Source organism: Nomascus leucogenys, chromosome 16, assembly GCF_006542625.1.
Source record: "Nomascus leucogenys isolate Asia chromosome 16, Asia_NLE_v1, whole genome shotgun sequence".
Classification (NCBI taxonomy): domain Eukaryota; kingdom Metazoa; phylum Chordata; class Mammalia; order Primates; family Hylobatidae; genus Nomascus; species Nomascus leucogenys.
In genome coordinates this window covers 61,367,952-61,489,847 of record NC_044396.1, presented here as the reverse complement: position 1 = coordinate 61,489,847, position 121,896 = coordinate 61,367,952, and the positions used below count along the sequence as shown (strand labels likewise).

General features: G+C 37.2%; 2 protein-coding genes across 3 annotated transcripts; one reads left to right on the top strand and one right to left on the bottom strand.

Moving 5' to 3' along the window:
- Nucleotides 1-8,068: 8,068 nt before the first annotated feature.
- ENY2 (ENY2 transcription and export complex 2 subunit) lies at nucleotides 8,069-19,707 on the bottom strand. 2 transcript variants are annotated; one of them, XM_003256112.4, is made up of 5 exons: nucleotides 19,556-19,707; nucleotides 17,827-17,903; nucleotides 14,675-14,745; nucleotides 13,485-13,559; nucleotides 8,069-10,627 (listed from the first exon to the last, which is right to left on the bottom strand). In XM_003256112.4, the coding sequence occupies exons 1-5, from the start codon at nucleotides 19,559-19,561 to the stop codon at nucleotides 10,551-10,553; spliced, it is 306 nt and encodes a 101-aa protein (XP_003256160.1). In that variant the 5' UTR covers nucleotides 19,562-19,707; the 3' UTR covers nucleotides 8,069-10,550. The 2 variants fall into 2 exon arrangements, with proteins under 2 accessions (XP_003256160.1, XP_003256162.1); XM_003256114.4 differs by having other exon boundaries at nucleotides 19,628-19,705.
- An 80-nt stretch (nucleotides 19,708-19,787) lies between these two features.
- Nucleotides 19,788-109,452, top strand: NUDCD1 (NudC domain containing 1). Its single transcript, XM_003256110.2, has 10 exons — nucleotides 19,788-20,137; nucleotides 31,828-31,982; nucleotides 51,754-51,939; nucleotides 54,799-54,979; nucleotides 58,381-58,563; nucleotides 68,676-68,880; nucleotides 74,627-74,771; nucleotides 78,942-79,067; nucleotides 104,899-105,058; nucleotides 107,056-109,452. Exons 1-10 carry the CDS (start codon nucleotides 20,020-20,022, stop codon nucleotides 107,346-107,348), a joined length of 1,752 nt encoding a protein of 583 aa, XP_003256158.1. The 5' UTR covers nucleotides 19,788-20,019; the 3' UTR covers nucleotides 107,349-109,452.
- The last annotated feature ends 12,444 nt before the right edge of the window (nucleotides 109,453-121,896 follow it).

Here is a 121,896-nt window from a genome sequence, read left to right as displayed (position 1 = left end):
ATGTTAAGGGCAACTACTTAATGTTTCTTAAAGAAAAGAAATTCTGCATTCAGAATATTTTGAAAAAAACTATTGATGCATGGGTTGGCTTACCTGGTAATTATTTTTAGCCACATGGATGGGCTAAAATTTTCAAGTTCATTAGGCTTTCTACTTTAAATAATATTATAATCTTTACAGAATATGTAGCTGAGTTGGAAGATCAAAATAGAAACTGACATCCTTGCCAAACTTTGAAATGTTTTACCCTTAGCTAACTATCAATTTCTTTGAAAAGAGACATCTATAAATATCTGGAAACTGTTTAGTACCCTTTTGGAAGTTACTTCTATCTTAATTGTATTAAAGTTGAACCATGTGTCCAGAATCCTTTCCTTTCTGATATAAACTGTATTGAAAGCATTGTCCTAGTCTATAATCTTTGATCTTAGGCTCAAAAACATTATAGGTAGGATTTAACTCAAAAAACCTTTGAGGATTCTGACATCTTTTGAGGCAAGCTTATCTTGGAAAACTTAAATTTAATGCTATGATCTAAATGTTTGTATCCTCCCAAAATTTGTATGTTGAAAGTGATGGTATACCAAAGTTATGCTGTTAGGAGGTGGGGGTTCTTGAAAGGTGATTGGGTCACGGAAAACCCTCATGAATGGGATTAGTGTCCTTATGAAATAGGCCCAAAGGAATTCATTCACGCCTTCCACCATGTGAGGATGCAGTGAAAAGACTCTTTCTATGAACCAGAAGATGGCATTCATCAGACACTAAATCGCTGGCACATTGATCACCAACTTCCCAGCCTTTAGAACTATAAGAAACAACTTCCTGTTTGTAAGTAATAAATTTCTGTTGTTTATAAAGCAACCAGTCTATGCTATTTTGTTATAGCACCCAAATGAACTAAGATATCCTTTTTGTTACAAACATACACACACACACACACACAATCTTAACTAATCAAGAGTTTCAATACTTATAAACATTAAAACAAAAATTTGAAATTGACAACATATCCTGCATAACAATAACAAGCATGTTGTCCTGTCAATCACAACCCCACAGTGTAATGTTCTTACCCAAGTTAAGAAACAACTTTACCCTGATGTTTTTAAAATAAGGTACAATTTTAAAGTTACTTGTATTTAAAATATATTGTCTTATTTTTGTGTTAATAAAGATGAATATCATGCATTTATTTTGAAATATTTGATAACTATAATTTTAATATAATTTGTTTCCTGTATAATTCTACAAATTTTATTGTGTGTATTTAAACATAATATTCTGAGAAAGAGTTCATAGCCTTCACTTCACTTCCAGAGGGACTCAGAAAAGGTTAGGAACAACTGATTTAGGCAGAGGGTAAAGATACAAAAGATAGTGGGTCATAAGATTAGGATTTGGAAAACTCCAACAGTTAGAGGTCTAGCAGAAGACAGGTTAGCAAATAAGACTGACAGACAGCAGCCATGGGTGAGAGGGGAAGTAGAACACTATTGCAGTACAGAAATTAAGAAAAGAATGCATCTGAGGATGTAGAATCATCACTTGTTATCAATGCTTTTGGGAGGTTGAAGAGGGTGATAATCTCTCTTGACCTGGACATAGATTCAGTGAAATGGTGATTTCCATAAGGCCAAATTGAGTGAGTTGAGTGGGAGGGGAAGAAGTAGAGATAATCCAATTAAAAAGTTTTGCTTATAATGGGAGCAGAGGAATGAGGCTGTTCCTAGAGGGAGATATGTGATCAAGACATGGTTTTTATAAAAGATTGTAGTTACCAGGCCAAGTGACTATGCTGCTATGGCTGATGTAGCAGAGGGGTAAAATTCCAATGGAGGAGAGGGAGGGACAACTGTAAGAGAGAGATCATTGAGAAGAAGAGAGGCGCTGGAATCCAGGGGACAAGTGGAGGCAAGGTTAAATGTATGGGTCCAGATTCAGGAAGACTGGTAAATTTGGTGATGGGATAATGCCAGGTTCTTGTCTGATTGCTGCTGTTGCCTTGATAAGCATGAGGCAGTGTTATTAGTGCTGGAGAGAAGTGGGAAACAGGATTTTGGTAAGTAGGAAAGTGTATACCCCAGGAAAATGTACTGGAGTTCTTGAGCAGGAAAAAAGTGTTCATTTGAGGTTGTGACCATTATTTCTTTTCAAACCATGTTCATGGCTTAGACTACCTAATTCTGTTAAACTGTCCATACTACTCAAAGGAATATACATATTCCATGCAATCCCATTAAAATTTCAGTAATATTTTTCACAGAAACAGTAAAAGCAATCCTTAAATTCAAAAGATACCACAGAAGACCTGAAAAGCCAAAGCAATCCTGAACAAAAAGAACAAAGCTGAAGTCATCACATTTCCTGGTTTCAAATAATTTTATAAAGCTATAACAAATAGAGTAATCAAAAAAGCATCATACTTTGGGAAGCTGAGGTAGAAGGATCACTTGAGCCCAGGAGTTTGAGATCAGCCTGAGCAACATATGGAGACCTGAGACTCCAACTCCACAAAAAAAGTTTTTTTGTAAATTAGCCAGGTGTAGTGCCACATGCCTGTAGTCCCAGCTACTTGTGAGGCTGAGGTGGGAGGATCGCTTGAGCCTGAGACGTTGAGGCTGCAGTAAACCATGATCATGTCACTGCACTCCAGCCTGGGTGGCAGAGGGAGATCCTGTCTCAAAAAACAAAAAAAAAAAAAGAAAAAAGTGTCATGCTGGCATAAAAAGACGTGAGCCAATGGAACAGAATAGAGAGCCCAAAATAAACCCATGCATGTACAGTCAACTAATTTTTGAAAAAAATGCCAAGAATATAAAGTGGGAAATAACAGTCTTTTCAATAAATTATGCTAGGCAAACTAGATGTGCACATGAAAAAAGAAAAAATTGTTTAATCCGTGTATCATAAGTACCAGGAAATCAATTCAAAAGTTGATTAAATACTCAAAGACATGAAACAGTAAAACTAGAAGAAAACAGGGAAAAGGCTCCTTGACACTGGTCTTGGCAATGATGTTTTGGATATGATGCCAAAATACAGGCAAAAATAAACAAGCGAGATTACATCAAATTAAAAAGCTTTCTTGCAGCAAAGAAAGCAATCCTGAGTGAAATGGCAATCTATAGAATGAAATAATATGTTTTCAAGCCATATATTTGATAAGGGGTTAATATCCACAATATTAGGAACTCCGACAACTCAATAGCAAAAAACAAACAACAATAAACCAACCCAATTAAAAAAATAGACAAAAGACTCAATAAATATTTCTCTAAAGAAGACATATGAGTGGCTAAAAGCTATATGACGAGGTGCTCAACATCACCAATCATGGATCTGCAAATCAAAATCACCATTTCACCCCACAACTTTTAGAATGACTATTATGAAACAGTCAAAAGGTAAGTGTTGGCAAGAATGTGGAGAAAAGGGAACCCTGATACATTGTTGGTTTGTATGTAAATTAGTACAGCCATGATGAAAAGCTGTATAAAGATTTTTCAAAATGTTAAAAAATAGAACTATCATATAATCCAGCAATTCCACTTCTGGGTATATATCCAAAGGAATTGAAATCAGAATTTTTTTTTTGAGACAAGGTCTCATCTGTCACACATGCTTGAGTGTAGTGGTGCAGTCGCGGCTCACTGCAGCCTTGACCTCATGAGCTCAAGCAATCCTCCCACTCAGCCTCCCAAGTACTTGGGACTACAGGCGTGTGCCACCATGCCCAGCTAGTTTTTGAATTTCTTGTAGAGATGGGATTTTGTCATGTTGCCTAGGCTGGTCTGGAACCCCTGGGCTCAAGAGTTCTGCCCACGTTGGCCTCCCAAAGTGCTAGGATTACAGGCATGAGCCACTGCACCCGACCAGGATCTTCACTATGTGTCTGCACCTCCTGCCCATTAAAGCATCATTCACTGTAACCAAGATATGGAATTACCCTAAGTGTCCATCGATGGATAAATGAATAAAGAAAATTTAATACACACCTCCACATTCATCTACCCACTCTCCTCCACACTAGAATCATTCAGCCTGAGAAACGAGGGAAATCATGCCATTTGTGAAAACATGAATGGACCTAGAGGATATAATGTTTAAGTGAAAAAAGCCAAACACAGAAAGACAAATACTGTATGATCTCACCTATATGTGAAATCTAAAATAGTCCAACTGATAGAAGCAGAGAGTAGAATGATTGTCAGGGGCTAGGGTGATGGGGAAATGAGAATATGATGGTTAAAGTGTACAAAGTTTCAGTTATGTAAATTCTAGTGACCTATTATGCAGCACAGTTCCTATAGCTAACAATACTGCATTGTATACTTAAAATTTTCTAAGAGGATAGATCTTAAGTATTCTTACTACATACATGCACGCACACACATACACACACACAAACAATAACGAAGGGTGGGGGAGGAAAGTCTGGGAGGTGCTGAATATGTCTATGACCTTGATGGTAGTGACGGTTTCACAGGTATACACTTAGCCCCAAACTCACTGAGACGTATGCATTAAATAAATATAGCTTTTTACATGTCAATCATACCTCAATAAAGTGGTTTTTGAAAACATAGAAAATAAAGGCAAGTTATATATATATATATATATATATATATATATATATATAACATGTATCCAAAGATATAAAAGGAATGCTGACATATTATACGTATTATTGTTCCATACATATTAAATGTACCCAAACCAGGAAATATTTTTATGCTATCTGTAATATTTTATTCGTTTTAAAAATGAAGCAAAAAAATCACACTTGTATTTTGAAAAATTTTAAACTTATTTACAGTAAGTAGGTATATACACTTCTATTAGATTCACATTTTAAATATTTCTCTATCTCCATATATAGTATCATTTTTTCTATTCATTTTTCTATTCATATAGTACCAGTTTTTGCTATTAAAACATTTGAGAGTTAGTTACAATGTGGCACTTCATCCTTAAATACTTCAAGATGGAACAGGATCATTCTTCCCAAATATAAGTGTAAGACTCAAGAAATTTAACACTGAAACTACAATCTATGCTTAAATTTTTCCAAATGTCCAAATAATGTTTTGGATAGTTATGTTTTGTTTATTTATCAAGGATGACACATTGTTTTAAATTTTAATATATCTTTCTTTTAATCTAGCACAGGCCCTGTCTTTGCTTTTGCTTTTCTTTCTCTTTTTTAAAGTGTTTCATTCCTTCAAGACATTGACTTCTTTTTGAGAAATCCATGCCAATTGTTTTTCACAATGTAGTGGTTTTTATTTTTAAATGAGCCTTATCAGAAGTGTTGTGTAATTTTCTTCAACAAAGTTCAGATAAACACATGCATGCATGGACTAAGCTTTCAGAGTAGCCAGGTTTAGACAGGACTGTGTGTGGTCAGAAAAAAAAAGAGAGAGAAGTTAAGGTTAATAGTAAGGAGGTTCTAATGATAAACCAACCAATTTTAAGCTTAATAATGACTAAATTTAGGCTGGTAAGGAGGGAAGTGAGAGCATGTGGGGAGCAATGATAATGATAAAGGGGGAGTTCACTGGAAGTCTCTAAAAAGTCTTTATAACATGAAATAATTAGATCAGAAACACAGGAAATGCAACTAATCAGTGAATATGTCTGCTCTATTTTACTAAATTCGTCTACCTGAAAGCCCAATTTTTTTTGTAGGAGGTGAAATATGGGTGATAGACCCCACACACAAAATTATTTTATGAGTACCATTGCTAGAAGAATAGTACAGCATATACACAAATCCATGTGTGTGCATATGTGTGTATTTACACATGGATTTGTAAAGTTCTTTACTATAACTGACTTTGGGTCACACCTTCGAAAGAAGCACCCATAATTCTTTTACTTGATTATATTGCCAGTATCCCTAGCAAATCTGAGATATATTGTTGAAAGGCAATTGTCACATGAACCCCCAAATAAGTAATGAGATTAATGGTAGAACTGAGAAGAGAACCAGAGCACTCACTCACAAACTGTCAGTATCTCAGCCCAACTGAATGCTCCTCAGATCAGACAATATATATCATTACTTAAATCACCTGCATATCAGACAGGCTATGGTTTAATAAACATTTCTATTTCCATTATTCTACTCTGTGGCTGTTAGCCCAGCAAAAGCCCAACTTTGATATACGTAGCTGTCTAGGAGGGATACATTATCAAGGGTGTGCTCTCAACAAAATATTTTAAGCTAAAAAGTTATATGGCAACTGAAAGCCATTTTTTATCATTTAATTCTAGTGATCCCAGGCACAAAGTCGAGGCATTAATGGATGTGATAAGCACTGGCACCAACTCCTGTACCCAAAATTACTTTATGAACAACGTACCACCAGGACTGCAGGTTCTACATGCCTTTGTTTATTGACGTGTTTTACCATTGTAATCAAAAGCCAACATTCATTCAGTGGCCACAGGGTTTTGGCATAATATAAGGCTCTATTCATAGTGTGTGTGTGTGTGTTTTGATAAAGTGATACAGATTAAAAAAGGAAAATATGAATATTATTACCTTTTAAAAAGGCTATGAGAAAGGTACAGCAAGGAAAATAAACACTGAAAATTATTTTTCATTCATTTTTATTAAGAATTTACTGTGCTTCTTCTTATTATTATTGTTGATAAAGTAAGTGAAATAGACTATTTCAGTAGTAGTGTATGCTATTTAAATCATCTTCTTGCTTGAATTGCTGAATTGACTTCAGAAAAGGATCCCAGCTAAACAACATCTACATCTCACAGTAGCTTCATCTTAATTTATACAATAAGCACTTTCTGAAGTCCTCACATTAAGTTTTAATTCAGTAACACTTTCATCTTGAAAAAGTTACTGGCTGGGTGGCCTGAATCAGAAGCGGACCTGTTTGAAAGAATACACAATTCAGTTAGAGCCCCAAGGAGGACCAAAATACTGGCTTCAAGTGCCCTCTTGTGGCTGATAACAGAATAATCAAATATAATTTGAAGCCTGGAATAAACTGGCACAAGCCAAATTTTTCTCTTTTGCCACTTACTTATCAATAATTTATTAGGCACTGAAAATTCGAAGATAAATAAGATACAGTCCATGTCATAGAGTTCATAGCAGAACAAAGGCGAAGATGACTACAGATAATTTCAACCCTCCCTGCTAAGTGCTACTATAGTAATATTTATTCTATTTCAATCAAGTTACATTGGTCATCTTCATTTTTGTAGATATTCTTATGGTAATCAATATTAGAAATTCCTAAAAAATAAAAGCAGCTATTTTCCACACAAGTGTAATTCATGTACTATATCTCTGTACAACTAGAAAACACATTGTAAATAATTTTATATTTTTAAATTACTTCTAATATAACACGAATCCATATTTTTTGTTTATTCTATTAATAATATTTGTTTTATTATTTGCATTCCTTCCAGGTCAGCATTATCAGACCTATTATGCAGATAAGGAAACTGAGGTAGAAGGGTCAGTCTTACCTGGTAATTCAGATAAGACCGGAACCTGCATTAATTGCACCCGTTAGCTTTCTTGGCAGATTCACCCAATGACTTTCGTGTGGTTTCTAATGGTAAATTTGAGGGGGTTTATGAAGTCATTGAGTAACATGAGTCATTTACAAGACGGGTTTTACACACACACACACACACACACACATACACACACACACACTGGATCATTTCCAGTATCAGCTACTGAACAGCTGTCACAGCTCTCTTCAGTTGGATGGAGCTTTTGATCAAGTTATGAAAAGTCCCATATCCAATTACCAATCCCCAGCATCACCCATTTCTTGGCTTAGCACTGCTCAACCAAATGATACACTTACAATGCCAAAGCAAAGTGATTACATAAATAATTTAGTTGGGTCTTCTTTAATCCTATACGAGCAGCTTACAGTAATCCTAATTAGTATTTTACTCACCTGGTGCAGTCATGTAACAGTAATCCTATTGAATTTCCAACATTGAGCATGAAAGGGTGCAAGAATTTAAAGAATATATTCCTAGCTTACAGAAATCAATCATGTGAGTCAAGATGTTCACAAAGTTGGTTTATTTGAAAGATATAAGTGATTCTAGATACAAACTAGAGAACATTTGTAAGATGTCAAAGAACCCTATAGGTGGTGGGGTAGAGGTGGGGAGTTCTCAGCACTATCATTTTAAAGCTATGCTCTTTAGTATTCTAAATTGCTGTGATGTTCTCAATTTAGTTATTTTTAAATCCCATTTTAAAATATTTTCATAACGTTTTCATTTTTATATATTTTTGAGGTAATAAAATAGTATCTCTACGAGCAAATTTGGTTTATTTCCATATACAGTACTATGAAATAAGAACTATCCGCTATTTCTCACCTTTCCTGTGTACTATTTATGATTGTTTTCATTGTGATAATAGGCAGCAGAATGATGAGCATCCCTATCACTTACTTTAGAACATGGTTTTATAAGAGATGAAGTGAAACAAAAAACTCGTTTGGGTAGGTTTTGTGATTGTGTGCTTACCTCAGGCTCAAAACTTTACACAATTAAGCCCAGCTGGTTCAAACACTACACTTTAAATTCATCAGAAAGATGAAATTGTCTCTGGAAGTGAACCAAAGATCAATTTGAATCCTTTTCTCAACTATACCCAACTTGTACCTTTTCTCATACTCCCATACTGTTCATTCACTTGTTTGTTCCTTCATTTGTTCCCTTGCCCATTCATCCACAAATAAGCATCATACAGAGTCAGAGAAGTCATTTCCTCCTCTCCAGGGGAGGCCTGCAAAAGTTCAAGAACTACTGTGTTGAAGAGGACTTACGCATAGCTGCTTCTTATAGAAAAACAGTACTGGGGGATCTAAGTCAGAAGGATGTCTGAATGTTTTAGCAACTAAAGCTGAACTTTGAAGGGCAAACAGGAATGAGAAACATATGAGAAAGGGGGCTTCTGTGTTAACAGATTTTCAAAGGTACTTAGGGATGAAACTTTATAGTGGGGATTCTTTAGAGAAACAGGATGTCAGATCAAGAAGTGCCTAGGTGTTAATGCTGAATGAGTTTCATTCTACATTGAGAAATTCCAAGCAGGGGAATAAAATAACGACTTGAATTATTGCTAAGGCCACTTAAGCAACAGTGTGGAATAGATATTGGAGGGGGTACAGATCAACTAAGGCAAAGAAATACTAAGTCTACTACAATAATCTGGGCTTGAACTAAGACAATTATGAGGGCACGTAGTGGATAATTTACAGCCTTGCTATACTCAGAAGTGGTTCTCTATCAGCAGCGTGAGCACCAGGTGGGTACTCGCCAGAAATACAGAATCTTAAAGCCATGCCCCTTATCTTCAGAATCAGCATTTCAGTAAGCTCCTCAGATAATCTATATAGCTAGGAAGTACCATTCAGAAATAAGGAATATAGCAGGGGCAATTATTGGGGGGAAAAGTCATTATTTTACATAAGGTCAGTTTGAAGTGAGGATATTCTAAAAAGTTGATCCATAGCAGTTGGGTGTCTGGGTGTGGAGGCTAGGATGAAGTCTGGTTTGGAGACAGTTTAGCATTTATCAACCTGTATTTGAAGTCACGGTCTGACGCAAGTTTCCTGGGATTTGCTCAGGAAAAGTATATCCAGTTAGTGAGGCAGAGGGCCCTGGAGGGAGCCCTAGGAAACACCATTATTTACAAGTCCCAGACAGCAAAAGGTACTCCACAAGAAACAGAAGGAACTTCCAGTGGTAGGAAAAGCAATGTGAGGAGTGGGAAGAGAGTTCCAAGTGGCAGGATGGTCAACATTCGCATTTTCCAGCAGAAGTCACGTAAGAATAGACAAGAGTCCATTGGATTTGGCAATCCTGATGTCAGGGTAAAGCTAATGTGTGGAGATTACTTCCCATTAAGTTCTTTCTTGACCTTAGTATGTGGGGATGCAATTTAAAGATTCTGCATTCAAAGTTCAGATGAGTAGAGTATGTGGAAGGAACTTGGTATGGAGCCAACTTGCAAATGTTCTCTCTTCCATTAGATGGTAAATTCTTTGAAGCATAAGGAAGGCACATAAAGATGAGTAAGACCCAGTCCTAACCCTCAGAGTTTATAAACAATACGAATAAGACAACTGTAGTACAAGATGGGGCATTACAATTTATAAAATATTATGGGGACTCAAAAGAGGAATACACCATATGCAGTCAGAAAAGGTTGCTTACTTCTCAGCTGTTAACAGAGAACTGTACATACTAAATACTTAAACTACATTAATTGCTTTTGCACTCAACAAATTTGATGAATTAGTAATAAAGACAAAGTCCCATTCATTTCAAAATCCAAGCAAACTTCAAACTCATTCATGAGATATTTATTAAAATAACACATTTAGGGAAAAAAATCAATACAATGTATACATCATTACTGAAAACTGTATACCATCATACAAAAAAGGATTTTATTTTGGGAAACTGTTTTCTAATTTATGGCAAGTTTTACTTTCAGAAATAAAACCACAACAACACAATCTAATTCAATCTTAAAGGCTGGCATGCTGAGCAAGGAATGTTCTTATTCTTTGTAGGAGCTCCTTCTTTACACTGTCAGGTACCAGGGCTGAAAAACAAAAATAAAAAAATAAGAGTAAGAAGGTACCAATTAATACATGACAATTTAAGATCTGACATTTTGCTCAGGGTAAACAACATAAGCATTTCACAAATAACCCTCATGTTCAATTAAAAAAATAGGTAAAGTTATCTGACAAAGAAGTGTCTTCTTGCAACTCATCATTTTAAATGAACTATCCAATGCCTAAATGCACTGCATGTTGATGAGAAGAAAACATGAGAAAATTTTTTAGGAGTAAAGAAGACCATTTTTAAATACAGAGGCTATAACAGATGGATAAATTTGATTAAAACACAATAACAATTTATGCTGAATGAAAAATCACCATAAGCAAGGCCAAAAGATAAAAACTGAAGAAATGTTCTTACAGCAAAGGGCTGATCTTTCTACTATACAGTTGTTTCACACTGATAAGGAAAAGATCAAAAGACTAATAGAAACATGAGCAAAAGAGATGAAGAAACGGAGAGTTCTTGAACATAAAAGGGTCCCAATCTCAGAAGAGAAATGAAATTAAAACCACATTTACATAGCATATTTTACCAATCATAGGCAAAAATACAAAGGTCAATAATATACTGTGTTGGCTGGGTACGATGGCTCATGCCTGTCATCCCAGCAGTCTGGAAGGCTGAGGCAGGAGGATTGCCTGAGTCCGGGAGTTCAAGACCAGCCCGGGCAACATGGCGAAACCTGTCTCTACAAAAAGTAAAATTAGTGGAGCATGGTGGTGTGTGTCTGTGGTCTCAGCTACTCAGGAAGCTAAGGCAGAAGGATCACTTAAGCCTGGGAGATCGGGGCTAGTGAGCCATGATCATGCCACTGCACTCCATCCTGGGTGACAGAGCAAGATCCTATCTCAAAAAAAAAAAAAAAAGTACCTATATTTATACATATATAAAAATATACATATATTTATAAACATACATAAAATACATAAACATACATAATATATATTTTAAGTATACACATATGTAAAAATATATATGTATACATACACACTGTTGGCAACACTGTGTTGGCAAGACTAAGGGAGCACTTTCATATTAGGTGGAGTATAAACTGGTATATGTTTTAGAAGGTAATCTGTATTTTACTGAAATAATTCACGTATATACACTCCGAGCTAGTAAAAATCCAAAAAATTACAACTGTTATATGTTATACTTTTGACCCATTTGACTATTATCTATTCGGAATATTAAACCATAAATGCAAAAAAAAAAGGGGGGGGCTTAACTAAAACTTCTAATGTATTTACTTGTGTTCTGGGGAAATGGAAAACTTCAGATACACAGTTCAGTATTTCCATAAAAAAATTATACAAATCAAATAAGCCAGATATTCTTCTTTATAAACTGTTTAGTTTAAGCCAACCTACGAATCAAGACTATATAATTAATTCAAGTCCACTGGAAATGTAATCAATATGTATACTAAAAATAATTTTAATCAAAATTACGGTGATTGAGAACAGGATCAGTTAGTTGCATTGAAATAAGATGGGACTATAAAAGAATACCATGAGGGAGGTTTTGGTGGTGAGGGAACTGTTTGTTCTGTATCCTGACGGTGGTAGCTACATGAACCTATACATACATATAAAGTTCACAGAACTGCACACTAAAAAAACAACAATTTTACTGTGTTAAAAAATATGTCTACTCTTAACAACAGTAAGAAGACTAAGAACATAAATTAAAACATCTATTTTTACTTCTCTTTTCTTTATTTGCTCATTCTCTAGCAGGGGAGCTACAAGACATTGAAATGTCCAAGGTTTAAGTATTGAAGGAGAAGCAAAGGATAGTTTCTAACTTGTATAGCTGGTTCCTAAATAATGTTAACAGACTAAGTGTAAGTCACAGAAGAAAACAAAAACAAAATGAATATAGAGAAATTTAAAAATATAAATTCGTAAGCGGAATAATAATTTTTTTTCCTTTCCCCGAGACATACTTGAAGAAAAAGTCATGTGTTTCAGTTGTAAACAGGCCTAAAGAGATGGCTGGCAAGGACCATGGGATTCTATAGCTTATTCCCAGCAGGGAGGAGTTCAAAAATTCATGTTCTGTAGTAATAATTTTCAAACTTATTTACTTTTTACACTTAAATTCTTTTCACAATTTCTGTGTGAGAAAACAACTTGGGCCATCTAATTTACCTTTCAGTTACAACCCCAACTTTACCAAAGTAAATGAAAATAATGTAGTTATATCTAAGATAACAATGATGTAGCTCCTGACAACATTTACTACACATCATCAGTTTTAATATAATTATTTCCTATCTTAACTTTGCCTTCTGTAAACAAGGCATTAAAGGTTGAAATTAAGAAGATGGTTGCATTGTGAGTCTTAAATATGAATTACTCTGAACATGAAGTCATGGAGCTACCAAATTCTTAAGTAGACATTTAAGAAGACAGACCTTCATTAATTTTTAATAAGGAGATAAAGGGGCAATGACTCAGGGGTTGGAATAAGACTTTGAATTATTAAATATTTAAGTGGAGTCATGCCATATCTGATAAAGTTTATAAATTCTAGCTTCATGTAGTATTTGACACTGCAGAATCCCATATTTTAAAAATTATTAGCTTGAATAACTGTATCAACTTGCATTGGTGCACTGTTCTAGAGTACAAGAACACTGAAACCTAGTATCTCATTTGTTACTCCCAGACTATGCTAGGAGGCAGGTAGGCAATTTTAACTCTTTACAAGAGGCAACACAGGTAGTGCTTTTCCTTAAAAACCGACAGAAAATCTGAATTAGCAAGAGATTTTTTAAAAAATCATGTCTGCAGCATGTTTCCTTTAACACACTCTGTATTCCTTACCTCTGCCTTTTGGAGTGATTTCAGCCACCAAGTCATCAACAGTAACGTGTTCTAGTCCTTTTTCTTTAATTACCTCTTATGCAAAAGCAAAAAACAAATCATATCATTTAAAATCATTATCTGTAAGAAAGATTTTCATAGAGGAAGGGTTAAGATCATGTTTTTAGAGTGTAGACTGGTTTTTTTAAAAAAAGGACACTGAAAATTTAGTTCAACCTTACAAACACATCAAGTATTCTTTAGATCTAAAAGATAAAAGTCTGTTCGTAAGTCTCAGCTAAATAACCAGCAACTTAATAAATAATTGTGACACTTACAATAAATTTAGACTGTAATATTCAAATCTAACATCTGTAAAATGCCAAAAACTTTAACTGTTATAATTAACATTTACTAGATCTCTATTAGGTGCTTTACAACATTTAATATTCACGATGATCTAGTGGGCTAGGCATTTTCCCACATCACAGGTGAGGCAACTGAGGCTTAAAGATTAAATAAGTCATCCAGCCCTGAGTTGAAATCCAGCTCTTTCAGTGATGAAAATCTATATGACCTTAAAGTCTATGCTTTTACTAATTTGTCACATTGCCTTCTTACAGTTAATATATAAAAAGTTTATTATTTTTATTTGTAGAAACCATTACAATGGGGATTCATTAAAAATATCCAGAGTTCCATTATATCAAAAGCTGACACAGAAAGGAGGCTCCCCTTAGTGACATGTATAATCCATCAAATGGTATCATCAACAATACCCAGCAATTTAATAAGCTTCCCTTCTACTTTTTTTTTAAGTGCACTCTAAGAGCTTTCATAGATGAATTTTTCAAATTTTCACTGTTAAAGACAGGAAAGAGATAATTTCTATAAGTCTGCCAACCCTAAAGTGTTCCATTTAAGTTAAAACATAAGAAACAATAAAGTTGTTGAAAGACATGAGATTCCATATTCTGATGTCAGAGAAAATCTTAAGTGCTCATGTTTCACTTAACAGAAACAGAGAAAATTTCTTAAAAATTTGGGAACTAGGTCTACGTATGTCACCAAGAGGAAACCATTACAAGATTAAATTCCGTATTTGTTTAAAATCATGCTTGAATACTTAATATACCTTAAAATAAGCAACCCCCAAACCAATCCTGATCAGAAAAATGGGATTAGTTTATCTTCCAAATGAAACTGATTACCTTTACAGTGTGCCTTCAACTGATCTTTCCAGCCACATTCAATTAATTTAGCTCTCAGCAACTCTTTGAGGCTGTTGAAACAGAAGTATTTTCAAATTGAACAATGTATAACTATCTTAGACAGGAATGTATGAAGCAAAGGGTCAGTGTTCAACTAAAAATTCCCTGCCTTCCAGTCACAATACTTTAACTGTGGCCTAATCTTGGTTCGATTGCTAAATAGTTCTTTGATCTTATGCAAGTACGTAAATTCTGGGCCTTTCATTTCATCTGGGTCTCATTTAATGAGTAAAATTAAATGAAGTGGAGGGGCTAAAATACTTTTCAAGAGGCTCTATTCTTTGGCCACGTTACATACTTTCTACTGTCCTCTACCAACAGGAATATCGTGGGTCTTGTACAACATCTAGAGAGTATTAACTGAACCTGGAGCAGCTGCACCTCTGAAATCTTCAAATTCCAAAATCCATTCTTTAACCTCAACTTCTTATCCTTTAGCTCTACTACTTCCCCCATTACCTCTAACTTCACAGGCTACCCACTTCTTTGATCCCAGCCTATCAGGCCCTTCTAAACTACAAAATGACAATGGTATTTCATTGACTTAAGATTGTTGTTCTCCCCACATTTTAACGATTCAGTAATTGGCATGCCCCCAGTGTTTTCTTTTTCTCAATGGCAAAAAAGTGGCAGTGTATATGCAACTAATGGCATCACAGGTGCAATAAAATATTTTCTTATCCTTTTGCTATATCCACTTTTACAAATCTTCAATCCTCAACCTAAATCATTTAACTTCTCAGGTTAAAAATGTCACATCCCAAACAAATTCTCTTTCCCTACAAACCACTTTCACTATCCCTAGACATCCACTATGTGACATTCTCATCTTAATATTTAATTAGGTCTTTCAATCTTAATAGGGCCAAAATCCAACTTTTGATTTTCTACCACTTCATCCTGTTTGTTCTTCTTCTGAGAATGGCAATTCCATTCTTCTGGTTCTTCAGACTAGGAATCTCTGTAGTATCCTTCCGCTCAGCTGCCTTGTTAACACTACACATCCAATCTATGAGCAAATCCTATTGGGTTCAATTTAAAACATATACCTAGAATTCACCTTTCTCACTATCTCCACCATTACTACCCTAGTTCAAGCCATCATCTCTTCTCTAGAATATTACCATAGCATTCTAGGTTGTCTCCCTGCTTCTTCCCTTGTACATTTAGTTCTTCTCCTGCTGCTCAAAAACCTCCAGTGCCTTTCCAATTTACTCAGAATAAAACTCCAAGACTTTATTACAGCCTACATGATCCTTCGTGATCTGCCTTCTCCCCAGCTATGCCACTGACTTGATCTCCACTTTCCCTCACCCAATTTACTAAGTCTCCCTAGCATCCCTGTGCTCCTCAAAAACGAAAGGCAAGCTCCTATCTCAGGAACTTAGAGTCCCTGCTCACCATCACATCCTTCTGATTTTTTTTTTTTTTTTTTTGAGAAGGAGTTTCACTCGTCACCCAGGCTGGAGTGAAGTGGCACGATCTCAGCTCACCGCAACCTCCGCCTCCCGAGTTCAAGCGATTCGCCTGCCTCAGCCTCCCGAGTAGCTGGGACTACAGCCCATCACCATGCATGGCTAAGTTTTGTATTTTTAGTAGAGATGGGGTTTCACCAGTTTAGCCAGGATAGTCTCAATCTCCTGACCTTGTGATCCGTCAGCCTCGGCCTCCCAAAGTGCTGGGATTACAGGCATGAGCCACCGCGCACAGCCTCCTTCTGATTTCTTGTTTTTTCTATCTAAAATACTACACCTCTTTATTTTCTGCTTTATTGTTCCTCTAGTGCTCATCACCATCTGACATTATTACACAGTTTTATCTGTCTCCTCCCATTAGAATGCAAGCTCCATGAAAACACAGACTCCATTTTTGTCTACTACTGTTACCTCCAACACCTTAACAGGGCATGGCATATGATAGAAAATCAGTAACTTGAAGCTGCACGAATCAAAAACAAAAAAAAAACAACACACAATCCGTACTCCTTACCAGCAGTACTATCTTCTAACGCTACCCAAGGCAGTTATAGATGCCTCCTTCCTCATTTTGAGGGTTGCTGTCTCTACATTTTATTAAAATTCTAAGATCTCCTTCCAATTTTTGGAGTTTTCCATTTTCAACCCTATATAGTCTTCTACCTCATTTTTCTGCCATCTATCTTGTCCCCTTCAAGTCCAAGCTCCACACCAACAGAGTAAGCTTCCTAAAGTGTAAACGTGATCTAGTCATTCCCTTTCTTAAAACTTTAAATGACTCCCATCATCCAAAAATAAAGTCAGCAACAGATGTACCTCTTTTTCTTATTGTGTGAGATCTTATGTGATCACCTTAATGCCCAGGTTGAGTTGAAAGATTCCCCCTTCCTTATACATATTTGTCTTATTCACTTTATAACCCTGCCTCTGGGAGCCTTTCTTGATTCCTCGGCCCCTTCTTTGTACTTCTAAACCTGTTGATTCTGCAAATATTTACTTGGCCAATTATGAACCAAACAAAGCATTAGATGCTGGGTATAAAATGTTGTTTTTGGTGTTAAAGAACTTATACTGGAGGATACAAACTAGCCAAGTAGATTGTTAGAATACAATGTTGATTAAATGCTATGATGGAACAAGATATTTGGGACTTAAAAATATTCCTTGAAAAGACAATATATAAATTAGACCTGATAGTTGAGCTAGAATTAGCTAAAAAGTAAGAGAAGGAAGAATGTTTTAGAGAGTGGAAACAGCACTTGCTGCTCCAAGGTTGAGAGCTTGGTAAATGCAGCTGGTTCCACAACATTGTCTCCCTGTTAAAACCCAGGTAACATTATGTCTCCAGTTGTAACTCAGGTATGTACTTTTTCTTCTCCATCAAATTATCTTTAAGAGCCATATCTTGCTCATCTTTCTACATCACCACTTCCCTCCAAGTCCTGCAATACTTAACACACCTAAATTATTTTTTCCAGATGTTTGGAATAGAAACTTTTATAATCTCAATTGTCTGTTAATTCTTTCCAGTGACATGTTTCATTTCTTGTTTAGATTCTTACAAGCTAACTATTAAAGACGGCGAAATGTAATTTATTAACACAATCTATTACTTACCGTTCTCTTTCTCCAGTTTCTATCAACTTTTGGTTAATCGCTGCTCTCATCTGCGCATCTTTGTTCATCTTGCTAACCTGGGCATCAACATGTATTTTCAGATATAGAACATTTACAAAGCATTTTCTTCTAAATCCTCTAGGCAGGCATCCTAACATGTTTACCATTCTATTAACTGAAGGGGTGATACATTTCAAGTGTGTTAACAATGCCATTACTCTTTATTAAACACTTCTGTGCTTGGCACTGGGCTAATGCAGTGTGCATTTGCCTTTTTTAAACATCACATTTAATTCCCAGAACGTATTGTTACATATTCATATTAATAAAATAATCTGTATTTTACTGATGAGGAAACTGAGGCACAGAGATAGAAACTGGAAAGGCAGAATTTGAACTCAAGTACTTTGACCCTAGGAGCTCCCAAACTGAACATAACTGCCGATCACTTCTGCACAGACTGCATCCAAAAATTCGGATAAGTCATATATACTAAACATCAAAAAAAGATTAAACACTATTAGTAAAAAAATAAAATTACCAGGCCGGGTGCAGTGGGTCACACCTGTAATCCCAGCACTTTGGGAGGCCCAGGCGGGTGGATCACGAGGTCAGTTCAAGACCAGCCTGACCAAGATGGTGAAACCCCGTCTCTACTAAAAATAGAAAAATAAGCCGGACTTGGTGGCAGGTGTCTGTAATCCCAGCTACTCAGGAGGCTGAGGCAGAAGAATCGCTTGAACCCGGGAGACAGAGGTTGCAGTGAGCCGACATTGCGCCGCTGCACTCCAGCCTGGGTGTCAGGGCAAGACTCCGTCTCAAAAAAATAATAATAATAATAATAATTAATCAAAAAAATAAAATTACTAGATAAGGCTCTAAGTGTTTTGCCTTACTCATCACTAGAATGAACCCACAATTACAACTGCTAAACCTAAGTGTGTGGATGTGTGTGTTTACACACACATTGCTGGTGGGATAAGGAGAAAACAAATCTCAAACAAATTCCTAACTTACAAAGTCCACAATTTTCAGTAAAAACAGACAACCCAAACCAAAATGATGTTGAAAGGAGAGGAAAGTTAGGTTTTGAAAGAGTTCAAGCCACTTAAAAGTTTAAATTAAATAAAACTTGGCGTAAACTAACGTTTTCCCATCTAATCTGTCACTAACTTGAGATTACTTTTGTTGTCTTCCATCTGGCCTATTGAAAATTCAGACTGGCAATGAGTTTCCAGAGTTGATTTTTTTTTTCTTTTTTGAGAGGAACAGGGAAAAGGAGAAGTTGAGTGAGAACTAGGAAATGCTTACTTTTGTAATTGGAGGCTAACATTTTCAAAATAACTACAAGGTCTAGTCAGTACCATTCCTGGAATATTGAACTTGATCTCGTCTTGGCTCCTAAAATACGGATAGTGACCTTGGACAAGTCACTTAATTCTTAAAGGCCTCAGTTTTCTCACTGGTAAAACAAGGGCGCTAGGGTATCCCTCCCAGTTCAGACATTCTTAGGGAAAATAGAACAGGGCGGAGACAGCGGGAGAGGCGGGAGGGGAGGAGCCAGAAAACAAAGCGAGGACTGGCTTCAGGCCAACTCCGGTAGCACGCCCTGTCGGAGAGCCCTACAGGCCCGCGAGCGCGGGTCGGGGACGCTAACGAAAGACAGTACATCGAAAGGAGCCTGGGCTGGGCCCGGGTCCCGGCCCTGAGGACCACGGGCATAGCTCACCACCATCACCGCGGGCGAGGGCCGTCCCTTCCCAGCGACGAAATGACCCTTGCGCTGACGACCGTTACCTACCACACTCTTCGGCTGCCCGGACTTAGACCCTCAGTAGCTCGGGCACCTAAGCACACAGAAAGCTAGAACACGCATTTCCGGGGCGGGGTCTCGCCACCCTGCCTATAATGTGAGAATTTAACCAGCGCGGGCCGCCTCCTGGTTGCTAGGGCCTCTGGGTAAGAGAGTTCAGACCTTGCCGTCGCTCGGGCGCTAAGTACTAGGAGAACTACATAGCCCAGCATGCAACAGTCTCAACTTTTTCACGGACACTACATTTCCCAGAAGGCAGTTCGCACCGCAGTGTTTTCTGGGACGGGAACCACGCCGCTTCCCAGTCTCCGTGCGAGGCGTGAAGCGCGGACCTTTCAACAAGGGCTTTACTAATTCTCACGCTGCGACCCTGGAAAGCGATGGAGGTGGCGGCTAATTGCTCCCTACAGGTGAAGAGACCTCTGTTGGATCCCCGCTTCGAGGGTTACAAGCTCTCTCTTGAGCCGCTGCCTTGTTACCAGCTGGAGCTTGACGCAGGTGGGAAGCGGCGGCGCCCTTCGTACTCCGTTCCTTTCCCTTTTCGGCTGCCTCCGGCCTGACCCTTCCCGCAATTTCTTTCTTTCTGACTGGCAAGCGAAGCCACCGTGGCGGCTTGGGTGGACTCACGGAGGCCGCTGCTTCTGGGGAATGATGTCCATCCCAGAACCCGGTGGGAGCCGCCTTCGCACGCTCTTCGGTAACGGGACCCTGGGTCCCCTCCGTCAGCAGCCCAGCCTCTGAGGTCTGAGGTCTGAGGGCTGGCGTGCGGGTGCTGCCTGGGGCCCTGGCTGCTGTGTGTCCACAGCCTGGCTCCTGTTTCGGGGGACGCTGAGAACATTCCTTCCTCCTGGAGCATCGCTTGTGAACGTGTGCGTTGAGAAACCACACCTCCTTGGAGGACCCCTAGTTCCTGTTTCCTCTGACCGAGAGCCGTTTCTTAGAAGAGAAACTACATTCCAGTCGTAGCATTTTTAATTACTCAGTTCCTGGCACATTAAGAACTCTGTGGTAGAGAACATCTCTAGAAGATAGTGAGGAAAGTGGATTTACTCCCACACTGCTACTCCTTGCTTTATCTGTAGCTGGTAGAATATCCTTACTCTTGTTTTTACAACTTAACGGCATTTTCGTTTTGAGAGAGCCCAGAGATCTGCATTTTAAAATACACACCCCTGCTGATTCTGATGCATGTTTTCAGAGATCACACTTTGAGAAATAATGATCTAGAGTTAATTATAATAACAGACATTAAAGTATAAAACAAGTTTTTGCTAATTGATTTATTAAATTCAGAAGTATTTACGGAGTGCCTGTTTTGTGTTACGTCCTGATGATATCAAAATGAACAAGACACCTTCCATAACAGAAGAGGACTATTAACTAGTTAGGAAGAAAATTGTAAACAGAAAATTGTAAAACAATATGGGAAGGCAGTGATAGGGATATGTCCAAAATATAATGGTGGTACTTGAATATCTTTCCTAAACTTGTCTGGGGATCTGGGAAGGCTTCTTGGAGGAGTTAATATCTAAGTTGAGCTTTGAAGGGCAGGTAAGAGTTGACTAGGATGAGAGAGGATAAGCTTGATTTTTCTTTTTATTTGCTTCCTTTTCCTCTTTGCCACCGTGTTTCTTCCAGTTACCCCATGTCAGTAGATGGTATCACCATGTTTAGTTAGTGCATTTGAAAGTGAAGCCAAAATTCAGTGTCTCAAAACAAGAAGCAGTTATTATTGCTCACAAGTCTACGGGTCAGCTGAGTGGTTCTTCTAGTTGGGCTCATTGATGCATCCTTGTTCAGTAATGGATCTACTAGGAAGCTCTGCTCATGTGGCTGGACTTCCTCATATGTTTGGAGGGTGGGGGTAGGGTCTCAGACTATAGGCTGGTTTAAGATTCTTTCACATGGTCTCCTCTTGACTTTTCTCCGTGTGATCTCTTATCCTTTAGCCGACTAGACTAGCCCAGGTTGGTTCCAAGAGACACTTGTGCTGGAGTCGTTTGGGGTTTATTTCTTTTAGCCACTGTCTGCTTGGTAGCAAGTCCGGTCAACTCCACATTTTGATACCTCTAGGTCTCCCCCCTAATCCAAATCAGAGTTATCTCTTACCGGATCTCTAGTAGCCTCCTGACTAGCCTTCCTGCCTTCACTTTTGGACTTCGTCATTGCATTCTCCATAAGACGTACTTATCGGCCTTTTAAATTCTATCTTGATTTGTTGTCTGTTTCCTCCACTAGACTGAGTTCCTTGAAAACAGTGATGTTTTTCTTTTGCTCACTACCCTATATCTAGTGCTTGGCTTATAGTATGTATTCAATAAAATGAGTATATGAAGAAGAGAAGAAATTGTTGCGGTCATTCCATTCATGGGAAAGCATGAGGAAAGGGAAATAATTAGTAGGTTGTATGCTGGACATCCTTGCACTCGTATATTGCCGTAGCAAAACGTCTGGGAAAGTGAGAGGAAATAGATCAGTGAGGGCCTTGGTTGCCTTTTGGATTTCCGGTCATTCAGTGTTTCCCTGACATTTTTGTATTGAGCCAATACAATATAAAATAAAACTCAGCTGCTGTAGTTCTGTCAAGTTTTCTGTTTACTAGGTGGAGATGTTTCTTAAAAACTATCATTTACTCATCCATCTTTTCATAAACAAAAGGATATTTTAACACCAAAAAAGCAGGAAGCAAAATCTCACAATAAACAATCCATTGAATACTTTAACTTTAGAAAAAATTCACAAAGTTGTCCTTGTTCCGTACTCATTTCATCAGCGTTAATCTTAGATTCTGTGTTTGGGATGTACAACTGCAGGATATCAGATGCCATTTGAAGATTTTTTTTTTTTTTTTTTTTTGAGCCTGAGTCTTGCTCTATTGCCCAGGCTGGACTGTAGTGGTGTGATCTCGTGATCTCGTCTCACTGCAACCTCTGCCTTCGGGTTCAGGCGATTCTCCTGCCTCAGCCTCCCGAGTAGTTGGGATTACAGGCGCCCGCCACCATGCCCAGCTAATTTTTGTTTGTTTGTTTTTGTTTTTGTTTTGTTTTTTGAGACGGAGTCTCTGTCGTCGAGGCTGGAGTGCAGTGGTGTGATAGCTCACCGCAACTTCCGCCTCCCGGGTTCAAGCAGTTCTCTGCCTCAGCCTCTGGAGTAGCTGGGATTACAAGTGCCTGCCACCAAGCCCAGCTAATTTTTGTATTTTTAGTAGAGACGGAATTTTACCATCTTGGCCAAGCTGGTCTTGCACTCCTGACCTCGCGATCCACCTGCCTCAGCCTCCCAAAGTGCTGGGATTACAGGCCTGAGCCTCTGCTCTGCCGATTTTTTTTTTCTTTGAAGTTCCAGGGTACATGTGCAGGATGTGCAGGTTTGGTGCATAGGTAAACGTGTGCCGTGGTGGTTTGCTGCACCTATTAACCCATCACCTAGGTATTAAGCCCAGCGTGCATTAGCTATTTTTCCTAATGCTCTCCCTCCCCCTACGCCATCCTCTGACAGACAACAGTGTGTGTCGTTCCCCTCCCTGTGTCCATGTGATCTCATTGTTCAGCTCCCACTTACAAGTGAGAACATGTGGTGTTTTGTGTTCTGTTCCTTCATTAGTTTGTTGAGGACAGTGGCTTCCAGCTCCTTCCATGTCCTCTTTGAAGGATATGATTGTGTTCCTTTTTGTGGCTGCATAGTATTCCATGGTGTATGTGTACCACATTTTAAGTACAAGGGACGTGAACAGATACGGGAGTTGAAAAGCTTACCTCAGGCTCTGTGGAGGTTGAGTTTGGAAGATCAGATGACTGCACACAGCAAACAGGAGGCTTTTGCAATAGTTCACATGATGAGTTTTTCATTAGGAATTACTTGAGGATGACGAAAAAGATTATTTTGTTTAAAAACTATCATTTCTAGAGATAGTGAAGCATAATTGAGGCGCTCCTGGTAATTAATATTCTAATGGAAGGAGTTCACTTTAGTTCCACAAACCTTTGATGGGCACCTTGGCTACCTGAAACACTGCATTTAAGATGTAAAGATGACGTGGTCTATGGTGTCAAGAACTTGATGCAATGAGGCTTGTTCTCTTGTCTTAAATAATGTTATTAAGTTGTACCAAAATTTCCTTTGCTGCATAAGCAGTAAATGTCACTTTGTCTTTTTCTATTCCAAAGAACTAAATGAAAAACTTATTTTTAATCAAATTGTAATTGCCTTTTGATCCGACAGTTCCCTTCCTAGGCATTTATAAATATCCTTTTCCTAGAATCTTCATTTAATTTGTCTTTTTATATGTTTTTATATGTTTCCCACCTATATTTCACTTAGCTAATTCATACTTCATTCTTTCATGTTGGCTTACATGTTACTTCCTCAGGGATTCCTTTCTTAACTAGTCAGAATCTACGCTATAGAATCTGTATTATACATTGCCATAGTAACCGGTACTTCATAGACTTTATCATACTTCGTAGCATCCAGTATGTTTTCTTTGCTAAGATTATTGATTTTGTATTGAAGAGTCCCGTGTCCATCATTTTCAATGCTTTATCTCCAGGGTTGGAGCATGCCTGGTAAGTAGGACATAAATTTGTCTCACAGATTACACAGCTTTATGAAGACATAATTGACAATAAACTACAAATTTAAAATGTGCAACAACTTAACAAGTTGTGATATATGTATACACCTGTGAAATCATCACCACAATCAAGATACTAAACTTAGCTATCATTCCCAAAGTTTCCTTGTACCCTTCTGTAACCATCTCTCTGCTCTTTCTGCATTCTAGGTTGACAGTTTTTTCTTTCAGTGCTTTAAAGTTATAGCCTCAGTCTTCTTGCTTATTTTGTTTCTGATGAGAAATCTCACATTATCCTATCTTTGTTGCTCTTTACATAACATGCCTTTTTTCTTCTGTTTTAAGATTTTTCTCTTTTACATTGGTTTTGAGCAGTTTGATAATATTGTGCCCAGCTGTGGTTTTCTTTATGATTCTTAAGTTTTGGGTTTGTTGGGCTATAAACTGTGGACATATAGTTTTTATCAAGATCATATTTGGGCTATTATTTCTTCCAATTTTCCCCCCTTCTCTCCTTTGAAGACTCCAGTTACACATTTTTAGATCACAGAAGTTGGCCTCAGCTCATGAATGCCTGTTTCATTTTTTCTTTATACTTTTTTCTGTTTTATTGCCGGTAGTTTACATTTGCATGCCTTCAGTTTCGTTTACTTTTTTTTTTTGTAATATTAATCTGTTGTTAATCCCATCTGGTGTGTTTTTCATTTGGGGCATTGTAATATTCACATCTAGAAGTTTGACTTAAATCTTGCATCTTTCATGCTTCTACTTACTTATATTGAACATACATGGAGTACACGTGGCAATAATTGTTTTTACATCTTGTTCTGTGAATTGTAGCTTCCATGTCAGTTTTATATTGGCTTCTATTGATTGGTAATTTTCTTCATTATGGATTTTGTTTTCTTTCCTCTTTGCATATCTGGTAATCTTTGATTGGACGCCAGACATTGTGAATTTTACCTTATTAGGTGCAGGTTATTTTTGTATTTTTCTAATGTTCTTGAGATTTTTTTCTGGGATGTAGTTGAGTTACTTGGAAACAGATTAATTCCATTGGTTCTTGCTTTTATGATTTGTTAGTCCGATCAGGAGCTGTGCTCAGTCTAGGGTTATTTCCCACTACCCAGGCAAGACTTTCCTGTGTTCACTACCCAGTATCCCACAAATTAAGGGTTTTCTCCATTCTGCTTATTGGGAGCAGTTATGGTTCCTAGCCTTGTGTGAGTGCCCAGCATTTCTCTTCAACCCTTTCAGATGGTTCTTTCTGTAGCCTGGGGTAATCACCTCAAACACATGCCATTAGTACTCTTGAGTACTTGAGGCAGACTCTCAGATCTCTGGGCTTCTCTCTGCATCTCTCTTTTCTCTGTTAACTCTGTCTAATGAAGTATAGCTGCCTTATCTCCCCAGGCAGCCTAGTTTCTTCAACTCAAGGAGGTTGAAGTCAACTCTACATACAAGTACTCTGGCCTTTTTCTTTCTTCAGAGAAGGGGGAAGAAAAGCTGGTGAAGATTTACACTACAGTTAAAGGGAGGGAAAAGCCATGTAACCGTTGTATTTATGTAGAGTTGACTATACCTCACTTTCCCTTCTTTGTGCTGTGGTCTGGAAACTCCTGAAGGCAGTAAACTAGATTGGTGGTAGGGCTAATCTCCTAAGTCTCCTTTGTTGCTTTATGTCTGCTGTCTTGAAAACTGTTGTTTCATTTAACTTTCTCTGGTTTATTTCATCTTATTGGATGTTTCTGGTGGAAAGATAAATCTGGTTCCTATTCTTCCATCTTGGCTGCAAACAAAAGTTGTTCAATATGTATTTTTAAGTGAAAAAATATTTTCTGTAGAATAATAGAGCTAGAAACAATTGAAAAGGGCTAATGAGGATAGTGAGAAAATGGATGTATAAACGGCTTTTTAAAGAAGTTTGAGAAGAACAAGGTAGGGGAGAGCTCTGCTTTAGCGGTCAGGCAGAGAAAAGGAAGCCTTTTTTATTTGTTTATTTTGCGAGTGGGGAAGTTTCAGCATATGTAAGTGGAGGGGAAACACCAGTGGAGAGGAGATAACTTCTGGCAGGAGAAAACTGAATCATAAACACCTGTGTGGGAATTAGCCTTGGATGGGAGAAAAGGAACAGGGAAATCAATGCTTAATCTTATGTGCCATGCATTGATAGTAAATACATTGCATATTTCAATTGAAGCTTGTCAATGCTTTTGTACAATTAGTATTACTAACCTTTATTATAGATGAGGAAATGGGCAATAAGATGAGCTAACTTAACTAAGCTATTCAGCAAAGCTGACCCTAAAGCCCATACTTTTTCTAGTGATCTTTGTGGTCACTCTGGCCTTTTTCTTCAGAGCAGGGGGAAGAAAAGCTGGTGAAGATTTACACTACAGTTAGAGTAAAGGGAGGGAAAGCCACGTAACCATTGTATTTATGTAGAGTTGACCATAAAACTCATCTCTACCCTTATGGAGGAAAAGATGGGGAAAATATCCACATAAATGTGTTATGGTCAGAGAAGTATTGCATAAAATAATTTTATGGGAGCAGTGCTGTTAACTCTGGTCCTCCTGTGTTCTTTAAGTCTTGCTTTAGAATTTGTGGACTTTTACTTTTTTACACCTTCATAGATAAATAGCAAGCTCAGTAACTAGGTGAAAAGAAGACTTATTGGATTGATTCTAGAAGATAAGTGGTCCACGAAGTGACCTTTGTAAGTTAATGTTCTTTGCCTCTCTCTTCTCTGTTTTTAAAGATTATTATACTTTGCTTATGTAAATATTAGACTGCATCATATTTAATTGATGTCAAAGAGTTAAATATCGGCAATATCATGTGGTTCAAGTAATAGTGTATTTTGAGAAGTCAAGAAACAGTAATGAATATAATTGTTAGCACCATTAGTGCAGGAGACAGGTCTGTTTTATTCACTGTTTGTGCCCAATGCCAACCACAATGTCTGGTACATATAGTAGATACTCAATAAATAATTTATGAATGAAAAACTATAGGCCTTTGAGGTCCCATGAGGCTTTTGTGGTTTTCATGTGAAAAACTAGGTTTTGAGGTTCGGCAAGTATTTGGGCAAATGTTAAGGGAGACTCTTCTTGTGAGGCCCTAAGTTCTTTTTATAAGACTAATCCTTACCAGATTTTTCAGCAAAGCTCTTTTATTTTCAATGCAAGATATCATTAAATAATAAAATATTTACTACACTGGCTTCTCTGTAAAAAGTTTCTCTCCTTCAACCCTTACAAAGATCTATGCAGAGATTGAAGCCTCACTGCCCCCTACTTCTTTTTTTGGGAGAACTCTGCGACAGAGCTCTGCCAGTAGCTAAGAACTGTCACATTCTGGACACTGCTTTTCTACTTTCAATTGCTCTGCCTCCCACTTTTATAATCAAGATAATTGACATGGTCATCATCATGTGATAACTTTTCCTTTCTCATTTGGGGCCAGAGAGGTGTCCTTTTTCTATGCATTAATAGGGCTTTTACAAAATAGCCTGTAATGTAGCCTAGACTCACATCTGTGTCTTAATAACTTATATAAATTATCTTGTTGGAATGAAACAGTCATGAAGTGTTGTAATAAGGCAGATGTCTAAGAAGCCTCCAGTTTGTTCAGGATTGCCCAGAAGTCTTTGCACAGATACGAAGAAAATGTATTTGTTATAGTGTTGTCTAATATTACTGCTTCAGGCCCTTATGTTACCATGCACTTTTCCTGCAGTATCGAGTTTCATCCACACAGTGGTGCTAGAAAACCAAGAAATGATCATTGTTTTCCTCCTAATCAGTAGAATACATATTTCTAACTGCTGCTTATAAAATAAGTGGTGTTATGTTTCCTCAACCTCTATCAAATCTATCATAATTAGGATTTTTACCTGTGAAATGTTTCCATGATCTCTCAACCAGATGATTGCAATAGCTTTCTAGTGGATCTTCCTGGATTTACCCTGCTTTATTCCAATTTGTTTTCCATATTGTAGTTATAAGTACTGTTTTATAAACTCAAATCTGAACTTTACTCTCCTGCTTAAAAACTGTTAATGAATTCTTTTAAATTGAATTTGTCAACAAAAATAAATACAGTCCATTCATAATCCAGTCCTTGCTGAGTTTTCATTTATTGCAACTTTTCCTGTACAAGTCCCCTTGTTGCTCTGCATTTCGGCCAGTGTGGCCTTCTTTGAACAGTGTGGTCTTCTTTGTGTTCTTTGAACACAAGTTGTTCTTCCTACATTTCACAGATTTTCCTTCTGTCTGGAAAAGTAGAGGAGTGGGTATGCATGTATATAGGTATACTTTTTATTTTAAAAATATGTTAAATTGATAAACTGGGATTTTATGTTATATTTTGATGCATGCATACAGTATGTAATGATCAAATCAGTATTTAGGGTGTTCATCAACTTCAGTATTTACCATTTCTTTGTGTTGGGAACATTTTTAATCTTCTAGCTATTTTGGTACTCGCTGTTTTGAAGTATACAATATATTGTTGTTAACTGTAGTCACCCAACTGTGCTATCAAACATGAGAACTTAATCCTTTTAATTGTATGTTGGTACCCATTAAGCAACCTCCCTTCATCTTCCACCCCCATCTTTCCCAGCCTCTGATAACTATCTTTCTACTCTCTCCCTCCATGAAATCCACTTTTTTAGCTGTGTATATGATGTCTTTCTGTACCTGGTTTATTTTATTTATTTATTTTTGAGATGAAGTCTCACTCTGTCCCAGGCTGGAGTGCAGTGGAGCAATCTCGGCTCACTGCAACCTCCGCCTCCTGGGTTCAAGCGATTCTCGTGCTTCAGCCTCCCCAGTAGTTGGAATAACAGGCACGCACTGTCACACCCAGCTGATTTGTGTTTTGTATTTTTAGTAGAGACGGGGTTTCACCATGTTGGCCAGGATGGTCTCAATCTCCTGACCTCATGATCCGCCCGCCTTGGCCTCCCAAAGTGCTGGGATTACAGGCCTGAGCCACGGTGCCCAGCCCTGTGCCTGGTTTATTTCACTTAATAACCTCCAGTTCCATCTATGTTGCTTCAAATGATAGAATTTCGTTCTTTTTTATGGCTGAATAGTATTTCAGTGTGTGTATATACTACATTTTCTTTATCTGTTCATCCTTTGATGGCCATTTAGGTTTCCCCCATGTCTTGGCTTTTGTAAATAGTGCCGAAATAATCATGGAAGTGATGGTATTCCTTTTGATATACTGACTTTCTTTTGTTTTGATAAATACTCATTTGTGGGAGTGACTATTGTGGTATAGTAGTTATAGTTTTAGTTTTTTGAGAAACCTCTTTACTATTTTCCATAATGGCTGTACTAATTTACATTCCCACTGACAGATTATGCATTCCCTTTTCTCCACATCCTTGCTAGCATTTGTTATTTTTTTTTTGTATTTTTTTGAAAATAGCCATTCTGACTAGAGGAAGATGATATCTCATTGTGATTTCGATTTGCATTTCCTCAATAATTAGTGACATTGGGCATTTTTTCATGTCCCTGTTGGCTATTTATTTATATATTCTTTAGAGAAATGTCTGTTAAGATCTTTGCCCTCTTTATAATGAGACTTTTTTTTTTTTGCTTCAACAGCAAAAAAAATTTTCATTCCTTATGATTGAATAGTTTGCAAATATTTTCTCCCATTCTATAGATTGTCTCTTCACTAGGTTGGTTGTTTCTTTTGCTCTGCAGAAGGTTTTTGTTGTTGTTGTTATTGTTTAGTTAAATATAATCCCATTTGTCTTTTTGTTTTTCTTGCCTATGCTTTTGAGGTCTTAACCATAAAATATTTGCATAGACCTATATCCTAAAGCATTTCTTCTCTGTTTCCTTTTGGTATTTTTATAGTTTTTGAGTTGACTTTTGCATATGATGAGAGATAGGAGTCTAATTTTATTTTTCTGCTGTGGATATCCAATTTTCACACCATTTATTGAAGAAGGTATCCTTTTCCCAGTGCATGTTCTTTGCACCTTTGTCAAAAATCAGTTGGCTATAAGTACATGGATTTGTTTCTGAATTCTGTTTCTGTTCCAGTGGCCTGTATGTTTGTTTTTATATCAGCACTATGCTGTTTTGGTTATTATTGCTTTGTAGTATATTTTGAAGTCAGGTAGTATGATGCCTCCAGATTTGTTCTTTTTGTTCAGTATTACCTTGGCTATTCAGGGTCTTTTGTGGTTCCATACAAATTTTAGGATTGCTTTTTTCCTTCCTGTGAAGAATGTTATTGGTATTTTGATAGGGATTGCATTCAATGTATAGATTGCTTCAAGTAGTATGGTCATTTTAACAATACTAATTTTTCTGATCCATGAGCATGAGATGTCTATTTGTGTCCTCTTCAATTTCTTTCATTAATGTTTTGTAGTTTTCTTGTAGAAGTCTTTCACTTTGTTAAAATACTTTCTTAAGTTAATTCTTTCTTACCTTTTATATCTTGGCTCAAACCTTGGAAAGCTTTTGTTAATCTCCCCAAGTAGAACTCTTACATTATGTGTTCTCATGGTACCCAGTGATTATTCTTTATCACAATTTAATTATATAAAATTTATATGATTATTTGACTAGTGCCCATTTCCTCACTGTATCATAAGTGCTAATTGGCAAGATTCCATTCTTGGCTCATCACCGTGTCATCAATGCCTATTGAAATTTTATTTATTTATTTTTAAATTTTTATTAGTTGCGGTATAAATGAATATAAGTCAGACAGGACTCAAAACAGGTATTGGAAGTGGGAACAGGTGAGCATTTGGGGGAGGAAGAAAACAGCTCCCATCAGAATACAGTAAAGTGAGTTTTATATTAGGGTAGGATATTGGCCCAGCATAATCCATTTATATGTTTCCTGCTGGGGCAGAAATTAATTCCAGATCATGAGCAGTTCTGAGCCATAAAAGTTTCCATCTTCATGAAGGGGCAGGAGGAGTGGGAGGAAGAGATCACATTTGCTAGATTTAAACCTAGGGAAGCAGCTAATGCTTAAGTGAAGAAATTTCTGTTCTGTAAGTAGGAGATCTTGTTTCTAGTCCAGCTGTGATACTGTTTTGCTCTGTACCCTTGGAAAAGATGTAGTATAACATTGGAGAAGTCATTATTTGTGTTTACATTTATTTTTATAACTGTATAGTGAGATTTTAAAAGTTAATTTCTTAATGTGTATTAAAATGAATGAGATAATAGTATATAAAAACATTTTTAAAGTATATAAACATTTCATAAATTGGGCTTCACATTTTCCTGGAAATGGGAGATTCGTCAATTTTAGAATTTCTGTTATTTTTATTCATAATTATTAGAGGTGCCTAAAAGAGGGTCATGACATAAAAAGCCCTATCTCCTGTGGCCACTGTATTTTAAGTCTTGTAAGGAGGTGGTACCGTATCAGTTTTACTTACTGTTTATCCTCTGTACACAGTTCTCAGAAATTATCTTTGAAAGAATGATATACTGAATTGTCCTGAAGGCCTTTGTGATTGGCATTCTGTGATTTTTTTGCCTCGTAGGCATTCTACAGATAGAAACTATCTGAGGCAAAACTCTTGATATTTATGTTTGCTTTTCTTGTATTTCAGCTGTGGCAGAGGTAAAACTTCGAGATGATCAATATACACTGGAACACATGCATGCTTTTGGAATGTATAATTACCTGCACTGTGATTCATGGTATCAAGACAGTGTCTACTATATTGATACGCTTGGAAGAATTATGAATTTAACAGTAATGCTGGTAAGAGAAACGTATGTAATAATATACGTATGTAATATCAAGCAAATTTGATAATTAAGTTTCCCTTTTGAATCTAATATCCAGAGAAGTGAGGTGCACATACCTGTAGTATATGGAATCCTATCTACGTAATACTCCATTTCTTATTTCAATTTTAATTTTCCTCTTTCATCCTGTTATTTACACTTACTCACCTCCACTCTCACCATTGGGCAGCGACTCTCATGGATTTTATATATTATTAATACTGATGTAACTGTTCAGGTCTGCTTTTCCTATGTGAGGTATTGTCCCCAACTATAATGGTGAATTTGCTTTTGTTTTAGTTTTTACTTTATGTATTTTTAACTATGTTAATTGGTACAAACATTTAGGATTGTTTTGTTTAACCTGAATTGATTCTTTTAGCATTATAAAATGTCTCTGTTCATCTCTAGGTTCTGTGAATATTTTTTGTCTTGAAATTTTCTTTGATATTAATACAGTTATTTCTGGATATTTGTAAATTAATATTTTTCTTCTTATATCCTTTTTCTGTTTATCAGTGTTCTTGTTTTTAAAGTATGTGTCATAAAGAGCATATAGTTGGCTCTTGTTTTTTCCATATGACAGTCTTTCTCTTAATTGGAGGGCTTACATTTATACTTAATTTAATCTAGTTCCTGATATTCTTGGGTTAATATTACCATCTTGCTCTTCTCATTATGCCCTGTTTGTTCTTTGTTCCTTGGTGTCTCTGTTCCTACTTTTTTGCGGGAGGAATTAATCACAGTTTTTCTTTTTAAAAAAAATGTCCTTAGAACTCGATTTAATTTCCTCTTTTGGCTTTTTATTTAAACCTGTTTGTATTATTTTTAAATGGTTGATACAGAGATTATAGTGTTTTCGTTGACTTACCACAGTCTGCCTCTAATATTATTTTACTTTAAAAACAATGTGAAAACCTTACAACAATATAATTCCTTTCACTTACCCTCTCGTTGTTTGAGCTAATTTTATCATATGTTTTTCACCTTCATATGTTGGAAACTCCGCTATACATTGTTAATACATTTGCTTCAAACAGCCAATAATCTGTTAATAGCTTCCTAAGTACTCTGTTCCTTCTAGCCCTCCTGTGCATTGCATCTACAGAGTAGTCTGTCTAATTTGCGTGTTTAATATTATCACTTGCTGAAATTCTTTTAATATTTCCTTCATGGCAAAATCCGTGTTTTTAATATATAATTTTTAAATAGGCAATGTGTTCATGTAATTTAAAAAACAAAAAAGTTATAAAAGTTATTTAGTGAATCCTCCTTGATCCCATCTTTTATCTGTCCTGTCTCCAGTATCCATTATTTCCCCTGCAATGTCTTTATTGGTTTTGTGTGTCTTTCCAGAGGTGGTAGGTTATCTGTTGTTGTTTTTTGCAAGTATAAACACAAAATGATGTTGCGGGAAGTCAGGGACCCCAAATGGAGGGACTGGCTGAAGTCATGGCAGAAGAACGTAGATTGTGAAGATTTCATGGACATTTATTAGTTCCCCAAATTAATGCTTTTGTAATTTCTTATGCTTGTCTTTACTGCAGTCTCTTAAACATAAATGGTAAAGATTTCATGGACACTGATCACTTTCCCAATCAATACCCTTGTGATTTCTTATGCCTGTCTTACTTTAATCTCTTAATCCTGTCAGCTGAGGAGAATGTATATCGCCTCAGGACCCTGTAATAATTGCATTAATTGCACAAATTGTACAGCATGTGTGTTTGAGCAATATGAAATGTGGGCACCTTGAAAAAAGAACAGGATAACAGCAATTGTTCAGGGAATAAGAGAGATAACCTTAAACTCTGACTGCTGGTGAGCCAGGTGGAACAGAGCCATTATTTCTCTGCTTTCAAAAGCAAATGGGAGAAATATCGCTGAATTCTTTTTCTCAGCATGGAGCATCCCTGAGAAAGAGAATGCACACCTGGGGGTGGGTCTCTGGACTGGCCCCTGCTGGGCGTGGTCGTCTCTTATGGTCCAGCCTGCAGAGGTGAAATAGACTCCAGTCTCCCCATAGTGCTCCCAGGCTTATTAGAAGGAAGAGGAAATTCCTGCCTAATAAATTTTGGTCAGACCGGCTGATCTCAAAACCCTGTCTCCTGATAAGATGTTATCAATGACAATGGTGCCAGAAACTTCATTAGCAATTTTAATTTCGCCCCAGTCCTGTGGTCCTGTGATCTCACCCTGCCTCCACTTGCCTTGTGATATTCTATTACCTTGTAAAGTACTTGATGTCTGTGACCCACACCTATTCACACACTCCCTCCCCTTTTGAAACTCCCTAATAAAAACTTGCTGGTTTTTGCGGCTTGTGGGGGCATCACGGAACCTACCGACATGTGATGTCTCCCCTGGACGCCCGGCTTTAAAATTTCTCACTTTTGTCCTCTGTCCCTTTATTTCTCAAGCTGGCCGATGCTTAGGGAAAATAGAAAAGAACCTACGTGAATATCGGGGCAGGCTCCCCAATAAAATAATATATATGCTTAAAATAAACTTCATCTTTGCATATAGGTTTATATGCTGAGTTTTCTCCAACCTTGCTTTATAGCACTTTGTATACTACATTCTAGCCATACTAAACTCTTGCAGTTCCTGAGACATGTGCTGTATCCTATTTCTTCTGGTCCTTTTCTCATTGATTAACTGCCTGGAGCATACTTTTAATTCAGTGTCAGTCTGCTTTGCAATCTTTACTTAAGTCCCGGGTAACCATTTTGTCATCTAGCAAGCTTGCCTTGACATCTTACCTCTGTTCCCCTAGGAATATTCACACCATTGGCTCTCAAATCTACATGTGCTATGAATTTCCTCTAGTCTAGAGGTTGATATGCTTTTCTGCACAAGGCCAGCTAATTTAGGCTTTGTGGGCCAGATAGTCTCTTGTTGCTCACTTTTGCTGTTGTAGTGTGAAATCAGCCATAGACAGTTTATAAGCAAATGAGTGTGGCCGTGTTCCAATTAACCTTTATTTACAAAAACATAAAATGGGCCTAGCGCGGTGGCTCACGCCTGTAATCCCAGCACTTTGGGAGGCAAAGGCGGGTGGATCATGAGGTTAGGAGATCGAGACCATCCTGCCTGACACGATGAAACCCCGTGTCTACTAAAAATACAAAAAATTAGCCGGGCGTGTTGGCAGGTTCCTGTAGTCACAGCTACTCGGGAGGCTGAGGCAGGAGAATGGCATGAACCCGGGAGGCGGAGCTTGCAGTGAGGGGAGCTTGCAGTGAGCCGAGATCGCGCCACTGCACTCCAGCCTGGGCGACAGAGCAAGAGTCCGTCTCAAAAACAAACAAAAAAACATAAAATGGGCAGGAATTGGCTTGTGGACCGTAGTTTGCCACCCCCTGGACGAGGCCATGGGTTCTAGCACCCAGCAGAAGGCTTGATCAATATATTTGTTGAATGGATAATAGCTGTGTAAAGTTCACTATTACTGTTGGGAGTTGGCTTTGCATTCTGAATAGGATCTTCCTCCTGTTATTTCTAATCAAAGTATAGGTATGAGTTCTGTATTGGCAATGTAGTGTTTATCTCAAAATGTTTGGAAAGGAGTTAGACATTTCCTGGTAATAAATATTTTCCTCCAGGTGACTCCTAAAACAGATAGTATAAAATTCTGATTGTTTCTTGTTGGATCAGAGGAGATGCAATCTGGCCTCTTACTCTCTTAGGTATTAGTTGCTTCTTCTTGCTAGCCCTATGTTCTACTAAGAATTACTATCTAGGCCCAATGTGTATAAGCCAACTAAAGTGATAGGACATGAAAGAGGCTGGGCAAGGATCAGACTACACTGGTTGTGGTCAAGAGATCTTTATTGGAGGTATCAAGCAGAGAAGGAAGAGAAGAGAGGAGAAGAGAAGGAAGACAAGAGAGGAGAAGAGAAGGAAGAGAAGAGAGAGAAGAGAAGAGAAGAGAGAGAGAGAGCTGCTGGTGTGCTGGGTTTTATATCCCTTGGGCCTACGTGGGGTGGGCCCAAGGGAAGGCAGGAGATGCTTCTTTCTGATTGGCCCTACTTTGGCGGGTTCAGACAGTGCCTGGTCAAGGAGGGGAGAAGAACCTGGAACCGACGCCATTAAGGTAACCCTGTTACCTAACATTCCTCCCTTTTTTGTTTTTTAAGAAGTGGGGAAATGGGCGTTGTAGTTCGTTTGGCTACTTCCTGCTGAACAGGGGCGTTGTGGGGGAGGGGTATGGGAGGACTGTGAGGATTGTGGACAGGGCACAGTAGGAGTATACGGTGAGCCAGTGAGAGGGTGGCAGTGTCCCAGACTGTGGGGTTGACAGATAGGGACAAGGAAGATGGAGTGTGGGGTTGGTCAGTTGAGTTGGCAACTAGGGCGAGGAGGGAGGTGGAGTCTGGGAGAGCTATGGGATTAAAAGTGATGGCTGCTCTAAACTTGGAAAGGATATCTCTTCGTAATAGGGGAAGGGGGCACTGGGGCATAACTAAAAACCTATGAGAGAAGAGGTGACCTGAGAAGGAGCAGGATAAAAGTGGGGTAGTTCTTGGGCGCATGGTTTGGCCTCCTACCCCGACTATAGGAGGGCCGGAAGTGGAAGTGACACCCCAAAATTCCCGCAGAACCAAGAAAGTGGCTCCTGTATCGAGGAGGAAGGTGACGAGGCGCCCATCTACTGTGAGAGGCACCCTGGGCTCCTGTGCAGTGATAGTGTGCGTCGGGCGGGGGGAGTCCCAGGGCTCTGTCAATGGCCAGTCCTAAGAGGTCGGGGGCGGGGCCGGGGTCTGGCCCAACCCCCCCTCCGGGAGTTGGGGCAGTCAACGGCCCAGTGACCGGGCTGGTGGCATTTTGGACATGGCTTGTGTGGAGGCCTGTGATTGGGACAGTCACGGACCCAATGCCCTTCTTTGCCGCACTTGAAGCAGGGCCCAGGGGGCTGACGGTGGGCAAATGGTGGCTTACAGTCACCAGTGTTTATAGCTGGCCGAGGAGGGGCTCAGAGAGCTTGAGCCAGCATTTGACACTTTTGCCTTCTTGCCTGCTCGTCACGGTTATGGTATACCTTGAACGCGGTGGCCAGACTCTCGGTCTGCGGGGTGAAGGGACCTCTGTCTAGCTTCTTTAATTTGGCTCTAATGTCTGGGAAGCTTTACGTGAAAAAATGGGACATGAGAAGCTGCCTGCCATCAGGGGCTTCTGGGTCTATGTTGGTATATTGCTGGAGTGCCTGTGTAAGGCGGTCAATAAAGGCGGATGGGTTTTCATGTTTCTCTTGTACGATTTCGTGAAGTTTTTCAAAGTTGACTGCCTTTTGGGCTGCTTTATGCAGCCCGGTTATTAAACAGGTGGCAAAGTGGTCCCGGGCAGCGACGCCAATTTGGGTGTTGTAATCCCAGTTAGGCTCTTGCTCAGGGACTGCTTGAGCCCCTATGGGCAGGGCTGGGGTTGTTTGGTGGACCTGGTCTGCATAAGTGCAGGCTTGCTCCCAGACTCGCCGGCACTCCTCAGGGAGAAGGGTGTTAGAGAGGATCATGTAAATATTGTGAAAGGTGAGGCTGTCAGCTTGGAGAAGATACTGGAATTCTTTGATATATGAAGCGGGGTTGGAGGTATAGGAGCCTAAGCGTTTTTAGATTTGTGAAAGATCAGCTGTAGAAAAGGGGACATGGACGCGAACGATGCCTTCTGCCCCTGCTACTTCTTGCAGAGGAGCGAGGACAGGGAGGTGAGATCTGGAGCGAGTAGTAGGAGGTCTGAAAGGTGGAGGAAAGGAAGTAGGAGAGGTTGGAGAGGATGGGGAAGGAAGGCCGGGGTTGGCGGAAGGAGGTGAGGCTGCCGCCGGGGGCGGGGCCCTTGCGGGCTGGGCAGCAGCCGGGGGGAAGGGCTGTGGGTGGTGATATGGCAGGGGCTCATCGGCAGGATCAAAGTCAGGAGCGGAAGGAATGAGGGGGGTCGGGGAGGGTGACAGTTTGAGGGTCTTTAGGAGGAAAAACCCGTGGAGGTGCGGGATCTCTGCCCATTTTCCTGTTCGTTCACAATAGTTATAGAGATCCTGGAGGATACCAGGATCGAGGGACCCATAAGGGGGCCACTTGTTTTGGTTATCTAAGGGGTAAGTGGGCCAGTCTTGTGTGCAGTATTTAATTAGACATTTTGGTTTGAGGTCGGCCGCTAAGCCTAGGGCTGACAAATTGTTTAGGAGGCATCGTAGGGGAGAGTCGGCCGGCAGGGATGTGGAGCCTCCCATTGCGGGGCTATGAGAGGATATGCAATGAGGGCTAAGTAGGGCGTCCCCTAATAGCCGAACACTGCGACGTGACTCAGAGCTTCCGGTTCGGTCGTCACCAAAGCGAAAGGACTGAGGGGCCGACTATGGCCGAGGACCATGGGCCACCTGGTACCAGGATTTTTGAGACGAGAAAGGGAAGGGGGGCCCAGGCCGGAGACGCAAGGAGGAGAGGGAGAAAACTCCATTCCCTGCAGGCTGAGTCTAGAGTAAGATTTATGGCGGCCGAGAGCGGGCGGCTGAGATGGGAGTTGGTCGGCTGGTGTTGGACACCAGGAGGGGAGACTTACCGAGATGAGGCCGGTGTTGGGTGGAGAGGTCGGCGAACAGGAAAATGGGCCAAGACTGGCCGGGGTCTGGACCGAGCCCAAAGAGGATCGGGGTCCCACTGAGAGGAAGTGGGGAGTCCTGATCCGAGTCACGGCACCAATGAAAGAGGCCGGGCAAGGATCAGACTACACCGGTTGTGGTCAAGAGATCTTTATTGGAGGTATCGAGCAGAGAAGGAAGAGAAGAGAGGAGAAGAGAAGGAAGAGAGAGAGAAGAGAAGAGAGAGAGAGAGAGCTGCTGGTGTGCTGGGTTTTATATCCCTTGGGCCTACGTGGGGCGGGCCCAAGGGAAGGCGGGAGATGCTTCTTTCTGATTGGCCCTCCTTTGGCGGGTTCAGACCGTGCCCGGTCCAGGAGGGGAGAAGAACCCGGAACCGGCGCCATTAAGGCACCCCTGTTACCTAACAAGACATGCGTTTTTATGAGTGGCTATGCTCTGATCTCTCTGATCAAATAAATTTTAATGATCAAATAGATTTTGATGTAGAGTTCTGTGTGTATGTGCGTGAAAGTTTTTCCTTAATCCTTTTTGTGTTAATGAATAGGGCATTTGTTGATAGCATTTGCTGTACCATAAAGTTTGCCAATAACATTTATTCTACCAATTTTCTGACTCAAGAAGTCAGATGACATTATGGTAGATCTGAAAGTGTTAATTTTTGTAGTACCATCCATATTCATAATTTGTTTTACTTTTCCATAGGTATCATGTGGCACATGTGATGTAGCTCTAATACTTGTTAGGGAGGTAGGGTAGTTAGTCGAAAGGGAACTAGACATTTAAGACAGACTTACCAAATGAGTTCATTTTAACGTGTTTATTGAAAACCTACTCCGTGTAGGACACTAATGTATAGGTTGGTGCAAAAATAATAATGGTTTTACCATTACTCTTAACATGTTCAAGTACTTATATGTATACTTACACATATAAGTTCAGGTAACTTATATGTTATACTTTTTAGGTGCTAATATGAGTGTACAGGTAACTATTACATGGTAATATGTAGCTGACAAAAAGGGTACAGCAGTCTGCATATATCCTTGGCTTCAGTTTCATAGAAAATAAGAATAATGATAAGGTTTTTTAGACGTTAAAGCAAGGTGTGTGAAAATGCTTTGAAAAGTGGAAGGCGTTATGCAAATATAAAGAGATATTACTGGCATATGCGTTGGGGTATCACTTTATGGGAGACAAACACTGGCTAGGTTTTTTGCACATATTCCTTCTTTGAGAGCAGTAGAACTGTATGATAAGAATAAATCATAATGTCAGGTAACTTTTATTGCATAGAGATTATTACATATCAGGAACAATTCTAAACACTTTGCACATACTGTTTAATCCACAGAACAATGGATCCTGTGGATCCTTTCTCATAGGATAATATCCTGATATTATCCTGATATACGAGATACTATTATTATCTACATCTTACAGTTGAGGAAACTGAGGCGTAGGGATGTTTGTAAGAGTCTGGATTTGAACTCATTTATTCCAGAATGCCACAGTGCTCTACCAGTTCTCCTTTTTTCTTGTTAATAGAGACGGATATTATGTGTTAGTAGAGACAGAGTTTCACCATGTTGCCCAGGCTGGTTTTGAACCCCTAGGCTCTAGAGATCCGCCTGCCTCAGTCTCCCAAAGTGCTGGAGGATTACAGGCATGAGCAACTGCTTCTCTAATCACCTGTTCAGTTTTTTGTGCCGTAATGGGTTTATTCAAAGTGTGTTTCTAGGGTAATTTTGTAATATGTATTTTTATTAGAGGAAACCATCAGTTTCCTCTTAGGTTTCCAAATATGCTGCTATAAAGTTGCATGCGTTATGCTCTTAAGATTATTGTTGTCTTTTCTCTCTTTTCTCTTTCCTTTCTATATTTTTCCTCTTTTTACCTAATCAAGCTTTAGAAAGGGTGTTAGTTTATTTTTACAGAACCATGTTTTAGGTTCTTACAGCTTGTTTTCTGCTTAATTTTCTTTGGTTCTCAGACCATATTGTACCTCGGAATAATTGTGGAGTAATTGATCAAAACAAAAACTAATGTCAAGGTACCATTTCCCAAAATTCTGATTCATTATTGTCAGGGTTGGTCATGGACTGGGAACCTGCATTTTATCAAGCACCTCAGGTAGTTTTGCTTGTGGTCCAGGGATGACCAGGTATTAAGAAATTTTGTACCTGGGATACAGAAGAAAACTACACTTATTTCTTATTTTTTTTCTCATCAGCAACAAATGAAATCAACCTACTCTGAGTTTCTGTTAGGTGCGGGCAGGTAGAGAATGTTGACCACTAACTAGACTATTGGCTTATAGCAGAAAACAGCTCTTCCAATATCCATTTTATTGTTTAATAATTTTTTTTGTTTTCTTTTGTTTTCATCAAAGGCACACGTGCACAAATCCTAGACAGGCTCCTTTTCTGTGACTGATGTACAAATGACCACCTTTGTTAAATCTGAACTGTTGTAGTAAAAGTGAATGCTATGGGACCCAACACTTGAAAGCCATAGGTTGCTAGGTCTTCAGACTGTCTGGAGCCAGCAGGTGGCAGCAGGTCTACATACTGGTTTATAAAGACAGAATACACTACTTACAAGAAAGTTTAACTTGTAGGTTTACAGTCCTTCATTTTAGAGAAATGTGCCTTGGGAAAGCAAAAAAGTGTTTAAAATTTGGTTTTTTAATGTATCATTATTTTATATGATATTATGGCTCATTTTAAAGTAATGTGTTCCGTTTCTTAGTATTTAGGAAATTATTTCTGTAATAATTTGTTTTGTATTTACCTGAAAAGCTAATTTGTTTCTGTTACTAAAAGAGTGTCATTTTATAGTGCCTCTTTAATCTGTACTTAAAGGTCTAAGGGGCAGTTACTGGATTTCATTGGTAAGAATATATGTGTGAGGCTGCATCTTGGAATGACAGGTTACAACTATTTGTTAGAGGAGCTCAGTTTTATGTCAGTATGTTCATCTCTAGGCCTGAATGTCAGCTTGTTTTCACAGTTGAGTTAATTATTAGGGGACCACTTACTTACCTGTGTAGAGACAAAGGCAAAGTGTCCCCTTTATTCTTAGAAAGTTTGCTGAAAATCTGTTGACAAACGGCAGATTAATATGAGAAAAAGGCATATAAATATATTTTAACATGTGTACATGACAGAATCCAGGAAAATGACTACCCAGTAACCCAGTGGGGTACAGATGCTTATATACCCTTATTCATACCCTTCTTGTATTTGATCAGTAGGGTACATGGGGGAAATGCGGGATAGCAAATGATCTTTAGGGGGAAATGAATGAATGGGTCTAATGCTCAGACAATGATTAGTTAATACTTTTCTTTGGAAATTGAATGGGATGGAGGGCAGACAATGGTTTGTGACTAAGTTCATCTAGGCTGTAGGTGGGGTGTTTGATTTTCAGCCTCTTCCTCTGTGATAGAAGTTTTAATCTTCTCTGGTGAATGAAATTTCAGGGAAAGCAATTGTGTTTCTCTTTGGCAGGTCCAGTTTATAGGTAAATGAAGGAACTTCAGAGAATAGCTTCATCCTGTGCTTGGCAGACACAGGAAGGGAGGGGAGGCCAGAAAGACCTTGAGGCTGCTTCATGTTGAAGTGCCTTTATTTCAGAGTAACATTTTTTGAGCTGCAATGCCTGATGAAAGAAAAGAAAAAATAAAGAGGGGGGTAAATTCTTAGAACTGTGCGTTTAATACAAAAAAAAAAAGGAAAAAGGAACTTTTTATATTCTTTCTTCCAAATAAAGTTAATGGTTATTAATGATGAAAAGAGTTTGTCCAGAAAAAGATCACTTCCTTTAGGCAAAGTTTTAAATATCATTGTCTTTAAATACTAGTAAATAGTATCTAATAATACTAGTAAATGGTATCCCCACTTGCTTATTTTTTTTAAACTTGAGTAGCCCTTTCTATAGATCTATATTTTTTAGAAAACTACTTTGTTAGTTCAAAGATTCTCTACCTATAGCTGCAACTAAGAGGGCCCCAAAATATGTTTAAAGACGTTTATTATAAATATATATAGTTTATGTATTACTTGTTTACTATTTATTTACAGTGTCATTTATATATATGGCCATTATAATTTTTATATTACATCTATATTGACCCAGGCATCTGCATTAAAAATACTGTTTAGAGGCCTGAAGAAAAACTGAATATAGTAGTTATATTCAAGGTTGGTTTGGGGGGTTGGGGATGAGTATACTAGAAATTGTATTGAGATCTGAAGTATTAATTTATTTAGAAAATCTTGAGAAGTGGTTTCTTCTCAAGCAAATGTGGAGTAGGGGAAAGAAAACCAACTTTTGGAGTAGGGTTTATCAGGATTTGAATCTTGCCCCTGTCATTTTCTAGCAGTGGAGCTCCAGGCAAATTATTTAATTTTTTTGAACCTCTCTTCTAAGTGTGGTTAATAATTTTAACTTCATAGAGTTTGGTGATAAATACATGACATGGCAAAAAGTCAAAGCACTTATTTAATACAATTCTTATACATTATACTGATTCAGTAAGTATTCCGTTCATCAGTGAAATTTTAATCCATATGAGTAAAGTCAATTGCCAGTCCTGGGCAGGGACAAATCCCCAAGCTTGATGTGGAGGGAAGGGAGGGGGCCTGAACAATCCCTGAGGAGTAGTAGAATAGCAGATGGAACACTGAGAAGGGATTTCCTTGAGGATAGATTTCCACAATGGAAAGGAAATGAGAGATTCTAAGAGATGGGCTAGCGGCTTGTAACCTACATGGAAGAGGTTATGAAATGACGACAGAATAGAATGGGCCTGTGAGGCTGGAAGGAGATATTTTCCTTGGTCCAAGAACCATTTGCCTTGTGTGGGAAGAGTTTGATAAGATGGAAGTTTCAGTGGGGGAGTAGGTGGGAGTGACCGATGAGGAGGAGAAAAACTGGCCCTGAGAGACGGAAGTTGGAAGCTGGCTGCTTCTTTAGCTACATTATCAGCATAAGCATTGCCCTGAGCGATGGGATCTGATGCCTTTTGATGGCCCTTGCAGTGAATGACTCCAGCTTCCTTTGGAAGTAAAGCAGCCTTGAGAAGAGTTTTTATTAAAGAGGAATTAATGATGGAGGACCCTTGTGTAGAGAGGAAACCTCTTTCAGCCCATATAACAGCATGGTGGTGCAGGATATGGAAGGCATATTTAGAGTCAGTATAAATATTGACGCTTAGTACCTTTGCAAGAGTGAGGGCCCGAGTTAAGGCAATGAGTTCGGCTTGCTGAGAGGTAGTGGAGGGGGGCAGAGCAGTAGCCTCAAGGATAGATGTGGAAGATACTACAGCATAGCCTGCCTTTGCTGGTGAGTGGCAATTAGGCCTGGTGGAACTGCCATCAATAAACCAAGTGTGATCAGAGTGAGGGACAGGAAAGAAGGAAATATGGGGAAATAGAGTGAATGCCAGGTGGCTCAGAGAGATATAGTCATGGAGGTCAGGTGTGGTATCAGGAATAATGTGGGGGCTAGCCTAAAACAGTAAGGTCAAGTTGTTTGGACAGAAAGGCTACACAGCACAGTCCTGGCTCTTGTGTAAGAATTCCAACCACACAGCCCTGCACTTCAGCTGTGTGTAATGAAAAAGGTTGGGATGAGTTAGGGAGAGCTAGTGTGGGAGCAGCTTTTAGGGCTGTTTTTTAAGGATTGGAAAGGGAAGTGGGGAAAGGATTTAGGATTTATGGGGTCAGCTAGGTTTATCTAGAACAGAATAATGGGTTGTGGAGGGGAGGTATTGAGGATAGGAGAGTATATGGGTTTGGCACCATGGGGTGGTTGATAAGGCGCAGATCCTGAACTAACCTGTAAGACTTGTCCAGTTTTTGGACAAGTGAAATGGGGGAATTGTAAGGAGAGTTTATAGGCTTTAAAAGGCCATGCTATAGCAGGCGAGTGATAACAAGCTTTAATCCTTTTAAAGCGTGCTGTAGGATGGGATATTGGCATTGAGTGAGGTAAGGGTGATTAGGTTTTAATGGGATAGTAAGGGTTGCATGATCGGTTGCCAAGGAGGGAGTAGAGGTGTCCTATACTTGTGGATTAAGGTGGGGAGATACAAGGGGAGGATGTGAAGGAGGCTTTGAACTGGGGAAAAAGGTGGCAATGAGATGTGGCTGTAGCCTAGGAATAGTCAGGGAAGCAGATAATTTAGTTAAAATGTCTCGACCTGATAAGGGAGCTGGGCAGGTGAGGATAACTAAAAAGGAGTGCATAAAATAATGTTGTCCAAGTTGGCATGAGAGTTGGGGAGTTTTAAGAGGTTTAGAAGCCTGGCCATCAATACCCACAACAGTTATGGGGGCAAGGGAAACAGGCCCTTGAAAAGAAGGTAATGTGGAGTGGGTAGCCTCTGTATTGATTAAGAAGGGGACAGACTTACCCTGCAGTGTAAGAGTTACCCAAAGTGTCTGTGATGGTCCTGTAGACTTCCAAGGCAATCGGGCAGAGTCAGTCTTCAGCCACTGAGCTGAGAAGATCTGGGAAGGAGTCAGTCAGAGAGCCATGGGCCAGAGTTCCAGGGGCTCTGGGAGTGGTTGCCGGGCGAGTTGGACAGTCTGATTTCCAGTGGGGTCCCACACAGATGGAAGACGGCTTAGGAGGAATCCCAGGCTATGGGCATTCCTTGGCCCAGTGGCTAGATTTCCGGCACTTGAAGCAAGATCCTTGGGGAGGCGGTCCTGGAGGAATGCCTGGCCCCTGCAGTTTAGGCTTTTTGAAGTTTTTGTGTGCTGGAGATGTGGCTGGGGTTTCTCTCACAGTGGAGGCAAGTAATTGCAACTCTTCTCTATTATTGTACATCTTGAAGGCGAGGTCAATTAAGTCCTGTTGTGGGGTTGAGGGCCAGAGTCTAATTTTTGGAACTCTTTTTAATGTAGGGAGTGGGTTGGGTAATAAAATGCATATTGAGAATAAGACAGCTTTCTGGCCCCTGTGGGTCTAAGGTGGTAAAGCGTCTAAGGGTTGTTGCCACACGGGCCACGGACTGGGCTGGGTTTTCATATTTGATGAAAAAGAGCCTAAACGCTAACTGATTGGGAGAAGTCTGATAAAGAAAGAGGAGCATTAACCTTGGCTATGCCTTCATCTCCAGCCACCTCTCTAAGAGGAAATTGTTGGGCAGGTGGGGGAGGGCTAGTCACAGAACGAAACTAAGCCAGACCTGGTGTGAGGAGGGGAGGTAACAGGAGGGTTATAGGGTGGGGGAGTGGAGGCTGAAGAAGAGTTGAGACCTGGCTTGGCCTGGCGAGGAGCAGCCCAGGGAGGAGGGGAGAGGTCAGATGGGTCTGTGGAAAAGGAGGATTCACAGGACTCAGAGCTTGGGGTGGAGACTGAAGGAACAGACAGGAGAGAAAGAAGAAAGATTTGGGATGAGTCTCATTGGGAGCAGAGATTAGGAAGGGACCAATATGTAAAAGGATGCCTGGACATCAGGCACCACAGACCATTTGCCCATTTTATGAGAATTATCTAGATCTTGTATGATGGAGGAATCAAAAGTGCCATTTTCTGGCTATTTAGAATCATTGTCAAGTTTGTATTGGGGCCAGGCGGTGTTGCAGAAGAAAATAAGATGCTTAGGTTTTAGGTCAGGCGTGAGTTGAAGAGGTTTTAAGTTTTTAAGAACACTGGCTAAGGGAGAAAAAGGAGGAATGGAGGGTGGAAGGTTGCCCATAGTGAAGGAGGCAAGCCCAGAGAAAAGAGAGGGTAGAAACAGGGAGAAGGGAGGTAGTGAGCAGCCCTGGGCTGCAATGTGGGTGAGCAGCCAAAGCAGGCATCCGCACACTTGACTTGCCACCAAGGGAATGTTGGTGAATGACCAAGGCAGGCATCCCCACAGTGATCAGACACCAATGGAGTGTGGGTGAATAATCAGGCAGGTGTCCCTGCAGTAATTAAACACCAAGGGAAGACTGTCTTCCCGAGTCCATGACTCGTGCCGGAGTTTTGGGTCCACAGATAAAATGTGTCTCTTTTGTCTCTACTAGAGAGGAAAAAGAGCTGGAATTGGAAGGACAGGGAGATTGAAGGGTAGCGAGAGAGGGAGATTGAAGGGTAGCAAGAGAGGCTGGAGAAGAGAGTGAAAAGGCCGCTTACCCCATTTGAAATTGGTGAGATGTTCCTTGGGCTGGTTGGTCTGAGGACCCGAGGTCATTGGTGGATCTCCTCACGGAGTGAGGAAGAGGACAGGGGACTGGTCTCCCAAAGGAGTCCTCCTGTCCTGGGTCTTCGGCACCAAATGTCTGGCGCATCTGTGTAAAGAGACCACCAAACAGGCTTTGTGTGAGCAACAAGGCTGTTTATTTCATCTGGGTGCAGGTGAGCTGAGTCTGAAAAAGGAGTCACCAAAGGGTGGTGGGATTATCATTAGTTCTTATAGGTTTGGGATAGGCATACAAAGTACATTCTTAAGGGCGGAGAGAATATTACAAAGTACTTTCTTAAGGGTGGGGGAGAATATATCCTGTCAATAGGGTGGGGCAGGAACAAATCACAATGGTGGAATGTCATCAGTTAAGACTATTCTCACTTCTTTTGTGGATCCTCAGTTGTTTCAGGCCATCTGGATGTATACGTGCAGGTCACAGGGGATATGATGGCTTAGCTTGGATTCAGAGAACTGATAGTGGCTTGGTAGTGGTGAATTCTCTCAGCATTTGTTTGTCTGAAAAAGACTGTGTCTTTCCTTCATGTGTGAAGCTTTGTTTCGCTGGATACAAAATTCTTGCTTGATAATTGTTTTGAGAAGACTGAGGATAGGGCCCCAATCCCTTCTAGCTTGTAGGGCTTCTGCTGACAAATCTGCTGTTAATCTGACAGGTTTTTCTTTATAGGTTACTTGGTTCTTTTGTCTCACAGCTCTTAAGATTCTTTCCTTCACCTTAACTTTAGATAGCTTGATGACAATGTGCCTAGGCGACGATTTTTTTGCAGTGAATTTCCCAGGTGTTCTTTGTGCTTCTTGAATTTGGATGTCTAGGTATCTAGCAAGGCTGGGGAAGTTTTCCTCAATTATTCCCCCAAATATGTTTTCCAAACTTTCAGATTTCTCTTCTTCCACAGGAATGCCGATTATTCTTAGGTTTGGTCATGTAACATAATCCCAGACTTCTTGGAGGCGTGTTCATATTTTCTTATTATTTTTCCTTTGTCTTTGTTGGATGGGGTTAATTCAAAGACCTTGTCTTCGAGCTCTGAATTTCTTTCTTCTACTTGTTTGATTCTATTGCAGAGACTTTCCAGAGCATTTTGGATTTCTATAAGTATGTCCCTTGTTTCCTAAAGTTTTGATTGTTTTTTATTTATGCTATTTCATCGAATATTTCCCCTTTCACTTCTTGTATCATTTTTTTTGTTTCCTTACGTTAGGCTTTGCCTTTCTCTGATGCCTCCCTGATTAGCTTAATAACTGACCTCCTGAATTCTTTTTCAGGTAAATCAGGAGTTTCTTCTGGGTTTGGATTCATTGCTGGTGAGCTATTGTGATTTTCTGGGGTTGTTAAAGAACCTTGTTTTGTCATATTACCAGACTTGATTTTCTGGTTCCTTCTCATTTGGGTAGGCTGTGTCAGAGGGAAAGTCTAGGTCTCAAGGCTGTTGTTCAGATTCTTTTGTCCCATGGGTGTTCCTTTGACGTAGTAGTCTCCCCCTTTTCCTATGGATGTGTCCTCCTGAGAGCCGAGCTGTGGTGGTTGTTATCTCTCTTCTGGATCTAGCCACCCAGCAAGTCTACCAGGCTCCAGGCTGGTACTGGGGTTGTCTGTACGGAGTCCTGTGTTGTGTACGATTTGGGGGTCTCTCAGCCATGGATACCAGCACCTGTCCCTGTGGAGGTGTCAGCGGGGTGAAATGGACTCTGTGAGGGTTCTTAGCTTTGGTGATTTAATGCACTATTTTTGTGCTGGTTGGCTCTCTATTAGGAGGTGGTGCTTTCCAGAGAGCATCAGCTGTGGTAGTATGGGGAGAAACAGACAGTGGATGGGGCTGTAGAACTCCCAAGAGTATATGCCTTTTGTCTAGAGTTCCCAAGGTGGGTAGGGAAGGACCATTGGGTGGGGGCAGGGCTAGGTGTGTCTGAGCTCAGGCTCTCCTTGGGCATTTCTTGCCACAGCTGCTGTGGGGGATGGGGGTGAGGTTTCCAGGTCAATGGAGTTATATTCCTAGGAGGATTATGGCTGCCTCTGCTGAGGCATGCAGATTGGTCAGGGAAGTGGGGGAAAACCAGCAGTTACAGGCCTTACCCAATTCCCATGCAATCCGAGGGGCCTGTCTCACTCCCACCATGCCTCCACCAACAGCACCAAGTCTGTTTCCAGGTAGTGGACATGCAGGGCTGAGAACTTGCCCCAGGCTACCCGTTTCTCAGCTGCAAAAGCAAATATGGCTTTCCTTCTTCACCTGCCTGTAGAGTCTGCCCACCAGATTCACGCCCTTCCCTGAGTTCTGGGTAGGAGACTTCTCCATCAGTTCAAAATGTTACAAAGTTCAGCTGGCGATTTCCTTTTCCCTGTGGCCTTTCCCCGGTGCTTCTGGCTGCCCTCCCGAAGGACCCCTGTGAGGACAGGCAGAAATGGTTTGTCAGGGAACTCAGCGAGCTGACAGGGCTTTCCCTGCTGCTTCCTCTACCCCTGTATTTTGCTCAGCTCTCTCAGTTGACTCAGTTCCAGGTAAGGTCAGAGTCTTCTCCCATAACCTAGACCTTCAGGTTCCATAGTGGGGGTGTGTGTTTGAGGGATGGATCTCTCTTCCCCACTTCCACAGTTCGGGTACTCACAGTATTTGGGGTGTCTCCCGGGTCCTGTAGGAGCAATCCACTTCCTTCAGAGGGTCAGTGGGTTCTCTTGGCTTTCCTGATTTATTCCTGCAGTCATTCTGGAGCAAAAAATCATGATGCGAGGCTCCATAGGCCGCTCTGTCCATCAGAATTGGAGCTACAATCTAGTCCTGCCTCCCGTCTGCCATGATCTGCCCATCCCCCTAAACATTTTAAATAATCATATGTTTCTTGTTAAGTTTTAAGGGCTCTTTTTATGTTATACATATTAGCCCTGAGTTATATTTATGACAAATACTTATCTCCCTTTCTCTTACATGCCTTTTATTTACATGTGGAAAGACTTTTTCTATCCTGAGATTATAAGAACAGTATTATTTTCCTTTTCCTTTAACACACTTAGACACTTGATCTTCTGGAATATGGAATATTTTTGTTTATGGTATGAGGGAGAGAATAAGTTTAATTTTTCCCAGAAGTTCTCTGGTGTCCCAGTAGCATTTGTGGGCTAGTCTGTTTTCTTTTTATTTCACTAACTGGAAATACCACATCATGCACTAAATGATGTGACCTACAGTAAAATTTATCTTAATTGACCTCCACTTAACAGACGGAATGGGTTAATTGATAGTCTCTGTTCTCTCTAAAATATACTGATGGAAGACTACAGTAAGCTTAATGTTTACTACTAATAGGCTACTTAATACTATGCTGGTATGATTCTGTTTCTTGCTTGTGGTTTTAGATCACTGATACTCAGATTTGATCATTCTACAAACTTAATGTGAGTTCTGCTTGCCATTGTGTATTTATTATTTAATTTAATATTATATAAAGCAGTAAAATATGAAAGGAAGGAAAGGTGCTGTTTCGGAGAAAGCTAAATTAGGTGCTTTAGAAAGAAAAAATGGGTCACCAAAAATTTTGTGGCCAGTAAGGACATTGTATGCAGTTTACTTAAATATTATAGCATATATAGATCTAAGTTCTAGGAGCAGGTAATGAAATATGGATATAAAGGGTTACTTTTCTCCTATAGAAAAACTTGTAAAGTTTAGCAACAAAAACAAATGGTTGAATTTGAGTGCAGTTTGGTATATTAGAGGAAGTTTATCTTCTGAATTATAGACCTTTAAAAATATATTCTTTTGTAGAACATTTTAATGATGTAACTGTTGTAGTCCATTTGTGCTGCTGTAACAAAATACTTGAGAATTGGTAATTTATAAAGAACAGAAATTTATTTCTCTGACTTCTGGAAGCTGAGAATTCCAAGATCCAGGTACTGGCAGGTTTGGTGTCTGGTAAGCTTCCAAGATGATGCCGTGAACATTGCATCCTCCAGAAAGGAGGCATAATATGTCCTCACATGACAGAAGGCAGAGGGGGAAAAAGAGACAAACTCTCTCTTTCAGTCCCTTCTCTAAGGTTACTTAGTCCCAATCACCAGTGTGGAGCCCTAATGATCAGAGGCCCTAACTTCTAGTAACATCACTTTGGTGATTAGGTTTTAACTCAGCTTTTGGGGAGGATACCACATTCAAACTAACCGTAGCAGCAACTCATAACTTTACATTATAAGTACATAGTCCAATTAAAATGTGTTAACAAAACCCTAGATTCGTAGCAGGCTAAATACAGTGTTTTCATACCGCAGATTGGTGTCTCTGTAGGCATTTTGAACATGATGTGGTATTTTTAACTAGTGAGTTAAAAATACTGATCTTTAAGAGAATGAAAACTAGATTACTGCATTGTATTAGTTTTCTGTCATACGACAACTTCAAAACTTAGTGACTTGAAACAATAACCACTTATCATATCACACAGTTTCTATGGTCAGAAATCAGGGAGTAGTTCAGGTGGGTGGTCTGGCTCATGATTTTTTCATGAGTTTATAGCCAAAACGATAGCCAGGGCTGCAGTCATCTGAAGCCTTGACTAGGGCTAAAGGATACATTTTCGAAATGATTAACTCATGGAATGCTGATTGTTGGCAAGAGCCGTCATTTCCTCCCCATGTGGGTCTGTCCATGGGGCTACCTTAAGCGTATTCATAGCATAGTAGCTAGCCTCAGAATGTGTGATCCAAGAGAGAGAGTGAGGTAGAAAATGTAAAGTCTTTTATGACCTAGTTCTAGAAGTCACATACCATCTGTCATATCTACTATATATTTTTGTTAAAACTGAATCAGTAGGACAGCTCACATCAAAGGAAGAGGAATTAGACTCCAACTCTTAAAAAAAGGAGAGAAACCACCACACTGCAGATATTTATTTTGTATGTGTGGATCAGTGAAGAGGAAGAGATTAATGTGTAATATTTGGTCTTCTTTTTAGGACACTGCCTTAGGAAAACCACGAGAGGTGTTTCGACTTCCTACAGATTTGACAGCATGTGACAACCGTCTTTGTGCATCTATCCATTTCTCATCTTCTACCTGGGTTACCTTGTCAGATGGAACTGGAAGATTGTATGTCATTGGAACAGGTGAACGTGGAAATAGCGCTTCTGAAAAATGGGAGGTGAGGGTTTGTTTAAGACTTATGCAAAGTCTAGAAAATATATGTAAATTGCACCCTACTTATTTTAAAATGACACTTTTCAAGGATGGTTTACATGTGATCTGTTGTTTGTTTGATATATATGTTTTGGATCTCTTTTTAACTAAATTATAAAATGTATATTTTTTACAAACTGTTACATTAACCACTCCTGTTTTGATCTGGAGTCAGTGCAGTTGTCAAGAATTGCATTCATTTTTCAGCAGACATCTTATATGCGTAGAGTACTTCATTAAGCATTGACATTGCCTCCTCCTTCTTGAAGAAGAGTTGACCAAAAGCTTATGTTAGGATGTTTTTCTCCTCTGCCGTTATGTTAGATTTGCTGGGATGTTTACATTGGTCAAATAGTGGTCAAATTACCAGAATATTCTCTACTTAGAAAAATACATGATATAAATATATAGTTATATGCCAATTTCCAAGACAACATTTTTACTCTAATTTAAAAAATTAGATATAAATCTAAAGGGTAGGTTAGGGTTTTAATATAATAAATAAGGAATTAATTTATCTAGAACTACAGTTTTTGAAAGTAGAAGAAAATGATGCCAAGTAGATAATCAAAAGATTTAGTTTACTGCTTCAGCTCCTTTGAGTTATGCTAATAAGTGTATTGTAATATTGCTACTGTCTGAATCTCAGCAGGTAGCCTTTAGTTCTGGGTAAATAAAGAGATGCGAGCTTAATATATTTATGTCTTACAAAATAATTTCATCTGACCAACAGATGCCTACAAAGACCAGGCTTTAATTACTTGAGAAAAACCAGTGAGGTCTTAGAACCAACTGGTTTACCTACTTTACTAAGTTATACTAAATGTTATACTACCAAATTATAGTATGTTCAATATACATAGTAAATAACCAGAACAGCAGTAGCCTATTTACAAGAGCCTGTTGCATTCACAGTTTCAAATATTCATTGGATACTGTGACAATTTCTGTTTTGGCCTTTAGTAACAACTTTTATTTTTCTGAAAAACAGAAGTAATGTGGTATGTAGCACAGCTACCTGAAACAGTTGGAAGGTATTTTGAGAATAATGGGCAGGAGAGATAGGAGTGGGAATTTATCTGGTATTGAGCTGTATAGATTCTATAGATTTTGAACAGGACAAACCTACTTGGCTCACTTTCATCTTAAAAATAATACCACACATTATTTCATATGGGCTTATACTTCTTTTGGTTTTGTTTTGTGTATCCCCTTGGTGTGTATTAAGCCTTCAATAATATCTTTTAAATAAATTTAAAAATTTAAATCTACCTTGTGCCTTCTTTAGCGTATACTGCCCTAATGAAATAAGCTCCCTTCAGAGATGTTTTCAGCTAATAATAGTTTTGACTAGGTACTGGTGGGAGAGGGAGGAGATTTGGGCATTAATTGAGGTGGGAGGGATACTGTGGAATATTGGTCACTTTAAGAAACAATTCAGGAGGGTTTTAGGACTTTAGGGTAATTAATATAACAGAGAAGCTAAAAGTAGAAGTGATTACGGAGCATGGTGGGGGGTAAGGGAGCCAAGGGTGGTGGTGGTGATTACTGAAGTTTAAAAAGAGAAATTAAAGGAGACAGCTTGCTTTCCAAATGTGTTGCCTCTAATACCATGGAAGTGCTGTGTATCAACGGTATCACAGTTTAGATGCTGGGCTTGTTCAGAAAACCAGAAACTTCAGCCTAATAATTTTTAAAGGTACGCCATCTACTCTTTTGCTTTCATTCCAGTTCCTTTCACTCATACTAGAAAGAAAAAAGAGACAATAAACTAGCTACTTGTTCCTGCTGAAACTTGTCATTTTCTGTTCTTCCCTTTTGTTTCCACTGTTCCCCAAACAAAAGCAAAACCCAATCAACCAATAAAAACCTGCCTTCATCTGTCATCTCTGTTTTGAATATTTAAGGATTTTTTTTTTAAGCTTTTGCTTTTTGTGTTTATGGAAATCTTAAGAATGGATTCTGAAGGCCCACTACTTGAATGATTTTGGCAGATGTTCAAGTATGTAGGGAAGTTGATGACATTAAAGCACATTTTTCTTCGTAAGGTTTTCAAGTAGGAGTAGATATGTGGGGATTCCAGGTACAGGTTTTGTTTTTTGTTTTTTGTTTTTGTTTTTTAAAGCTACCTTTTTTTCAGTTAGGCTTTTTCTCAACTGTCCATATCTTATCTGGAAATCTTGTTTAGGAAGCAGCCTTAAAACCTTCTCTATTTTGTATTTACTCTTAAAAATGTAGTAGTTGTTGAGATCTTGTGTTTGTGGTATAAGAAAGAATTTGGTAAGATTTTGTGTGTTTCTGTATGATGCTTAGATAAGATTTTGTGTGTTTTTACATGATGCTTTTTTGCTTTTCAAAAAACACTTTAGGATTATATTTTAAATAGAGTTTGTTAGCTTATTCTTAAATGCTAATAGGCTCTTTTGTTTTTGAGAAAAAACATGTTTTGGTGATTTATTCTTCAATGTTTTTGACTCTTGCCTTTGTAAACTTCCAGAGAATAAACAAACAAACAAAAAACAGGAAAAAGGCATACACACATGCACACTCATATACAATATCTAGAAACAGAAGAAGCAAGGTAGCCAAGACTAATGATCAGTTTTTTTTTTATACAAATAAATATTTTCTTAAAAGTTCTGTCCTCAGGGAACATTATCTAAACTTGCAGTCTTTATGTAAAGGCCTTTTTATTTTTAAATTTCTTGTAATAAATAGTATCCAAAATAACTGTTGAATCATCAGAATACTATGTATTCCCTCTGTGCTATCTGTGTTCATGTAATTATGTACACTTTTTTGTGTGTGTAATTTTGTTTTGTAGATTATGTTTAATGAAGAACTTGGGGACCCCTTTATTATAATTCACAGTATCTCATTGCTAAATGCTGAAGAACATTCTATAGCTACCCTCCTTCTTCGAATAGAGAAAGAGGAATTGGATATGAAAGGAAGTGGTTTCTATGTTTCTCTGGAGTGGGTCACTATCAGTAAGAAAAATAAAGGTAAAACAAAAGTCTGAATCTCTCTCTACTGGTTGGCATTATTTAGTAGATTTTGAAACGCAAAGCTCTCCCTGTATGTACTGTTTGCTCTTTCTTGGGCATTGTGTTACAATTCTGGCACCTGCCACTACTGGTGGAATGCATATGTATAGATAGTTTTTCCTCAGATGTATTTTATAGAAAAAAAATTGCAGTGTGCATCCACAGCCAATTATGCCTTTTATATAAAAGAAGATATTGTTATATGTTTTGAATAATTTAACAGGTATATTTTTAATATATACAAAAATATGTGCATATATATGTGTGATACACCAAAATTTATACCTAAAACTAAATGTAAATTAATAAATTATAGTATAATTTAAGTGTAAATAAATATACTTACTTGGAAATGAATGTCTTTATTTCATTAAATTACAGGTATGATTTCTTTTAAATCTAATTGAACTTCATTATTTGTTTCTACATTTAGGAAAACTGTTACTTTTTCTCACCAAATGTGCTCCCATGTTTAGAATAGTCCTGAGCTTTGGTGTGTTTGAAGCTGTCTGTCAAGCTTCTAACTTGACATTAAAAATTACAATCTCATGTATTAATTAGGATTTCTTTAAGGTATTAAGAAATCTCTTTGCCTTTGCTTAGTTCCTGGTAACTCACTGAGTGTTTTCTTTTTAACTGTAGTTGAGTACTGAGAGTGCTTGTTTCCATAATGACTCTATGCTCTTTTTCTCAGTAGTTTTTATTAGCTGACTCATTTATGAGTAAGTTAATATAAATTAAATTATCATTCATCTCTGTAGAAAAATATTTCTTTACCATAGCTGCTAGCTTTCAATTCAATAAAGACTATTAGTATTTGTTTCCTAAGAGGGTTTTGCCTTTTATTCTAAAACAGCTATCTGTCTTATCTATCTATCTAATAGATATCTCAAAATAGTTTATAAATAAACTGAATAAGTCTCCTAGATTTGTTCTTTGAAGTATTCAATATAATTTATTAGTTCTTTTTGGTGTTGTAGCTTTATCTCTGGAGGAACACAGTAATTTTAAACTTTAAATTAGATATTAGAAAACTTTTTTGAAATTCCAGTTGGTAACCATAAGATCTATGTCACAGCTATCCGAGTATGCCGATACAGTGCAAAAGCAGCCATAGGCAATATATAAATGAATGAGTATAGTTGTGTTCCAGTCATGCTTTATGGACATTGAAATTTGAATTTTATGTTTTTTTGACATATATTTAAATATTATTCTTTAAATATTACTATTTTAACAATTTAAAAATATAAAATTCATGCTTCGCTCACAGGCCATACAAAAATAGGCCTAGATTCAGCTTTGGCTCAAGGGTCCTAGTTTGCAGAACTCCTGCTTCAGATAATGGAAGCCTTAATTTTTTTAAGGTACATAATTCAAAATCTTACAGGAGACATTGTCATGCATATTCCTCCTCCTTTCTCCAAGACACTTGGTTCTGTAACATCTTTTTCTCAATCTGTGGTAACTCATCAAATTGCCTCAGAACATAGCAGTGCTCTGCTCCAGCTCTATCTTCTCCATCACCTTTGTCTTCATTTCTTTGCCTCAACTGGACAGATACATTGAGACTAACCTTTTTTCTCCCAAGATTGTAGTTATCATTAATTCTCTTTATTGTTCCCTTTATCTTTCTTTTGTATCTTGTTCCTTCTCTCCCAGACTATTACTAATATGATTGGTTTTTTTTTCTTTTTCTTTTTAGTTAACAGAACAGTATTTTTTGTAAACTATTTTGAATGAAACATTTCATAAATTATATTTATGGTCAGATAAGTTTGAAAATGTGGACATAAAATAGCTCCATTACACATTAAGCATATTAAAGTTTCTAAAAATTGTGAGTAAAAAAAATTTAGGTTAGATGCAAAGGCTCTAATCTCAGCACTTTGGGAGGTCAAAGCAGGAGGATCACTTGAGCCCAGGAGTTTGAGACCAGTCTGGGCAACATAGTGAGCCACTGTCTCTACAAAAATTACAAAAACATTAGCTCAGCATGGTGGTGTGCACCTAGAGTTCCAGCTACTCAGGAGGATTTCTTGAGCCTGGGAGTTTGAGGCTACAGTGAGATGTGATCGTGCCACTGCATTTTAGCTTGGGCAACAAGGCAAAATCCTGTCTCAAACAAACAAAAAACAATTTACATTTAATTTTAACCTAGCATTTCTCCACATATTTAACCATGAAATCCAGTTTTTGAGACTTCCTATTCTTTCTGTCCCATGCATGTTGGGAAAAGCCACCCTATAAATATGTAATGTCTGTGTTTGGATCTTTAAAGTCAAGTAGGACTTTTGGCCCTGCATGTATCTATAGGGGAAGTGTAGGAGTTTTGTTCATTCATTAAATTACAAGCCTGTTCTTAAATATGTGTGAATTTAATGTGTGAATGTAGGTGAGGATTTTGAGTAAAAACAATGAGATATTTTAGAACAGATGGTATTATTATGTTAAAACTCAAAATAATATAACATTGAGTTGTGATTTTTGACTACTCAGTATGAAGCCTACAAGTATAACCCACTTTGAAGAGTAACAGTATAGGTAAAAGTATGGAGTCAGCTAAAATGTTTGAGTACTTTTTAAAGCAAAAAATTACTGTCTTTATAGGAAAATAAGTTTAATTTGTCAGAAACTTTTGGAATACAGTTGTTTATATCTTAAAAGTAGCACTAATTTATGTTTAATTATAAGCATATAGATAAATGTCTTGAGTGTATAAAAAAAATCATTTCTGCTATAAATTTATTTCATTGTTAAAATGCCCCTTATCAGGAGTTAGAACAGGCAGAAAAATAGTCCACACTGCATGTTTCCCCTTCTCCTTAATTTGTCACTTTTCAGAAGAAACTTATCACATACCTGCTGAGAAGGCAGACAGGCTTTAGTCAAGGAGAGGTAGGTCATACAGAGGCTGTTATTCCAAGTAAGCCAGTCATGTTGGAGTTCTGGGGCACTGCTGTCTAATAAGAGATTTCTCCAAGATGGACATGTTTTATATGTGTACCATTCACTGCAGTAGCTACTAGTCATGTGTGGCTATTGAGCAATTAAAATGTGGCTAGTGTGACTGAGGAATTTAAATTTTACTTAATTTTAAGTAGACACTTCTGGCCAGTGACTACCACATTGGACAGGACAATCAGGAACAAATTTCACCAGACCCAGTATTTTAAAATAGGGACTTATTTACAGAAAATTAGGTTGTAAGTTGTTTATCCTTATGAAAAGACTCTTAATAGTGTACCTTTTAATAATACATTAAAATTATTTAATTTAAAATCAATTTTTAAATATCAGAATATTTTGATAATAGTTTTTATTTGTAATGTTTTGTTCTAAAATACTTTTTCTTACAGATAATAAAAAATATGAAATTATTAAGCGTGATATTCTCCGTGGAAAATCAGTGCCACATTATGCTGCTATTGAGCCCGATGGAAATGGTCTAATGGTTGTATCCTACAAGTCTTTCACATTTGTTCAGGCTTGTCAAGATCTTGAAGAAAATATGGATGAAGACATGTCAGAGAAAATCAAAGGTAATTTTTATTCTTAATAGAGCTTATTTGTATTTGCATAAACATATATTTATGTCTTTTGTTTTCCCAGTTAGGTTAATAGTTCTACAAGGGCAAGATAGATGCATAATTTTTTCTTTATTTTCTCATGTATTTTCCAGAAGTCTTTTATAAGGTATACCACCTTAATAGTGTGAATGAACTGGTTTAATTTGATCATTTTGTTATTACCAAAAATGTTTTTTAAAAAAATCATTTATTAGCTTCCTTGATTAGGTGCTTAATAAATAGTTATCAAATAAATGTCTATTTGCTATTAGTATTGATGGTATTAATAGTGTAATATTGAAGTTATTAATTTTTAAAAATAAGTTAAGCCAACGTACCTGTTCTTAACCTTTTATACTAAACTGAAAGTAAGTTCCTTGAGGGCAGAATCACATAATTTTATCAGTGTTGAATGAGTGAATGAAGGTTATGTTTTAGCATGAAAAGACTGGCCAGGCACGGCAGCTCACGTCTGTAATCCCAGCACTTTGGGAGGCCTAGGCGGGCGGATCACAAGGTCAAGGAGCTCGAGACCATCCTGGCTAACACGATGAAACCCCATCTCTACTAAAAATACAAAAAAATATCCAGGTGTGGTGGCGGGTGCCTGTAGTGCCGGCTTCTTGGGAGGCTGAGGCAGGAGAATCACGTGAACCCAGGAGGCAGACGTTGTTGTGAGCCAAGATTGTGCCACTGCACTCCAGCTTGGGCGACAGCGAGACCGTCTCAAAAAAAGAAAGACTAACAAGAAATTTCAGAAGAAATTTATATTTGTATATAAAGAACAGACATTCTTTTAAAGCTATTCACGAGAACGTTCCTCTGTAATAATTACTGTTCATATTTCTGATGTTCTTAGCCAGAGAATAGTATATTTTACTTAACAGAGATTTTTATAATATTTAACAATTCTGCATATTATTCTTTGAATTTGCCTTTTTTGTTAAACAAGTTAATTATTTTTTTTTTGTTATTGTACTTTAAGTTTTAGGGTACATGTACACAATGTGCAGGTTTGTTACATATGTATCCATGTGCCATGTTGGTGTGCTGCACCCATTAACTCGTCATTTAGCATTAGGTATATCTCCTAATGCTATCCCTCCCCCCTCCCCCCTCCCCCCACCCCACAACAGTCTCCGGAGTGTGATGTTCCCCTTCCTGTGTCCATGTGTTCTCATTGTTCAATTCCCACCTATGAGTGAGAACATGTGGTGTTTGGTTTTTTGACCTTGCAATAGTTTACTGAGAATGATGATTTCCAGTATCATCCATGTCCCTACAGAGGACATGAACTCATCATTTTTTATGGCTGCATAGTATTCCATGGTGTATATGTGCCACAGTTTCTTAATCCAGTCTATTGTTGTTGGACATTTGGGTTGGTCCCAAGTCTTTGCTATTGTGAATAGTGCCACAATAAACATATGTGTACATGTGTCTTTATAGCAGCATGATTTATAATCCTTTGGGTATATACCCAGTAATGGGATGGCTGGGTCAAATGGTATTTCTAGTTCTAGATCCCTGAGGAATGGCCACACTGACTTCCACAATGGTTGAACTAGTTTACAGTCCCACCAACAGTGTAAAAGTGTTCCTATTTCTCCACATCCTCTCCAGTGCCTGTTGTTTCCTGACTTTTGAAAGATGGCCATTCTAACTGGTGTGAGATGGTATCTCATTGTGGTTTTGATTTGCATTTCTCTGATGGCCAGTGATGATGAGCATTTTTGCATGTGTTTTTTGGCTGCATAAATATCTTCTTTTGAGAAGTGACTGTTCATGTTCTTCGCCCACTTTTTGATAGGGTTGTTTGTTTTTTTCTTGTAAATTTGTTTGAATTCATTGTAGATTCTGGATATTAGCCCTTTGTCAGATGAGTAGGTTGTGAAAATTTTCTCCCATTTTGTAGGTTGCCTGTTCACTCTGATGTTAGTTTCTTTTGCTGTGCAGAAGCTCTTTAGTTTAATTAGATCCCATTCGTCAGTTTTGGCTTTTGTTGCCATTGCTTTTGGTGTTTTAGACATGAAGTCCTTGCCTTTAAAACATTAGTTTTACCTTTTTATTTTTAAGTGAAAGCACATTGATTAAGAAAGCAAAGAAATAAAAGAATGGCTACTTTAGAAGCAGAGCAACCTAGGTTTACTATTTTGGGATGCTTTAAAAAATGAATATTAATGTAATATATAATTGAAAAATATTTTCCACAGGTTTATAAATATATGCACCTCTGAATACAAAAACTTGTGCACTTAGTAGGCCTTTTCTTTAGACTTTTAACACCTTGGTTTCATCATACGGGATTCGTTTTTTGTTAGATTATCTCTAAGATCCTTTCCTGAATAAATGTTACTATTCTGTCTAATTATAACGCTAACCTCATCCAAAGCTTAGCTATAATAGCTATTTATTTCTGTAGATCGTGTGTCTTTAGAATTCCTTTGGTAAGCAATTTCGAGGGAATAGAAGGAATGCCTTAATCTTTGGAACCATTCTGCCCAGATAACTTAGAACCATGTAGTTCCAAGACAGATTGAAGCCTAAGTGGGACACATCATGTTTTTTTTTTTTTTTTTTTTTTTTGGAGAGTCTTGCTCTGTCACCCAGGCTGGAGTGCAGTGGCGCGATTTCGGCTCACTGCAAGCTCCACCTCCCGGGTTCACGCCATTCTCCTGCCTCAGCCTCTCTGAGTAGCTGGGACTACAGGTGCCCGCCACCACGCCCGGCTAATTTTTTGTATTTTTAGTAGAGTCAGGGTTTCACCGTGGTCTCGATCTCCTGACCTCATGATCTGCCCGCCTCGGCCTCTCGAAGTGCTGGGATTACAAGCGTGAGCCACCGCGCCCGGCCTCGCATCATGTATTTAAATCACTACCACAGGTATTGTTTTTCTTGATGACATCTCATGCTATATCTTGAGTTCCCTCCAAATTCATTGTTTATTTTGTCATAGGATTTTCACAGTAATAAAGGAAAAGTGTTGTAATTTTTAAAAATTATGGGTAGTTTGGTCATTGATGGGCATGTGTAATACTTTCTGAATATTAATATATGTACTGGTTTCCTTTTCTGTTAACTTCAAGAAGACTGGTATTACCTATTGGCTATTTGGCATTTTAATAACATATGTTTTTAAAGACCTAAAACACAATTTCTAAAGCCATAGAAAGGTACTCAAAGCAACCAATAATTGAGAAAATTATTTAGGTGTTTGTATACATTCAGCAATGTATACAATGGCAAGGTGATTAAAAAAATGTGACTTTACCTTTAGTCTACATCCATGGCCTTTCCTTAATTAATACTTTTTAAAAATTTCAACCTTTATTTTAGATTCAGCGGGTACATGTCAATGTTGTTTTACCTGGGTGTATTGCATGGTGCTTAGATTTGGGGTACGATTGATCCTGTCACGCAGGTACTGAGCATAGTACCCAACAGTTACTTTTTCAACCCTTTCCACCCCCTCTAGTAGTCCCTATCGTGTGTTGTTGCCGTCTTTATGTCCATGAGTACGCAGTCTTTAGCTCACACTTATAAGTGAGATCATGTGGTAGTACCCAGTCTTTAGCTCACACTTATAAGTGAGATCATGTGGTATTTGGTTTTCTTTTCCTGCACTAATCTGCATAGGATAATGGCCACTTGCTACATTCATGTTGCTGCAAAGGACATGATTTTGTTCTTTTACCTGGCTCTGTAGTATTCCATGGTGTATATGTGCCACATTGTTTTTATTCAGTCCAGTGTTGATGGGCACCTATGTTGATTCCATGTCTTTACTGTGGTGAATAGTGCTGTGATGAACGTACTGGCACATGTGTCTATGGCAAAAAAATTATTTATTTATTTTTTGTGTATATACCCACTATTGAGATTACTGGGTTGAATTGTAGTTCTGTTTTAAGTTCTTTGAGAAATCTCCAAACTGCTTTCCACAGGGCCTGAATTAATTGACATTCCCACCAATAGTGTATCAGCATTCCCTTTTCTCCACAGCCTTATCAGCATGTGTTGTTTTTTGACTTTTAATAGCCATTCTGACTGGTGTGAGATGATACTCTGCTTGTAGTTTTGATTTGCAAGTGCAAATCTGATAATTAGTGCTAATGATTAGTGATGTGGAGTATTTTTTCATGTTTGTTGGCCATTTGTATGTCTTGTTTTGTGAAGTGCTGTTCATGTCTTTTGCCCATTTTTTAATGGAGTTATTTGTTTTTTGTTTGTTCAGTTGTTTAAGTTCCTTATAGAGCCTTGATATTAGACTTTTGTTGGGTGCATAGTTAACAAATATTTTCTCTGATTCTATAGTTTGTTTACTCATAGTTTCTTTTGCTGTGGAGGAACTCTTTCATTTAATTAGGGACCATTTGTCAATTTTTTTGTTGTTGAAATTCCTCTTGAGTACTTAGTCATAATTCATTCTCAAGGCCAGTGTCCACAATGGTGTTGCCTAGGTTTTCTTCTAAGATTCTTACAGTTTGAGGTCTTAAATCTTCAGTTCATCTTGAGTTAATTTTTGTATATGGTGAGAGGTAGGGGACCAGTTTCATTTTTCTGCTTATGGCTAGCCAACTATCCCAGCACCCTTATTGAATAGGGACTCCTTTCCCTATTGCTTGTTTTTGCTGCCTTTATCAAAGATTATCAGATGGGTATAGGTGTGTGACTTTATTTCTTGGTCCACTGGTCTGTGTATCTGTTTTTGTACTTTTTTTGGTTACTGTAGCCCTGTAGTATACTCTGAAGTCAGTTAGTGTGATGCCTCTGGCTTTGTTTTTTTTGCTTAGGATGGCTTTGGCTATTCGGGCTCTTTTTTGGATCCATATGAATTTTAGAATAGTGTTTTCTAGTTCTGTGAAAAATGACATTGGTAGTTTGATAGGAATAGCATTTAATCTGTAGTTTGTTTTGAGCAGTATGGACATTTTAATGATATTGATTCTTCCGACCCATTAGCTTGGAATGTCTTTCCAGTTATCTGTGTCATCTGTTATTTCTTTCAGCAGTGCTTTGTAATTCTCCTTGTAGAGATCTTTCACCTCCTTGTTAGATGAATTCCTAGGTATTTTATTATTATTATTATTATTATTATTATTATTATTATTGGCAACTACAGTAAATGGGATTGTGTTCTTGATTTGGCTCTCAGCTTGAACATTATTGGTTTGTAGAAATGCTACTGATTTTCATACATTGATTTTGTATTCTGAAACTTTACTGAAGCCATTTGTCAGTTCCAGGAGCCTTTTGGTGGAATATTTAGGGTTTTCTAGGTATAGAATTATATCATCTGCAAAATTTGACTCTTCGTAATTGGATACCTTTTATTTATTTCTTTTGCCTGATTGCTCTGGTTAGTACTTCCGGAACTATGTTGAATAGGAGCAGTAAGAGTAAGCATCCTTGTCTTGTTTCAGTTCTCAAGAGGAATGCTTCGTTTTTGCCTGTTCAGTATGATGTTGGCTGTGAGTTTGTCATAGATGGCTCTTGTTATTTTGAAGTATGTTCCTTTGATGCCTAGTTTCTTAAGGATTTGTATAGTGAAGGGATGTTGGATTTTACTGAACACTTGTTCTTCATCTGTTGAGGTGATCATATGATTTTCGTTTTTAATTCTGTTTATGTAGTGAATCACATTTATTGATTTGCATATGTTAAACTAACCTTGCATCCCCAGGAATGAAGCTTACTTGGTCATAGTCAATTAAATTTTTGTTGTGCTGTTGGATTCAGCTTGCCAGTATTTTGATGAAGATTTTTACATCTATGTTCATCAGGGATATTGGCCTGTCGTTTTTATTTTGTGTGTATGTCTTTGCCAAGTTTTGGTATCAAGGTGATGCTGCCTTCATAGAGTGAGTTAGGGAGGGAGTTCCTCCTCCTCGATTTTTTTGGAATAGTTTCAGTAGAATTGGTACCGGCTTTTCCTTGTATGTCTAGTAGAATTCGGATGTGAATCCATCTGTCCAGGGCTTTCTTTGGTTGATAGATTTTTTTATTACTGATTGAATTTTGGAACTTGATATTGGTCTGTTCAAGGTTTCAGTTTCTTTCTGATTCAATCTTGGGAGATTGTGTTTCTAGGAATTTATCCATTTTCTCTGGATTTTGTGTGATACAGGGGTTCATAATAGTCTCTGGGTTTTTTTTTTGTATTTCTGTGGAATTGGTTGTAATGTTACCTTTTCATTTCTGATTGTGTTTATTTGCATCTTCTCTCTTTTTGTTAATCTAGCTAACAGCCTAATTGATCTTGTTTATCCTTTCAAAAAAAACCAACTTTTGATTTCATGGATTCATTGTTTGCATATTTGAGTCTTAATTTCATTCAGTTCTGCTTTGATTTTAGTTATGTCTTTTCTTTTGCTAGCTTTGGTGTTAATTTGTTTTTTTTTCTTGTTCTTCTGGATGTGATATTAGATAATTAATTTGAGACTTTTCTTACTTTTTGAGGTAGATACATAGCACTTTCCTCTTAACACTGCTTTTGCTGCATCCCAGATAATTTCCATGATACTGTGTGGTTTTTGAGAGATCTTCTTGGTATTGATTTCTATTTTTATTCCACTGTCATCTTACAGTATGATTGGTATGATTTCATTTTTTATAATTTATTGAGACTTGCTTTATGGCTGAGCGTGTGAGTGATCTTGGAGTATGTTCTGTGTGCAGATGAGTAGGATTTATGTTCTGTGGTTGATGGGTGGGGTATTCTGTAGATGTCTGTTAGATTAAGTGTCTAATTTAAGTCCTTAATTTTTTTCTTTAGTTTTCTACCTTGATGATCTGTGTGATGCTGTGAGTGGTATGTTGAAGTTCCCCACTGTTGTCTTGTGGCTAAGTCTTTCCATAGGTCTAGAAGTACTTGTTTTTATGTATCAGGGTGCTCCAATGTTGAGCACATAGATATTTGGGATAGTTCAGTCTTCTCATTGAATTGAACCCTTTATTTTATTTATTTATTTATTTATTTATTTATTTATTTTTTTTTTGAGACGCCCGCCTCGGCCTCACAAAGTGCTGGGATTACAAGCGTGAGCCACCGCGCCGGCCTGAACCCTTTATTATTATGTAATGCCCGTTGTCCTTTTTTACCTTTGTTGGTTTAAAGTCTATTTTATCTGATGTAAGAATTGTGACTCCTGCCCTTCTTGTTTTCCATTTGCATAGCACGTTTTTTTCCAGCCCTTTACTTTGAGCCTGTGGGTGTCATTGTGTGTCAGATGGGTCTCTTGTAGAATGCAGATGGGCCTTGTTTTTTTTTGTTTTTGTTTTTTGTTTTTTAAATCCAGCTTTCCACTCTGTGCCTTTCAAGTGGGATGTTTTGATCATTTACATTTAAGGTTAATATTGTTATGTGAAGTTTTGATTCTACCATGAAGTTGTTACTGATTGCTTTGTAGTTTCTATTGAATAGTTGCTTTACAGGGACTGTAGCTCTGTCCTTGTGTTTTTGTGGTAGCAGATACTGTTCTTTTGCTTCCCTGTTTAGAACTTCCTTAAAGATCTCTTGTTAAGGCTGGTATAGTGGTAACTAATTCTTAGTGCTTGCTTGCCTGGAAAATATTTTGTTTCTCTTTCACTTATGAAGCTTAGTTTAGTGGGATATGAAATTCTAAGGTGGAATTTCTTTAAAAATTCTGCAAATAGGCCCTCAGTCTCTCCTGGCTTGTGAGGTTTCTGCTGGGAAGTCTGCTGTTAGCCTAATGAGGTTCCCCTATGTAATCTCTTTTCTCTAGGTGCCTTTAAGTTTTTTTCTTTAGTGTTGACCTTGGACAGTCTAGTGCTGTATGCCTTGGTGATCTTCATTTTGTATAGTATTTTTCAGGGGTTCTCTGGATTTCTTATACCTGAATTTCTACCTCTCTAGCAGGATTAGGGAAATTTTCTGAATTATTCTCTCAAATATGTTTTTCAGTTTGTTTAGTGTTTCTTCTCGGGAATGCCAGTAGTTCATAGGGTTGGTTACTTTACATAATTTCATATTTCTCAGAGACTTTGTTCATTTTTTTTTAGTTCTTTTTTCTTTATTTTTGTTTAGCTGGACTAGTTTGAAAGACTGGCCTTCAGGTTCTGGAATTCTTTCTTCTGCTCGGTCCAGTCTGTTGATAAAGCTTTCAATTGTATTTGGAAATTCCATAAGTGAGTTTTTCAATTCCAGAAGTTTGTATTGATTTCTTTTAAAGATGTTTATCTCTTCCTTCGTTTCTTGGATTGCTTTAGAAGTTTCTTTATATTGATTTTCAACCTTGTCTTAGATCTTGTTGAGCTTCCTTGCAATCCATGCTTTGAATTCTTTGTGTCTTATTTCTGAGTGTCTATTTTGGTTAAGGACCATTTCTAGAGAACTAGTGATATTTTTTGTCGTGTCACTACATTCAGATTTTTCTATGGTGCCAGAATTCTTGCACTAGTTTCTTTTTTTTTTTTTTTTTTTGAATTTTTTTATTAAACTTTAAGTTCTGGGATACATGTGCAGAACGTGCAGGTTTGTTACATAGGTATACACGTGCCATAGTGATTTGCTGCACTCACCAACCCGTCATCTACCTTAGGTATTTCTCCTAATGCTATCCCTCCTGTAGCCCCCCACCACCCGACAACCCCGGTGTGTGATGTTCCCCTCCCTGTATCCTTGTGTTCTCATTGTTCAACTCCCACTTATGAGTGAGAACATGTGGTGTTTGATTTTCTGGTTTCTTATCTAGAGATCCTGGCACTTCAAATTTTTATAATATTTTTGTGCAGGTAGGATTTTTTCTTTTTCTTTCTTTCCTTACAATATTATGTTTGTTTGTTTTCTTTCTCTTTCCCTCTTTAGGGGGTGTGACTAAAGAATGCTGAATAGGGTCTTTAGGCTTTGCTTCCATAGCCCTACGTGGTTCTGTTGGCAGGTTGTATATTGGGCTATGCAGTTTAACCTACAAGCCAGTAGATGGTGCTTGTTAGTAACAGCCAATTGCAGCCAGTGCAGCAGGGTATATACTTAATCCTTGTTTACTGGGAGAACTCTCTGTTGCCTCAGGCAATGGGCTGATTCTTGGATTGCACAGTTGTCTGAGCTCCCTGCTCAGCCCTGGGGAGTGGGGGCCAAGATGGGCAGGACGAGACTGGGCAGATCTGCCTACAGATCCCCCAGTGGCAGGTGTGGGCACCAGCGCTGAGGGAGAATCCACCTGGCAACCACTAAATGCCCACAGGCATGCCTAAATGTGGAGCTGAGAAACCCTCCCAGCCCCAAGTTCTCCGGACAGGGTTCGGGGGATGGCATGAACTCCTAATCTAGGAAAGCTCCACGTGCCTGGAGCTCTGCCTAGGCATGGAGCAGAGAGGGCCCCTCTGTATGAAAATCTCTGCACAGGAGATGTAGGTTAACTCAGGCTGTTGAAACAGGCAAACAGGTGCTTTGAATGCCTGAAAGTCTGCCTGGGTGTGAAGCAGAGAGGGCCCCCCTACACCAGATATATGCATAGGAAAGGTGGGGCAGTTCAGGCTGCCAATCTGGGCAAGGTGCTTTGAATGCCTGGAGATCTGCTTAGAAGTGGAGTGGAGAGGACCTGGCTGCACTGTGATGTATGCACAGGAAGGGTTGGGGTAGTATGGCCTTTAATTTATACTAAAAGTGCATGTGATTTTGCACATCCTCCCATTCCCATTATCTGGCAGAAGCTATCCATTGAGATATTATTATGTAACTGCTTTGCTAGCTTTTCTGAATAACATATTTTGTGTTCTTTTGAACTAGGGATTCACTGTGTGTGTGTGTTTAAAGGAAAGGAGTGAAAGAGGGATGAAGGGAGGGAGAGAGGGAAGAAATGAGGATAAAGGATTGCTATCAGTATTTTATGAGTGCTCTATCTCCTCAAGCATTAGGTAAGTCTGGAAGGGGAAAATTTCATGTTAATTGCTGCAATTCTTTGAGTGAAAATTCCTCAAAGAGATCTGTGCATGTTTATTTATAATTACATTTTGTGAGATGATCACTAGTAAATATACTAAAATTCTTTTAGATAGGTTTTGTGTGTGTGTATGCTTTCTCTAATTTTTTATTACATGATGCATTTTTCTTTTCCCAATAGAACCTCTGTATTACTGGCAACAGACTGAAGATGATTTGACGGTAACGATGCGGCTTCCAGAAGACAGTACTAAGGAGGACATTCAAATACAGTTTTTGCCTGATCACATCAACATTGTACTGAAGGATCACCAGTTTTTAGAAGGAAAACTCTATTCATCTATTGATCATGAAAGCAGTACATGGATAATTAAAGAGAGTAATAGGTATTTTTATAATTTTACTTTAATATTCTATTATCCTTTTTTCTTTTTACTCTTTCCACAGTGGTTACATCAGAGATTAATACAATAGTTCTGTCTGTATTGCTGATTACTTTTCTTAAGATATATTAAAAATAGAATTACTGTGTCAAAGAGCCTATTTCTAGTTGAAATTAAAGATAGTAGCCTAGCTATCACTTGGAGAATATGGTAGTGCTTTGTTTTACCAGCTCTGGATACAATAATAATCATAGGTAAAAATGACTATTTTAAATTGCACTTTTTCAAACTTTTTAATAGAAATAATTTTTTTAACTTTAGTTTGCTGGCTTGATAATATATTTCCATTCTTTAAAATTTTAAATATACAAAAGGATATAGAGTGAGAAGTCTGCCTCCAACACAAGCCTATGGGTCACCCATCCTCCCACTCCTCACAATCAGTGTTGTTTCATTTTACGTACATTCAAGGATCACACATACTTTTTCCTTTTCTTTAAGGAAAACTACTTTTGGCGGCTAGCTGCAGTGGCTTACGCCTGTAATCCCAACATTTGGGATGCCGAGGTAGGAGGATTGCTTGAGGCCAGGAGTTTGTGTCCAGCCTAGGCAAAAAGAGAAAACCCTGTCTCTAACAACAACAAAAAAGATTTTAACACATACTTTACACAATTATACATCTTGCTTTTGTTCACTTGCAGTGATAAATCTTAGGGATCTTTCCATAATGAATATATAAAAATTATTAAATTCTCTTTTATGACATCACGGTATTTTATTCTATCAACTGCACCATCATTTTAGACAATTAATCCTCTATTGTGTTAATTTAGGTTGTTTTCAGTAACTTCTGTTTATATACATATTATTTCACATGTGTAGAAATATATATGAAAGATAAATTTCTAAAAGTGGAATAATTAATATTTCTTTGTAAATTGTAGTAATTTTTTCTTATGTAAATTCTCCATTTATATTTCTTTTGTGAATTGTGTGTTTAGGACACAGCCACAAAAGAAATACATAAGTGGCCAGGCACAGTGGCTCATGCCTGTAATCCCAGCACTTTGGGAGGCTGAGGCGGGTGGATTGCCTGAGGTCAGGAGTTCGGGACCAGCCTGACCAACATGGTGAAACCCCATCTCAACTAAAAACACAAAAACTAGCTGGGCGTGGTGGCAGGTGCCTGCAATCCCAGCTACTTGGGAGGCTGAGACAGGAGAATTGCTTGAATCCAGGAGGCGGAGGTTGCCTAGACTGGGCCATTGCTTTCCAGCCTGGGCAATAAGAGCGAAACTACATCTCAAAAAAGGAATACATAAGTTAGACTTCATCAAAACAGGCGTTTTCTGCCTATCAAAATTAAAAATTTTTGTTCTTCTAAAGATACCATTAAGAAAACAAAAAGGTAAGCCATGAACTGGGAAAAAATATTCACAGTACTCATCTTAAACAAAGGACTTTCATTCTTAGTGTATAAGGAAGCCTTACAAATTCATAATAAAAAGAAGCCAATTTTTTTAAATGGTCAAATTATTTGAATAGACATGTCACAATAGAAGATATATGAACAGCTAGTAAGCACATCAAAAGGTAATTATCATTAGACATTAGGAAAATTAAAACTAGAGTGAGACACCAATACATGGCTAAAACTTTGAAGACTGACAGTATCAAACGTTGGCAAGGATGGAGGGCACCAGCAACTCATTCTTATCTGGTACGAGTGTAAAATAATAATACAGTCACTTTGGCAGACTGTTTAGCAGTTTCATATCAAGTTAAACATATACCTATTTTTAATCTTAACAATTCTACTCCTTGATATTTAACCAAAATGAATGTATATAATTTTTTTGTTTTTCTGAGACAGGGTCTCACTCTGTTGCCCAGGTTGGAGTGCAGTGGCACAGTCACTCAGCTAATTTTTGTATTTTTTGTAGAGATGGGGTTTTGCCATGTTGCTCAGACTGGTCTCGAACTCCTGACCTCAAGCGATCTGCCTGCCTCGACCTCCCAATGTGCTGGGATTACAGGTGTGAGCCACCGTGTCCAGCCGAAAATATATGTTAAAAAAACAAAACAAAGCCAAAACAAATTTGCAAACATATATTCATAGCAGGCATACTTATAAAAGCCAGAAATATCTCTAGTGTTACTGAAAAGGTGAATGGATAAGTACGTGTGGTATATTCATACAATGGAATGTTACTCTGTAATAAAGTGCTAGCAATAAATAAAAAGCAATATGAATGAATTAAAAACATTAGGAGTGAACGAAGCCAAAGACAAAAAATCATACTGTATGATTCCACATATGGAGTTCTAGAACTGGCAAAACTGATCTGTGGTGATACAAATCAGAACACTTGTTATCTCTAGGGTGTAGGGAGATTGACTGAAGAAAGGCCAAGGGAACTGCCTATATGGTGGAAATAATTCAGTATCCTCACTGGGTTACAAAGGTATATGCATTTGTCAAACTCAGTAAATTGTACACTTAAAACCTGTGAATTTTATTTATAAATTATACCTCAATTAAAGGAGCAAAACTATATCTTTTTAAAAAAAGATAAAGTTAAGCATCTTATAAAGTTATAATCCTTTGCCCCCCACAACTGCCATTTTGCAAATCTATTATTTCAGACAGTTTATTCCCCAATTATTTGGATTACTAAAATTACTTTATTTTAAATCAAGTCTTAGTAATGATTAAATTCAGTGATGGATTAATGAATAGAGTTAGGTAGTTAATTTTTTAAATGGTCAAGTTTGGTCAGAAATGAGAAATGGTTGATTTAAAATACAACCTAAATCTTGTGCTTTAAGTGGATGTTACATAGAGGATAACTTAGATGTTTTTATATAAAGTGTAGTTCTTAGTAGTATATGATCCATGTGAGTCTGATACAAGTCTAAATCATGAGCATCTAAGAAAAATATATCTAGCTCATAGAAAGTTTGAAGTTGTAAAAGCAGGTATCTTACATTTCATTAATGAAGACATTTGGTGATTTTGTTACACTTTTTAATATATCAAAAATAATTGCTTGTAAGGTTCTTTTAAAAGTATTTTGTATCTCCACATACTCTATTTAATTATGTTTATGTGTATGTGAGTCACATTTACAAATTGGCAAACCAACTAGAACATATTGTTAAATGTAAGTCATCAAGCAGTAACCCAGCAAAGGTCTAGGGGAATAGCTTGACTTCATGTAAGTAGTTTCAGCATTCAATACATCAACATAGATCAGTATTATTTTTCCATTAAATTTGAGGTGTTTGATTATTATTTTGTGTTAAAAAAGATAATTACAATGTAGCATAGGTGGTATGGTTGTTTTAAAAACATGATTTTCTGTACTTGAGTAAATTATTCGTACCTCTCATTTTCAAAAGTTACTGTTGTCTCACTTTGGAAAGATTTTTTTAACTAATCTGTAGTTTATTATATTTGGCATTGTGTGGGTTTTTTTTTTTTTTGCTTGGATGGTAGCATACAATACTAGTTTTAAAATGTATAAATGCAGTCTTACAAGAAGGGTGCACTGATTAGCTGTGCAAATTAATGATGGTTTGGAAATTATAACAGATTGTATCAACTCTTTCAGACCTGTTTAGGTAGCAACTAAGAACAGTTCACTGGGTAATGTTCTTTAATAGTTATTTACATATATTTTTTCAGAGAGGCAGAATAGTGCAGTAGTGAAGAACATGGACTTAGAGCCAAACTGTTTAAATAGCTTGTGACCTTGGCAAGTTAGTACTTTTTTTTCTTACTTGTAAAATGGTGATGATAATAATATTTACAGTACTTTATTTGGTTGTTGTAACCAATGAGTTAAAACATGTAAAGTGCTTAAGACAGCACCTGACATATAGGTAAGTATAAGCTATTGTCATTATTACTGTTATTATCATCATCATTATTATCAAGATTACCTTTATCCTTGGAAAATGTAACTAAATCTGGGGGCTGGGCACAGTGGCTCACTCCTGTAATCCTCGCACTTTGAGAGACCAAGGCAGGCGGATCACTTGAGGCCAGGAGTTCAAGATCAGCCTGGCCAACATGACAAAACCCTGTCTCTCCTAAAAATACAAATATTAGCCAGGCGGGCGTGGTGTTGTGGCCTGTAATCCCAGCTACTTACTTGGGAGGCTGAGGCACGAGAGTCACTTGAACCTGGGAGTCGGAGGTTGCAGTAAGAGAGACTGTGCCACTGTACTCCAGCCTGGGCAAGAGAGTGAGACTCTGTCTCAAAAAAAGAAAAAATGTAACTAAATCTGGGCTTTTATTGTGGTAGTAATTTTCAGTGCTAATGATAAGTACTCATATTATTATTTTGTATAGTCTCTTAAAATAGGTAGTTTCAAAAAAATGTTAAATGCTCTAATTCATAAGGTAGTGATTGTAACAGTCTTGAAAAAGAACAGCTGATAAGTTTGCATGTCCTATTTGATAACTATAGTAGTTATTATTGTATTCTTGCAGTTCTGTTCCAGGGCATGAGCTAATATGGTACACGTGTACGAAAGATGGCACATGGGCCGGGCGCGGTGGCTCACGCTTGTAATCCCAGCACTTTGGGAGGCCGAGGCGGGCGGATCACGAGGTCAGGAGATCGAGACCACGGTGAAACCCCGTCTCTACTGAAAAATACAAAAACTTAGCCGGGCGTGGTGGCGGGCGCCTGTAGTCCCAGCTACTCGGAGAGGCTGAGGCAGGAGAATGGCGTGAACCCGGAAGGCGGAACTTGCAGTGAGCCGAGACTGCGCCACTGCACTCCAGCCTGGGCGACAGAGCGAGACTCCGTCTCAAAAAAAAAAAAAAAAAAAAAAAGATGGCACATGGAGAAGGTTGCTTTGTTGTGGAATAGCTATTACCACTCCCCTTTTCTGTTATAGCAGTGGGTGCTCCCAAAAGCATCTTACTTGGGTTTTCCTTCCTATTCCAGAGGAACATGGGCCAAGTTACTTCTTCTCCTATGTCCGTAGTCTGCCTTGACTCTGCTCTCTTTCCCTTTCCTGCTGCATCAGTCCTTGATCTCAGGGTTCCCTGACAGGCCATTTTTAGTGTATTTGGAATTGTTTAGTTGTTTACATGTACAGAATTAGATTTTAAATAAGTTAATAGAGAACACATTAACATCTTTTTTCCCTGTATTACCAAAGTTAATTTTTTTCCTTATTTCTACTTTTCAATTATTTAACATCTGTATTTTAAAATTAAGATTTGCGTTGATTTAACCTGCTTGATCTTTAGGTTAATAATCATATATTATGGCTCTTAGTTTGTGAAAATAAAGTTAACTGTTGGTTCCAGACACAAAGAATTATCCTTTAGTTTACATCCCTTTTCCTCTTTGCTTACATGCCCATACCCCCAACCGTTCCCCAGATGTCTTATAGATCCATGCTTCTTGTATTTCTGTTAAGTTCAGGAACATACTGCATACCAGTACTTTCTGGGTGACCTGACTCTTTCAGCCAATCCTCTCTTCAGGCCATTTGATGTACCATTTCCAGTGGTACTTTCTTTCTTTATTAAATCTGGACTATTTGCCATTGGATTATAGGTTTTCCATCACATGCAAAACTTAAATGAGTAAGATTTTTGGTAAACCATCCTCTGGACACCGGAGGGTTCTTTCTATAGAAGATAGAAACAAACAATGTTTGTTACTGATTGTATAATTTGTATAATTGCTTAATGCAACATTACTTTTCCCATTTAAACTTCTAGCTTGGAGATTTCCTTGATTAAGAAGAATGAAGGACTGAACTGGCCAGAGCTAGTAATTGGAGATAAACAAGGGGAACTTATAAGAGATTCAGCCCAGTGTGCTGCAATAGCTGAACGTTTGATGCATTTGACCTCTGAAGAACTGGTAAGTAGTTGGAATAGTAGTGTGACTTTCCAAGGGTCCAAGAATGTGTTACGTGAAGATTATGCCGTGCTTTTCTAACAATATTTTGCTTTTCCTAACATAAAAGATACATATCAGATACTACTGATCTGAGTGATGTTTGAATATGGCCTAAGTTCTAGTATTTATTTCTTACACTATGTAAATACATACATATACGTGTGGTCATACTGTATAGAGGGTTTGCCTGTATCTGTTTATGTGTGTATGTATTGTGCGCTCTCTCTCTCTCTCTACATGTATTCTTTAGGAGAATCAACTGACCAATGCTGGTAGGACAAAAATTATGTTACAATTTATTTGCTAAGAATCTGCTTATCACTAAAATTTTTGAGGTGAGTTAAGAATTTTGCAAGGATATATGTATCATATATAGTATAGTTATTTTTTCTTTGTAATGTAATTCATTATGATGATTACAGTGACAACACAATACTTAATCATGAGGTTGAATACATTCCCACTCTGATAACGTGTAAGATCATGTTAAGAATGTGAACAAATACAGCAGTACATCAGAATTTTAAATTATATGTTCATTTTCTAACAATGATATCAGCATATGAAAAATGTCTGGTTTATTGCCATCTTGAATTATGAGGAAGACTGTACAAAGAATTATTTATACTGTAATGTTACTTGCATCCTAAGATAGAAAAGAAGGACTGGAATATTGAAAGTGAATGTCTCTAACAAAAGGAAACATGGCTAAATAGAGAAACTAAGTTTCATGTTTGCCAGTAGTAATTGAAAATTTCAGGAATCACTGGAATTCATATGTAGGACTACAAAAGTTTGATTTCATAGCCCTGTTTACAACAGCCATGCAGGCTGCATTGCCTTATATTCACTCATTCAGCAAGTATTATTGTATTAGGCTCTGGGGATATAATAGTGACAGTAGTGGAGATGTGTTTTGAGATTGTAGATAATTGCAGTTAACTACTTTTTAAACTTGATGGTTTTAATTGAATATTAGTGTTTATGAGAAAGTTATTTATACCTGAACACCAGTGTGTTTGTTAGATTTTGAGAAGACAAATATACAGTCTTACCTGCAGCTGAAGGCAGTTTTATGTTTTTCAAATATTCATACTTGCCTTACTGCAGTGGTTAGAATGTCTGCTCCACAGCTATATAGAACTCTCGAATGGTAAAAGCAGACATTCTTGCCTTATTTGTGATCTTGGGGAAAATAATCGACTTTTATCATTAAGAAGGGTAGATTCTTTTTATTACATTGAAGAAATTTTCTTCTATTTATAGTGTGCTGAGAGTTTTGATCATGAATGATTATAGAATTTTCTGCATTGGTGGGATAAGCCCTTCTTGGTCGTGATATATTTTCCTTTTACATATTGCTGAATTTGATTTGCTCATATTTTCTTGGGGATTTTTATATCTATTTGTGAGGAATATTGGATAGGTTTTTTGTTTTGTGTTGTTTTGTTTTTACCATCTTTTTCCAGTTTGTGTATCTGGGGTAATAACTTTGTAAAATGATTAGGGAAGTGTTCTCTCTTCTATTTCTAGAAGAGAATATATAGAATTAGTGTTATGTCTTAAAATGTTTGGTAGAATTTGTCAGTAAAACAATCTGGACCTTGAGTTTGCTTTTTTGGAAGGCACTTAACTATGGTGCCTTAGTTTTTAATGTTTTTAATTTCTTTTAACAGATATAGGTCTAATGTGAGCATCTGTTTCTGTTGCCTTTGTTTTTCAGTTTTCCATTTCTTATTTTCTGTGTTAACGTTTATTATGTTCTTCCTTTTGTTTACTGGGGATTTATTTTGCTCTTTTTTTCTATTTTTGAAGGTGATACTTAGTTGATTTTTGACCTTTCTGTTCCAATGAAAGCACTTAATGTTGTACATATCCTTCTAAGCACTACTGTAGCTGCATTCTCTAAATTTTTAGCCTACCTTCTTAATTCCATAGGGATTAATTTGATTTGATGCTGGGCTTCAGTCTTTTACATGGCTGATTTATTCCATGTTTATTCTTACACCTAAGGCAAAACTTTTCATTTATCTCAACTGAAAGCCTAGGATGGTTACCAGGTCTTCTCCTGCTGTGTGGACTCTGAAGTCTAATTTTTGACTCCCAAGCACTTTAATACCCCAAACTCAGCTTTTAGCCCCTTATTTGCTGCTTTCCGCTTGTCTTTTTCAACTCAGTTTAGAAATCAGCAAATGATCCTTGGAAAGCAATATAGCATGTTTGACCCTTTTCTCTGTGATTTCCTTGTCTCTCTAATCTTGTCCTGTGAAGCACTGGTGGCCTAGATAGTTCTGAACTTTTAATTTTTTCTGCTTCTGAAGTATGAATAATTGGAAGGGGAAGGGAAGGAGAAATCTATAGGGTACTTTCTCTGTTCTGCTGGACATAGATATCTCCTTGAGTCACTGTGCACAATGGCATCGACTAACCAGGAGATTGCTGGCGGTGCCTTTACAGCCAGCCACAGCAACCATAATTGTTCCCATTGATATTTAGAGTAGAGGCAACGCCTAGCCACAACTAGGCGGTTCCATATCCCAGCTGGGACATGGACACATGTTGAGTATGTAGATCTTCTAGAACTCCCATCCATTTAGTTTCAGATTCTCTCAGTTCATTTCATTAAGTTCTTAATAACATGAGAATTAGCATATCTCTGTATCTTAGCAAACTAGATGTTTACACATCTGGTCAGTTGTAGAATTGTATTTCTGCTATATGCAAATATTGTATAATTTATTCCTTAATTATTGTGATCCTGTTATTCTGTGAGGTATATAAGACCAGACAGTGACCCTTGCATTGAAGCAAGGGAACATTTAAAAATTGCTTTTATGAATTTATGAATTTTATGAATTTATGTCTACTTTAGGCTTATTGTTAACTATATTTCAGTGTTTCTGTTTGGGTAGATATTTTGTGTGTGTGTGTGTGTGTGGTGTGTGTGTGTGTGTGTGTGGTGTGTGTGTGTGTGGTGTGTGTGTGTGTTTTAGTGGTTCTAGAGGTTACATCTTTGACTTATCACCAACTATCTTTAAAAACTGTATCATCTATAATTTAAGAAATTTATATTTTCCACTCTGTATTATTGTTGTCTTACATTTTATATTCTATTAAAATTAATAATACCTTGTTATTTTGGCTATAGTCAGTAATTCTCTTTTAAAAGAGATTAAAAATGTGAAAAAAAGGTCTTTCATTTACTCTTATATTTGCCTTTTCCTCTATTCTGCATTCCTTTGTGTTGATTGACATTTTCATCTGATGTTATTTTTTTCTGGCTTGAGAGCTTCTTTTAGCATTTTTTCTAGTGTAGATTTGCTGGTGATAAATTCTTTCAGCTTTTTTCTGCAAAAATATTTCTCTTTTCTTCCCTTTTCCAAAGTTATTTTTGTTATGTATATAATTCGGTGTTGACAGGTTTTTGTTTTTGTTTTTTTCTCTTACACCTTCAAATATACACCATTGTATTCTGGCCTACATATTAGGAATTTCTTTATTACTGGTTTTCAGAAATTTAATTATAATGTGACTTACTGTGGTTTTTGATTTTTTAAAAAAAATGTTTGTTGTGCTTGGAGTTCTTTGACATTCTAAAGTGTTGGCCATTACTTATTCACAATTTATTTTCCCCATTCTTCTTGCACTCCTCCAATTACCCATATGCTAGACGATTTGATATTGTTCCACAGGTCACTGAGTTTCTCTGCTTTTATGTTTTGTCTTTGTGCTTCATTTTGTAGTCGCTATTGCTATTTTTCAAGCTCGCTAGTCTTTTCTCCTGCAGTGTCTAATCAGCTGTCTGTCACATCTGTTTTGTTTTTCATTTCAGATTTGTGTTTTTATATCCAGAAGTTCAGTATGGTTCTTTCATCTCTCTCTTTCTCAACATGTTTATGTTTTCCTTTACATCTTTGAGTATATGGAACTGTTTATAATACCTGTTTTCATATCCTTTTCTGCTGACTTCGTCATTCTGTTATTTCTGTTTTTGTGATTATGATTTTATTGGTCATAGGTTTGCAATTCATTTTTAATTACTGCTGTAACCTTAACATTTTTAAAGATGAAGAAACCCATTCCCTTGTTTATTTGTTTTACTTATTTACTTACTTTTTTTTCTGGACTAAGAATCCAAATCCAGACAAAGAAAAACCACCTTGCAATGCCCAAGAGTTAGAAGAATGTGATATTTTCTTTGAAGAGAGCTCCAGTTTATGCAGATTTGATGGCAATACATTAAAAACTACTCATGTGGTAAGTTACTGATAATAATATTTCTAAAATTTTGTCAGTAGTTACTCAGATAATGATTGGTCTATATATGTTTTTCAAAGATACTTGATTAGCAGTTACTGGCTTTGGTAAGTCTCATCACTCCATAAAGTAGCATCTTTTCATACCACCACACTCAGCAAAACAGTGTTACATAGTTTTGGTACCACTGTATATTGATATCTTTCAAGTGGTGCTTTTCTGGACAGCTTTTTAATATACAATTGTGACCCTATAATGTATAATAACTTCACGTTTTTTTTTTCATTCAGCATTATGGACTTAAGTGTTTCCTCATGTTATTTAAATGTCTGGTTTAATGGTTGGATTATACTATGATGTTGGTCATGTCTGCATGTAGTGCTTCTACACATTACAATAAGTAATAACTTTTTTAAAGTACATTATTTATGATGATGCTATTTTTAAAAATCTCTGTCATATGAAGCCTTTTCTATTTCCAGGGATATTTATCTAATAACGAGTTACAGAATTCAAATTAATGAATCATAAGCCTCTGACAAATTGATTACCACTTATATTTTTATTAGTAATGATTGCAGTTATTGCCTGATTCACTGCATATTCACCTTCACTTTTGTTTGATCATTACTAATTGGTGTGTAGAATAAACTTGTGCCAATCTTTTTTTTTTTTTTGCTGTCAACTATTTTATGTAATAACTATTTCTTTTGTGAAGAAGTTTTTATTTGTCTTAGTGTTTCTTACCAATTTGTATGATGTGTTTTAAATTTGGATAATGCTTCTATATCAAGTGAGTTAGTTTTTTTCTTCTTTTTATATTTTGGAATATTTTTTATTCAACTCATTAATTCATCTGGAATTTGTCGTTTTCCCTCTGGTGTGCCATATATGTATATATTTCACACCCCACCCCCCCACCCCACCACCACCTGAAAATTACACTCTGTTTACAAGCTTTGACAGATTTGTATTAAGATACTGAAGAAGACTGCCTGGAGTGGCTTGGTGCAGTAGATGTAGATTTTTTTTTTTTTTTTTTTAATTTAGAACCTTATTAGATATTCCTTCTTAGGGGAATCCTTAACCATTAGTTAATACTACTAAATGTGCGTTTCGTAGAGTTGTTTATGTGAGCAGGGTGTCTCAGCAAATCAGTGGCTAATTTAGAGCTGTGCATATAGAAATTAATCTAGTGTTATTACTGAAACCAGAAGGAAATTTAGGAGACTCATTCCAAGCAAAAGCAACAGAGGAGATTGAGAACAACTTGGTCTTTTGTTTCTGTTTTTAGACTTGTGAGTCTGATATAGGTTTCAAAGGTTCTGTTTTCAAGAAAAACCTGAAAAATTTCTGCCAAGTGTGCCCTGATGTTTCTTTGTCATGTAGAGATTTGGGGGAAAGTGTATTCTAGCAGAATTCATGTAACTGAAGTTAAAAGTGTCATGGGAAGCTGGCTTACCAGGTCTGAGTTCTGGCCCAACATCTTACTAACTAAAAGGAAGTATAACTGTTCTTCTCACTCGCTATCCCTTCCTAGTCTTTTTGGATACTACCAGCTTTATTTAATGGCTGAACATTAATTAGTACTCAAAGAAGTTGTAAAATGAGCATTTCTAGATTACACCTGTGTAGATAAATGAGGTGGAATGGCATAGGACCAATGGCTAGGCAGAAGTACCATTTGAAACTGTATCAAAATTAAATATTTGCTTTTACAATTAATTTCTATCTCTTCACTGCTGTCTTCTTCACCACACTTTAACACCAGTAAGTTCTAAAAAGCACATGTATGACATTTTACCAGTGTCCTCAACACCTACCAAATGTTCTGATTCATAATAGATGCTTAATATATTTCTTTAGAATTATCTTTTAGTGACAGTCATTAAATTAAAAAAATGGTTTTAGGTCCATCTTGGATCTCAAGAAATGAATATCTTTCATTTTCCCGCTTCCTCCTCAATTACTTTTCTAATTGAAAAGTAAGCAGTATTCTTAGTCAGATTATTATATCCAGGCTGGGTACCGGTCAAAACCCAAGATTATTGGAGCTGTTTTGATTTTTTGGGAGTTTTACTTCCTAGATGTTGTTTAGTTTTGACGTAATCCCATACATGATTCCCAGAATTGTGATAAACAAGAGCTATCTCATAGCTACTCTTCTTTTTATTACCTTGGGTTAAATTTTAGAGAACCAGTTTCAAGCATGACAGAAGGCTCTTGAATCTGACTAACTGGAGATTATTTGTTCTAATAATGAAGAATCTGGTTGTTCTTCTTAACGTTATAGTTTTAGGTGCTATTACTCTTAGATACTGTTTTCTGCCAAACTTTTATAAGGAAGGCAGCTATATCTTACGGTGTCATAAAATGCTGTGATTTCAACGTAGCTTCCCTGAGAATTTCAGTTCATAGTACTCCTAAGTAGTGTTGATCAGTAGTTTAATGTTGTCACTGAGATACCTCCCAGTTTATGATACCTTTCTTCATTTCCTATGTTTGAGCATATTAATTAAAACCAAGCAATGGCAAAATAAAACCATTATTACTGATACATTACAGTATCAAAGCTTAGTGGATCTACTTACTAAGTCCTAGGACTTAGCAGATTTAACTGTAGTCACCAGCAATGTTAAATCAGCTCTGGCTGCCCCTAGAGGGGCAGTTGAAACCTCTTATTTCCTGAGGCCTCTAGCTCCTTATAGGAAAAAGTGATAGAACTGAGCAAAATACACCGATTTTTCTTACATTTACCAGTCAAATGTGACTTCACTCCTTAGGAATTTATAAAAGCTAGAATGTTATAGCAGTGGATCTTCTCAGTGTCGTAGATGGAAACATCAAGAGTGGGGAAGAAGTCCAATACATAATAAAAAGGGACAATCTTTCCAACTTCAAAGAAATTCCATATTTCATCTTCTTCATTTTACAGATTTATTAAGACAAGCTGAGACAGATGGAGTTTATATGGGATCAAAGCGAGAGTCAGTAGTAGAAACTAGATCTCTTGGGTTCCAGTATGCTTTCCATAATTTTCCCTAAACAACAGGATCATAAATTTCAATTTGGAGATCCTAAGCTACTACAGTTAGTCCTTACTTCTGAATAAATACAGTTAGTCTTATGTGTTCCTAAGGAGTGTGAACAATAGATTTCTGTGGTAAGCAGGTTCTGTCCTCAGTAACTTAAGAAATAAACAAATAATCCTTCATTGTACCATAGCTTTGATAGACAATATTTGATGAGACATTTCCAGTATTTTGTACATACCGTTTTAACTATTTAACCACATTTCGGAGTTTAATTGCTGGTTTAACTTCAATTAGTGTATAATTAAAACTAAAGATTCTTATCTTTGTTTCAGTTGGATTTTAAACCAAACTTTCTTTTTATAATTATAAGCCCTTTATGGTAGAACAATTTTTATTTCTTTGGATATATATACAATCATGGGATTGCTGGGTCAAATGATAATTCTGCATTGAGTTCTTTGAGAAATCTCCAAACTACTTTCCACAATAGCTAACTAATTTACATTCCCATTAGCAGTGTATAAGCATTCTCTTTTCTCCCCAATGTCACCAGCATCTGTTATTTTTTTACTTTTTAATAATGGCTATTCTGACTCGTGTGAGATCCTAAATACTGAGTACATATGGACACACAAATAAAAACAACAGACACCAGAGTGTACTTGAGGGTGGAGGGAGGGAAGAGGGTAAGGATTGAAAAACTACCTGTCAGGAACTATGCTTATTACCTGGTTGGCGAAATAATCTGTACACCAAACCCCCATGACATGCAATTTACCTATGTAGCAAACTTGCACATGCACCCCTGAACATAAAAATTATAAGCATTTTGATTTTTCTATTACTAATTTTTATAAATATAGACAAAAATGCAGTGAAGTAAAAATGCATAAACATATATGTAGAATGGATACTCATACAATGTTTGAAATTTGAAATTACCTTACATGGGAAGGTTAGTATATGTCCTTAGAGTTTTAGAAAATAATGCTGTAATAAAAAGGTCAGAACGCTATGTTTTAAATGACAAATATCCCAAAATATGTTTCCTTTAAAGACATGGACATTAGGGTTAAAATTGCCATTTTGAAATAAAATGTTAAATAAATAAATGAAGCAGCACAATAAAAGAAATATTAAATATCAGAACTGAGTATTTAATATTTCTCTGAGTATTTAATATTTCTCTGAAATATTAAATTGGTCACGGAAGTGTAAAGCACAAATCAGAATTCAGATAGAATTGAAGATGAATTATTTTTACTTCTATCTAAGAGCTATGCTGTCAAAATGTTAGCCTCTGGCCATATGGTGACTATTGAGCAATTGAAATGTGGGTAGTATGAATTGAAATGTGCTATAAATATAAAATACACAACCAGATTTTGAAAACATGAAATACATAAAACATACAATATTACAAATAGCTGGGCGTGGTGGCTTACGCCTGTAATCCCAGCACTTTGGGAGGCCAAGGCAGGCGGATCACGAGGTCAGGAGATCGAGACCATCCTGGCTAACACGGTGAAACCCCGTCTCTACTGAAAATACAAAAAAAAAAATTAGCCGGGCATGGTGGCAGGCACCTGTAGTCCCAGCTACTCGGGAGGCTGAGGCAGGAGAATGGTGTGAACCTGGGAGGTGGAGCTTGCAGTGAGCCGAGATCGCGCCACTGTACTCCAGCCTGGGCGACAGAGCGAGACTCCGTCTCAAAAAAAAAAAAATTATTACTAATAAATTTTTATGTTGAAGTGATAATCATTTGGATATGTTTCATTAAATAAAACATATTATTAAAGTTAATTTATCCAGTTTCTTTTTGTGTTTAAATATGGCTACTAGAAAATTTAAAATTATATATGTGGCTCCCATTTTATTTCTGTTGGACAACACCGATCTGTATTAGTCAAATTATATAGATTCGAATGACCAGAAGGTGAAAGGATATTTTTAAGTATTAGATTATGGTGAATTTCTTAGATCAGATGATATTCATCTGTTGCTTAAGACAGGGGTCCCCAATCCCCCAGGCCACGGACCTTACAGGTCCCTGGCCTGTTAGGAACCTGGTCACACAGCATGAGGTGAGCAGTGGGTGAGCTCCGCATCCTGTCAGATGAGCAGCAGTCTTAGATTCTCATAGTGGTGCTATTGTGAACTGTGCATGCAAGGGATCTAGATTATGCACTCCTTATGAGACTAATGCCTGATGATCTGAGGTTTCATCCTGGAACCCCCACACACACCTGCCTTTGTCCGTGAAAAAATTGTCTTCCATGAAACGTGTCCCTGGTGCCAAAAAAGTTGGGGACCACTGGCTTAAGATATACAGTTGAAACACCTGAAATAATATTTGTAACTTTTAAATAAACTCATCAAGACAGAAGGAAGAGTTACAAACAGAAAATAATTTTTTAAGTTAATGTCATTATGAAAGGAAGTAGGAAAGGCAAGTGCTGTATATTATTAATCCTTTCAAGAGGATCTTAAGGATAGGATCAGAAGTTATTAGAGCATTTATAATAGTGTAAATAGTTATAATAGTTTAAAAAACATTTAAAAAGTATCTAAACCAGTGGTTTTTGGTCTCAGGACCCCTTTACATTCTTTTTTTTTCCCTCCATATTTTATTAAACTATTTGGAAGTGAAAAATTTAAATTATTATAAAAAACATAGAATTATCCATTACAAAAAAAGTCATTCAAAGTAATGAATAATCAAGTAACTTCATGTACACGCCATTTTTATGAAACAAAATTGTTTAATTACTAACAATTCATTTGTAATTAAAATTAATATGTTAGAAGAGTTGAGATTTATTTTTTAATTAGGTTAAACAATGTCCTTTCAATTACGTTTCACTGAATAATTAGTATTCTTAGCAAGCGTTTTAACCACCCAATGGGTTTACTTTGCCTGCCTTTACCTCCTTAAGCTTTTTGGTGTACTTAATTTTTATATTTGGATTATATTTATCAAAACGTATCATATTAGAAATTAAGAAATTTTTAAAATATTCATTTTAAAATAATAACCTGTTGTTAACATAAGTAATATTTTCTAATGAAAATTGGGACATTTTGCAGAGTAAAAAAAAAAAGTACGAGGAATGTCATTGTTTTACATTTTTGTGGATCTAATGTATGCATTAATATAGTTGAATCCTTATATCTGCTTCTGCATTCAATCTCTTGCAATATGATACTGTAGTTGAAATATATTCAGATTCCTATAGATATATAATTGGAAAGAAAGGGGTACTTAATTAACATTTGCAGTTAATGGTGAGTTTTTTCCTTTGATATTACACCAAAATTTGACGTGCCCATTTCTTAAATATTAGTTGCAATGTAAACTTTTCATGCTCTGTTACTTTAAAATCAGTTAGTTTTTGAGACACTTTGAATGGATGTTTTTACCCATAACGTTAACTTGGAAATATTGCTTCTCTGAGTTATGCAGACTTTCCAAATGCTAATAATCTATTTCATTATTCAATATAAACCAATACACACATAAGCATTTGTTAATATACCACTAATCTCACCAGAAAAGTGTTTAAGGATTGGCAGGCTATTATCCTCATGGTGATAAATATGAGTTCTTCAAAATTCTAAGTTTTGTTCAAAAGCTGAAATTTTATCATTGGCAGCAAATACTTTTGGGTGTTCTCCTTGAAGTAACAGACTTCGGTCATTTACTTTGGAAAAATGTTTGCCAAATCTCAATTCAGAATAACCATAGTTTGTCAGCTGTTGTTCCAGGTAAAAATGATGTTCCATGAAAAAATGGCCATTTCAGTGTTTGCAACTCAAACGATTCCTAAGTGCTTTTCCTTGAGACAACCATGGTACTTTAGTATGCAGTAGAAGTGCTTTATGTGTACTTCCTATTTAGTCATGCAGAATACTAAAAAGACATATACTCAAGAGTCAGGATTTAATAAAATTAATCATTTTGACTTCTTTCTCAAGGACATTTTAAGGTGAAACTAGCCTTTTCTTTACAGTGAGTACGTGGCAGTGAAGAATGTAGCAACTTCAAGTAATTACTAGTATCTGGTGCTACTATTTGCAGTAATTTATGCTATCACTCCAGCAGTTTTACCTACCTTTCCTTTTGTGCCATCCATACAAATTTAAAACTAGGGAGAAAGCAATTTACATCCTAGTATTACTATGAAAATAGTTTTAAGCCTATGGACCCCCTGAAGGTGTCTCCCAGCCCCCCCGCTCCCCAACCCAATAGGGTTCTGCATATCATACTTTGAGAGTGGCGAAAGCAGAGATTGTGTGTATATGCCACTCACACAGTAACAGCACTAATTCTTAGAAAATTACAGAATAGTAGATACGTCAAGAACTGTGAAGGTTCCGAGATTTTACCCCATTAACAGGCTAACAAGTTAACCTGCCAGTTTAATGGATGCTGGTAGGAGACAGGAAATTACTGGATTGGAGACTTTATTACTTTGCACAGTAAACAGCATAAGCATTAGCATATTTATGCCAATTTCTCAAGTCTAAAATTCCCATTGGGCAAAACAGATGGGTCCAGATGGATTCCCACCTACATCAATAGGCTGTATTACAGGAGAGTAAACTTGAGCTTAGGGAACTTGAATCTGCTATAATGATCAGTTAGCATGTCTAACTGCTTATTGTCATAAACATTTTGCCCATAGTATTGGAGGGAGGCACTCTATCTTCTAAGGCTATTCATTATGCAAACATCCCTGTGTGAACAAAGTTCTTTGAAAAGGAATTTGGAGGAAAGAGACTTTATTCCAGTGAACAGTTTGCAGACTGAGGAGATGTAGCCTTAGGCAGCCGTCAGTGTAAAATGAAGGTGCGTTCTAGAGAACAAAGAGAGGGTTCAGGGTTTTTTTTTTTTTTTTTTTTTTTTTTTTGTTTGAGACAGAGTCTCACTCTGTCCCCCGGGCTGGAGCGCATTGGCATGATCTCGGCTTACTGCAACCTTTGCCTCCTGGGTTCGAGTGATTCTGCTGCCTCAGACTCCTGTGTAGCTGGGATTACAGGCTCCCACCGTTACGCCCAGCTAATTTTTTGTATTTTTAGTAGGGACAAGGTTTCACCATGTTGGCCAGGCTGGTCCCAAACTCTTGACCTCGTGATTCACCCACCTTGGCCTCCCAAAGTGTTGGGATTACCCGCGTAAGCCACCGCACCCGGCCACGTTCAGGTTTTATAGCAACAGTTCCTGCCCAGGTTCCCAAGCAGATCTGTTTATGCAAATGAATGAATGACAGCTTAGTTCTGATCGGTCAGCACAGCTGAGCCCCTTGGTCACTATAGTTGAGCCATGATTGATTGATTTACTTTGGAAGAATGTTTGCCAAATACCCAATTCTGAATAACCATAGTTTGAGCTGAATAACCACAGCTGAGCCCTGATTGACTGGGGCAGGTGAGCTCTGATTGGTTGGTTTTCAAGCATAAAACCAGAAGTCTCTGTCAAATGTTTCTTTCAGATGGTGAGTGATGGGTGAGGGGATTCTGTCTGCTGTTTATTTTGGCACCAACAATAGGAACTGGTTTGGCTTGGCTGTAGAAAAGGAGGTCGTGTCATACTTTTACAACAGCTTTCTGAGAACACAATAGGTGATCACTTCCTCACCCAGCCATGGCTGCCTGCTTCTGTTTTAACTTTGAGCACTTCAGCCATGGGAGTCCATTTTGTCTGTCCACTGGGGGCATTAACATTTGGAAAGGTATTAGAGAGTAAAGAGCAGTCAGTATCTCTGCTTTTAAAACATACAGAAGTTAAAGAGATGCAGAATTAACTTACAACAATACGAAGTAAAACCACATATAAAGGTATTTAAATTTTCTTGGTAGATTCCTTTAGCCCATAGAGAGTAGCTGAAGTGAGTAGTCTGTTTTCTTGCCCTTGTAGTTTGATAACTAAAAGAAGTTTTTTTTTTGTTGCAACAGTAATTGCTGTTCATAACACCATGTAATGCAGTGCTCCATACCTGTGTGTGTATGTGTACTAGTATAGATGTGTATGTATAGGTATATATTATACTTCTTTATGGTATGTACTAGCCCTTACTAGTACATAGTGAGGCCGTATGAGTCCTGAGGGCCTGTGAGTCCTACTTGAAGAAAATTTACATTTAGAAAAATAATTAAACCGGGCAAATTATGTTGGTATGAAGGCATCATTTTAATAAAATTTAAGTAGAAGTCTTTTATAAAAAATATACATTGCTTAAATAGCATTAATGTAAATTAAACAATGAATGTTTTTGTGTTTTATATTTTCTAGATCTCATCTCTTAACTACTTATGTCTCCTTACACCTTTTTCCTCTTGCCCAAGAAAGCAGTCCTAAATGTCTAATATTTCATGGTTAATATTTATTACTTATATGTTTAACAGCCCTTATCACATTTACCTCTTAATAATAGGTTAATTTCATGTTCTTGAACTCCGTGAATGGAATCATACTCTTGGGTATTCTTTTGTGACTTTTTTTCTTCAAGTTTGTGAGAGTCAACCACATTGTCATGTATAGCTGAGTTTCATTCGTTTTGACTCTTACATAGTTTTCATCATGTATATATATGTAATTTATTCATTCTAGTGTGGATTTCTCATTTTCTTGATCTAGCAGTGCTAATGTTAACATTTTTGAAACTTTCACCTTGTAGTCCTTGTGTAATTTTTATGTCTATCACAATACTGTAGGTTCAGTTTGTAGCCTACTGTTTTAGAAATTAATATTGCCACAAGCATTTTATACTAATATATTGCATGCTGTCATATAAGCTTATACTACAATTTAATCAGTTATCTAATGAATTTGTTTTCCCTATATTTTTAAAAATTTTAAATATAATCATTTAAAATACCCCCCTACATGTATTTTTTTCATTATCTTAGAGTCTTGGCCTTGGATTAAAGTGCTCTCCAAATATTGCAGAAGTTACCTGTCACCACTTTTAATGTAACCATGCCAACGTTGAGCAAATAAATGTATATGGTGCTTACATCCAATTTTGGAGACCTATTGGTAATCAAGACAGTCTCTACTTTTAAAACATACAGTCATGTGGGGAACAAGCATGTAAATAAATATTTATAACAATAATTATAGTGTAGGAAAGTGAGGAAAGAGAGTTGTATCAAACAAATATTGCAATTTATGTGATATCCCAGAGATGATGGTTCTTTTGAGATTCCGAATCAGCACAAATTTGGCATTGCCAGAGTGTAGAGTCTCAAAGAGACGTGTGTGTGTGTGTGTGTGTGTGTGTGTGTGTGTGTGTGTATGCATAGCAATACTACTTAATACTATTTCCATCCTAATGGTTATGAATTGATATCTGAGATATGTGAATTATACATTGAGTTTCTTTGGCTCATATTGCAGTTGATTTCTGTATGCTTGTTTTAAATTCTGTTTGCTCCTGTTGTACCCATTATCTATTTTTAGCTTTTTGACTAGCATATGGGCCAGGTGCAGTGGCTTATGCAGATAATCCCAGACTTTAGGGAGCCAAGGCTGGAGGATCACTTGAGGCCAGGACCAGCCTAGGCAACATAGTGAGACTCCACCCCCACCTCTTGTCTATGAAAAAAAATTTGTCAGGTGTGGTGGTGCACACACCTAGTCCTAGCTACTCAGGGGCCTGAGGCCCGAAGATCTCTTGAGCCCAGGAGTTGGAAGTTCCAGTGAGCTATAATGGTACCTGCACTCCAGCCTAGGCAACCTGCAACAGAGTGAGACCTTCTCTCGAATAAAAGAAAAAAATAGCATATGATTTGATTTTGGGTCATAATTGTTGTAGACATTTCCCTTGGGCTGTTTTTGGTTAATATTGCTTATTTTTTCTCACTTTAATGACAGCCTTAAGTGTTTATATATTTGAGTAATGTTTATATATTTGCCTTCTTGCACTTAGAAGATTATTGCCCTCTTAAAAATCTGATAAATATTCATACTGTTTTTTGATATTTTTATTGTGTCCTAATCTTCTGTGTGACTCTTTGAGGTTTACTTTTAGTATATGGAAAAATCTTTTGAATAGTAAGCTGTTAAAAGTATGAATTAGCAAGTACTTGATTTGCCCAGAAGAAACTTATTAAATAAGGCAAATTTGTGTTGCCCCTGTTTTTGAGAAAGTGAAACTTATCATGAAAATCTTTAAAAAACAGATGGTGATATTTAGTTTATAGCAAAACAGAAATTAAAGCACATTATGCTTTAATTAAAGTACTACCACCAAATCAGTGAGAAGATACTTTCTTCTGGAAGAGAGTTAGCAACACCCAGGGCATTATTCAGGCAGCTGTCAACCATCTTCCCAGTACTCAACCTGCCTTTCCAGCTCCTCGTTAATAAGACAGTGAAGTGGAGGACATTTATTGCCTGATTAACCAGATAATCCCATAGACACACCTCTAACCTTGTTAATCTATAAGGCTCTCATTTTTCTCCTCCAGGGAGCCCTTTCTCTGTCAGCATTCCATCTTCTTCTCCAGAATGACAGTGGATCTGAGATTTTTAGCCTACTTGCAAGCTAACAAGTTAGCCTATCACAGTTTCATAGATGCTGGTAAAAAGACGTGAGACTCCTGTGTCAGACACAAAGGGTAGTTTATTACTGACAGCAATAGCATTAACCCAGAGTATCAGCATTTGGACCAGTTCCCTGATCCTCAATTTCCCCAGGGAAATATGGAGATGGCCAGTAAGCCTTCCTGTACTTTGCTTAGAAGAGACATTATTCTACCAGACTTTAAACAAATCTGCCTTTTGCTTTGGAAAGAGATACTGTATCTTCGTAGGTTATTTGCGTTATTTGCTTTACAAACATCCTTGAAATAGTAGTCCAGAATTAAGGACTTATATTTAGTGCCTCTGCTTCAAAGATATGCAGAAAATGTGAGTATTTAGGATAATTGTCTCCCAGCAGCTTAAAGTTCAGGAGTTCAGGTATCACAGTAATGCTGACCTCATAATACGAGTGTGGTTTTATTGGAGACATTTTAGTTTCTTTCAGGATTGTGAGAGTATAATGAATGTTGTTAATTATTGGGTGCCAATTATTATTACCTGTGATGGACTTGTTTGCGGAAGTCTTCAGTTCCTTTTTTGCCTTTCATTCTCCTCTGAAAAGATATAATTTTAGTTGCAAATCTTATATTTTTTTATTCTTAAAATTCTATACAGTGTCAAGCCTTCAGTGCAGTAGAATTCAGTCCTTTCCTTGGGATAGTAATGAAATGCTTAACTGATACTTTTTTTTTCTTAGAATCTGTGTTCATATATACTGATCCTTTCTCCAGGAATATACTCTTCCTAGAAGCTGTTGTTTTAGCTAGGATATTTAATTATTTTCCTTCTAGAATCTTAAAGGGCAAAGCCATTTTTAGCAGCTGTCATAAATTACTGTTCCAGTTGGAAGAATTTTTATCAAATATAGCTTTTCTTTCTTCGCCAACCTTTTCCTAGGGAGACTGCCCCTCACACACTAGATGAGATGAAGTCTATGTTCCTGGCTGGAGAGATTGATAGTTGATAATAAATGCAGTTTGTTTATTATTATTATCATTTGCTATACATTTTGTGGGTTTGACAGTAATATAAATAATAAACCTGACACATGAATACAATGACCTTATTTGTGACAAGGGTGACATAGCAGTGCAGTGGGAAAAGGATGGTCTTTTCAACAAATGGCACTGGGTCTGTTAGATATCTGTAAGAAAAAAAAATTATTTTGACTTTTACATCACACCATATGCAAAAGTCAGTTACAGATGGGCTGCATATGAAATAATAAACTATGATGATAAACATGAAATAAACTAATAAAGCTTTTAGAGGGAAACACAAAGTCATCTTTGTGGCCTTGATTAGGCAAAGATTACTTGACCTAGGACATGTAAAAACACTAACTCCAAAAAAAGAAAGTGATCAAAATTAACATCTATTTTTCAAAAATGTGTCATTATGAGAGTAAAACAGAAACCTACAGAGAGGGAAATGAATTTGTAATACATGTGTTTGACAAATGATTCATTATCTGCAAGACTCAGTGGGCCAGGCACCTGTTTTTATAAAGTTTTATTAGAACTCAGTCATAGACATGTATTTATATGCTGTCTATGGCTGCTTACAAACTACAACAACAGAGTTTAATAATTTTAACAAAGACTGTATGGCCTTTAGGCCTGAAATATTTACTGTCTGACCCCTTAAGTTTGCTGATTCCTTCTTTAGACAGTACTATACTGGCTTGATTACTGTCACGTTACAGGGAGTTTCCGTTCAGATGGTGTTAGTCTTGATTTTTTTTTCCTAAATAGGTTTGGTTCTTGTAAAAACTTTACAACCAGCTTTTTAATTTGCACAAAACTGGCTATGGGGCTTTTAATTGGAATTGTGTTGGATCTGCAGGTCAACTTGAGGAGAATTGATACTTTAATGATATTGAATCTTCTGATCCATAAACATTGTCTCTTCATTTATTTAGGTTTTCCTTAATGTGTCCTAGCAGCCTTTTGAAGTTTTTAGTGTTATATTTAATCCCAATACTTTGTATTTTGGGATTCTAATATAATTAATATTTTTTTAATTCCCAATTTATTTTGTGTATTATGTAGCAACAGTGTTACTTGACTTTATATCGTAACTTCGATAAATTAACTTTTTCCAGTCACTTTATTGTAGATACGCCAAGATTTCAATGTACAGGGTAGTATCTGTGAATAAAGAGTTTAACTTCTTCTTTTCCAATCTGCATACCTTTTGTTTCTTTTTCTTACCTTATTGTACTAGCTAGGATATTAGATGCAATGCAGATATCAGTGATGAGAATAGGAATTCTTGTCCTGTTCCTAATCTTAGGAAGAAAGATTGAGTGGTTTAACATTAAATATGACATTAGTTCTAGAGTTTTTATTTAAGTAGAAGCATGTTTAGTCTTAGTTTGCTGAGTTTTGTTTTTTTTTTTATCATGAAGAGGTGTTGAATTTTTAAGTGCTTAGTTATGGTGTCTCTTTAATCTCCTGTAATTTGGAATAGCAAGTTAACCAACATTTTTAGCTTTATTTTGTACCTTTTTTATAGATTATCTTTTAATTGGATTGTATATCCTCATCAGGTTCAGACGTTGCATTTTTTTTTTGCCAGGAATACTACATAAAAGATGTTTCCCTTGCAGTGTATCACGTTAAGAGGAACTTGGTTTTTCCTGTTCTTGTGGTGCGATATTTCATTATGTGATGTCTACCAGGTTTCTGTAATCTAAAGTTATCTTTCATTTTGAATTAATAAGTACTTTGTGTGAAGATCAAAGTAATCTTTTTAAAGGATTTAGTAGATTATGTCATTTCTCTATTCCTGTTCTCCCTGTAGCAGGCTTCCTATGTGTTACATTTAGAATAATTTTCAGTGTCCTTACCATGGTCTACAAAGAACCTTCCAAGTTTCTGCAACTCATTATATGTGATACTTGTTTAATTGAGACTCAACACATGCACACACACATCCGATGCAAAAGTTTCACAAAACAGTACTATCCTTATTGTATGAGATGTACTCTAATATTCTTCTATGGTATTTTAATGAAATAAAATAGAAAATCCTGTTCTTGATTTTCTAACTTGATTTTGCTACCAATGTGGAGACATAGTTTAAAAGAACACTGCCATCCAGTCCTGATTATCTTATTTTTCACCATTTTTTCCTAGTTCAGTTTTCTGGGTTATGTTTTGCATTTTGTTTTGAGACAGGTGTCGCTCTGTCACCAAGGCTGAAGTGCATGCTCACTGCAGCCTAGACCTCCCAGGCTCAAGCAGTCTTCCCACTTCCAGCCTCCTGAGTAGCTGGGACCACAGGTGCATCCTACCATGCCTAGCTAATTTTTGGATTTTTTGTAGATGTGGGATCTCACTGTGTTGCCCAAGCAGGTATCATATTCCTGAACTTTCAAGTGATCTTTCCACTTTAGCCTCCCAATTGCTGGGATAACAGGTGTGAGTCACAGCACCCAGCAACTAGTTCACTTTTCTTTAGCTGCACTGGCCATTATGCTGTTCTTCAAACCTACTGAAACGTGCTTTTCCCTTAGAATCTTTGCATTTGTTATTATCTCTGCCTGAACCGTTCTACCTTTTCTCACTGTTTCCTTACTTTATTCCTCTTACTCTCTTTATTTACCTCTGCTCACGTTGTCTTCTGTCCCCTATTAAAACATAACCACATTATCCGTCATCTCACGTGCTTTTTTCTTTTTTTTTTTTTTTTTCCGTATGGGACTTTCTATTTTCTGATATGTATCTGTGTATTTTATCTGGTAACATTTATATGTATCCTTCACTGGAATAGTCAGTAAAATGTTATGATGCATCATAGTTAAGACCTAATTTGATAATTTTCAAAAAATGAAAAAAAAGTATCAGTTTTAAAAAATATTTCTAAGTAATAGTTATTGTGGCTTTTTAAAGTAGAAATTTAAGTGCATTTCCACCAATTGTATTTTATACCACTTAGCTAAGATCTGACATCTTCGTATGTTTCAGTCTGTAGTCAAGGTAAAGAGATATTTAAGTATATAGGTAACTTAACGGGTGTTCAAACCAAAACATGCAACGCAGGATTTACTTCTTTTCCATATTTTTTAGACATCAATTTTATACACAAAATGGATGAACAACTTATCTATACAACTTAACTGACAAAACTAGATGATAAGCATATTTATGGTATGTGGGTTACCATATCTGAACTAGTGTCTAGCCAGGGACACATTCTGGTGGTTAATAGTCGCTATAAAATGGACTTTGGGAAAACATGCAGGTGGTGGTAAAGAACATGAGTTTGGAAATATATCTGAATTTAAATTCTAGCTACCAGTTATTAGCTTCTTGACTTAAATCTCTGAACTTACCAAGTTTGAGTTTCCGCTTTTAAATGGGATCATATTCTTAATTCTCAGTTAGCGAAGATTAAATAAGGTAGTAAATATAGATCAGCTAAATACTTGATGCATAGTAAGAACACAGTAAATAATTTTTACAATTTATTCTATGTACAGAATATGAATTTGGAATTAAAGTTTCAATCTGGCATCCCAATACATACTTTATTTCTGAGTAGATAAAACCTTTTTATTAATATTATTTTAAAATTCAATTTGGTATTAGAAGTGACTAAAAGTTGTCTTTCACTGACATTTAATCTTCAGAAGTCTTTAATTGCTAAGTATTCTACAAAGAGAATAATAAGACAATTAATTGACTCTTTGAAATGCATGTCAAATTTTCCCTAGAGAATATTTTACTCTAATTGTAGTCTTCATTCAAAGACTACAAAGGTAATTCAAAGGTAAATATGACCTTTTCTAGAGTAAACATAAGAGAAGAAATGTGGAAGTATATTTTATTGCCCAAAGGATTTATGGAGTTTAGAGTTGTTTTTTATGCAGTAAGATATTTAGTTGGTATTAACAAGGAATGAATTTTCCAAGTGAGTAAATTGCCTAAACAAGTTAATTTTTTCCATTCAAATACCAAAAATATTTAAAGCCTTCTTTTCCCCCCTCGGAATCTTACTAAAATGTGTTATTTGCCCAACATCTTACATAAAGCATTCTGAAGAGAAAGTAACATTTTGTTGATGGTTACATATAATCAAAATGAACATTAATTACCATACTTTGTATTTCTAGGTAATTACCATTAAAGGTATTTCAATTAAATGGGAGTCTTTGCCTACTTCATGTAAAAAAAATGTCTTTTGTGTTTGTTTCCACTGCTCATAAGCTATTGGCTGCTTCATCTCACCTCTGGCAGTGCATGTACCCCAAGCAACCGTCCTTTTCTTTCTTATTTGCTCTCCTGTTTTGTTCTTAGCTACCAAGTTGTAAACTCGATGGAATTTTGTTCACAGTCAGAATAAATAGTTCTCTAGTGAAAAATGGGTTTTGTGGCACCTGTTCTTGACTCAGGAACCTTCTGAACATCTTGTACTTTTTTCTTCCAGGTAATGGCCCATGCTAGATAATGGATAATGTTTTACTTCCCCTGTTTTCCACTTCAAATTATGATGCAATATCCTTTTGTTCTTCATATATTTTTTTCTTTTTCTCATATTGGTATTTAAAATAAATATAAAAATAAATATAAAATATTTAAATATATTTAAAATAAATATAAAAATAAAGTAAGTATACTTTAATTGTGCTTTTTATCACACTTCACATTAATTCACTTAATTCACTTAGCAAAACTAGTTATTTTAGTCACTTTACTTTTTAATTTTAATTGTACTTTGCTTTTGGAAGAAAAAGCAAAGTACAGTTGTACTGGAAGAAATCCTGTTACCTAAACTTTTAGAGGTTGCAGGCAACAGAGAAAACCTTTGGTTATCTCAAGTCATGATGTGAGCATATATGGAGCCTATGAGGAACAGTGGAAATAATCTCTTTAGATCTCATGAATAACGAAGGTCATTTTGGAAACAAATTCACTGGCAAGTCAGGCCTAAAGGAAATGTGGAACATTGTTTAGAAAATAGCACAAGTTCTGATGACCAGGCGATCTATTTGCCTCTTGATAATCAACTTGTTCTCTAAGTCAGTTCTGTGCTGTTATGATCACATTGCCATCTTCTGTATTTGCTTCTGCTGAGCATACTTCTACTTATTGATCACTCCCTTCCTTTCTACATCTTTCATGGTTTCTGCTTACTGTACTCTCTAGCTATATCTTCTGCCTCTCTTCTTAGCTTGAATTGTTTATTTTTTGGTATTTAAACTTCCTGAACAAGAGGACTTTACTGTTTTGGCTAACCACCATCCAGTATGGGAAGCATCTGTTCAAGAAAACACTCCATCATAACCATTTTATAAATCAGTGGATTAAAGATGGTTAACTTTGGATTAGACGCCAACCCTTGATTCTGTTGGCAGAAGCCAGGGAAGTGGGTTCCTATAGTACATGGGTTGGCTACTTGTATATTTGGAACCTCTTGTAGATATTGAATTATCACTAGTCTGTTGATTATAAGTTGAAACCCTAAGCTTTTTAGGCAAGTTAATAAATAGTGATCAAGGAAATTCCTGCTTTTGCCTAAAATGTAGAAAGTTGGAAAGATTGTCACGCCCATTGTAATAAAATAATGCTGGATTATTTATGGAATCGTAACTTTTTAAAGACTCATCAGAAAGCTGAGCTTACAGGGCAGCCAACAGCTTAAAATCTAAGGAAAAGTAAGTCAAGGAGAGATGAGATAGGGACACTGGTTCACCTGAACATTGGAGGGAGACAGGAGGACGGCCATGTAAGTGGGTAAGAAGGATTCAACTAACAGATTGCTAAAGACGTGGTGTCACCCGTAACTGTCACCTAGCATTCACAGACATAAGGGAAGTTGCTCACACTTACAGGATCTTCTTTATGGACCTTGACGAGGGCAGGACATTAGAAAAAGCTATCTTGCTGGTTCAGAATTGGATTAGAGGGGAGTGTTCTCTGCTTTGGGAAAAGTATGAAGTCTTGCCTGCACTGTTTTTTTCTTAAGTATCAGCAGCCTAAGCTGCTGAGGGAAGAGCATCAAATCTTAGCTTGCCAAGGGTTCAGAAGAAGACCCATTGCAGCTAGAGGAAAAGATAAAGAAAAACCTCAAAACACCATCTCTATGCCTTGAGGAGGGGCAGAAAATCATCCAGGTTATTAGAAGTCACCTACCACTGGAGGAGGGCAGTATCTCTGAAAAAGCTAAAACCCTGAAACTGAGGTCACAGAGTACTGAGGCTGAGCCAGACAGTAGAGAATGCTTTTCCTTGACTCCCCAACCCACATCCCCCTCACCATCAGGCTAGGAAGCACATCAAGCAACAAGTAACCACAGCCTACCACTAGAGAGGAAGTAAGAGCATAGACTGTCTCTGAGGTGAACATGCACAGTGAAGGCCTAAAGCTTGGGATGGAACAATACCACTGAGGAAAGTACTCGAGCAAAACTGAGTAACCTGTGAATTATAGTGGAACTCAAAAGGAAAGTTAAAACATATTTTGTATTGAATGAAGATGAAACATGGCACACGTGGAATACAGCTAAAGCTTAGGGGGATATTTACAGCATCACATGTTATACTAGAAAAGAAAAAAGTGCCCCAATTTAGCAGTTTAAGCTTTCACATTAAGAAACTAGGAAAAGAAGAGCAAACTAAATCTAAAGCAAGCAGAAGGAAGGACACTGTGTGGATAAAAGTGGGAACCAGTTAAATTGAAAGAAGGAAATAATAGAGAAAACTAATAAACTAAAAGCTGGTCCTCTGAAAAGATCAAGGTTGATAAGTCCAGCCAGACTGAGGAAAAAGAAAACACAAAGTATCAACATCAGGAATAGCACTTAGGATGTCAATAGAGATCCTAAAGACACTAAAGTGTAACCAGTGAAGTCTTATGAACAACTGTATTTCCATGTATTTGACAATTTATATGCAACAAATTTTTTAAATTTAAATTACTAAGTTCACTTAAGAAATAGATGAGACCTGGCCGGACACGGTGGCTCATTCCTGTAATCCCAGCACTTTAGGAGGCCGAGGTGGGTGGATCATGAGGTCAGGAGTTTAAGACCAGCCTGGCCAAGATGGTGAAACCCTGCCTCTACTAAAAATACAAAAATTAACCAGGCGTGGTGGTGAGCACCTGTAATCCCTGCTACTCGAGAGGCTGAGGCAGAGAATTGCTTGATCCTGGGAGGCAGAGGTTCCAGTGAGCCGAGATTGTGTCACTGCACTCCAGCCTGGGCAACAGAGCGAGACTCCGTCTCAAAAAAAAAAAAGAAAAAGAAAAAGATGAGACCTCATTAGTTATATCTGTTGAAGAAGATCAAATTCATTTTTAAAAGCTTTCCAACAAATCTCCAGCCGCAGATGGCTTGACTGGTTTGTTTTACCAAATGAAGAAACAATACCAATTCTCTACAAACTTCTAGAAAGTTAAAGAGAAAGAAACACTTTCCAACTTATTTTATGAGGCTAGCGTTACCCTGATACCAAAGACATTAAAAGATGAGAAAACAGGAAGAAAAAAAACTAATATCCTCCATGAATACAGACACAAAAACTCTTTAACAAAATATTAGTAAACGAAATCCATCAATAAGTAAAAAGGAAAATTACATTATGACCAAGTAGGGTTTATTCTAGGAACTCAGAGCTGATTTTGTTATTCAAATATCATCAATCAGTATAATTCACCATATCAACAGACTAAAGAAAAATATTTGATCATCCTAGTTGTTGCAGAAAAAATATGAAAAAAAATACCATTCATTTATGATAAAAATGCTGAGCAAACTAGGAATTGAAAGAAACTGCCTCATCAGAAACCCTGGAGTTAACACCATACTTCATGGTAAAAGACTGAAGGCTTCTGCTACAACTGGGAACAGGCCAAGATGTCTGCTCGCACTACTCTTGTTAAGCATAATGCTGGGAGTCCCAGGTAGGCAGTGAGGCAGGAAATAATAGTGAAAGGTATAAACAGCTATCAAGAGATTCTAATACCACCATGAAAAAAATGAAGCCAAACACCTTTTAGGCGTTATCTTAAAATAATGCTCGGCTGGGCGCAGTGGCTCACGCTTGTAATCCCAGCACTTTGGGAGGCCGAGGTGGGCGGATCATGAGGTCAGGAGATCGAGACCACGGTGAAACCCCGTCTCTACTAAAAATACAAAAAATTAGCCGGGAGTGGTGGCGGGCGCCTGTAGTCCCAGCTACTCGGAGAGGCTGAGGCAGGAGAATGGCGTGAACCCGGGAGGCGGAGCTTGCAGTGAGCCGAGATCACGCCACTGCACTCCAGCCTGGGTGACAGAGCGAGACTCCGTCTCAAAAAAAAATAATAATAATAATGCTCATGTTCAGTTTCTTTATCCACTCTTAGTTTGGAATCTTTGAATTGTTTTCCTTTTGTGGCATCTGGCCAACCTAAGAAGTAGCAAACGTCTGGCAGTAGCATAATCTTTATTTTATTTAGCTGTATGAAATACTCAGTTTTGAAGTAAAAAATAAGGAAGTTAGAATTTATTTATTAAGTAAAATAAGTATCACGTAGTCTCTTACTACATACAGAAAGAAGTAAAGAATTCAACAATTCTTGCCAGGCACCAGTGGCTCACACCTGTAATCCTAGCACTTTGGGAGGCTGAGGCAGGAGGATTGCTTGGGTTGAGTTCAAGACCAGCCTGGGCAACATAGTGAGACCCCTCATCTCTGCAAAAAAATTTAAAAATTCCCCAGGCATGGCAGTGTGTGCCTGTAGTCCCAGCTACTCAGGAGGCTAGGGTTGGAGGATTGCTTGAGCCCAGGAGGTCAAGGCTGCTGTGAGCCATGAATGTGCCACTGGACACCAGCCTGGGTGACAGAGTGAGATCCCATCTCAAAAAAAAAAAAAAAAAAATCAGCAATTCTTTATATATGTCTCATTTTTTAATGGGATTCTTATGTCTCTCTGTAAATTATATGTAGTTACTGCCATCAAAAAATTGACTAGTTTGTTTACTTTGGATTTTTAAGGTACTTGGTTTTGAGTATATGTTAAAAATCCAAATCTTATTTGAAACATGACTTTGTCCCTTTTCAGGGGCAGATCCATTTACTGAGGAATATATGCGTTATACGAATATATAAAATTGAAAGCAATAAGCATACATTTGTAACCACTGGTAAAAATAGAATTTATATGACAAAATGACAAGTAGAACAATGAATTCTATATTTCTCATTTTTGAAATGGTACAAGAGTATAGAAATTTGTCTCAAATATGCTGGGATTAAGACAGAATAAGTATATGTTATTTTTATAGCTATTTACACATTTCTGAGACATAAAATTGTTTAAGAGCTGTAGCTGTGAGCTACAGGAAGATTACTTGAAAGCTGCTATGCTTTCCTGTCAGTGTTACTCATCTCATTCTTAAAATTTGAAATGCCATTAATATACAAAACAAAATGTTTTAAGAATGCTGGAAGGGTAATAATTAACATTAATACTTATTAAGGGCTTTCCTAGACAGGTAATAATCAACATGAACACTTATTAAGTTCTTTCTAAGCTTTGAAATAGATTGTTTACTCATCATAACAATTGTGAAGTGAGTAGTAGTATTACTGTATTTATAAGGGGAATAAAATGGTTTAAATACCCTACCCAAAGTCATAGCTATCACCCTCAAAGAGCCTGTAAGTGAAATGAAGAGACAAACTCTATAGGAAAGGTATAAATAATTAGTTGCAATACACGATTTCTTTTTAATAGCATTAGGGAAAACTTCTTTGGAGGAGAAGATGCCATTTGCATATGGCATAGAGTGTATAATGGACAGGATATGCAACAGGTTAAAAAAAAGCATGAATAAAGGAATGGGGAAATAGGGGAGACAGTTTTGCAAATTGTGATCCAGTTTTGCTAAATGTTATATTTTAAGGAAAGTAATAGTGAATATTGAAAAGTATGCTGGGGTCAGGTTTTGAAAAGATTTCAAAATGCCATTTAAGGCAATTTGGACCTTTTTTTTTTTTTTTCCAAACAGTGGAAAGCTATAGGGGGAAATTACTGAGAAACTAAGATTTCTGGAAGTGAGAACTAAAAGGCACAGAGAACTATGTACTAAGTCTAGAAGCTCTTGACCCTAGTCACCCTCTCGTTAGGTTAAGAACCTAATTATGAGATTTTTGCCTTACAGAATCTTCAGCCAATTATTCTAACTGTAAAATAGATAATTCCCAAATCTAAAGATAGATTAGCCTTGGTGAAGATATTACAAAAATAATCACTTTTTACATAACATTCATTTAAAAAAAATTTCTTTACAATTTGGAGAAAAAAGGGCAGATTTCTAGTTCCCAAGAAGAATTAGCATTGTGAGATGGGTGGTCTGTTAGGTTGCTGTTATTACTGCAACGAATTGCTGCAAGTGTAGTGCTTGAAAACAACACAGACTTATTCTCTTACAATTTGGGAAGTCAGAAGTCCTAAAATGATTTGTAGGGACTACATGCATTCTGGAGGCTCTAGGGGAGAATCCATTTCCTTGCCATTTCTAACTTCTAGAGGCTGCCTCCATTACTTGGCTTGTGGCTGGCCCCATCCTCTGTCTTCAAAGCCAGCAGTATATCATCTTCTAAACTCTGTCTATCCCCTTGATTTTGTTGTTATCTCACCTTCTGTGTCTGTGGCCCTCCTCCCTCCCTAAGAATACTTTTTAATACATTGAGTCCACCCACGTATTCCAGGATAATCTCTCCATCCCAGGACCTTAAACTTAATCACATCTACGAAGTCCCTTTTGCCATATAAGGTAACTTATTCACAGGTTCCAAGGGATTTAGATGTGGACATCTTTGGGGGACATTATTCAGCCTGCCACAGGTGGTATGTAAAAATATTAATAATCTAATATGATAAGTAATTTGATAGGAATAACATATATGATGCTGGAGTTCTCAGAATTCAAGCAGCTCGTGTAACCATGAGAGTGGGAGAATTCTGGGAGCAACTGATGGTTGAATTGAGTCTTAGAGGTAAATGGGAATCTATCAGGTAAAAAAAATACAAGGAGTCCAAACAGAATGCCATGTCAAAGGTGTGGCAAAGACAAGCTGTATGAAATTGCTAGTTTCATAATTAACAACACTTGACACAGGCGCCATAATGGAAATATGTGTAAGGTAAGTGGCTGCTGAAGTGAAGAAACATCTAAGTCAGAGTGAGGGGCTCATAGTAAGGCACCTACCTTCATTCTCATCCTCTTATTTTCATGATTGATCTCCTTTGGTGGTCACCTTTCACTTGGTGATTCAGGGTCCTCTGTTCTTTTCTCACTGCTGTCTCTTCAAGTATGGGTGGACCAGAGATCATTCAATTATATTAATCCTCATAATGTTCAATACATTCTTTAGGCACTTGGCTCATGAAAGCAGATGTGTTTTTGTGAAAATATTATTTCAACTTATATTTTAGCTGTTGTTTATTTTTCTTCTGTGAAAGCCCTTGGTTAAAAAAAAATAGAATATCAGAGTTGGAGTACAGGGAAGAGAGCTGAAGCAGTGTTAGGTCCATCAAACCTTATAATAATAAAAGGCCAGTTAGGTAGTGGTGACTTTGAAAATAAACCTCATCTAGCCACTGATCATCGGGAGTAAGGAGAGAAAAGAAATAGTCTGTGGTCTCTGTGTGCTGGCCTTCTCCCCTTATTTTGTAGAGAGCAAGCACTGGCTCTACGAAAAAGCCCTATTTCCCTGGCGTTGCTGGGGAGCAGAAGATGGGTTGCTCTGACACTGTATTCTCCTGTGGCCAATAGCCTGTGTTGTTACAGCTTTGCCAATAATAGGTCCCCTTGCTGGAGAGCCACTTCACAGCTTTCCTTATTGGATTCAGGTCAGGTCTCCACTTCTTACTTTAACCCAACCTTTTACTGTTCTCCAGTCTGCTTGCAAACTCCTAGAATCAATTACATATTTATTAAGTAGTGTGCATATTTTATATTTTCTACATTTGATGTGATTTTTGTTGGTATTCTGTTTCGTATTTTCAACTCTGATAATAACATTTCTCTTAAAGACTATCCTTACAACATATCTTCATTTAGAAAAAGTATTTCTGTAGATGGAATTCAGAGAGTTTCAATTTGATGATTTTGTATTAAAGTGAATTTCTTTAGGCATCAATATTGCAATAACAATTATTGATGTGTTACAATAACAAATGTTGACATTATTGACATATTGACATTGATACCTTAATTAAGCAATACGTTTAAGTAAATAGTTCCAAACATCTGAGTGTGAATTCCAGCATTGTGATATTTCTCTTTAGCCTAGAACAAGTTACTCAAGCTCTCCAAGCCTGTTCTTTCATCCCTTAAATGAAGATAATAATAGCCTGCATGTTGTTGAGAAGATTAGTATTTATAACATGCCTGGCATGTAGAATGTGCTCATAAATTCTGGTAGTGTCATTGTTCTTGGTAATTGTTACAAGTTAGCATTAGTAAACTTGATGTGTGTATTCTATGGTTTAAAAATAGTCTGCTTATAAAATTGGTGCTTTATATCAGCAGTCCCAACCTTTTTGGCACCAGGGACCAGTTTTGTGGAAGACAGTTTTTCCATGGGCCTGTGGGGGTTTGGTGGATGGTTTCAGGATGAAACTGCTCCACCTCAGATCATCAGGTATTAGTTAGATTCTCATAAGGAGCGGACAGCCTAGATCCCTTGCATGTGCATTTCACAATAGTGTTCACGCTCCTGTGAGAATCTAATTCCGCTGCTGATCTGACAGGAGGCGGAGCTCAGGCAGTAATGCTCCCTTGCCTGCTGCTCATCTCTTGCTGTGTGGCCCAGTTCCTAAAAAGCCACTGACTGGTACCAGTCAGTCTGCGGCTCAGTGACTGGGGACCCCTGCTTTATATCCTGTTTTAAACTATTTACTAACAATTAAGAGGTGGTATATCACGTGGTGGTTAAGAACATAGACTCTGGGTCCAAATTTCAGCTCCATGACTTATGGCCAGGCTGACCATCGATAAGTTACCTAAATGCCTTGTGCATCACTTTCCTCAGCTTTGAAGTGAACATAACAGTAGCACATTTATCTCAGGGATATTATGAGGAGTCAATCAGATTAAGTATATAAAAAGTATAAAACAGTTGCTGACAATGCTGGTTGTCAGCTTCTGCCATTGTAATTGTTGCTATTATTAATTTGTTGTTGAGTAAATTTTTTTTTAAATCACTTTTTAGGTGAATCTTGGAAGCAACCAGTACCTTTTCTCTGTCATAGTGGATCCTAAAGAAATGCCCTGCTTCTGTTTGCGCCATGATGTTGATGCCCTACTCTGGCAACCACACTCCAGCAAACAAGATGATATGTGGGAGCACATTGCAACTTTCAATGCTTTAGGTATAAAGCAAACTCTTTGACATTTTCCATGAAATCAAAAATACGTCATCATTTAAAGTTCATTTCTTTTTTTTCTTTTTAATTTGAGCTGTCCTGATTACATTTAGATTGATTTGTGCTATGATTTGTTTGCTTGTACTAGTTGATGGGTGTTAGCACTGTTGGAACATTTAGACTAATCTGTTTTTATGCTTCAACACAGAATAGAAATGAAAGTGGTTATGTAACCACTTGAATTATTCTAATAAGTCATTTGCTTTTTCTAATTCTGTAAGCCATATAATACTAGAGTCTGAACAAGGAACTTGATAATACCCTACATGGAACTTGTATTCAGTTCTTCAGAATAATCTTCAGAAACATCATAGAATTCCCCTAAGGTGTAATGCACATTAGGAGACATCTTTTGTCAAAATTAAGTACAAAAGAGAGCCATTATAATGAAACACTTATGGAAAGCGGTGATAAGCAGAAATTAAATTCATTTGGTAGGATAAAAGAAAAAAAATCAGTTTTAAAATTAGGGCTTGAAAATGTTTAAACTACTTAATTGTAGACGTATGCAATCATTGATTTTCTGTCAAAATGCATTAGTATTGTGTGATAGAAATTTTTTATGTGAATTAGCCATAGTTGTTGCTTTATTGAAAGGTTATTTTAAACTGGCAGCAAGAAGTGAAGTTATGTATTTTGATGGCTATATGTGCACAACCCTAATTGTAGAAGAAATTTATTAATTATCCCTTATAGTTAATAATGTAGGCTGCTGAACTGGTTCAGACTCCAAATGGATTTTTATGACCTGAAGTACAAAGTTTGGTTGACTAATTTAACCATATAATTTTTAGCCTCCCTACTATGATGCTATTTTTTAATTATCTATACTTTAGTCAGAAGAAAGCTCTATCATATCATCTTTAGATGCTCAGATCTTCTATTTGTATCCCCAAATCCCCTATTATAGAGGAATTCTATGCTTAATTCTAAGTTAAATCAACATATATTAGATATGTACTCTTGAAATATTATATACATTATTCTGTCAAGATTAGCCTGGATAGCTACTTTAAACTATTTAAACAGGTATCTAAATCTTCATTTTTCCTGCTTCAAACCTGCTTAATATTTTTAAAAACAGTATTGATCTGCATGTGCTTAGTAGTTCCTTTGCTTATTCATTGTTTGATGAGATCTCAATTTTAATTAATGTATTTTTATTTTACATGATCTTAAATACCTAACATTTGCTAACCACGTCACAATCTAAAAATCATAATTTATATTTTGGAATATAAATGTTGTTTTAATCCAAAAAGATACTTTTTAAACATGTACATGAATTAAGATAAGGATTTTTTCAGTTTAGAGACTTGAAATTATTTTTGAGGTTATAGTGATCAACATTCTACTTCTGGGGGCTGAAAGTACAAAAAAAATCCGGTTACAGTGTTGGTATTGATGTATAAAAATATCACTAACGTTTTAGGGATAATAAGAAAATGCATCACGAATACTAGTACATTCAGGGATAATTATGAACAGAAACCTAAAATAACTTTATGATGGTATCCTATACACGTTTTCCAATTTATTTAAGAGGGAAAAAATGATTCTGTGATGCCCTATCTGTAATTCACGAAGCTAAATATTAAATTGGCACTTAAAGATATTTTGTCATGTATTGAGTGTTTTAGATTTTAGAATTTCAGTGTTTGAATTATTCGTGGAAATTAATGAAACTATATTATGCTTTTTTTGAAGAGAGAAAGCCATATCTGTTTTGTTCCTTAGGAATTAAAGTTGTATTTTTGTACCAGTTGGGAGAGACTGATTGTGGCTAATCATTAATGATTCAGAATTATATACCTTATGGTATATATTTTACTTGGGCATTTTAATTTGTAATAAACATTGCAAAATATTAAATGTTAAATCATCATTTTTCCCCTTCTGTCTAATATGTAGTTTTTCTTTTGTTTGTCTCATATTCTTGGCAGGCTACGTCCAAGCATCAAAGAGAGACAAAAAATTTTTTGCCTGTGCTCCAAATTACTCCTATGCAGCTCTTTGTGAGTGCCTTCGTCGAGTATTCATCTATCGTCAGCCTGCTCCCATGTCCACTGTACTTTACAACAGAAAGGAAGGCAGGCAAGTAGGACAAGTTGCTAAGCAGCAAGTAGCAAGCCTAGAAACCAATGATCCTATTTTAGGATTTCAGGCAACAAATGAGAGATTATTTGTTCTTACTACCAAAAACCTCTTTTTAATAAAAGTGAATACAGAGAATTAATTATTCTAACATATTGGCCTCTTTGTACTGGAAAAGTATTCAGTGGTACCTGGAGGTCTGGACGGTTATACTGTAACCTCTTAAGTTTTAATGTGCTAAATATATCTTGTATGATTTTTTATTTTTTACATAACATTGGAAATATACTCAAGAGATTATAATTCTGTAAAGCTATGGAATGAAGCTGCAGATTTAGAGAACATTGGCTTCTTTAAAAAAAAAAAAAGAGTAAAGACAGTACTAGCAAGTATACTTATTTTTTAAAACAGGCTAGAATCTCATGTTTTATATGAAAGATGTACAATTCAGTGTTTAAAAATAAAAATATTTATTGTGTACTCTGTTGATTAGTTGCTACAGTCTGTACCTATAAAATGTACAGGATAATAGTTAAATGTTGAGTATTGTACATATGTATTTAAGTGGATTAAATAACTGAGTCTACGTGGAGGGGGAAATGCTAGAGAACAGCAGGTCTAATATTTTTTAAGTTTACTGAGAGACCTTTATTATTATTTTCAAATTAAGTATAGCTTTATGTAACTTTTAGCCAGTTGCTCTACCACAGGCATAGACAGAGATAAGATTTCACATTATCCATCACTGCATAACAAACCACACCAAAACTCAGTGGTTTAAAACAAGGACTTTTATTATTTTTCTCGATTCAGTGAGTTGGCTGTCTCTGTTGTACAGGGCCTCTCAGCCTCCAGTAGACTAGACGAGTCTTCTTTCCATAGTAGAGAAAACATCTTAAGAGAGCAAGCTCCAATATGCAAAAGCTTATCAATCCTGTACATCTATCATATTTACTAATGTTCCATTGGACAAAGCAAATCACATGGCCAAGTCTAGAGTCAGTATGAGGGGACTACACAAGCTGACAGCGGATGGTATGACTCATTGGGGGCCATTGATGGAACAATCTTACCACACAAGGACAAATTATAATTTATCCTTGTAGCTTTCTTTATTTTTCTAACAACTTAAACAAAATAATCCTGTTTATATGTTATACTTTTTTGCCACAAATTTTGTTTTTTCAAACTTATCTTTCCAGGTTTGTTTTAGTATGTATATACCTGGAAATTTTTATTACTTTTTATACCATTTCAAGCTATGTATCTTATATAAACTTCAAGTTGGATTTTATGTTTTAATAAGGAGGTTAAGAAGACCTTCATTTAAGAGGCAGAAGATTAAGATAAGAAATATAAGATAGAAAAGCTTTGTTCCTAACATATCTTTTGCCTGTCTGGGCAAGTATTTGACTCAACTAAATTTTAATGAATGAATGTTTGAGAGACAGAGAGGAGGAAAAAAAGATGAGGATTACATACCTGTTCTAAACCCTTTGTCAGAATGCAGTTTCCTAGAGAGTATTGAGGTGCTAGGTAGAAAGTTAGGAAAGGTCCTGAGGATTAGTATTGACAATTGGAGTCCTAATAGTACTCTATTTGTATTAGGAAAGAGAGACTAGATACCAAACATCATGAGATCATAGAGATGGAAAACTGTATAGTAACCAAAAACCAAAACAGTGATATTTCCAGAACTTTTTAGTATTGTTGTAAAACTTCATGAAACAAAGGACTATTTAAATAGTGAATTATTAAATATCTTTATTATGGGAAAGTAGATCTAAATTTTCTCTAAAATTTTCCCCAAAGATAATATCCTCTTAGGGAACATAAGAAAAATGTATAATAAAAATGTGGTGCTTAATTAACCATGACTACGTGTATATAGCCAATTTTAGTAATCAGTATTCTTTGTGCATGCGATTTTTTTGCATGATTAATGTTGAATTGAAAGCTCTCAGGATAATTAATCCTAAATATTGTCACATGTTGACCTATGTTAAAAGATGAATAGGTCCGGAGCCGTGATTTCAAGCTATTTTCCTGAAATGCTTCAGGGATTCCATAAACATTTAACTCAGCTTAAACAATGTTCTAAGGTACATATACTTAGAACATTGAGGTATATACTACAAGTGCTAAGAATATAGTACTTTGTATTTTTGTTGATTTTTATCATGTTTTAAATAGGAATTTATAAAATATTTATGATAGTAATAAAGTAGTATTTTATGTGTTTTGCATATTGAGTCATTTAACAATATTCACTCTTTTAACACATTTAAGCATCAACTATGTACCTTAGCGTGATTTTTTAAGTATTAAGGATAATGTATTACTAAGGATAAAGAGACAATCTACATTCTAATGATTTTCAGGTAAAATTTCTTTTTAGGGAAAAAAAGAGGAGAGGGTGGCATAGAGTGGTTGCTTTCCTGCTAAGGAAGTCTGACCAGGGCTAGAATATTGGAGACTACCAACAATAGTCAGGTAGAGGAGTTGCCAATGGGAAGAGTTAGAAAAAAGAATCAGAGTGTCAAGAAATTAGGAATGGTTAACAATGTTAAAAAAAAAAAAATACTCTTAAATAAAGTTTACTCTTCACATTTCTACATAAAAGGGAAATGACTGTACAGAACAAGTTAAACCATCATTACACAGGAATTTCTAATATTTTGTGTTACTAACTATAGAAAAGAACAAATGGTAAGTTTATGTGTGGCAAGTCATATAAGAAGGCAAAACTTATCACTGATTATTACTGGAAGAATATTCTAATTCTTAGTAGTAAGTGTGTCTTACTGAACAAGTAATAATAGTTGAGTGGTTAAAAAAAAAAAAGGCCTAATGATGGAAGTATAGAAGTAATAAAGCAAAGAGAAGTAAGGCCTTCTAGAATTGGTAAGAAAGAATAAATGCACAGAAAGAGCCAAGGTAAAAGGTACCCAACTAGATATCAATATATATCATGAAGCAGTAAAAAGAGGTAGCATCATTGCATTAGTAAACAAAATAGACACACATTTAATCGTCCTATACTTACAAGAAGAAAATATCTATATTCTCAAGGTTGAGAAGGCTTCTTAAGATCCAGAAGGCAAAAATATAAGCGAAAGGATTGATGAATTTGATCATTACAAAATGTAAAATTTCTTTATGACCTACTTTTGGTATAAGATAAAGCAGCAGACTGAGGAAAGATATGTGACTCATGCATAATGTATGAATGTTAAAATCTAGAACATAAGAACTATCATTTAATAAAAAAGCAAACAAGTTATACAAAAGGAAAGCAGACAAAAGATATGAACAGTTAATTCACAGAAAAGAAAATAAAGATGGTCAGTAAAGCTACAGTAATCAAGACAATGTGGTATTGGCACCAATTTCGACCAATAGATCCATAGATCAGAATAAAGAGTCCAGAGACTCAGACACATGGTCGGTTGATTTTAGTCAGAGATATTTCAATGAAGAGGTAATTCAAAATGCAGAGATAATTTGATGGAGAAAAGATATATTTTTAACAAGTGGTGCAAAAACAATTGGGTATTCATTTTTGCCTTTGTAGTAGCCTAAATAGTGGCCACCTGAAGATATCAGGTTCCAATCCCTGGAATATGAAAATACAACCTTATGAAGATAAAGAGTCTTTGCAGAAGTGATTACAATGAGGAACTTTACATGGAAAAATTATCCTGGATTATCTGGGGTGGACCCTAAATCTAATTGCAGTGTCCCTTACTAGAGAGAGGCAGAGTGCAATTACAAACACAAAGAGGAGAAGCTTATGTGAAGATGGAGTATAAAAGGCCACAAGCCGAGGAATGCTAGAGCATGCTGGCAGCCATCAGAAGCTGGAAGAAGCAAGGAATAGATTCTCCCTCAGAGCCTCTGGAGGGGGAATGGCCCTGCTGACACCTTGATTTTGGTCTTCTGGCCTCAGACCTGTGACAGAATGCATTACCACCAAATTTGTGGTAATTTCTTTACAGCGGCCATAGGAAACTAATATAGCCTTATATCAGAATTTACTTAAAATGGATCCTGGACCTAAATGTAAAACCTGAAACTGTGCAACTTCTAGCAGATAACATAAAGGAAAAATTTTGTAAGGCTGGGTTAGGCAAAGATTTCTTGTATATGACACCAAAAGAGAAAACTGATAAATCATACTTCACCAAAATTAAGAAATTATGTTCTTAGGCAGTATTGTGACAATGAGAAGCCACAGATTTGGAGAAAACATTTACAAATCACTATTTGATAAAGGACTAGTATCCAGAATGTATAAAGAACCCTCAGAACTCAATAATAATCAAATACATACATTTTTTACTGGGCCAAAATATTGAACAGATACATCATACAAGATGAATGGCAAGTAAGCATGTGAAAAGGCACTCAACGTTATTAGTCACTGGGAGTGAGCAGATTGAAAGCACAATGTGGTATCACTACATAGCTATTGAAATCCTTTCATTGAAGACTGACCATTCCAGATGTTGGCAAAGGTATGGAACAAATGGAACTCTCAAACACTGCTGTTTGGAATGTAAAATGGTAGAATCACTTTTGAAAAGAGTTTAGTGGTTTTCTAAAATATTAAACATTCATCTTCCATGTGACCCAGCCATTCCACTTACCCATTCTTTTACCTAAGAGAAATGAAAGTATATGTCTATTCAAAGATTTGAACAGAGCAACAGCATTCCTAATAGTCAAACCTCAGAACAAGTCAAATATCTGTCTACAGATGAAGGGCTAAATACATTGTGCTATGTCCATGCAATGGATTATTACTCAGCAATAAAAAGTATCAATATACCCAACATAGATGAATTGCAAAGTAATTATGCTGAGTGAAAGAAGCCAAAATACATACTGTATGCTTCAACTCAAAATTCTAGAAAATGCAAACACATAGAAAACAGATTAGTGATTACCTGAGTGGGAGGGATTTGAAAGATTATAAATGGGCAGAGAAACATTTTAGGTAAAGAGATATCTTCATTATCTTAATTGTAGTTCATGAGTGTATACACAAGTTAAATTTTATTAAAAAGTATACCTTAAGCATTCTATTTTGCACTTCAACTCAATAATGCTTTTTAAATTTTTTTAAAGATTAAGTATTGAATCTTATCAAAATTTTCTTACCGATTTAATTTCTGCTTTTTAATTTTTTTTTTCTTGTATTGCAGTGGCATTTTAGTGCATGTTTCCTACATTATGGGGATCAGCATCCCTTCCCTTTTATCTTGGAAGTATACTCATTCCCCTTATTTTGGAAGTATACCATAATTTCTTTCTAAGCCAATATATTTGTGTGTTACTGACTCTGTCCTTGGCACCATGTATAGAGAACATTATTAAGGCTAAACCAGTCAGTACTTTGCGAATGCAGAATCCCTGGTCACAGTGACTGGTTCATAAATGGGCACTTGACCCATTTAGAAACAGTGATTCACAGTGAGAATTTGCAGTGATTTCTGGGACAAAGGCTTGCCACTGGATGTAAGAATAAAGGGATATAAACAAAACCACATTTGTCACTACACTAGGGTGAGAACTTCTCAAAATAGGGAGCCAACAAAGGATGGCGCTAAGAGACTGAGAAAATGAACCTTGATAATATCATCTAGTCCTACCAAGAAATTCTTAAAACCAGCTGTTCTTAGAATTTTGGATAATGGGAGTCATTAAGTTTTCTTTTTCCCTAAGTCAGTTTAGGTCAGATTTTCTGTTACTTGTACTCAGAAGAGGCCTAATTCCGTGGTGGAAAATTCTTTTAATGTATGACTATACTCTGCACATTGAGACTTTATTCTAGATTTTTACATCAGAGTCTATGGATGAGAATTACGATATTTTAATCCATATAGGGGTTTAATAGATCAGTTACAAGTGCTTTTTAAATGGGGGAATTTTTTTTCACTTTAAAATAGTTTAGCAACTCCTCAAAAATGTATATTAATGAAAATAAATTTGGAAGAAGTTTCTTTGGTACCAGGAGAGGAAGATAAAAGTAAATGAACTTTCAATCCTGAAGCTGTATTTCCTGACTTCGGTATTTTCCATGCACCCCGTCTACAATTTTTTTACTCCAAACAAGAAAAAAAAAATCTGTAACATATTACATTTTTAAGCCACTTAAATTTTTTCCACTTCTGCAACTGACTTTTTTTTAAGTGTTTGAGATTCACTTTTAATGCTTGCCAAAATATCCAATATGAATCTATCTCATAGTGCAGGAAAAAATGGTATCAGGTGAATATTGAAGAAGATTAAACATATTCTTGACATTAGAATATTGTTCTGATACCTGCCATCTATGTTTTTCCCAAAGAAAATGTAGTTTGGCCTACAAAATTAATACCGTCACTGAAATTTATGAAATGAAGAACTCTCAAAAAACTATTCTTCTGAAGTCCTTTACTAAGTAGTAAATAAGCATTCAGTGTTTTTCTTTAATCTGCAAATATACACTTAGAGGAAAAAGAGAAGGATGAAGATATCTTAGTGGAGGCACAAGATAATATAAGCATAAAGCATACCCCTACATAGGTTGATATAATAGGAAGTTCATTAGTGGTGCCTCAGGAACCCAGCTGGAATCAGGTGTGAGGAAAAATAACTGAGATTGCAGCCAGCACGGAAAGCTGCTTTGTAAGAGTCTGGCAGTTTTTCAGAAGGTTAACAGTTACCATATAACCCAGCAATTCCTCACCTAGGTATATACTCAAGAGTTATAAAAACCTGTACACACATGTTTATAGTAACCAAAAAGTATAAACAAACCAAATAGCCATCACCTGACCAATGAATAAATAAAATGTGGTTTATCCATACAGTGGAATATTATATAGCAATAAAAGATGCTACAACATGGATAAACCTTGAAACCATTATGCTAAGTGAAAGAAGCCAGTCATAATGGGCTACAGATGGTAGGATTCCATTTATATGAAAAGGCAGATCTCGCTGTGCATGGTGGCTCACGCCTATAATCCTGGCACTTGGGGAGGCTGAGGAGGGCAGATCATTAGAGACCAGCCTGGGCAGCATGGCAAAACCCCACTTCTACCACAAAAATAACAAATATTAGCGGGGTATGGTGGCACATGACTGAGGTAGGAGGATCACCTGAGCCCAGGAGGTCGAGGTTGAAGTGAGCCATGATTGCACCACTGCACTCCAGCCTGGGCATCAAAGTGAGACCCTGTCTTTAAGGGAAAAAAAAAAAAAAAGCAGATCTATAGAGACAAAGTAGATTAGTGCTTGCCAGAGGCTTAGGGGCTACAATGGGGGAGGAATGGAAAGTAACTGCTAATGGGTATAGGGCTTATTTTGGGGGTGACAAAAATTGATTGTGATGATGGCTGTACAACTCTGATTATACTAAAAACTCTTGAATTATATACTTTAAATAGGTGAGTTGTGTAGCTTGTGGATTCTGTTTCAATGAAGCCATATGGAAACAACAGCATGAGAAAAGAGCTAAGAAAAAGACTCTGAGATCATCTTCCGTGCTAAATATGAATGGATTTCTAAAAATGTATTAGTATTTTTGCCTTCAACTTTGTTGAAACATCATATTTTTAAAGAAATTTGAATTTTATGGTAGGGAAATTATTCCTACAATTTTATTAGGGAAACCAGATAAAGTGGTGATTCCCTCTCTTGCCCAAAAACTCTCAGAGGAAATACTTTTCCTATAATATTATGAGGAGTTATTTGGACAAAACATTTGCTTGATTTTTGCTTTTGTTATTTTCTTCTGATATTTATGTTTCATCTAAGACTATGTGAGTCTATAGGAAATGATTTTAAGCTGTCAGCATTTTTGTTCTTGTTAACATGCAGTCTATGAGAACCACAGAAAACATTCTACGTATCTTGTTTAGGAGTGCATTCACCAAAATTGCAGTGATCCTAGAAAAATGTATCTACTGACTTCAGGACCCCTATGAGACATGTGCTGTCTAAGGGGTTTTAGCATTGGAGTACATTTTGATATTTAAAGTTTTTCTGAACATGTTATAGTTTAAATTAGCACCTCTGAGTTTATCATTTATACATGTTCCATGATGAATAACTTAAGCCAATAATAAGAATTACGAGTGCTTAAATGTCCACATTCTAGTTGAAAATCCTTGCAGTGGGCCCAGGAGAAATATCACAAATTATATTTAAGGATGTGAGGCCTGTTAGGGCCTTGGAACAGGGGAAAAGCATTAGCAGGAATGTTCATGTACTCGAGTTTCTCATGATCTAGAACTTCTAATTTTCTTTGTCTTTCTCTTCTCTGCTCCCTCTCCCTTCCTCCCCTTCATCCTTTGTACTCACATCTCTCCCCCTCCTCCTTTTCCTCTCTCCTCTCCACTTCTCGCTGGCAGCTACTGCCTTGGCAGTTTCCCCCCTCCCTTAACCCGGACACTCATCTGCCATACACCTACCAGGAAAGATCTAAGATATCATCACTAACAGAAAATACTGTAATGAGAATGCATTTGACTGCTCATATTTTCAGATCACCTCCTTAGTAATAAAGAGCAAAATATATCTGTTTATACTTGTGTTAGCAGAGAGAATTGTTAGCAGGGAAAATTCTTTGTTATCAACATCACATGGCAAAACGACTGTAAAAAACTAATACTCCTGTAACTGTGGGTGAAGGTCTTAGATAATGAGAGATGCTTGACATGTGAGCAAAGAGCAGAGTATGGGGAAGCAGTTTGAAAAAGGAGATTGGGCATCAAAAGGGCCAGATCTCATAGTTACCTAGTCGGCTTTATTACCAATATTACACTATGTGTGGGAGGAAACTGTATTCATATTATTATTGTGCATAATTATGGATGTATATACATATATATACATATGCACATATATATGTATATACATCCATAATTATGCACAACAAAAATAATCTGCAGTTTAGACCTCCTGGGCTCCTTGTGTGTGTGTGTGTGTGTGTGTGTGTGTGTGTATGTTCCTTCCTTCATTACATATTTCTTTTCTTAGCAGAAGAATCGCTTTGTTAGATTTCAGTATGCATATTTTACACATCTTGAAGAGAAAAAAAGACTTCAGATTTTGTAAACAGGAAAAGCAAAATATTACATGGTCAAAGGAGAGCTCAAAGTGTTTTAAGCTCCTTGTATAAAACACATCAGAAAGTAAAATAATAAAATACAGGCAGTTCCTCCTTGTATTGCATTTTTTACAAATTGAAGGTTTATGGCAACCTTGCATAAAGCAAGTCCTTTGGCACCATTTTTTCAATAGCATATACTTACTTTGTGTCTCTGTCATATTTTGGTAATTCTCATGATATTTCAAACTATTATTATATGTTATAGTGACTAGTGATTGGTGATCTTTGATGTTTGTTTTTGTTTGTTTGTTTGAGACGGAGTTTCACGTTTCACTCTTGTTGCCCAGGCTGGAGTGCAATGGTGCAGTCTCGGCTCATCGCTACCTCTGCCTCCTGGGTTCAAGCAATTCTCCTGCCTCAGCCTCCCGAGTAGCAAGGATTACAGGCATGCAACACCACACCTGGCTAATTTTGTATTTTTAGTAGAGACAGTTTCTCCATGTTGGTCAGGCTGGTCTTGAACTCCGGACCTCAGATGATCCACCCGCCTCGGCCTCCCAAAGTGCTGGGATTGCAGGCATGTGCCACCACGCCCAGCCCAATCTTTGATGTTTCCATTCTGATTGTTTTGGGGCACCATAAACTGCACCAATATGAGACAGTGAATTTAATCTATAAAGGCTGTGTATGTTCCAACTGCTCCACCAAGTGGCCCTTCTCCGTGATCACTCTTTCTTTCTTTTTATCTCTTTTCTTTCTTTCTTTTTTTAGGGGGGTGCGGGGTGGCGTGGAGCAGGAGACAGGATCTTGCTGTCACCCAGGCTGGAGTGCAGTGGTGTAGTGCTGCAATCACAGCTTCATGGCTCACTGCAGTCTCAACCTCCAGGGCTCAATCTAGCCTCCCACCTCAGCCTCCTGAGTAGCTAGGACTATAGGCACATGCCACCACTCCTGGCTAATTTTTTTTATTTTTTGTAGTGACAGATTTCATGATGTTGCCCAGGCTGGTCTTGAACTCCTGGGCTCAAGCGATCTGCCTGCCTTGGCCTCCCAAAGTGCTGGGATTACAGGCGTGAGCCACCATGCCCAGCTCATGATCACTACTTCTTAACAGCTGTATGCTCCTGTATAACTTTGCTAGTGCAGAGGAGGATCAAAATGTAAACACAAATCTTCAAGGAATTTTGTTTTCTAAAATGAACATGATTTAGGGAGTCAGACTTCCCCCAACACCGACTCTGTAAAATGGGGACAATGCTATATTCCTCATAGTTATTATGAATGAGGCTTATATGTTACATAGCGTGCCCAATTTTTAGTACATGGTGGTTTCCTCAGAAGAGTTTATAATGTCTTAAAGAATATACAAGTGTTAGATAAGAAATAAATTGTAACAGCATGATACTGGGTGTTAAATGAGTTTTTTCCCCTGTAATTGACCATTAAAGCTCACAGAAAGAAGTTTGCTAAGCACCCTACCCTGTAGGCTTGGGTAACCACCCACGATATTGAAGGCACCAGGGCTTGCTGAGAGGCCCTTGTTTAGTGGAACCTACAGTGATGGTAACATCACTCATACCCCTACTCCCTCCAGATGATTTTAGAGGACTGAGATGAATTTGCCATTTGGTGAGGGTGAGAGGAAGTGCCTGAATATTTTTCTTCTGCAAAGAAATGCTGAGAGATTCTTATAAAGTTTGGGGATGTTAAGAAGGGTTGACTGCATTTATTTCCTAGCTGGATGTCTGCTTAGCCGTCAGGCTTTCCCGCCTACCTAGAGGAGCAGGGTAAAGGGCAGTGTGGACAGATGGTTTGGTAGTGGGGCAACAATGAGGAAGTGGGGTAAGGAGCCTGAAATGAGTTCCTGTTGCCTGAGAGGTATGGGGATGGTTGTCTTCATGCCTGCAGGTACCAATGTGGGGGATAAAGAAAGTTGATGATATTGGAGCCAGAGGCTCTCCAAGGGCCACCACAGTGTGTAACAATAAAGCACTACATATGAGGGGAGCTGCAGGTTGCTGCCCTATTGGAGTAAGCTGCTCTTTGTGGCTGAGTCTCCCAAAGGCAACTGTCAAAGGCAGAAAGCACAATTCTGAAAGTTTCAGGGATGAGGCGGGGTAGGATGAAGCAGCTAGGTAATCGAGGGTTAGTGATGACAGCAGTAAACTGTGGCAGTGGTTGAGCACCTAGCTACTGCATAGGTTCAAGTCCCAGCTTTGCCATTTACTAACCATAAGATTGGGTGACTTTGTAGTTTCTCTTTGTTTCCTCATCTGTAAAAGGGAGGTAATAATTGTACCTGCTCTATAGAATTATTGTAAGAATTAAATGAGTTCATACGTGGAAAAGAATGTTTAGCACATAGTTAGCACTCAAATGATAACTTATTCAAATTGTAATTATGAATATTGAAAAAATGGTACTACTTGGACATGCATGTACAAGAAGAGTCATTTAGGCTCTATGAGAGTCTGAGCTTCTTTAGGATAGGGAATGGCTTGTTCACCTTTATAAGGACTGTCATACGATAGATGCTCAATAAATGAACAGATGATAAAGTAATGTTGAAGAATATATCAATTCCAGGCAGAAGGAGTATCATTGGAAAAATAAAGCACAGAAGCAGGAAATTTAAGCAGGTATGTGAAATAGCTATTACATTTGGCTCGAGCAGGGTTTCTCACACTCAACACTATTGACATTTTTGGCTGGATAATTCTTGGTTGTCAGAGGTTGTCCTAGGCATTGTATGACCTTTAGCAGCATCCCAGCCTCTACCTACAAGATATCAACCAGTAACATGCTTCCTCAGTTGTAACAAGGAAATGTCTTCAGACATTGCCAAATGTTCCCTGGGAGGCAAAATCATCCACAGTTGAGAACCCATTGTGATAGAGTATTGGCTTTATGAGAAAGGAGTAGGAAGAAATAAGGTCAGAACATTAGATTGAGGCTATATTGAGTACAGTCTTAAACAAGCTAAAGATCTCAGAGTTTATCTTGAAGACAATAGGGAACTGGAAAGTTTTGGGCTAGAGAGTAGTGAAAGTGGTGCTTAAAAGGGTTCATCTGTAAAAGTATGCAGACAAGACAAACATGGTAATAGTCTTTACTGTCAAAAAGAGGACAAATAGACAATAGTAGCAAATAAGCAAAAAGAAGGAAGAAAATATAGTACAGATTTATCTTTTATCATACATTCAGGATTAGGAACAAGTTATAGAAGGGGCACATTGTCTTTAATTTGGGACATTTTGTGTTGAAAATTTCAGCCTTTTAAATTTCTTTGAAAATTTTCTGCAAGGTAAGGACAGAATTCTCCTTTCAGAAACAAAAAACCCTTGAGATCTTGAAACATAAAATAGACAATACCATCCTAAATTTACACATTTATCTAAATGACAGGTTGAAATCTTTGCTTTAATGTACAAAGAGCTACAGACATTTCAAAATTCTATTTCTTAATTACAATTACAGCTAATACATAGATAGTAGCTACTATATACCAGCCACTGTTCTAGCACTTATTAACTATTTTTTCATACCAACCCTATTTTACAGAAGAGGAAACTGGGACACAGAGAAGTTAAGTGATCTGTCTGAATTACATAGTAAATGGCAGAACCTGGATTTGAACCAAGGCAATCTAGACTTTGCTGAACTCTCAGCCACTTTTAAAACCTGCTTTGTTGGGAGGCCGAGGCAGGTGGATCACGAGGTCAGATCGAGACCATCCTGGCTAACATGGTGAAACCCTGTCTCTACTAAAAATACAAAAATTATGCGGGATGGTGGCAGGCACCTGTAGTCCCAGCTACTCGGGAGGCTGAGGCAGGAGAATGGCATGAACCTGGGAGGCGGAGCCTACAGTGAGCCGAGAAGATCGCACCACTGCACTCCAGCCTGGGTGACGGAGTGAGACCCCCGTCTCAAAAAAACAAAACAAAGCAAAAACCTGCTTTGCACACACAGCTAGTAAATTGTTTATGTACTTTTTGGTAATTGTGGTGATGACTTAAATCATATGTGTCCCAAGTCACTAGAATTTTAGGCAAATGGAGTTTGGGGCACAAATGTGCTTCTCAATCATTGCTTTTCTTTTGCTGCTTAGTTACCTTTTTCTGCAATTGTCAGTATTCAGTATCTTCAGAGACAGAGGTTTTAGGAAAATAAGTAAAAATATTCAAATCAATGGGAAAACTTTTGTATGATTTTAGAAGCTGGTGATTTTTGCCTGTGCTTTGTGGGGTGGGTCAGGATAATCTCTACTGTGATTTTCATAGCACCGGTTTTGAATTCCTTCCAAATGAATGCTTTTGAATGGTTTCCCCTGACCGACAGAGTGACTCACCCCAGCTGTGTGATAATTCCTAATTAGGCCTAAAAGGGTAATTATAACTTGGTACAAAGAGAAGGAAAACTGCCATTCAACTGTTCATGAGCAATCTTCCTTTCATTTTTTTACTCTCTTTTCTCCAAATCTTGTTTTGTTTTGTTTTGTTTTGTTTTAACCTCCCTTGATGTGTTTTTCTTAAGGTATCATTCTGACTTTTGTTGAATCCCGGGCTAAAAGTACTTGTTTACTTACCCAAAGATCTTGTTTTACAAAGATAACAGTGGGCCAAGCTCTCTGATCTACCTGGTGTCCACGATGAGTCATTAACAAAGCAGGAAAGTTTGTTGACCTATTTGCTGAGTCTGCCTACTGTGGAGACAGTTGTGAAGACATTTTTTTTTTTTTTTTACGTGAGTGAACTTCTCTAGTAGGGGTTTAACCAGTGTTTTCCATTGCATTTCTGGTGGGACTTTGGAATCATGATTCGTAAGCATTGACTCAGTGTAGAGTTAGAGAAAGGAGTAGTGCAAGCCATCTGTCCCCTACCAAATGTAGTTAACAATTATTGATCCTAGGTCTGACAGCAGTCTAAAGGCAAGTGATGCAAGCTTTTCAAACTTATGTGGAATTAGAAACTCCAGTAGTCCATGACAAACACCAAATATCATGAATTGGATTAGAAATGTTACTTTTAACGAATGAGATAATTTAACACTGCCATACACACTTAAGTTGCTTAAAGAGAAGCTTCTGGCAATTGTCTTCTCAATTTTCTCCAAGAATAGTATTTGAAAAACTACATTAAAAAACTACTATATGTTGATGCCATTATTCTGTTTTCACCCAGATGAAGTAATGGGCCAAAAGATAGCATTGTCTAAATTGTACTCCCTATCTGGTTTTGTACATTCTAGACTCCAGAATGTTAATCTCAGTAGTAATCCTAGAGAGATTCTTTAACTTGGTATATTTATTGATATCTTAGTTTCTGAATGTAACAAATTACTAAAATAACAATATACCACAAACTTGATGACTTTAAACAACACAAACTTAATATCTTAAATTCTGGAGATCAGAAGTCCAAAATCGGCCTCATTGGGCTAAAATCAAGGTGTTGGCATGATAGCATTCCTTTGGGAGGCTCTAGAAGGGATCTGTTTCCTTGCCTTTTGCAGCTTCTAGAAGTTGCTTATATGGGTCACGGCACTCTTCCATCTTCAAAGTTAGCAATTGCTGGTCAGGTTTTTC

Bases quoted from the DNA above. Each gene is read 5' to 3' on its own strand.
- ENY2 (XM_003256112.4), bottom strand. The intron at 14,746-17,826 runs GTAAGTAATAGA...CTGTTTCAACAG, and splicing joins GAAACTGGAGAAAGAGAACG to CCTCAAAGAGTTGCTGAGAG. The intron at 13,560-14,674 runs GTAATCAGTTTC...CTTTTGCATAAG, and splicing joins GTTGAAGGCACACTGTAAAG to AGGTAATTAAAGAAAAAGGA.
- NUDCD1 (XM_003256110.2), top strand. From the start codon at position 20,020: ATGGAGGTGGCGGCTAATTGCTCCCTACAGGTGAAGAGACCTCTGTTG. The intron at 31,983-51,753 runs GTAAGAGAAACG...TCTTCTTTTTAG, and splicing joins TGAATTTAACAGTAATGCTG to GACACTGCCTTAGGAAAACC. The intron at 51,940-54,798 runs GTGAGGGTTTGT...TTTGTTTTGTAG, and splicing joins GCGCTTCTGAAAAATGGGAG to ATTATGTTTAATGAAGAACT.